The 104,354-nt window shown below is 42.7% G+C and overlaps 4 protein-coding genes across 9 annotated transcripts; all 4 read left to right on the forward strand.

Annotated features, from left to right (window-relative positions):
* Positions 1 to 6,918: 6,918 nt before the first annotated feature.
* On the forward strand, positions 6,919 to 14,579 carry timp2b (TIMP metallopeptidase inhibitor 2b). Its single transcript, XM_080488117.1, has 6 exons — positions 6,919 to 7,029; positions 7,120 to 7,268; positions 12,013 to 12,113; positions 12,227 to 12,335; positions 12,419 to 12,543; positions 13,050 to 14,579. The coding sequence occupies exons 2-6, from the start codon at positions 7,139 to 7,141 to the stop codon at positions 13,245 to 13,247; spliced, it is 663 nt and encodes a 220-aa protein (XP_080344243.1). The 5' UTR covers positions 6,919 to 7,029; positions 7,120 to 7,138; the 3' UTR covers positions 13,248 to 14,579.
* Positions 14,580 to 16,486: 1,907 nt separating this feature from the next.
* Positions 16,487 to 29,364, forward strand: usp36 (ubiquitin specific peptidase 36). Of its 2 annotated transcripts, none has more exons than XR_013936304.1 (20): positions 16,487 to 16,584; positions 19,508 to 19,773; positions 19,866 to 20,087; positions 20,660 to 20,770; positions 22,288 to 22,390; positions 22,479 to 22,546; positions 23,434 to 23,504; positions 23,619 to 23,701; positions 23,812 to 23,923; positions 24,024 to 24,164; positions 24,674 to 24,774; positions 24,857 to 24,995; positions 25,085 to 25,441; positions 26,260 to 26,487; positions 26,884 to 27,008; positions 27,121 to 27,715; positions 28,329 to 28,507; positions 28,640 to 28,828; positions 28,917 to 29,032; positions 29,122 to 29,364. XR_013936304.1 is itself a non-coding variant. In XM_080487503.1 (20 exons), the coding sequence occupies exons 2-20, from the start codon at positions 19,521 to 19,523 to the stop codon at positions 29,251 to 29,253; spliced, it is 3,384 nt and encodes a 1,127-aa protein (XP_080343629.1). In that variant the 5' UTR covers positions 16,487 to 16,584; positions 19,508 to 19,520; the 3' UTR covers positions 29,254 to 29,364. The 2 variants fall into 2 exon arrangements, 1 of the variants encoding a protein (XP_080343629.1); XM_080487503.1 differs by having other exon boundaries at positions 27,121 to 27,774.
* A 3,202-nt stretch (positions 29,365 to 32,566) lies between these two features.
* cyth1a (cytohesin 1a) lies at positions 32,567 to 69,938 on the forward strand. Of its 5 annotated transcripts, none has more exons than XM_080488376.1 (13): positions 32,567 to 32,842; positions 57,519 to 57,601; positions 59,329 to 59,393; positions 60,705 to 60,771; positions 60,854 to 60,972; positions 62,202 to 62,282; positions 62,444 to 62,556; positions 63,264 to 63,412; positions 63,491 to 63,602; positions 66,933 to 67,009; positions 67,087 to 67,155; positions 67,285 to 67,439; positions 68,499 to 69,938. In XM_080488376.1, exons 1-13 carry the CDS (start codon positions 32,821 to 32,823, stop codon positions 68,575 to 68,577), a joined length of 1,191 nt encoding a protein of 396 aa, XP_080344502.1. In that variant the 5' UTR covers positions 32,567 to 32,820; the 3' UTR covers positions 68,578 to 69,938. The 5 variants fall into 5 exon arrangements, with proteins under 5 accessions (XP_080344502.1, XP_080344500.1, XP_080344501.1 ...); XM_080488374.1 differs by lacking the exon at positions 32,567 to 32,842 and adding an exon at positions 35,217 to 37,385; XM_080488375.1 differs by lacking the exon at positions 32,567 to 32,842 and adding an exon at positions 45,950 to 46,195.
* A 13,140-nt stretch (positions 69,939 to 83,078) lies between these two features.
* On the forward strand, positions 83,079 to 85,601 carry socs3a (suppressor of cytokine signaling 3a). Its single transcript, XM_080487107.1, has 2 exons — positions 83,079 to 83,355; positions 83,864 to 85,601. The coding sequence occupies exon 2, from the start codon at positions 84,010 to 84,012 to the stop codon at positions 84,625 to 84,627; it is 618 nt and encodes a 205-aa protein (XP_080343233.1). The 5' UTR covers positions 83,079 to 83,355; positions 83,864 to 84,009; the 3' UTR covers positions 84,628 to 85,601.
* The last annotated feature ends 18,753 nt before the right edge of the window (positions 85,602 to 104,354 follow it).

Here is a 104,354-nt window from a genome sequence, read left to right on the forward strand (position 1 = left end):
TACACTTAATTGTTTTATTTCGTAGACAGGTAGTGGAAAGTGTCATTTCTAAAAACCTTTCTGCTTATTTTTGTTTCGAGAAGGGGTTGTCCCGAACCAAATGTAAACATATAAAGCTTTTACAATATCTTTATGAATATGAAAAGAGAAATACTCGGTGATATAGCTTCAATTATACTGCAATAAATACATGTAGGCTTATATGAGACTTAAAACATGGGTCTTTTCAAAAGCTTTCCGACCGTGACCATTGAGCCGACGATACACAGAGGATAACAGTATCTGATAGCTTGCTTAACATTTCATTTCATGGCCTTGGCGTATCATCGTGGTTTGTGTACACAAAGACAAAACAGGCCAAGGAAAAGTGACGTGAGGCTTTGTGGCTTCACGTCTGAGGGTGAGCTGAGGTCTGCTTTGATATCGAATGGGAAACAGGTGGTTGGGGAAAAACTGGGGCAACTCTGAGGGGATGTGCCACCATCTGAATCCCCCTAAAGCCACATCCATCAGGAAAGGATGTACCTGCCTTCAGTGGAACTTTTTCACTCGATGAAGTCACTTTTGATTTCCTGGTAACCCTCACATCAGATGGGCCTGACGTGCACACAACTATATCATTTAGTCCCGTTTATTTATATAGAGCCAATTACAACACAGCCATCTTTTGACACTTTAGCAGAGAAAACCATAACAGTCCCACACAAGCGAGCAAGGAAAGTAAAAAAAAAAAAAACAGCCTTCCGCCACGAAGAAACCTCCTCAGAACCAGGTTCAGAGGTGAGAAACACACATTGTGGGGTCAGTTTAATAATTCTTACACTCATAAAGTTCATCTTGAGGTACATCAATTCGTAGAAGGAAGCTGCTCCAAAGTCTAAATAAAAAGAAGCAGAGTTATGAAAATGTTTGAGCTGAGATATATCACAATCATTCAGAGAGAAACAGACTAGACATGGAAAGCTAAGCTAATGTTTTTCTAAGGCACTGTGGATATCGATGTTACTTACAGCTGGTCATCTTTAATGTTGCGTCCAGTACGACTGAGGTGGCTCATTAATTGAGTATTAATTGAACAATAAGCTATGTGGCCTTTTGATCTACTAAGATATGACATTTGCGAGCAAAAGAGCATTAACAGTTAAATATTTTCAACTGGAAAACATTGTACTTTTCCTCAACAGAATCGATGAAAGTATTTTTATTTTTTTTTCCAGCTCCCTGTTATACGAGGCTTCAAGTGAAATGATTTGTGGTTCCGGGATTTGGATTAAGGCTTGTGGAATCTTCCCGAGCGATTGTGATTTTCCCACACACCAGACTGCCTGCAGATCTGCCGGGTTTCACACGGCTCCTTTGGCTACATGTCTGGGCAGGTGGGTTAAACAGTAACATACAACACACAGTGACTCACGAGCTTCTCCTCGCTGCCTGTCTGTGGCTGCACTTAACCAGCAGAGTGGCAGCGGAGATTACATTATCAGTAAGGATTAGTCAATACAGAGTGAAAGGGGCTTATACATTTCAAGTGACTCATTAATATGTAACATCCTCGATGCAACGTGTTTCCCAAAAGGAAAAGCTATTTCATCATATGGCGGACTTCTTCTGCCGTGAGTAACAAATGTCAGCATTTTCAGTGCTGTATCATTGTTGTGTCATTTCACAAACAATTAAGGATACAAGTCACAACATATGTTGTTTGTTTAATGTGTGTCGTCGTCGTCCCCCCCCCCCCCCCCGGAATTTCACAATGTCATTCAATATATGTCAGGAACAATTAACAAGGACTTCATTTAAGTAACCTTTTATCATTTTACTTCCAACATTTCCCAATTTGAAATAATGCCAGAAACTGTGTGTGTGTGTAACTCATGATGTGTTAAATAGTGTTGTGCAACATACTTGAACAGAGAAAACGATTTCAATTCTGTGTGGAGTTTACAAAGGAATAGAATAGAATAGAATAGAATAGAATAGAATAGAATAGAATAGAATAGAATAGTTTATTTGAAAAAGCAAGCACAAATAAACATATTGTAAATTGTACACATAATGCAAAGTATACAAATAAAGTGTAAAAGCCTACTACAAGGGCAAGCAATTGAACATACAGACAATTTGTAAAATAATAATGAGCAAGATTGCCTGTGAGGAGATTAGAACACTACTCTCAGCAGTCATTTAATGATCTGATGGCTCAAGGATAGAAACTGTTTAAAAGTCTGGATGTGCAGCGCCGTCATCGACCTGGAGCGCTTGTCGGAAGTTTGCATGTTTGGGTTTTCTTCGAATATTCTGTTTTCCTTCCCTGATCCAAAAATCCTCCATGTGAGGTTAATTGATGATCCTGAATTGCCCCTAAGTGTGAGTGTATCTCTCTGTGTGTGCCCTGTGATGGGGTGAACTTGTCCAGGGTGTGCCCGTGACCCTGAATCGGATGAAACGAGAGAAGATGGTTGTACGATTTCATTTAAAGCCCACCATTATTCGAGTTTTTAAAAATGCATTATATTTCATTTATTGTTATTGTTGGTGCACTGGTTAATTATTTAATTGATATGTCTCTGTCACGGATGTCATGGATGGATGGATGGATGGATGGATGGATGGATGGATGGATGGATGGATGGATGGATGGATGGATGGATGGATGGATGGATGGATGGATGGATGGATGATGGAAATTTGACATTCAACAACTCTACAATGCGCATTTGATTTCAGTTTACTCATTTTCAACTTAGAAAATTGTTCGCAGGGAAACAAGGGCAGCAGCTCTTTGTTGAACAGAATGAATCATGGGACATCTGAGAAGCACAGGGTGAACATGCAAACACAACCCTAAATCAAGCCAGGGACTTTCTCACTATCAGGTGAGACTGCTGACCACTACATCACATTGTGGCTAAATTACAGTCATCACAATTATTCATTATAATTCAGTTACAGCTTAATGACTACAATCTCCTTTTTGGCGACAAAGTGTCTGTAAGTTAAAGGAGTTACAGATTCAGACAACACCAAACTGCCCTTTCCACTGTCCGTTACCTCAAGCTTTCCCTCGGACATCCAGGTCACAGAGTGGTGGGCTGTTGTCTCGAGGGGAAATGACTCTGTGACGTCTGAAAGGGAAGTTTGAGTCTATTGAGTAAAAGTACTATTTCCTAAGAACAAACATTCTCGTTACTCAGGGTTGCCACAATACAGAAACAAAATGTAAGGCAATGAGGACGTGTTCAGTAGACTCACGGTGACAACATGTTGACCCCACCCTGTGGAACGGTCAAGACCATCCAGCCCCCAAGGCCCTGATTTTTATCTTTTCCCTTTTCATTCCAAACAGATGTTTTTCTCTTCTTTGTCGTCCCTCGAGCAATTTGCTAATGCTGATTCACTGTGTCGCTGGTGAAGTCGTGAATAGCTATCCTTGATGAATGGAAAATCATGGGAATTACCCCTCGGGTTGCGGCCGGGAGCGCAGCAGAGGGGGGGCTATTCGGAAAGCTCCGTGCTGGTCAAGCCATGTGCAGTGTGTGTAGGCATCGGGGCAGAGAGGGGGTGGGAGTCAAAGGATGTGGGTCACTGCCACAGCACCCACCAGTTCCCACAATGAGACCCTCTTTTTATGTCTCGCTGGGCACTTCCTTTTTGGAGTATTCCTGGCCTTGCAAGTCTGTAATTTAAGGGTATGGAGGTTCAGACCATTTTCAAACCCCTTTTGGCATTTGTAGTGGTTAATGTACTGGGGGGGGGGGGGGGGGGGGGGGGGGGGTGCTTACATTGCACTTCTTTGACAAATCCGACCACTCTCAACAAATTAAAACCAAATGTTGATACAATACTCCAGATCTTTACTGGTGAGTAAAAACCCCGTGCTAAAGGGAGAGATTCAGTGTGGGAAGTAGCTAAGAATGGACGCGCTGTGAGGTCATTTCAAATAAGCTCAGGAGTCGGCAACACGGCTGCGATCTGAGCGGAGCCCACCACATCAGTCAGCATCTGGGTGCAAAAGGGAGCCGACTGTTTGGACAGGGGGCGGCAGGCTTTGCCCAGAAGAAGGCATCCGCTGTTCCTCTGATACCGCCGGTGCACTACTGGTACATCTTGGATGTGTCACTTCCTCTCACGTGTCTTGAACTCTGCCCCACGCTTGACATCTGTGTTGTTGTCACTGTTACGTCTTTTGTTTCTGGTAACCTCCACTCTGCGTACGAGTCATGTGAGCTTGCAAAATGTCTAACAATTTGGGAATTTTCCTTAACTTGGCAAGACGAACTTCTTTGGAAGAAAGAAAAAAAAAAAGAACATATCACCCTCACAAAGATGACACTGTGTGAGCTGTAGTTTTTCCTCTTCTCTTTCTCTCTCTCTCGCTCGCTTTCTCTTCCTCTCACAGGCATCAATTTCAAGACCTGTGGAAAAGAACCCAGGCAAAAATGCTCAGCTATGGAAAACAGTGGAAATATTTGCCGGAGTGGCCAGAAGACTGACAGTCGGTGGCCAAATATGATGTCAGGGACTGAGGCAGCCACAGCAGATACAGCCCTTTCTCCTTCTTTCCCTTTCTCCTCGGTACTCTTCATTATTCATCATCAGCTCTGATCACTAAACACACACCGTGCCCTCACTGCGATCTCCCCACCCGGTGCCAGAATGAACACTCCAGGCCACAAACCCCAAACTCTTGAAATTCTCCGTTTCCGAAGGTGGTGTCGCAGCAGTGAACTTTCCACTAAAAGAGACATCTATTTCTACATTTGAGTCAGGCATGAGAAAGAAGTAAAGAATTTGACCATAGCATAATGTTTCTTTACCAGAAGGGTGGAGGGGTTTGGGGAGCTTATGCTTTTTGGGGATTGCTGCCAGATTGAATCTATTAACTTTAAGGGCATGATGTCACTTCTCTCCACTCCGCCACTCACTGATTCATTCTTCTTCAGTATCCTCATACGTTACACACAGTAGTAGTATTTCCTGAAATTGATATGCACATAAAAACCTTCACTGAATTAAAACCACAGCTATGTCCATGGTGTGGGTTCGGATTTACGCAGGAATACATCAGTGATTGTTCTTATGGGAGTTGTGATGAACAGAAATGTCAATAACCAACAATTTATGCTTTCGAGTCCCGAATTGTGTTTTATTACAAAATGATTTCAAAGATTACCCCTCCTGTGTTCTACTTGGCCCCGCTTGTTCTCTTCCTTCTATAAATCCGCACGCGATATTTGCGTTAATTACTCTGTCAAGTTGTAACTAAACCAAAAACAACTTCAGTTCACGCGTTTCATTCCTGTTTAACCTGTTCCACTTTTGGATAGCTGATTCTGTCCTGGCGTCGCTTTGACCTGCTCATATGCTTTATTTAGCCTGTTTGTTCATCTGGTTTGCACAACCAGTTACACAGCTGTTTGTTCGACCTTATTTGATCCCTGGTTGGTTTACATTTTCTTTTCAAGATCACTTTATGTTCAATGGCATTCGCATCGGCAACCGTGTCATAATCACAACAAAGAAAAGTGAATGATATAAATGTTTCTTTTATTTAGGTAGAGTAAGTGCATGTCAAATCAGATATTGTCAAAGCTTGATTATTATAATTATGATGAACACTTAGCGAGACCTGATATCTCACCTCATCATATGTTCTGGCTTACAGCAATGGTTCTTTTGTTTTTATCACAGATAGGCAAAACAAACGGTGTCAAACATACAGGTTCCTGTAATTATACCAGGATCAATATTTCAAACTTATACTTGATGCTTTAGACAGCTGTGTGTGTGTAATCGCTACAAATCAGCAGAGAGCCTTTACCCCACTGTTAACAAAATGAAGACTGTGGTACACATTGTCAGTAAATGAGTGAAAAGAAGAAGAGGTGGAGAGAAATAACAAAATATGTTAAAAGCTCTGAAACGCCTAAATCCAGAGAGGTGGTAAAAATTGAAACATATCATGTAGCTTCAGGTGTATTTTAGTTGGTAGAAAGTTTTCAAAAGTGGCTCTTTAGGTGATGAAAGTAACACAAGACATGCAAACCTGGAACCTCAAAGTCACAGGTTTGAACTCTTGGGTGGATAAAACATTTAGACGAGGAAAGTGAAAGTCAAAAAAACAAAACTGACCTCAAGTGGTTTTCTGAGTAGTGCCTGGAATAAAGAGCCCTGGAGCAAATAGAAAGGGCTGCTGTTGGCCGTTAAACGGTCCCCTGAACCTGAACTACGAACCCATAAGAAGAGTAAAATTTCCTTAAAGGGATCAATCATTTTCAAGTTGTCTTAGATTCTAAAGTCAATTTAAGTGTTTTGAGCTTTAATCTAATAATGAGGGTGTGTTCATGCAAAAGATTGAGGGCATTTTAGGAGTTGTAACAGAGGTGTCGCAGAAATATAACAGAGGTACAACAGAGTTTTGACAGAAGGTGACTGTTGTGGTGTAAGGAAAACTGTCAGCCTCCTGTAATACAAGTGTAACAGAGGTGTAACACAGTAGTGTATTAGTAATAGTAGTAGTAGTAGAGAGTTTGAAGATTATAATGGAGGGATTAATAAGGTATGTTCAATAAGTGTAACACACTTGTAACAGAGTTTAAAGAAGGTTATAATGGAGGGCGTATGGTTAGTTCAGCCAGTGTAACAGAGTTGTGACAAAGGGAGATTGTTTTGGTGTGTTGTTGTTTGGAGATCTGTCAGCGCAGGGTTGGGGCAGAGGTCTAATCGTGGGTGGAACGCAGTTGTGACGGAGGCTGACGGAGGTCGCGGGCGGCTGTGAAAAGTCGGGAGCTCCTGACCTCCACAGCCCTCCGCGCTGATTGGCTGAAAGCGCAGCAGGGGGCGGGGTCAGCTGCCATCCGCCCATATAAAATGCGGCTGCTCCTCGAGATAGTGGAAAACAGATCTGAACGAGGCGTCGGAGCGCATCTGCTGCAGGAGTGAACTCACTCTCACGTCCTGTGCATCTTTTTACAAGTGGACCGTCTTTTTCTCACTGAAATCAGGAGGCTGATTCTGGCTTTATTTCCCGTAGGTTCACGAGACTGCTCATTTGCACTACTTCCTTCATTTTTATTTTTTCCATATTTTTTTTTATTTTTTTTTATTTTTAAATAACAGTAATCAAAAGGTGTGACAAATGGCCTGGACGATGAACCGCTGTTTTGTGACTCTGGCCATCCTGTTTCTGTGGCGGGTGGAAGAGATGGCAGAAGCCTGCAGCTGCTCTCGTGTGCATCCTCAGCAGGCGTTCTGCAACTCAGACGTCGGTAAGTAAATTCTCCCTGGAAGTAATGTTTGGTATAAATTGTATTATGGTTAGAGCAGCAAAAAGCATATCCCGAGGAGAACCCCCCACCCCACCCCCCAAACCCTCTCCTCCCCTGTTCTGATGTTTACAATTACACGGGGTGGAAATTTCTGTCTCTTTCTTTCCACCCCACACCCCACTCTTTTTTTCTCTCTCTCTCTCTCTCTCTCTCCCTCCCTCCCTCCCTCTATAATTATCTGTTGATATTTTTTTGTGAGATACTTTCTGTGCCTTCCACTGTCTTATCTTGTTTGTCATCCATCTCATCACATTTGCAGCTGTTTTTTCTCAGTTTACAATGATACGTGGAAAAGGGAGGGGGGGAAACGGCTATTGGCTCCCGTGCGATGCAAATACAGTTAATCAACTTCAGTGAGACATTTTCGGTGCATTGGAAAGGTGACTAAACAGGCAGTGTGATTCACTTTTTCACTGTTACAAAACACAGCTTGTTGCAACCTTGAACACAGGCCTGAAGCTCCCAGGAGTCCCAACAGTGACCAGCTTGTGTAGCTATTTAAATTTTGGTTTGCTGAGGGTCTTTTTTCTTGCTTGTGAGCTGGCTGAGTGTGTGGCATGTATACAGAAGGTGACTTATTCAAGGGTTTCTCTTTACCATCGGATTCCACGGCCGTGATGGATGAAGAAACCTTATTTCCCTGCTGGAGAGTAAACTGCTGAGGCAATGTGTGTTTTTTTTTTTGTTGTTGTTGTTTTTTCAGCTGTTCCTTGAATCTTTTTATTGAGATCATGCAGCCAGATAGTTCATGTAAGTGGAGACAGTTATGGATGAACTTGATGATCCACATTTAAATGGCTACTGCTATCAAACAGACATAATAAGACCGTTTGGTCAACTTTCCTTGCTCCACAGTATATGATTTGGTGGAGTAGAAAGTTTTTATTTTAAGAGGCAGTTCAGTGAGGTTTTCACAGGTAGCTGTTTGGCAAACCATCATTATTATTATTATTATTATTATTATTATTGATAGACCCATATATAATCTTCGCACAGCAGCATTGTTCATGCAGAATAAAAATGGTCTAGTTTACTTATTTTAGGTAAATGAATGTCACTCAGTTGGATGTATTTACTGTCTTTACCAAGACAAACATGATCTAGTCTGTTCTGGATCTACTTTTGTTCATTAAAATGTAGCAACAAAAAAAAAAAAAGAACTAAGACACGGACTGTTTTCAACTGTCCAATTGATTCACATCATCACTACCTGAGAGGTCAACTCCGGGCATGACCCTGGCCTTCCTGCCCCTGCTTCAGCACCATGGATAGACCCTTGTTCAAATTGACCACCATACACGCCCTTGTTGCCAAAAGCTTTCTGATTCTGTGTCATCAGCACTTTCTGAGTGCAGAAACGTCGTTTGACCAGAGTACCACCCAGGAGAACCATTTACAAAGTCACAGAGAGGTCACTAACCTCTTGAACTTGACCAGGTTTTCTTTGAGGCTCAAATCTACACTTGTCACTGGCTTTTACGTCCAATACGAACACACATCGGTTTTGTCGGAGTGATGATATGCTTTGCTCAGATTGCACAATCTAAATTATTAGCCCATTTTTGTGGTTGTAATTTTGCTCAGTAACCTTTGGACAATTCATTTGAATCATCTTTGTTTTTATTTGTGGTCTACTGATTTCTGAAAGATAAGAGGGTGAATACCAACTTCCTGACGAGTCATTCATGTTTAGAAATCTTAATATGCAAAGAGAAATTTGTTCCGGAGCCGCCTTGATGAGCGCCCTCTCACTGATACATACTGAAGTGGAACTTGCACAGACTGCAAAACTGAGACAAAATTCAAACCACGAGAACCTTTGTGATAAGATATCTTTTGTACGGCCGCCGTTTTTCAGGTTCACTCGCATATTTTATTTGGTATAGTTTTTCTACGGCCAGTAGAAATAGTACTGCTCAAAATTCCCCAATAAAAGGTGGTGCAATCCTCCATTTATTCCAGCACGAGTCTCTCCAAGATACTGAACCCCAACGTGCTCCAACTTGCTTTAACCTTCCGATAAAAGTAGATCCTTTCTCCCCATGCCTATCTCTTTATTGGTCTGCTTTTTAACTTGACAGTGAACAAAACACCAGGCCAGTTTTAGCTGTATGGGCCGAGCAGGAACAAACTCTTCCCTCATAGTTTTAGATCCATCCCCTGGGTTTTTTTTTTTTTTTTTTTTTTTTTTTTTGCTGAGGCAGAGGAATGTTGGGCAGTCATATGCTGTGCTCGTTATGTATTTTTTTTATTTTTTGGGGGGGAATGATCGTACAGTGTATCTGTGCCCCATTTTATGAAGAAGGAAAGTGAATCCTTTGAGAGCCTGAAAGCCAAGCTGGCTTCAATGTGACTTCCGGGATAAACACAGGCCTCCAAGCTGTGTAAACAGAGCTGACATTAAAACCAGATTTCCCTCCCGTGGGCCCAGATTGAACGTGCGCAAACTCTCAGCATCTGCTTTCAAATCTGGAATCACCTGCGATATCACATGTGACAGATCAACGTCTCGCTTGTAATTATATTCCGAGCGGCCACAGTTTAGACGTGCGGAGCATTTTCCGACACATATCAAGTTATGAGCTTAAGGTTTGTGGTGTCAGGAAAAACAAACAACCCCCAGAATGTAAAAAAAAAAAAAATTTGTTGGGGATGAAAAGACAGTGGCGGATTTGTTGTTGTCCTTTTGATGTGATCAGTGAAGGAGTTGGTTTGAATTTGCCGTTGAGTATCTTATTCTCAATCCGACCACAATGTGGCTTCTCTGAGAGGAAAACGGGTGTACAGGCCCTGCAATTACATGACATGCGTTTGCTTTTTTTTTTTTTTTCTTCTTTGTTTTCGAAAGCACTCCCTCCGCCACAATACTGCACACTGAACTGTGTGTTTATTGTTTGCGTAACTACAAAATGAGACGGTTCCCTCGGTTCCCGTTTTTGTGAAAACTGTTAGGGCTTCGTCAGCCCCTTCGAGTTAACATCCTGCACAGCCGGCACAGAGCATTAATTTAGATGAGTGAACGACTTGCACTCCTCATCTTAACCAAAGAGTTAATGCAGTTTGTTTGTTTGTTTTTTTTTTTTGCACTTTTCACCCAACACATAAGCGTCTTTCGCTATAGATTTACTATTTTTAGCACGTTGGACACGACTTAAAGGGTTAACTAACCTCTCGGAAGTGCTTTAATTATGTAACCGTTATTCACATAATCCTGTGGTTTCAAGGATTTGTCATTGTTGCCGTTGTTCTGGCATGTAGCGTCTTTATCGCCGATGCTACTTTTACACGCGGGGAAGTAGAAATGGCCTCCGATCCCGCGATCTCCAGCAACGGGGATTACCGCTAATCCAACTGCGCATGCAGAGAAGTTTTTTTAAGAGTTTGCCAGTAATGTTGCTTTAAAGCACGTCAGAGTGAGTGTAGGAGCTTTGATTGGTGACATTTACCCCAGGGGGGGGGGGGGGCGCGCAGCTTTTGTTGGCGCCCCTTTTTTCCTGCTGTTGACGTTGTCCTGACAGCGTTGCATTGAGGAGGTGGACTTCTGTTTGCCTACGATGTGCAGTGTGCCAGGCAGAACACGGCCGTCCTCATCACTCCATCACTCCCTTCATCTGTGCACAGCACACGCTCTCCTTTTTTCTCTGTTTTCCTTTTTCTTAAGAGTCGACGCTTTAGACCCTTATAAGGAAATGTTCTCTCAGCCTCTATTGTCATCGAATTAGGACACATATGGTTTGCAGCTTCATACCTTCGTATTAAAAGCAAATGAAAAGGCTTATTTGGTATGGAGGCCGACTCGTGACGGTCCAAGACAACCGGTAGCTCCCACCGCGGGGAAGTGTGCCCTAAACTGAGGCTGGAGAACATCTGGTTAGCGTTAGTTTTGTCACAAGTCCTCTCTGCTTGAGTTTTGTGACGTCGACGACTCTCTGGGATTATTGTAGTCTCAGAATGTCAACATCATTATTGAAACTTGCGTTATTCTCGTTATCTGTAGGCATCTTGATCAACTTGACGTGTGATTTCTGCTCTGCTGCGCTCCAGTATTTGGATTGACATGAAAGAAGCACTGTTTCTGAAACACATGAGTCATATTTTTTTGTTAACTGCTCTGGGTTTTAGCTCAAAGGCAAAACTGTGTGGCTCTGATAATATTTTTCCACTTGCAACTGTTTTATTTTTCCCCCATTTCTCCCCAAACCCTGGAACGCCTGAACTTCAGAGTGCGAGAGGGAGAGAGAGAGAGAGAGAGAGAGAGAGAGGGAGGGGCGGGGGGGAGGTTGATTTGCATGTCAGCACCTCTATCCAGACAGTGAGGCAGGTCGGCGTAGAGGCCTGGAGGCGAGCGGAGCATTCTAGTTCAGCTTTTTTTAAAGATTGCTGACTGGCTTCCTCCTGTGTCGGCCCAGGAACCTGGGAAACAGGCAGCACACATTCCTCCCTCTGATTGCAGCTGATGAAACACTCATGTGCCTCTGTCTTCCCGGCACCTGGCACATGCAGAGTCCACAGTCTCCAAGCCACAGCAATGTGTTGTGGCCGGCTCCAGCATACCAAACCCGGGCAGGGCCTAGATCAGATAGAGTTCTCTCAAGACAACAATGGAGCTTCCCTTTGAAATCTTGTCTTCCAATATAGTGTTTTTGTTCAACCGAGTTTTTTTTTTTTGTTTGTTTTTTTTCAGTGATCAGAGCAAAAGTAGTTGGAACAGAGGAGGTTGACTCTGGCAATGACATCTATGGAAATCCCATCAAACGCATCAAGTATGAGATCAAACAGATCAAGGTATTAAACATAAAACTATTATAATTTTGTCTTGAGCATGAGCCCCCATTTGGGGTTAAAAAAAAAAAAAAAGAAAAGATGACTGAATTGTTTTTGCTGTGTTTGAATTTCAGATGTTTAAAGGTCCCAATCAGGACATTGATGCCGTCTACACCGCTCCCACCTCTGCAATGTGTGGAGTGACTCTGGAGACTAATGGCAAAAAGGAGTATCTTATCACAGGTAACTTCTCCAAACATTATCTATTGCAGTACGCAAAAACTGCCTCGACGCGTTTACTAAAATCATTCCTGTTTCTGCTGTAGGGAAGCTGGAGAACGATGGGACGATGCATGTGACACTGTGCGACTTCCTGGAGCCCTGGGAGGAACTGAGCGCCACCCAAAAGAAGAACCTGATTCAGCGCTATCAAACGGGATGCGAGTGCAAGGTGGTGTATACCTATATTGCAGTTTTTGAACTTTTCACTCTCAGCGTCTTCTGGGAAAATATGTTAGAATTTTGAAGAAAAAAAAAAAAAAAAAGTTTTACAATTTGTTTCCACTTCCTTGAACCACGCAAAGAATAAATGAGGCCTCTATCGAGCCGGCATTTCATGTATGAATTGATGAAAAATGGCAATGAATTCAAAACCAGAGAAGATTCAGAGCAGCGACACATTCTCTGTCCGGGCTTTATTTACTAGAAATGTTTGGAACAACATAAAAAGACATCCACTGCAAAAACTAGTGTTTCCAATAAATATTTCGCACATTTTTTTTTTTTTTTAATTGAATATAAAAGTTAAGTCACATCTATCTTACTTCAATAATCTTTAGGGTTTGTTTGGGTTTTTTTTTTTAAGAGGAATCGTTACTCTTGTGTGTCAGTTGTAGTAAGATATTCTGACGTTGCCCGCTCTCCATTCCTGATCTTTCTGTCCTCTCTGATCCTCAGATCACTTGCTGCACCTCCGTCCCTTGCGTGGTCAGGACCCCCACGGAGTGCCTTTGGACGGACTGGTTCATTGAGAAGTTGACCAACGGAGAGCAGGCCAAACACTTTGCCTGTATCAAGAGGAGCGATGACTCGTGTGCCTGGTACAGAGGCGCCGCACCACCCAAAAAAGATTTCCTGGACATCGAAGACCCTTGATTCCTTGATTTCTCCACTTGCACCATCAAAACTTCTGAAGTTTTTTTTTTTTTTTTTTTTTTTTTTTTTTTTTTTAACAGATGAAACATGCTAACATACATGCCAAAAACATAGAAATAAAAACGCATCAAATTCTTTATTTTTTTTTTCCTCTGTTAAGACGGCTTTAGAGTGAGTGCTCCAAGGGAAGGTTGGGGGGGAAAAAAAAAAAAAAAAAAAAACTTTTCAAGGCAGGTCTCGTGTTTTCAATTAACATTCTTCTGAACTCAGCACTTTTTGCCACTTCTACCCTTAAATCTAAAGCACTTCCTCATAAACCACTTCTCCTTCAGCTGAAATAAAAGGAATGACCTTCACAACTCAATATTACCATTTATAGTACTTACTTCCTGTGCTATTGTTTGCAGATGTTTTCCTTCTTTACATTATTTTTTAAGTCCGCTCTTTGTTAAAGGTGAACTATAATTGCTTGCCGCGCTACACAAGTACTTGCAAATTAGAGTTCCGTGAATCTGTGTTGATAGATGACATCAGTTGACTGTCTGCATCCTGAGTTGTGACAGCAGAGCTATCACAAAACAATAAGAGTCACCTCTTTATTTTTGTGTCCCGTGTGAGGTGTGCGAAACCTTTACCCTCCCCCCCCATTTTCTTTTTTTTTTTTAAACCCCAAAAGTGATTAACATGAGTGACATTTTACATAATACCACTCTGTTTTAACAATCAGTGCTTTTACTATGCAACTGTTTTTCTTGTTTTTTTTTAAAGTGATAAGTAGAAAAAAATGCACTTTGAACACAGCAGTTATATTGACATTAAAGAATAATATGGTGAAATCAGAGGATTGAATCCTCAATTTGCTTTTTGTGTGTTATACAGCTCTTTGATTTGTCAAGCTTTCGGTAGGTTTAAGAGCACATTCTATTTAAGATCATCATGATTGACAAAAGCCCACTTCTTTTATATATTTTCTTTTTTTGTGACAAAGAAACAAAGTATTTTGACTACACCAGTCAAATACATTCCGTGTGCAGTGATGGTCACGCTGTAACTCTGTCTGGCTGGTTTATTCCGTCGGGTTTTGAATAAAATAACCCATTTCCAATATCTTTTTCTGCGGAGACACTGAAAGGACCACATGTGTCATGCAACTGTTTTATGACTTTAATATGAGAGTGTAAAAAGATTTTTCATTATAAACTGTAACCAACTATGATGTCTTGTGCTGGTTTCACATGGGACTTTTGAGATAAGATTTTTTTTTTTTTTTGCATGCATATCCATCTGAAACATTACTGTACATTTGACTATTATATTAAATGCCAAACCCTGTTTTGAATTGCTGGTTATTTCACTTCAATACTTGCAACACGTGCATGAATAATCCATATAAAATCATTTGTTTCCTATTTCAGTATTTGATAGATTCAGAGAAACAATAGATGGAGATTTAATGTTGTGAAGCAACCTATATAATTTCACTTATACCATTTGTACATCTTACAGTCTAGTTTTAAACTTTATACATCCTAGGTTTCTAATGAGTGCACCAACAATTTATACTTATCTATCTATTGATTTATCTATAGTTTATTGCTCATCTTCAAAGTTTGGTTTGAGTGTAAATATTTTATTCAGGCAAAGATAATACAATCCTGCTATTTACAATGGAGTTACAAACAATTAATAAATATCACTTTCTGCTTGAGTGTATATATGACAGTACTTGAATAATACCATGGTCTTTTTAAGTATATTTGACTTATCTGATTTTCTGAAGGACTGAATATTTTTTTTTTAACCTCAATTTGATTTTGTTTTCATCATCGTGCAATAACCAATAAGATACCACTGTAGTTTTATCTCACTTAAACCTGAGCATTTGTCTGTTATTATATTCGTGGAGCTTTTACAGACATCAATTCACACTGAAAATGAGAATTTTCGATATGACATCCAGATTACACTATTGTTTTTATGGGGTGTATCATAGTCTTTTTGTCCGCTCCAATCCCTGGGAGATTAAGTATATCTGGACTCAGTGTTTACGTTATCAAGACTGGTGATAATCTGCTGCCATCTAGTGGAGACCACAACATATTGCATGCACCAATCCCTGGGCCTATTCAATATGGTACAAAATGTGTACATTTTAGCTACATTAACATGACATTCCTTTAGAGTTGAGTATTTTCAAACATATTTTCAAAAACAAAATCCAAATAATCGGATAATGGATTGATGATGTTGATACTCATGCAGGATTAAAGCATGAAAAACCCATGAACATGTAGAGCATGAGTAGAACATGTCAATCACATTTTAGTTCAGGGGCCACAAACAGCACAGTTTCATCTTGAGTGGACCAGACCAGTAAAATAGTGCCATAATAACCTTGAAATTCAAACTTTCATGTATTTATTTGTTGTCGCGCAGAGTATACGTGATAGCAACGTCTATTTTTGCACAAAACCAAAGAATTATTTCAGAAAATGACTACAATCTGAACATGAAGCCAGTTTAAATGAAATTGTTTGGTGCAAAATATAGTGATATGTCCAAAAACGTTCTATCACTGCTGCATCATGCATGTTTTAACAAAGTCACTCTGACAGCATGGCTTTGAGCAACAAGGTAGCTACTGTATCGTTCATGCATATCTCAGCTTGGGTCTCAGCGTTGCTTTGTGTCTTCTACTCTTAAGAAATTTGTTTTGGTGACCGAATTGGAGCCACTTACGGGTGGGTTTTGGCCCACGGGCCTTATGTTTGACACCCCTAATATAAGGCAAGGCAAGGCAAATTTATTTATAGAGCACCATTCAAACACAAGACAATTCACAGTGCTTTACAAAGAAATTAAAGAAATACAGAATAAAGAAATGCATTAAAGGATGTAGAGGATTGTCCTGTGTGGATTGACTCAGATGATATTTTATCACACAAGTGAAGGGTTGAAAATGTGAAGCATCCATAGCAATGTGGAAGTAAATGGGTTTATTTCCCTTCTGGAGCTTCGCTGCTGAGCGGATAAATAAGCTTTTTCAGTGATTTGTTGATACATCGAAAAATGATCGTGCAGATCTCCTCAATGGTAAACAGCGGTGGCTGGAAGTCACGTGTGCCTCCCTCCCGACAGTCTAACGTCATCACCGGTGATTGGCTGAACCTTTCAGTTACAGCGTCAACTGCACTCCGATTGGCTCTTGATCCCCGTCACTCAAACACTTCGCCCCGCCCCCACATAATGCAGCATGGGCGAAAATACCAGACCAAGGAGCCTCAGCTGAGGAAGCAGACACCTCCACTGTCACGTATTTTGGCCGATTGGACTAAAGGTGAGCAGAGCGAACGCTTGTGTCCACACACTGTTAAAATAGCGGCGCGTTTCCAGGGCGGTGTCGTTCAGCTGCATGTGGCGAACGTCGCTCGTTAGCCACCTGGACGGGTGAGATGCTAACCCACATTGCAGCACAGTGAGGAAGGCTGGGGGCTCTCGCCACGTTAGGTTAGCTCGGTGGCTAATCCGCTGCTCTGCTGTGAATAAAAATCCCATCCAGTCAAGAGTAATAAGCGAACGGAAGGAAACGGGACATTCTGTAGATGTTTACCGGTTGAATTGGGACGTTTAAGTGTGGAAACTTCACATCGTTCCTGTCGACATGAGCCGTGTCTGGAGCTAGCCAGCTAGCATAGGAGCTGTGGCGACTGGCCTGTAGCGCTGGGGCTTCCCAGGCTGCTGCAAACGGCTCGGGTCGACAATTTAGAGCGATAATGGATTAAATCTGTTGACATTTGGTAGTTGACTGGTCGTTTAGACCAGAAAACAATGGCGGGGTTGAAAGAAGTGACAGCAACAGTGGCGATGCCTTCAAGTGATCCCGATAAAGTCGGGTTTTTTTCTTTTTTTCTTAATCAGTCAATATTTGTTAATTCATTCGCTCATTTGGCCTTTTTTAATGTTATTTGCTCACATCAACAACCATCTCACCTTGGCAATGTTGTCCAGTCGATATTTAATGATCCACCAGTTGTATCGCAGACACATCTCTGATTGGATCAGGTCCGTTATCAACAGAAAAGTTCTAGATTTCGCTAAATGTCGCATTATAAATTATTACGCGCATTTAGCCTTCGCTTATGTTCACATACATGTCATCGTTTATTAAAATGTCAAATTGGTTCCTTTTCATACAGTTTTTATAGTGTCCAGAGTTTTCTTTTTTTCAGCCATTGAATGCATCATGCATACATTAAGCATGCCATTGTAAAATAGCCCTCGCTCCAACGGGGCTCATTACTTAGATGTTACAAGTCGAAAATGATATTATGTTAAGTCTGGCTACAGTTTTTTTTATATTTGCATGTATGAAAACACGGACAACATTTTTCCAGACATATTGCTTGTTTTGTCAAATCACAGTCTGAAACATGAAGCAAATTATTTATTTAATTATATATTTAATTATTAACCAACACTGATAAAATGATAAGGGGAGTAGGGGTCACTAAATATGTGCCCCCAAAAAATGCTGCATTGTCTAATGTATTTTTATTTTTGCGACCTAAAAATGATATCTAAGCCTGTAAATGTAGGGACTAACATATGACAAAAAATAAAGATTAGTTAATTTTTTTAAGTTGTTTTTCGGTGCCTTTTTTTGTTGTTGTTGTTGTTACGTGGTATTTCAATTATTACATTTGTTGCCTTTTTTGCGGTCATTTTCACTTTCTTTTATTTCTGCCTTTTATTCAGTGTTTGTGTTCATATTGAGTCATAACTTATCATTCACAGTGACTTTACTTCAACTTCACGAAGCACCAGTGTCATTCCCATTGAAGAAAAATTAACTGCAAATTGGCTGGCAGCTAATGTAAGCCACAACACATAATGTAAATTAATTGAAGGTGACTAAATGTTTTCCCCAATGATTGATTGTTCACATTAGACATGTCAGCCACCAAAAGGCATTAGCCTGCATAATTTTAATTGTTATGTGAGCTAGAGATTGTGACAATTTTGCTTGTTTGAGTAGTCACGTGACGGGAATATATTAATATATTTAAATGTGGAACTTTAATTCACCGATGCATGTGTCTATTTGTCAATGATAAACAGCTCGTACCACCTTAAATATATAAAAAAAAAAGAAAAGCAGGCTGATGTCATTAATGGCATAATTGCACACATCTGCCAGTGTAGCTGCCAACGCAGACCAAAAAACCAGTGACTGGACCACATTCTGAATAAACGTGACATAATCTGCATAAACGAGCATGTTGTGGTCAGTGTATCGGCGCAGCTGCTCACTCCAGCAGTTCCATCACTGCAGTTAGCCATTTCCCCGTAGGCCGTCTCGTTCTTAGTTGTATTAGTATCAGCGGCATGTGAAGGTCAGCGTGCCCTTGTGCATACAATGCATGTTCAGCTCTCCTTCCCTCTCCCGTGACGTCACTGCCCACTCTGATGAGCGCGTCTCTCGGGGAACTCTGTGCCTTTGGTGTTTCTGTGTGCCTACTGTATCATTGAGGTGATGCGATGCGTTCGCCTGTGCCAGGGTTTGTTGTGATTGGGACACATCACTTACATAAGTAAACTGAGGCTATGAGACATTGATCCGTTCACTCAGCAGTGGAATTTTCTAGTTGTTGTTGAACTAGAAGTCCTTCATGGTGCTGATTCATTATCTACAATGAATGAGTGAATGTAGGTGCTGTTTTTTTATGTGGCTCCAGCAGAATAATGTTTGTATTTTACCTCTTAATATTGCTTATTATCCTGATGAAATCATTTGGTGTTGGAACGTGCTGATTGGCAGACAGAAAGAGAACATGGATTCAGACAATAAGTGGCTTGTGCAAATTTGAGCTGGCAGTTGACAACAGCTGCCTACACCTCATGTGCTCTAAATGATCCTCCTTTACTGTCTCATGCCCCCCCCGCTACCCTACGATACCAATGTCTGATGTCTTGCATAACTGTGGGGACAGCTGCCAAGATCCAGCTGGCTCCTCAGATGCTCTGTCACTATATATCTTATAAGGCAACGTGAGGACTGGAGAGATGTACCTACTGAAGCACCAACACTAATTGACACTTCATTTATCACCCAAAGGATGATGCCAGAGGATTCGGTTTTTGGCCTGTTTCCAGGTGCTGAAGCTGTGTTGACATAATAAGAAAACGTGGGCTTCTGCAAACGTAATGAATCCAGTGTTTGTTGTGATGTGATCTTACATGCAGTTTCTGTTCCTTGACAGTGATGTTTCAACAATGCCGATAGTGGATAAACTCAAAGAGGCATTGAAACCAGGTCGAAAGGAGACGGGCGATGAGGGAGACCTTAACAAGCTGCTGGCCTCCTCGGCCAAGAAGGTCCTCTTGCAGAAAATAGAGTTTGAACCTGCCAGCAAGGGCTTTTCCTACCAGTTAGACAGCCTAAAGAACAAGTATGTGATCCTCAATCCTCGGAGTGAGGGCGCCACCGGGCAAAAGGCGATAGAGCCCGCTCAAATAAAGAGGCAAGGTAAGTGACATTCTGACATTTGCCATGTTCACTTCTGGTGTTCTGTGTTTCTCTTTACAAATATCCCAGTACTCACTGCACTCCTCCTTCAGTGTCAGAAAATGTGGTTGGGGGGCAGAGCGATGGGATCCCGGCCCCGCAGAAGATGCTCTTTCCAGGGAACAAGCTCACCCTTAAGTGGGAGCGTGTGTACAGGGTGGGAGCCGGTCTCCACAACCTCGGGAACACTTGCTTCCTCAACTCCACAGTCCAGTGTCTCACCTACACCCCGCCCCTCGCCAACTATTTACTCTCAAAGGAGCACAGCCGTGCCTGTGAGTACCTCAACCTTTCCTCTCCCTGCTTCCCTTTGACATTGTTGGTCTGACATGAACATCAGTTTGAAGAATCCTGTATTGTTTTGGACCAAATGGTGCATTGAGCCCCATTCCAGGGCTGAATCCACATCCGGTTCCAATGTTTATGATGCACATCATCAAAATATCATGAAAATATCAATCTGATATGTTCTTATCAAAATGCACTAGAATGTTATTATTGTGTAAGACTCAATTTGTATTTGTCACTCATTCACCACCTTTAGTTGGTATTATTCCTAATTTTAGTCCATTTATTAACAAAACTTTGTTTTCTGCTGACTTCACATCAGTGTAAAAGAAAAAAGTGCATTTTAATTACTCTTCTAACTTTGCCATAGTCGTCAGCCTGTGTTGCAACTTCTGTTGTTCTTGATTAATTTAATGTATGAAGACCCGATCAAAGATAAAAGGTCACTATCTCCCCTGATGCATTTCTAAACGCATAATAATGATAAATCTGTTCTTGTGTGCATATGAAGTGACAAAGGTTTGGAAATTCACCCAGGTTGTATTTTGTTGTGTTTCAGGTCACCAGTCAGGCTTTTGTATGATCTGTGTGATGCAGAATCACATCATCCAAGCCTTCGCCAACACAGGCAACGCCATCAAGCCAGTCTCCTTCATCAGAGACCTAAAAAGTAAGAGCCCCTCCCTTCAGCACTGCATGACAGTGTCTGCTAGTTTTCTTTTTGTGTGGGTTGTGGCCGGAGTTGCTGCTACCTGATATATATTTTTTTATTTTTTTCGGGGGGGGGGGGGGGGGGGGGTTGAACAATGCCAGAAGGCGCTATGATGCAACACTCGGAGTCCCGTGTGACTGCAGTACACAAGTGGAGCGGTGAGGCTGCAGGCAGTGAACAAACACCACTGTGACAGGAGAAATGAGGTGTGAGTTGCACCTTGGCATAGTGAGAGAGTGTGCCGTAGCCTCATTGCACCCCGTCCTCTCCCTCCTTGTGTACTGCTGCAATCATGTCTCCACCTCCCGTGACTCTTCTTCTGTGTCTCTCCTCCCTCCCCTTCGTCTCCTCCCTCCCTCCTCTCCCAACGCCCTCTCCGTCTCCTTGTGACTGCGGGCAGCTTTAGCACAAAAATCTAAAGGCCACCTGCATTCTCTCTTTTCCACCATCAGAGACGTGCGAGCTCCATTGAGTGGTCTTCTCTTTCTATTCATTCAGTTGGTGGCCTCCACTGCAGCTGTAATTGCCCGGCTGCAGTCACAATGTATTTTCAATAAATTACATTTTTACATCTGCGCGTCGTCCTGAGCACGACCCCTGAAAATGACAGCTGTAGCGCCTCGTCATCACATAAATATTGAGCATCAGTAGATTGTGGAAATGCCTCCGGAGCTCACGACTGGGTTTTTTTTCTTTCACAAACAAAACAAAAGCACAGAAGTGAGTCCTCCACAGAATTCATGTCTTCAAGATGTTGTCTCACCCTTCTTGTGGAAGTGCCTGGAAGAGGTCATTAGTCGATGATGTCTCATTGCTTTTTCCCCCACTCCGCAGCGACTCGGTGTCGTAAAAGTGCAGGGATGCTATGCTGGGAATGTAGTGATGACCACATTATACTTCACCTCGCTCATATCCTTCCCTTTTCAATCTGGGTGTAACGGGGGGTGGGCAAAGTATTTAGAGCTACATTAGCTTTAATGTGAGGGTTTTACTGTAAACGAGATGCCAGTCCGCTGGAGACACTTACAGACCTGCAGCCTGATGAAGCACTGATGCTAGAGGTCAGCTGTAAGTACCTCTGAAAGTACTTTTTGATTGAGATGATACGTGGATAGACATCAGCTTCATTTGGGAGACTAAAATGAGGATTTCAGATTTTTGAGTCTATATTAGGAATATTTGCCACTGGAAGTTCGAGCACGAATTACTCGCGGAACAAAGGATTGATATTGATGCTGTTTGTTGCTGCTCAGCTAAAGAGTGTCTGTGACTTAGGTGGTAAACACTTCTCTCTTTTTCTCAAGATAAACAGCGAACATTGGTTTCCATTCAGAATGATGTATACCTCTTTTTGTTCTGGGCCTCCCTGTGTTTCGCCGAGGAGTAAATATTCTAGAGCATCTAATTTAGTTAATGCACTCTGCTCTGAAGCATTGTATTAGCATAAATCTTGCATTTTATTTCATCTCCCACAGAAATTGCCAGACATTTTCGCTTTGGCAGCCAAGAGGACGCCCATGAATTTCTGCGCTACACCATTGACGCCATGCAGAAAGCGTGTCTGAACGGATATCCCAAGTAAGGATTCACACTCACTAAAAGGATTTGATCCCATATGTCGTCTCTGGCTGTACAGATAAAAACGTCCCTCTTGTTTTGCGTGTAGGCTTGACAGGCAGACCCAGGCCACGACACTGGTTCACCAGATCTTTGGAGGTTACCTCAGGTCAAGAGGTATCAACTTTTCTTTTTTTCTTCTTCTTCTTCCCTCCACAGTCAGAAATATTTGCCTTCAGTTCAGAGTTTTGGACGTCTATAAATTTCCACGTTGCCTTCTCTCTGTCTTGCACTATTGATTTATTTCGGAGACCGGCTGAGTTGGTGTCAACAGATATTGTTGTCATACATCTGCGGGTGCTTTACTGTACACACACACCTACACACACAGAGTCTGATTTACGTTTAGTTTTTTTCAAAAGGACTGGGAATGTTTGAAGTTACTCTACCAGAATCTACATGGGAAACTTTTTAAGTTTAGGTCTCAGTTTCAGTTGTTGATGTACATCTTTAATACGTTGTCAGTACCTTTCTGAAGGAGGTTCATCATTACACTCATATCAATGCGTATATCCAGCATTTAAATTTAGCGGAAGATCATCAGGTTTGTTGAGGATAATCTCTGTTGTCAAGATGTGTCTTGAAGAAGCTTGTAAATCTGCAGCCCTTTCGTTTATGTGATATGTGTCGTGTCAACTCATGAAGTCTTGACAAACACATTTTACATGGAAGTAGAAACGTCTTGGCTGTGAAGCAGGCTGCCTATTAGCTTTTTGTTTTGAAGTATGTCTTCTTTATTGATTTGCCGAAAAGGATTTTTTTTCTTTTCCAGGTATATGTACTTTGTGAATATGACAAACTTCATGCTCTTAAAGTGACACCAATACGTCCCGCTTCTCTCTCTCCTACATTTCAGAACCCGTAGTTGAATCCGTGCTTTTGTTTACTATTTTGCTTTGTTTTTCTCTGTACTGAAGTAAATAATCAGAATCTTTATTTTGACATCTGCCAGGTTGTATTCTCTTCACCAGATGAGTCAGATCTGTTTGTATTTTGTCTTTCAGTGAAATGTTCTATCTGTAAAAGTGTGTCTGACACATACGACCCTTACCTGGACATCGCTGTTGAGATACGGGTACGATACACAAGAGCTGAATGTGGCCTTTGTTTCTGTAGTAATATAGCAAAAAATATTACCGCTTTTAAATGCTTTCATAAATCCAACTATTGCTCGTTTTTTGTCTCGCAGCAAGCAGCCAACATCGTGCGAGCTCTGGAGCTGTTTGTTAAGCCAGATGTGCTAAGTGGAGAAAACGCCTACATGTGTGCTAAGTAAGTTCCAGTTTGGTGGTCCGGCTACAGCCATTTATTCTACCGAGGCGTAGAAGGACAATTATTCCCATCACAGCTTAGCACGTCTCGTTTCTGCTCTTGTTTCATAGGTGCAAAAAGAAAGTGCCGGCCACAAAGCGCTTCACAGTCCATCGAACGTCTAATGTCCTGACCCTTTCACTGAAGAGGTTCGCCAACTTCAGCGGAGGAAAAATAACTAAGGTCAACCGAGGACTTTCACGTTGTGAAGCATTCTGAAGGAGCTGCTTCGAGCTGCGGCGTGTCTCATGTTCCTTTGTTGTTGTTGTTGTTTTTTTCCCAGGATGTTGGATACCCCGAATTCCTCAACATCCGCCCCTACATGTCTCAGAGCTCAGGTGATCCTGTCATGTACGGCCTCTATGCTGTTCTGGTGCACTCTGGCTACAGTTGTCATGCTGGCCACTATTACTGCTACGTCAAGGTGAGACGACATCCTGCAGGTATTTGTTTTGATAACCCAGTGAGATGAGGCCTGCTATGTTTCGTGCAAATGCAAAAAAAGTATTTCAATAAATATTTATCCACATTTATATATACTAAAATTAGTTCAATAATAAAGATATTGGTTACAGTTATATGCTATATGTAATAACAGGGTTTATCCACATTCAAGCGTAATAATCCCACCAGTGTTTCAGTAAGTATTCATTCAGAATAACCAGATGCCTGTGCTTATAAAATCACATTTGCTTGATCACAATAACTTGAATAGTATTTTTCAACATTGTTCATTAAAGTACAATCTAAGATATTAAATTCATTCTCTATAGTTGTGGATCTTACGTAAACTTTATTTACAGAACAAAGCAGCCCTGTTTCAGTATTCTTAAACATTTTTACTACCATAAGGGCATTTTGTGGTTAGTTGCTTCAATGTGGGTTTTTAAAGAAAGATATATATGTATATTATATAGAAATATTTCTTTTTAGGCAAGCAACGGGCAGTGGTACCAAATGAATGATTCAATGGTGCACTCGAGTAACATCAAAGTGGTCCTGAACCAGCAGGCGTATGTGCTTTTCTACCTGAGGTAAGACACGTGTGAGTGCTGCAAGACATCAAAACTGTTGTCTTCTGGATGTTTTATCAGTAAACTGGTTCTGTTCTTGAAGGATCCCTGAAACCAAAAAGAATGCAGACGGGCAGACGGCCAAGCAGGGGATGTTGCATTCGGCGAAGAACAGCGCTTCATCTGAGCAGATCAAGAGGGCCAATCTCAACGGGCCTCTGTCCTCCCCGCAGGTCACCAAGGTCCGAGAAAAGTTGATGTTGACGATGTTTGCTGAAGTAACAACCAGCGTGAAATAGAATTTTGATGGACGCTCAACTCCTCTCAACAGAAACTGGAGCCCGCACAGCTGCGTAAGATCCAGTCTATGGACGGTGGTTTGGGTTTGCCCGTCTCCAGGAACGGCGTCAGCGCTGCTCAACAGCCCAGAATTTCCAATTGGACGACCTCCTCCAACGGTCCGCCCAAGCTGCCGGGCGGCCCCGCGGTCATCGAGGAGCCTTTCAAGAAGTTGAAGAAGCCGTCGCCCCAGGCGCAGTCGCGCAGCAGCACCCCGACCCCCTCCAACAACGGGGTCAACAGGACGGAGGGCGACAAAAAAACCGGAGGAGAGGGCAGGGGCATGGCAGCGTCTACCTCAATTAAGTCTTTGTCTGACTCTTCCTCTGCTGACACCACCGAATCCAAGGTACAGTAACGCTGTTCAAACGCTGCCTCGGGAATATGTTGGGTATTTTCTGTGGGGACAACGTCTTGTGGTGTGGATGACCATTAAAACTTATTCTAATTCTCTTTTAAAAACCATTCTGAACAGATAACTTGACATTCTGAGTCATCACTCTAGTTTCAATTCACTGACAGCTGAACCCAAAGCCATCAAAGTTTTATTATGTGAACTCTGGGGGATCGTACATCACGTCCATCATGGAAAGTAAAGTGTGATTGTCGTTAGATCTGTTCTAAATATTTTCTAGGGGTGAAGCTCAACATGTTTTTTACATTATTGATTAGTGGTGTGACTGATCTGCTGAAAACCTCAGATCAGTCCGACCTCAAAACTTGAGATGCAGCCCAATGCGTTAAATTGGACGGTTGCAGGTCCGATTCCCGTCTCTGCCTGCCTACGTGCCGAAGTGTCCTTGGGCAAGACACTGAACCCCAAACTGCCCCCATTGGAATGACAGCGCCTTGCACGGCTGCAGCCTCCAATGATGTGTGAATGTGTGTGTGTGAATGGGTGAATGTGATGAACCATGTAAAGCGCTTTGGGGCTGCTGTCAGCGAAAAGGCACTATATATGTTAGTCCATTTACCATTACATGGTCCCTAACACATAAACTACTTTGTAAATTACTGAAACAAAACAAACTCAAAATGATTTATTTGAATGTTTGATTAACTATATATGTCAGCTTTTGTTTATTTTGTACAATGTTTTGGATTCGTGGCATGAAGTTTAGGTGTTATGCGTACACAAGAGCAATAACTCCCAACATTTCCGCTCAGGACTCTGTTGGTCCCAAAAGCGCGCCGGTCGGAGAAACCCCCTCCACTCCTCGGAAAGGCTCCTCCAATGGCGTGGCGTCACCGGCCAGGACCGTGGAGCGCTCGCAGAGCACAGAGGAGCAGAAGACGGCCAAAGTGAAACCCCCGGCCCTGAACAACATCTCGTCTGAAGCCACCAGCACCATGTCACCGCCACCCGCCAAGAAACTCGCCCTGTCAGCCAAGAAGGTGAGCGCCGCTCGCAGCCACAGCAGCTACGTCGCCTCCCTCTGTGGTGACACTTTTCTATCACAAATTTCAACCGTTTCCTGCGCAAATCAGTTTTTTCCTGCTCAGTGTGATGTGTTACTTCTCCAGCGTACCTGTCTAATCAACCACATGTTTGCACTTGTTTAGAGTTTGTCTTCTTTTCCTTTAGTTTGTTCTTTTTTTCTAACCATTTCTAATTCTTCTCTGCCATACCCTTTCCTCTTTGTTTTCTCCCTCCATCTTTCCCTACCAACCCCTTTGATTGACCCTTTTTTCCTCCTTCTTCTTCTTATTATTACTCTCTTCCTTATTTTTGTCACACTCATGGCTATTTTCTTTAGACCACCAAGTTTTTATTTATGTCGATAACTGCAGGCGCACAATCGGAGTCGGAGCAGCATTGATGTTCTGCCCCGTTTGCCCCGCCAGCTGTCTAATGACCACACGCATCAAAATCAACTTCACTCCCTCACCTTTGCCTCAGCTACTCACACTCACAGGTATGAGACAAGTGCAAGGAAAACGAGTATCAAATGAAGAGCTCATTGAGTCATTATCAGGACCTAAAGGACACTGTTCATCCAGATGTTCTTCTTCTTGCTGTCTTGATAGAGCCGGTCCATTCCATTCACCTCCAGTTCAGTCATCAATCAAACACTCGAGTGAATCATTCAAACTGCAGAGTCCTCAGAAACGGCCCTTTCTGTCCACGCCTCAAAAGCCAAACTCCAGCCTTTCTCTCAAAACCAACGGACACAGCTGCCTCGGCCAAAAGACCCCGAACAATCTGAACCCTGTCGACATCGAAAACCCTCCTTCCACCGAGAAGCTCGGCAAGAAGAAGAAGAAAAAGAAGCGACGGCATTCGGAGGTGGAGGGAGAAAGGGAGTCGGTTGTCCTCCCGGCCCCCGTGACGCCGCCCACCGTCGTGGAGCCAGCCGTCGAGAAGAAGCGCAAGAAGAAGAAGAAAAAGCGCAAGAGGGAGAATGAGAATGGAGAGAGGAGGATGGAGAGAGAGTGCGTCCCATCCCATCTGGATGCATCGAACCACGAGGAGGATTGGTGTCAGGGCGGCGTGTGGAGTCTGACGTCTCATTCAGATGCAGCTCGGTCGTCTGCCTCGACTCCAACAAGGTGCGAGGCAAATGAGAGAGAACATGAAAGGGAGTCTGTGCTGGCAAAGAAGAAGAAGAAGAAAAAGAAGAAGGTGATTCATCTTAGTGAGGCTCTGCTTGACCCGAGTTCTGCATGCTCTGCATCAGAAAGGTGGGCTGAAGTTCATCATTTACTTTTTTTGGCATGAGTGTTTTTCTTAATGATTCTCCAAACCTAGAAATGTCACAGTTTTGAACGATCAGTCATCTTTTGTGTTTCAAACAGATCAAAGTGAACAAAGAAATGCCAACATGTGAAGACCGATTTAATCAGAACAATATATTGAAAATGTATAAAAGTCAAACATTTTTGTCGTGGGTTTTACAGCAAAGGTTTTCCATGTTTCCTTGTATTATATGCATATTCCAGTGTCTGGGCAGAATTGACATCTTTTGGCTCAATCATATTCTGCATCCTTCACATTGTTGTTATAATCTCTTCGTTTTCAGATCATCTTTGTTTTATTCAACACCAGCTTATCTAAATCTGCACATAAATCGACTTTAAAAAATAATTAAAGAAAAAAAACTCAACGTAGCCGTCGTTCTGCAGACTGATAAGGCCTTTGTTTTTTATTAGTCAGCTCTTCATAAATAATCGAATATCGGACACTCTCTATAAATATTTACAATCTGAGGCCTCTGCTGTTTCCTCTCTACCGACAGCACTTCTACAGTGAAGGCCGCGGACATTCAGAGTGATGCAGGAGATTTGACCGTGTTGAAAAAGAAACTGAAGAAGAAGAGGCTAAAAGAGGAGAGCAAGCACTGTGTGGACTCTGAGCCTGAAGCAGCAGATGCTCCTCCCAGAAAGCTCCCAGCAGAGAGCCACAAACTGAGCGCAGGTATGACTGAGGGCTCGTTATCAAGCTGTCCAGGAACATTAAATGTTCTGTTTCCCATCTCAATGTGCAGTTATTTGACCGTTTCACCAAGTTGTGTTTGTTAGTGATTATTTCTCCCCCCCCAAACCTCAGCCACAGTGGTAGTGTGGGACAGCCAAGTGAAAGACGGCTACAAGCGCAGCCAGGCGCCGGCGGCTGATGGGGGTGCGTCCGGAGACGCTCCGGCCCGTGCTGCTCCCGTGTCGTGGGATGGTAAAAAGACGAGCAGCGTGGTGGAAGAGCTGCTCAAGAACTCCACAGACAAAGCTTATGGAGCCAAAGGTGAGCTGCTGAGTGAGGCTTCCCTCGCTATGCTTTGATTGGCGAGCGCTGAACTTTCAATGTCTTACCGTGTTGTTTCTCCACTCAGTCCTCAGTTGGGATGGAGAGATCTCTGCTATCAGCAAAGATGCCATTGAACACGTCCGCATTTCCCAGAGAGACACTGTGATCGACGAGTGGGATGAAGAATTTGACATGGGAAAGGTGAGAAAAACGCAATATGAATGCTGTAATAGAGCAAGCACGTGATCCAAAGACCTAACTGTAACCGGTCACATTTTGTTACTGTCCAGGTGAAGAAAATAAAGAACTATAAGAGAGAGAAGTGGAGAAGTGGCAGCAGCATCTTCCAGAAGATCCAGGACAGGCGGAACAAGTGGTCTGTGACTCCCGGAGGCAAGAGAGTTTTTGGAGGCCGCCGCTGAAATAAGGACAATAATACTTGTATACCAAACTCCTCCATTTACCCCCCCACCCCCACCCCACCCCCTTCTTTTATTATGTGCTTTAATTCAGGAAGAATATTATGACAAAATCAGCACAGCAAAATGCACCTTTAAATTTAAAGTAATCGGCGTGAAATTTGTTACTAATTGGCCAACAGCGTTTAACCTTTCAAAATAAACCTCATTTAACTCCAAATGCCATTTTAAAGTGCATGAAATGTCTGGGCATTTTTTTTTTCTTTCTTTTTTTCTTTTTTTCTTTTTTTTTAATGGAAGACCTTGAAATGCTGGCGTGGTAAATTTGCTTATTGTTTTCACATCCTCTCCGAGGTTCTCTAATTGCCCTGACAATTTGCTCCTCCGTCAAATGAATTGCACCATATCTGTAAGCTGCTCTGGCAGCCATAAGGGCTCTGTGTGTTGAGACGTTTAAAACAAATCAAACCTCTTATCTTTTAACCCTTATTTTTAAAAAATAAAAACGGATTCAATACCAAAATATAGAACTCCAAAACATATACTTTCCTTAAAGCTTATATTATTTTAGATTTCTTTTTATTCTAAACGATTTCGTTTTTTGTTTTTGTTTTGCTGTGCCACATGTTTGTAAGGACCAAATTTTACCTGCGTAACGTCGGTGAAATTGCGGTTTAATTTGCATGTTCCTATCGGCTCGAGTAATCATCACTTATCTTTTTTTCTTTTGTTATTTTGTATTTGTTCCTTGAAACTTCAGTTATCTCAGATTCACTGTTTTTACATGTGAGACCACAAAAGGCTTTAGTGTTCTGCAAAAAAAAACAAAAACAACAACAGTTGATATTGAAGATCACACTAGATGCTGTTTGGTTTCTTTGTGTTCCCGCGTTTACACTCTTATTGCTGTGTTTGCAGAGTACATGGTTTATGGGGGATTTCCTTTCATTTTTTTTTTGTTTTGTTTTTTCTCCTAAAGGGACAGGGGCAGGAGCAGTTATTTTTCTACCGTGCAGCTCTTGGATGATGTAACTTTATCTCATCCTCATTGTTCAGTCAGAAATGCTCGTTCTGCAGCTTGGACCCACCGTAAACTGTTCTTCAGTGATGTTTTGAACTAAGAGTTACATTCTCTACTTCAGGCACTGTGTTAGAATGGGACTTGCCACATGTTCGAGAACGTTTCAACCCCCCCCCCCCCCCCCCCTGCATCTTATAACTCTATGCAATTATCTGACGCTCACTCTGGTCACCAAGAAACTGGGCTGAGACTCAGGAACCCAGACGTCCTGTATCCCATCTCCCATTTCTTCATCAAACCCCACCTCCCCCCTCGTCTCATATCGGAGTGGTACCTCCCTCTGGACCACCATGTTGCATCCTGTACATCTTGTAGAAACTGTTTTATACAAAGTATTTCAGGTGTGGAAACTATGGGATCACCTTGCACCAACAGATGCGTAGAGCAACTTGACATTGTAACAAAACGCTTCGCCGGCGTAGAAGACTGTACAGTCCATCTTGTGCTACCTGTTTCCCTCTTGACGCTGTAAAGATTTGCCCATGCATTTCTTTTCATTCTAGAGATGTTGCCTTGAATTGGCTATAAATAAAAAAAAAAAAAAGTATAGGATTTAATGTTAAGTATATAATTTAAAAGAAGAAAAAGCGGTCTTTAATGTGCTACTAATACTCGGATTAGTTGGTGGCTGTTAACTTGAATTTATCTGCAAATGTGTGTGTTCATATGTGCATAAGAGAGTCGTCTGTTTCCCTGCGGAACTTTTCCTATGTCACTGTAAGTGTGTACAGTACAAGAGAGGCTTCGGCAGGCTAATTTCCATAAGACGAGTTCATCTGCTGTGAAATCGAGGAAGGGTGGGACTCTCTGACCGACACAAAGGAGCATTTTCCAGAGTGAATGGACTTTCCACATGTTTGCATTGATGGTTCTATATTTTGCACCACCTTTTCTGACCGGGCAGGAGTGCTTTCATAATGAAAGTAGCTCCTACCACATAATAGTTAACTGAAAAGGTGCAATAAAGTTGTGACTTTTGTGAATTGATTGTGTTGTTTGCATTTTCTCCTGCTTCCTCACCCTCTTGAGATACTACCTTATGGTTACAATAGATTCTTTTTTTTTTTTTTTTTTTTACCCCAGTACACTTTAAAAGTATTAGGTCTTTATTGTTAGGAAGCTTAGATAAGAAGTCTTCAATAAGGCAATAGAGTGGTGTTTGAATCAAAAACTAGAATGTCATGGATAAAGTTAATAAGATTAAGGCTTTATTTTGACAAAGTAGTAAATGAGGTCTGACATTGAGTCGATCTCCAACTGGAACCAACAATGTTGTGATTTAAGTCAATTACTTTAAAAGTTTTATTTATTTACTTTTAATTTCCTTTTCATGCTGTTTCATGTCATTACTAGACTGGTGAAAAAGCACTAGAATAAGTACGGCACCAGCCTTTCATTACATGACAGGTAGACGTGTTGCCAACATCATGGAGATCTTGCTTTTACATTTACTGTATTCACTCACCTGATAAGTGTGTATTGTGTCTGTGCGATGCAAACCAGACCTGGGCACTGCATATACCTTCACAGTTTGAATCACAAGAAAACACGCTACAGGACGTAAGAACACAGTAAAACTTTCTCTCCTCTCTAGCAAATACAAAATATTTGTCATAACTTAAACATCCTCGCACAGTAAATTACATATATTTTTAAAGCAGGAGTGTTGAATGATGACGAGTTTAGACGTAACGACCTTCCAGACCCTGAAAGTCTCAGGCCGCACTTTCAGTCTCACGCCAAGTAGTAATTTATGATTAAATATTGTATTTTATGACAGTTTTACAATTAACATAAGTTGGGATGCATAAGCTATAAAAAGCAGAACATGACTTTGAATTTGAAACATTTGTAAGCCTTTTTTATAATTCAAATTTCGATTGAAACGCCCCCTGTTTCCACAGAGATGGAATCAGAGTTCGACCTTGGAAGCCGTTTTCAAAAAGTTGCATTTTCAGTGACTACGAGCACCGTTGTCACGTAAATGGACACCTAAAACGAAAGCTTTTCGTTTTCACTTGAAAACGTTGTAATAGATCTGGCACTTACTTAATTTTCTTTCCTGACTGATTCTAGAAAATGAAAGGGGAAAAAAAAAAAGCTGCTAAATAAAGAGAAGTTCCTCTGAAACTGTCTGGTGTCCAACTCGCCCCACTGAAGTATTCTGCTGAGTTTTATTTAAAGTTACGTCGTGACGTCACAGCGGGGGTGGGCGGGGCCAGCATGTGCACTTCACCGGATGCACAGCAGCGACCGGCCGACACGCACACACACACTCCCGCTCACACGCCGGGGACCGCAAACGAGACGGCAACAAGCGGAGGAGACGCGCCTTTAGAGGAGAATCTTCGAGAGACGTGAAGTGGAAAGTGGGAGGGGAACCGAGGAGAGGAGAGGAGAGGAGCGGGCAGGTATCCGGACCGCTGCGGGCGCTCGGTGAGAGACATCGCCCGGACGGTGACGCCTGCAGCAGCATCAGGACCACCGGGATGGAGGGGGAGCATCATCACGGTTCGTCCTCCAAAAAAAAAAAACACGGTTTGACATTTTAGCATGCCTTTTTCAGCTCCGCTGTGACCGATCACAAGCTGCTGCTGTTCTTCTGTCACTGTGACAGCACAACTTCAGCAACTTCAACATCACCGCCATGAATTATTAAGCATCACCTGCATCTGTGACGGCAATGTGGAAAAAGAAATACAACCGGAAAAGACGACCCCCCCCCCCCCCCCCCCCAAAAAAAAAATGAAAGAAAGTTTAATCTCTCAAGGGAATCTGCGTAATATGATCTGATTTATTTTGACATGCATCGGCTGACTCACTTTTACTCAATACTTCCTAATACAACTGACCTCGTCCTGTACGGGAAACTCTTTGCTGACTTCATGTATAGGGTGAACTGATGATGTCAGGCCACAATGATCAAGCTGATGGCTCAGCTCAGGCTATGATGGAGGCTTGATTTCAATTATTTAGCAGTTTAGAATTTTTTATTTTTTTTATCTGTGAGCTTAATGCATCTCAAAATAGATCCTCCAGCAATGGCCTCATTGCCAGAAATCAAGTGATGCACTTGTTTGAGAAGAGGCAGGCGCGGTCCTCCACTTCAGTCTCCTACAGTATTCTCGACAGCTTCATGTTTGAAAAGTGATTGTCATACTTTCGTACGATTGCTTGAACTCCTGGCACAATAAGCATTCTGCACACAGCGGTGAATTGTAGCCATGCAGCCTGTTTTCCCTCAGCGCCACAACAGGATAATCGTATTTATCTGCAGGCGTCTTGCCCTGTCAGTGCTTTCCTGTTTGCAGTGTGGCCGAAGAATGAGTTGATAATTATGTAATTATCTGCTGATGTGTGAGGCATAGGAGAGGAGACATTCTCGAGCTTCCCGAGCATTCAGAGAGCACTCTGCCCGTCCCTGACACCCCCTCAGTCAAACGTGGAGCTGAATGAGTAAGTGCAAATCATATCATCTCTTCTGTGCCTGAGCAGAAGACTGTTTGAGAATAATTGAAGTCTGAGAAGGAGAGAGGGATCGAGGTAATCCATCGGCTGTCAGGACTCAAGTCTCTCAGACTTCATTTGATTTCGGTACAAACGCGTCTTTGCACTTTAGTTTATTATTAATGCAGACTTATGCAACCCAATTTTTACATTTGAGTGGAGGGCTTTTAATTCATCTGAGGATAATCTGTGGGTTTTATAACCCCGTAGCAATATAGATGGATGCAGTCATTCTCCCAAATTTCTGCCAGGATTATCGCGCTGTGCTTTTTGCTCTGTTTCAGTGATGTTGCTCGCTGCTGGCGCCCTAACCTTTCTATCTCGGGATTTGACTGGGTGTGGTTCTGTTTCAAGACTCACTTCAAAGGCCGTCAGATGCAGGGTGTCAAGATGTCTCTGTTTTATCTTTTTTTGGTTTTGTTTTATTTTTGGGGTGGAGGTAGGGGGGGGACTTTGCCATCGACCTGCACTTGTCAGTGCGGCTGAGTTTTGCTTTGCACGAAGAAATGTGCACGCACAAAGGAAACAGAGTGAGTGTTCATAGGCGTGGTGCAGTACGGTGACAGGTACGTGTGGTTGCTGTGGTTATATTCGCCGTCTCTTTCCCTCCACCTCTCGCTTTGAACCCTCCTCTTTGCATAACTGATCGACTTGTGAGAAATAATAGACGCTTCCACTGGCCTTAATAGGATGTTTTCCGGCTGTCACTCTCCATCCATGTGACGATGACGGGAGGTTTACTCCAGTTCTGAGCTCCTCTCATGTTCAAAGCAAACTCCGACTGCCACAGCAGCAGCAGCAGCAGCAGCAGCGACTGAATCTCAGCGGACCTGTTCAACATATCACCTTCCAAAGACAAAAAAAGTGACATGAAAATAGAAAAAAAAAAAATGCTGAGAAAATGTTCATTTTCTATTTTTGCTGCTGCTGTTCTTGATTATGTAAGCTCCCACTGCATGTATAAACCTGATTATTTAAGCTATTTGCACTGATTGTAAACACTATCACCTTCTCATGTGTCAGTCTGGGGAGCACATGAAGCAGGCAAACGCAGGTCATTAATGCTTTGAGGCGCTATGCGATTAGTGGCACAATCTGAAAAACGATGCTGTCGAATGCATTCGGTCTATAAAAGTGGTGGTGTTTTCAGGCCAGTTCCAGCGGCTGCCCCCACCCGACCAGTTGTTAGTCAGCACGGGTGCTGCTAACATTAGTCTGCTATGTAGGAGTTCCACCAACACAGAGCCCTGAGAATGCTGTTGGTTCATATCCAGCCATGTTTCCCTTCAGACAACTCCTCGACTTGTCTGACTGACCACATGATTATGATTGATTTGCAGTCAGCTCACTTTTCTTTTCTTTTTTTTTTGTTGAGAATTTGGCTGCGTGAGCCCTCTTGTTGTTGTTGTTGCAAGCTATGTCCACCTGGTGGCGTGTACTGCTCAAAGAAGAATGGATGCAGTCTAGTTCAAGGCCAAATCTTCCACAGTATACATCAAACATCACTGCACATCATGCATCAGGAACCAGAACCGGGGATCGACCATACATTACAAATGAATTAGCACCTAAAGCCCCAAACTTTGAACATCTGCACCCGATATTGTTCCAGGTCACATCTCTGTCAGCTGATTTATACAATGTAATCGAGTGAAATTAACAGGTAGCACTAGTTTCTTTAAAGTTTGGAAAACGTCTTGCACAAGAACTCTTGCAAAACATTGTAAAATGTAAATGGAGAAACAAAAAGATGTTTGCAAGACACTGGTGTTTAATTCATCCCAGGTTTCAGTTCAGGGCAGAGTTTGGATCTCGATGGGCTCAGACAAACACAAACGACACAAAATAACTGATTTGCAAATATTTTCAAATAAATGACCTATCTATCTGTCTGTCTTTCTATATATGTACCTTACCTGTACTGCTCTACCTCTCGTTGCCCCTCCATCCCTATGCTCTACCTTATTGCGGGTGCTTAGTGCCTCGCTGATGTTGTCATTCACACAGGTAATGTGGAGTGAAGCAGAGTTGTAGGGGGAAACATTTTTTTGCTGACTTCACCCTGTGCTATGCTGCCGTTCCTCTGGTGACAGGGTTGTTCCTCAGGGTGATGTGCAGCTGCAGCATTTAAAGAAGCCATGGACTGACTTTGCAGTTCATGCAGGGGTCATCCTGAAGCAAACGGAGGGGTGGGTGGGCCTCTGGCGGTGTGCCGGCCAACGCTGCTCGTTCCAAAGTAATGTCATTGCCACTCAAACTCTGCAAATGCAGCGTTTTTGGGGATTCGGTGCCTTACCATCCAGTGTGAGCTGCTGACGTGCTGCCTGCGATGGCAACTTGTTTGACAGGGCGGGCAGATATGGAGAATGAATTCGTGACTGACACTGAAAGAGAGAAGCTGCTGTTAAACAGTAAGGAAGACTGTGCTACTGAAATGCAGCGTAATTCAAATTGCCAGTTGGAGCTAGACCAGTACAGGAAGCGAAGGTAAATATTTTAAATAAGACGAGGCGAAAATCCCAGATGGAATCAACCATTTATAAGTCCGTTAACGTGGCTTTCAAGACCCTAAAAGTGTGTCTGTGTCATGGAGGACAACCCTGTGATAAGTGTGAAAATAATCTAATCAAAACAAATGGCTCGCAGCATTTTTGCCCTGGAGTAAATCATTTCTTCTACCCTGTTGCTAAGCAACAATGAAATCTTGATTTTTATGTACAAGGCTTTTGAGCCCAAAAAAAAAAGAAGAAAAAAAAAGATGAGTGGTTAAAAGCAACGGAGGATGGAGGCGGGTGGGGCTCAACATCTGCCCTGGACAAAACGAAAGCACACATCATTTTCACTGACACTAATGGGATCCCTTATTAATAACTTCACGTAGTTGTGCTTTTCAGGGCGCCGTTCTGTTTTCAAGTTTGACAAGGTCGTCTGGCTGCGGAAAAAGTTGTAAATGAAATACTATCATTTACCCTGTTTTTCCACTAGTGTGTGCAATCTGCTCGGCCAAGTAAAGCCGGCTGGAATTAGCATGTAAAGCAGCAACAGAGTGCAAGAGAGAGAGAGAGAGAGAGAGAGAGAGAGAGAGAGAGAGAAGTGGAAATGGAAAGAGAGAGAGCAGAGGAGGATGGAGGGAGGTTGAGGCACCGGCGCAAAAGGGGAAGAGAGAGAGAAAGCAGAAGTGATTTCATAGTCCTACCAAGTTGCACATTCGTATTGAAAGGGAAGAGAAAGTCGGTGAGTGGGAGAGCGGAGCCGCCATTAGACTGGTGGATTAGGTGGAGCAGGAGCTTTCGGCTGTGAGTTTCTCTGTGGACCCCGGAGCTCAGGGCGATTGTCAGCAGCAGCCGTGGGAAGCCCGGGACTCACACCACAACTTCCCTCTCCCTCCATCTGAATCGTGACGAGTTAGAGCAGTCGCACCAACAGACGCTTCCCACACCGACACACAAGACAGTCACTGGATCTATGGGGACAGTGAGTGAGCTATGCATGTCCAGCCTGCAGACGTTCCTGTCACCGGCTGTCAAGCCACATCAGGAAGCTCCAGGTAAAGTAAAGGCAGACCCGTGAGCCTTCGATTGCATGCTGTTGACCAATGACATATTGTTTCTATTGGATGACGGTTGACATGTCTAACTTCCTCCGATGCTGGGACACATTTTTTTTTTAAAGACTGTCATCAGTGTCAGCTTGAAATGACTTCACCAGCAGAAACCTGTTGATTGACAGTGTGGCAGTGCTCCTCCATGCTGGTGGGATCAGTGGGGTGAACACATGGCTCCACCACACGTGAAAACAAACAGGTGGACGGGGAATAGATGGAGCGGTTGTGAAGAGGCACTTATTTGGCACTATCTGAAGCTCTGCCCCACGGGTTCACACATCGGGGGAATGTGAGCCCAACGTCGTTAGTTGCGGAGCAAATCTAATCTCCGGCAGCAGCTCTGACTCAGGGTTCACCATGACTTCGCATTGGTATTCACACACAGAGCCTCTCCTCTCCTCTTGTGTGACGACGCCGCAGCCTCAGGTGAAAACGCAGCTTGGCAGACTTACCACGGCTCAGTCGGAGGATCGTGTTTTCCTTCCCGAAAAGGGGACGGCGGTGTTGCGTTCACTCGAAGTAACCTTCTAAACCTCGGATAAGCACCGCTGCTGTGCGTCCCAGTTTAACTACAGATGGAGCAGCAGGACGGACTTTGTTTATTCTCACCATCTGCACAAATATTTACAGGTCTGCTCTGTATAATAACGGCTTTAACAGGGTTGGTGTTGCCTGGGATTGGTTGTCAAGTGCATTGCATGCCATAGCAGGGCGGGGTGCAGGTTTCCATTTGGGAGTGTGTTGATATGACTGGGGCAGCTTTGTCATGGTGAATCAGCTGACTGAGTGCGCAGCAAAGAGGGAAACGGTGCTGTCTCAGTTATTCCAAAAAAACCCGCATCAGCAGCAGCGTCACGCATTTAGCAGAGGTGATTTGTTGTTGCTTTTTTTTGGGGGGGGGGTATTAAAAGAAGGAAGTAAGCTGGTTTGTTCCCGCGGTGAATGTGATGACTGTAAAGTTTCACCATTTGTTTCATTCCGTGTTTGTCCAGCCAACGAAACAGGACGGGACAGTCGGTTAGATCCAACACCAGGTAGTCATATGGACATTTCACTCCAGTTTGTGAACTGAAGCCGCCTCTATGGCCAAACGCTTCACTGTGTCAAGTTTAAGCCCCGACTGTGATAGCGATGATGTGCATGTTTAGACAGCAGCCATTCAGGTTGGATGCTTTTGTGGCATGACGAAAATGGATAATGGGATCTCAGTGTCTTTCTGGTTTTAATCACCAGTCACACAACTGATTCAATTTGTGATCCATCTGATGTTTGTCCAGCAAGTTCAAAATGTACTGTGTCAACAGCATTATCAGATGTAATCCTGAAATACATCTGATGGAATTTGATAAAAGACTAAGAAAGTTCTTCCAGTCAATCAATGGCCTCAAAAAACACAATAATTTCAATTCTCATCCAGGTTTTAATCTTCTCTTTCTACTTATAAAACAGTGGTTCCCTCCTTTTTTTCAGCAATATTCCACATTTGAAATATTTTTCTGCCCAAAACACTTAAACTATTAGTTTTTTTTTGTCATAATGCAGAAATCTCTCGGGCCCAGCGTTTCCTGACCACTGCTGCAGGGTGGACCCTGATTTACCAAAGCATCATAGCAACGTCAAACAGAAGCGTCCAAATAAAAGCAATGGGGCAAATTCCTGCGTCTTCATGATTCGTGAACTTTATCCATTACTTTCTTTCACATGTGAAAGTCTAATTTTGCAAAGGAGAGGGTTCAAGGAAGTACGACTCTAATAAAGTGTTATTATTAGAACAAGCCCTTTAATTCGTGCCGTGTTCTGGCAGGTTATTGCAGCTACTCGTCCCATCTGAGAAACACTGTTACCGTTGAACTAATATTCACAATTATCCTGAATGTTACTAAATATTCCCAGTTATTGGCATAGTGTTGAGGAAGAGGAGTCTGCCTGCTATTTTTGAAGGAATACATTCCTAAATAAAACAAGAATATCATTAAAAAGTCATTTTTACTGGTTTTTTTTTTATGAAACTAAAAAAGTTCTTTTCTAATGTGGTTGTGGTTGAAAAAGGGGAACACGTTCCATATTTTTAAATAGTCTAATATTATCAGATACTATATTTTTATTTTTCCTGATTCATGGAAAATGGAATAAATAGAAATTATTTCAGTTTATACAGAAAAAATGTGACAGAAAAAGGTTTGTAATAATTATAGTTATATGCAATATTCCAATTTCGGTATCTGCAATTTGAAGTCACCGTTCGCTATGATGATAACATTTAAAGGGGACATATCATGCTAAATCCACTTTTTTAGCCCTTAAATGCATTTTGTTGTATATTTAGAGTGTTTAGAAGTACAGAAAAGTTCAAAGTAGTCTCTTCAGGTGCTCCGTTGATATCTTTATATTCTGTTTTGGTCATATTTTGCGATCGGTTTCGATTTTTCTATTCTCTATTACGTTTTTTGAACAATGACGTCACAGTATTCTCAGCGGAACTGCCAAATTAGGACATCGACGTTTCGAGCAATCCGCCATTTTTGTTTCTCGCTGCGATTTTGTAGTCCAACCGAAGTTACGAGAGGATAAGTCGAAATGTTCGGTTGTTGGATGTAGTAACCCACAAGCTTCGTTACACCGTCTCCCAGCATCAGAACCTTTTCGAAGTGCCTGGTTGAGTTTTATTTTTCACAGAAATGTACCCACATCTGTGGGTAAGGTCATTTTTGTGTGCGCGAATCACTTTAAGGACGACTGCTTCAGCAACCTCCGCCAGTATAAAGAAGGATTTGCCGAAAGACTTGGTCTGATTGAGCGGTCAGTTCCTTCTATCTATGGAGACGACGAACAGAGCACTTCGGTAAGCTGTTTATAACGCTAAAAAGTGTGATGATAAGACGTCCCTGTCATTGTTTTGTTAGCATTAGCAGTTGCACCGTCTTCATATGTTAGCGCTGTGTGCTCGTTTTAGATTATAATGTAACTTCTGTGTTAAATAGTCGTTGTAATACAGGCAGTATTGTAGTAGTGGGCATGGATGGAGAAGTTAGTGTAAATATAGTAACACACCATTGCGTTACATCCATATGAAGACGTTGTTCTGTAGGTGCATCATCGTCATTTTCATCTCGCTCCGCCGGGTCCGACTCTGGCTCCAACATGTATGGCTGGATGGACAAATCTTCCGTTGTTGACATTTTGTAAATAATGTGTGAATATAAAGTTTCTGCGCCGCTAGATAATTGTATCTGTTCTATCAAACTACAAAGATGGCCGAACAGGGTGACGTTGAACCGAGTGTCACCTCTGCAACCTGGAGAGGAGGCGGGGTATGAAGTGTGTCATTTGCATTTGAAGAGACCGCCCCAAAACGAGTTGCTCTCAGAAGCACATCAGAAAAGGGGTTGAAAAGGGGCCTGTGGAGCTCTAATAATGAGGAATTCAGACCCAAGCATTGCAGTTTCGCGTTGTATAGACCACAACTGTATGATTTATATGTAAAAAGGAAGGATTTAAAAGCATGATATGTCTCCTTTAAATCACTTTTTCTTTTTCTTTTTTTTTTTATACAAGTTATACAATGTGATCTGGAAGATTACAAACAAAATAAAATAAAGCAAACTTTAACATGAAACTGAGCAAACTAAAGCCACAGATCCACACGGTGTCATCAGAGAATCATGAAATAAGACAGGGAATGTTACGCACATTCTTACTATTGTGAAAGCAAATACAATATATTTTATGATTCCCTATTATTGTATCCCTGAATTATTCCCTAAAGATGAACAGTTGGACTCTCACTTATGCTTGTTGGGGGAACCATGTGACAGTGTGTCAGGACAGTATGCATTGAGGAAAGACTGTTGAACTTGCCTCAGGAAGTGGAACTCGTCATATCCAGAACTGTCCTGCTTCATCAAGCGCTCTCTGTATTTCACATGCTCTTCCTAGAACTGACTCGCCCAGCTTGCGGCAGCAGTATTTCCTGTATATTTGAGCAAGTGTCGGTGAGTCCTGCAGTAAGCCGTAGTGAGCGTCACGTTTGTGCGTGTGAAGTGGGAGGCCTCCCACTTATCACTTTCTCACTCGCTCCAGCATCAGAGGGGCAACGTGATACTTTCTTCAATTTGACTCGTGTCAGCAATTAATCACTCACATCCACACCCCTTCTGACCGAGAAAATTATAGAGTGCGATGATCCAAAAGGTCCAATTACCTCTGAATTCACCTGTGGAACAAATGTAGGAGTTTCGAGATCAGCTCATGCGGTGACTCATGATGCCTGCCGTGGCTTCATCCACAGCTAATACCAGAGAATGTCTGCCGCGCATCAACGTGGCGGACTGGTGTTTATTTGTTTCAAGCATTCATTCACTACAAATTTACCAGCATCATGTTGCACTTTAAAGCAATGTTGTTTTTAAGGTAGAAGAAGAATCTGCAGGCCTGTTATAGTGTGAAGTGGTTCAAAATATAAGTATATTTATTAAATGTTCCATAAATCATAAATGTCTTAATAACATGTTTATTTACAGTAAAAAAAAATGTCCTCACTTGCGCTTTAAATTTTTCTGTGGGTAAAACTGTAATGAACACAAATGACCAGCAGGGGTCACTCATGGCATCTCCTCTCAATGGATATTTTCTCAGAATAATTTCTACTCATTTAAACCAGAAATCTGGAAACGTCGATTAGACATTGTGACTTTGGAAGCTGCAGCTCTGTTGTTTTGACAGTAAGGAAAATACCTGCCTTCAGTGAATGCCTCACTGTGCTGTTGTGATTAATGTCATGATCGTTATGTTCATGGCAGCGAACCAAACGAAGGCGTAAACAAACCCCACGTGCTGTAGGTGTCAGTGAGTATAACATTAGAGACTTTGGAAGACTGAAAGGTGTCATTTTGAGGATGGAGCAGCAGGTGCTTGCATAACTTCTGGAAGACAAGATATTCCCGTCCAGAACTTCTTCATTAAATCCACATGCCAAACTTAATAATGAGCACACTATAACTCCATGCTGATTTTCTGTGTGAAGTCAGTGGGGTTTGAATATGCTATCAGCCACCACACAGGAGTGGAGGACCGTTGCTCATGCGCAGCTCGATGCACCTTTAAAGCCACGATCTCTTTTGAGGATTGGCTCTGGTGCTTGCAAACACAGTGTAATCCAAAGGCTTAAGATAGTGCACTAAGACCAAACACCAGCCATTTCGTAATATGAGGCCGAGATCCGGCGTGCTCGTGAGCTGCTTTGGGCTTATGCAGACTTAGCAGCTTAAAGAGGGTTCCCATGCAACTGTGGAGTTGTCAAAAAAGAAGTTCTGTCGTGAGTTTCCAACCATAAAGGCTAAATATGGGCGATAACTTGCCACGCTGTGAAATACAGTTGATAATAATCCATGTCACATGAGAGGGAGTACTGTTGTACTGGATATGATAGAAGGTGATTACTAAGACCAGATATTCAGTGGAAATCAAAATAAATCAATAGACAAATTATGTGTTTAGAATCTTCTTAACACAAATAGTGGCAAATCAAACCAAAATGTGATTGTTGCGAAGCAGCACAATTACCATATTAGTGGATTATAGCAGTGGAGCTGGGACAGCTGCTGACACTGTCATCTTATTGAGTAGTACAATTTTTTTTAATATTTTCTTCATATTCAACAAAATATAAAGTATACACATTTTTTTGACTGCTTGTGCAAATACTCTGTTTTTTAACACCTCATTCTTCTTTTCATTCTTTTGCTTTTTCTTGCACTTTTTTTTTTTTTTTTTAATCACTTCAATTCTAACCGAAATGGTTATTTTTTTGATTGTGGAGGGATTTAATGAAATCGTCCCCAAGTGCTTTGTACTTTTGACATCGCGTTGGACGACCCGAAATAAAGTTGCCAGGAGTCGACATGACGTTCGCTCATCGAATCGTGTGTGTTTGTTTGCGAATTTCCTCATCATGTGCGGCGAAACAAAAAATAAATCATGATAATTATAACATTAATGCCACTTGAAGCAGCTGTGTTATGACCCAGTTCTGCTGAACCAAACAAAAGAAGTGGGCAAACACAGTTCTTCTTTTGTCCCTCTAAGGAATCTTTCCAGGCCATCTCAAATAATAATCAGCTGCGTCGTTTAACATGTGCGAACAAAACCCTCTTTACATTCTGTGATGCTGCGTGACGTGAATCCAACATTTTAATAAACACTGAATTATACCATGTGTGTCTGAGAATCAGCTCAACTGTTGCATGTGCTTAGGAAGTCTCAGACAACTCAACTCTTCATGTGATGATATCAACCGGGGATCTTTTCATTTGAAGGTCAAACCACTCTCCGGCTTCGCTTGTTTCAGGTTCCGAGGCACAGATTTACGGCGGGGCTCCGGGGGGGGCGGGGGGGAGCGGATGAACGTGCAACAATGAATTGAAACTCTGTTTGAACACGGTTCGCTTCATACAGGCCACATTGTCAGAGGTTGAGTTTAGGGAGCACAATTGACGTATTCATGGGTCACAGCTTGAAGACGAAACCCCCCCATGTGGGTATTGAAGGGGCGAATCTTTGTGGCCGGTCTTGATTTCCCAGCTAAGAGCTCCACGGCATGTTTTTTTTCCTCCTGTTCAGCAGATAGTGGAAGAGAAAGAAAGACAGAGGGAGGGAGGCAGGGAGAGGAGCTTCTCTCTCAGCATGTATCTGGCCTCTCTGATTGGCCGAAGGCAACATTCCTCACAGTGTTCGTCTACAGGCAGGGACAGGCGAGGTTCTCACCTATCTCACGGCAGCACGGGTAAACAGGTGTTATACAAACAGATCCAAAAGAAAATTGTGGTCGTCCTCATCAGATGTGCTTCTTTTTTATCAGCTGCTGGATATAATACGTTTAGACACCTCAATGAATCATTAAAGTCACAACTCCAACAAAGAAACAGAACTTTACTTCCTGATTGTAAGTTGCATAAGCCATAAAGCAAGCGGTTCAGTTTCGACAGGTCTCAGCAGAACTAGTTTCACCGCTGCCGGTGCACCACATGGTGAGAGTGTTGCAGGAGCTCGTTCTGTAGTGAGGACGGTGTGCAAGTCAAAGAAAACACCACATACACACACAGACCATTTGTACAGAACGGAATCAGGGTTGAGCAACTCAACAGGTGTTAGAAAATGTATCGCGTGTTTCCAAAACAGGTGTTGTTGCTTTGCTTTCATTTTTTTTTTTTTTTTTAAAGGTTTGCATCTGTTTCTGAGGTGAAAACGGGAGACGTCTGCTCTTGGCGGATGTGGTGAATCAGACACATCAACAACAGCAAGATCAGCAGCGGCTCACAGCTCTGTGTCAATCACACACACACACACACACACACACACACACACACACACACACACACACACACACACACACACACACACACACACACACACACACACACACACACACACACACACACACACACACACACACACACACACACACACACACACACACCTGCTGCTGAGACGGGGCTATGTGGAGGCATGTGGGGGCAGGGAGTGAGTGAGTGTGTGTGTGTGTGGGAGGGAGGGAGGGAGGGAAAAAGAGAGGGAGAGGAGAGAGAGACAGGGTGGGAACTCAGATACGTCATCTGGCTCATTTGTTGCACTTACAGTTTAGTCAAGTGCAGTCTGGCCTAATTTAAATAAAGGTGTGTCTCATATATACAACAATGTATTAAAACTGTATCAAGTGATGCCACTATATTTTACTATCGCTCTATTTATCCATCCATCCATCTATGATAATTTCACTCCGGTGTCAGACATGATATCATCACAAAAAATATTAATACAAGATAAAGAAACATTCCTTGATCACTGTGTGGTCCTTTGAGCTAACACTGTTTCTGAAGTTTACTTTGAAATTCTGCAGGACTATCTGCCATTAATACATAACTCTGATTTATAAACAACAATGTCTTCATTTGTAAAGTTGATCAAATTCACTTGTCCTTATAATTTAACACTTGGATGATGTGCTCGAAATTAATTCTAGTTATATTTGGTTACAGTGGTGGCTTTGAGCAGTGATCCAAACCAGGGGGGCACCTGACCGTCTCAGGGGGGCGCCATCGATTAATGAAGCCCTCTTGATTTGAATAGGTACAACATTTTTTGTGTCTTAAAAAGCCAAGAGAGGTAAATAGACTATGGCTTTGTTAATTAGAGTTGAATGCATCTTCTGCTATGAAAAACTGGCTAATGAAAGGCTAGTGTAGCCTCTGTTCACAATGGTAAAGATTTGGGTCTCTGAAGAAAAAAATATGGGAATCACTGGCCTGGAAGTTAGAGAAGTAAAAGGTTCAAATCCCCCTGCTAAAAGCCACCAATGTCAGTACCTGACCTTTGACCCCAGCAGCTCCTCAGGCGCTTTACTGTGGCAGACAAAAAAAAGAGAAAAAGGAAGAAAGGACCATCGGTGTTGAAAACAGTTCCGATGGCTCTCTTATTGTGACAGACTGCAGCGGAAGTTCGTCATCGCCATTAGTATTGACGGAGTCTCGCTGGTTGGTTAAAGGCTCTTCTCTCACCACTCCCTGCCTGGAGCTGTCGACACAAACTGCCCTCATTTACCGAGGATACTCCGCTGGGGATTGCTTACTTCTCATTGGGGGCGAAAAAAAAAAGTTTCTAAGAGTCGATAAATTTGTTCGTGCTCTTGTTTAAAACTCTTGAAAGTTTTAGTAGTCGAGGAGCAGGCAACATGGTGCTCAAGTCAGAAGACGGAGTCGGTGAGTAAAACAGTCAAATAAATAAAAAAAACAACCGAGTTTTAAATGGCTAATCCGAGCTGTTCTGGTTTGATTACTCACTTCTTCAAAGTTAACTTGGTTGTTTAAACACCCAGTGTGTCTTTAAAAGTCGGGTAAACCTCGGGAGTCTGACGTGAGGATCGACTGTCTCGTCTTTCTCTTCCTGGCCTTGTTTAGTGTTTACACCGAAACGATCCGCTCCATTCTGCTGTTATAGCAACACCTGTCTTCTACAAACAAAACAAATCTTCTCAGATTGCACTAAAACATACAAAAAAATGACTCGTTTTAGTTTTTTAAAAATATAGCAACCTAATTCACACCTCGAGTCTCGAGATTAATAGTTTGTAACACATTAATGCACATTCAGTATTTGTGAATTAAGCTGGCTATCTCTGTTTGAACACTTGAGTGATATTTCTTTATTTGTCGAGTGTGTTACTCAAGTGTAACACACTCTGTAACTTGTCCCCCCTGGTGCATTGAATGGTTTAACAGCTTCTCCCTCACAGTGAACATCCTGGGTGTCATTTTTCACTGAATCTTGAGCAACAGGTGTGATAGTGTCCACACACACACACACACACACACACACACACACACACACACACACACACACACACACACACACACACTGTCCTGTAATATTGGCACTGTGTTGCCTGCAGGCAGTAGTTCCTCTATAGAAGTTGCTTATTGTTGTTGCATCTGATGTGTGCGTGCAGTCTTCAGTGTGAAACAGAAAGCCTTTTGTTTCTGAGGCATTTGATCACTTTGACTTTGTCAACCTGGCAGCAGTGATTAACACTGTTGACTTGCGTCACCATTAATCGCGTTAGAAAACAGCGAGCATCTGACTGACTGATCCTGTTATATGCTGCTGCTCCTTTTGTTCGGGCGGGCTGCGTGGCCCCTTTTTACCCCCTCGGTGAGTCTGGCTGACTGGCATGCAGCTGCCTTGGCTTCACAGACTGAGGGACGAGCTCGAGACGAGCGGTCCATCCTTTTTTCTTTTTTGAATCCATTTGTCTCTGCCACTTAGATGTGGGTGGTCTGGGAAGTTAAAGTAGTTGTCACTAATGGTTCCCTAATGAGCAGTGCTGAGAGCTCTAATGGGCCCTCTGGTACGGCGTACCCCGCCTGGCACTAATGCCCCGGTGGTTTGATAATCGTCATCATCTCCCCATAATCATATTTTAGCCCTCTTTCTGCATCAGTCGCAGCCCTCCTTCCCACTCAGGCCACTGTTCAACTCTGTGTATTTACTCTTCTAATGGAAAATGTATTTACTGCACATAGTAGTGGGGTATTGTTCTAGACCTGTTGTTTTGGAGTTGGGAAGCACTTCAAGCAGCAGGATCCATAACTCCTAAATATCTGAGATGTTTTGTCTGCTCCAGCACACCTGACTAAGACAAATGGGCCATTATCGGGCTTGTGTTTGGCCTGAAAACTAGCAATTTACGTGAGTCAGTCGTGCTGAAGTGGAGACGTTTCTTGAACAATAACGGGGTTGTGAATCTCCAGGTATGAAGCTGCAACACATTTGTTATGTCACCACTGTGGCCTGATGCAGGAGTGTTGTAATGATGGCTGGTTTTGTAATTATTTAGGATTGTATGTGTTGTTGGAGCAAACAGTGGTCAGTAGTCTTTCCCCACAGCGACAGTTTCCACCTGTTTGAATCCCGGAAGCTTTTTCTTCTAACCATACCTGCATGCACTTAAGATGAAATTGTTGACTCTGATATTGCATATGTGAAAGTGTGTGTGTGTGTGTGTGTGTGTGTGTGTGTGTGTGTGTGTGTGTGTGTGTGTGTGTGTGTGTGTGTGTGTGTGTGTGTGTGTGTGTGTGTGGCGGTTTAATATAATGTGTTTGCTCTGATGATTGGCTCCTTCCTACTTCGCCCATTGTTTACTGGGATCGGCTCCAACATCCTGCAATTATGAGTTGGACAAAGCAGTATTGAAGAGGGATGTATGTGTCGCTTTTTTTTTTTTTTTTTTTTTGGACTAATCAGGCTTATTGGAGTGGCGGTGGTCTAAAAGTTGGAGAAGCAAGTTTGTCATGGGGCTCATGCTTATTTGGGGAAAGTTAAAAGCCGCTGCTGGTCCCCACACTCGTCACCGCCGCTTGTGTGCCCTTGAGCAAGGCCTGCAACAACCCTCAATTGCTCAGATTCCGCTCTGCAACAACCCACTGCCCCTAGTAGGTGTATTTAAGGTTAACTATGATGAAGATGCAACAAACTCCAGGACGTCAATAAAGTAACTGACCTGAATGAATAATGTCCAATGCGGCATATTCAAACATTCAAACATAATTTAGTAACGCTTGTAGCTGAAGCAGATAAGATCATTTTTATCCAGAAAATAATCCCCTCAACAAAGTTGAGGCTTAAATATTTAATTGTTGAAGAAAGTAAATGTGCATATCTTTGAAAGACGAGCATTGTGAAGTGATTTGTTTGCTCTGGCTGGTCCTGTAAGACGTCATCCAGTGTGTGAGTGATTTGATGATTCAGAGCAAACAGCCCTTTTGTACACAGTGACATCTTTCTCCCGTATGTTGTCTTTGACATTTATAGGAAAGCCAATATATTTAATTCTGTTGTTGATCCGAGTCACCATCTTTCAAAGGACATCACTTGAGTTAATAAAAGATGGCACGCAGCGACATGACACCAAAGCAACATTTGGCACATCAGATCTTTGTCCAAGAGCTGAAACCTTTCTGCGGCTCTAAGAAATTCCCTTGTGCGTGCGTGCGTGCGTGCGTGCGTGCGTGCGTGCGTGCGTGCGTGCGTGCGTGCGTGCGTGCGTGCGTGTGTGTGTGTGCGTGTGCGTGTGCGTGCACATTGTGAGGATAACCTCTTTAGTCATAAAACTGTCAGCGATTTCAGTTTTTATGCAACCTGAACAATAACGAAACGATCAAGGTGTTTGCGAAACTGAATAGTTGGTGTCCTTTTCTTCACCTAACGAATTACAAAAAAAAAAGAAAGCACACATTCAAAGTCATCACTGCTGTGTTGTGAGCCATGAGTGATTTGCATGTCAGCCATCTTAGCTCCCATGAGTTTGTCATCAAGCAGACCGACGGAAATCACATAATGTCTCGTCCGTCACCAGTTCAGCTGCTGTTAAGTACTAAAAGGCAGTGAACGGAGTGGCACTGCAGACAAGAGGCAGTGGAGCCTGGCATTCTTGTTTTTTTTCACTTGTCTGTTATGAGGCATTCATACACACAGCCAGGGATTACCTTCTCTCTCCTGAAGAGGACAGGCGTGCATAACCCAACGTGCAACAGGTAGAAACACGCCTAGAAGTTGTTTAATAGTCAAATCGCTCCTATCAACAGGAGAAGGGTGGCAAGAATTCAAAATGGCATCTGGCAGGAAGTCCACAGTGGAGGCACGTAAAAAGATCTTGTTGATTTGCCTGTCAGACAGCTGTGGAGCAGAGCTCAGGGAGTGGTTGGACTCAAGTGGGGCTTTTATTTTTTTAAGCACACGTGATAACTGTGAGCTGAAGGGGAGTCCAGGTTCTCCTGCATTATTTCTTGCATGCATCTTTATATTGTGTTTTAGAGAGAAGGGAAGGATTGCTGGTTACAGAATGAGAGGGTTGCCCGTGTTGACTCGTCCACTGATCCCTGAGAGAGGCTCACAAACAGGAAGCCAAGAGTTAGACATGGCAGGAAGTGACATCCCACAGTTTGCGTGTGGGCTGAAATTATAAAAAAAAAAAAAATTCTCCCAAAAATGAGACGGAGATAAAAATAAACATACAGAAAGAGGCGTTGCTTCAGTGGAAACCAAAAAAAAAAAACTGTGTGGCTCCTCCAGCTTTGCCATCATGTGCTTTTCTGGACGTGTGTGTTTTACTGGCAGGAGAGGATGTTGATAGTGGGACAAGCTTGATAAGAATCAAGGCTGACGGCATCAGAGGACAAAGCCTTGCATTGTGAGAAGAAATGTCTCTTCCGCTTTTAAGGGAAAACACAGCGAAGCCTCCACAGTGGCCTAAACAAACCGTTAATGGCATTAAAACATTTGGGGGATTATTAAAGAAAGCTGATCTTGGTGCAACGACGATGTGTGTGTGCACCGTGTTTATGCTGTCCGGCCATCTGTATGTTTGCTTTACGTTGAAGCTCCGTGTATGTATGTGCAGGGTGGCGGCGGCTTTACATTCCCACCCACTCACATCCCCTGGTCCCTACATTCCTGCACAGCGGTCTCAAAACAGACCCAACTGTGTCACCGCTGTGAGTGAAATGGTTATTTCTAAGAGCAGCCTTGCCTTGTGACATCTCTCACTCTGCACTGAGCTTTCTAACTAGAAAACAAGATCTCACAGTGTGTTGTTTAATCAAACGCATCCCAAAAAATATATAAAAAAAACCTCTTGAAGTGACTCAAAGTGAACATCCTGAAAAGGGACAATATGCCTTGTGTTTCTCAAAAGTAGTGTAAAAAAAAAAAAAAAAAAGAGCTAAAAGAGCCCCGTGGTAAAACAGCATCCCACTGTGCCAACAGACTGGCTTCTTTCAGAGGACAAAGAGGGTTGCGTTTTTGTACGCAGAGCAACTGTGGGTTTGAATGTGTTCTTTAGTCCATAGGTGAGGGGTCACGACTGGCTATTTATTCTTTTTAAAGAGGTCACGAGCCGCGGAGGTTTGGCGAGCTGTGTTGTAATGAATAGGAGCTTTTTAGGCATTTCATCACCTTTTCTTTCAGGCTTTCAAACTCTTACTTTGTTATTTTATCTTTGTAATTTCATCACGTTGTCCCAGAGGGGAAAAAGACAACAACCCAAAGCTGTCCAATCTTTTTGAAAGATGGTGTTTTTTTGTCATTTCTATTGCACTTTAAGTTTCCTAAAGGATGTAAACGGTTGGTCGTTTCACATAAGAAAAGGAGATACCTGCTCTGACACGTGAATGCCACACTGCCGAGGGGAGCTCCGTCACCGCCGGACTGCAGAGGGCTCCGGGTTGACTCATTCATCACATACAGACATGAGGCAAGCGCTCCCGTCTGCACCGGGATGCAGACAAACACTCATGCTGTTAAAAACGGACACACTGAACAGTTTTTAAAAAAAAATTTACAATGTCTTTAAGAGGCACCGTTAGCGCCAGGATAATCCTCATACATCTTCAGCGAGAAATACATTTCAACTGGACTTTATGTTGGTGTGAATTGTCAGGGGAGCGAGCACCTGGCTTAAATTGCTGAGTCATAACAACGACTCATATAAAACACTTCACTACCTCAGTGTCTCGAAGGGAGATGACTGGATTTATCCAAACATGAGCAATTAAACCTTTTCTCATTGTCGTTTCTCATCCACTTGGACATAGGATGTTCAGACTTGTGATTCTGGTACGGTCACTGGCATCGCTCAATTGTTAATGTAATATCGTCAATAAAGAGTCAGTCTTTGGGATTGTTTTCAGATTTGAAAGGATCTCACAGAGTAAGTGGAGTTAAATTTTTTTCAAGTCTACTGTGTAACTCCAGTTTTCTACAGTAGCTCAGAATGGACAAACCAAACTGTTACTTCACTTATTGTGTTTTTAAAACTCTTAAATAATCCACATTGATTCCATCACTTTAATCCCATTTAAAGGGATGGAATCTGTGAGTTTTTCTCCCATGAGACTCGTTGAGCTTCGCTCAAAAGGTGATGAGGGTTCTCTGAATGTTGACTGTGGCGCTTTCTGGGGATTTCTATCCCTGATGCACGTGTGGGAGTCGAGGAGGCAGAGAGAGGAGTGACCACTGGGTGGAGCCTCCACATTGATGGTAGTGACAGCAAAGAGCATGGAGAGGGAAGGGAGGGAGAGGAGGCAGTGTGGAAGTGAGTAAGGCTCCTTCCCAAATGGACTGTGTAAGTGTGCTGTGAGCAGTCTGGGAGCTGATAGCTGATAGCTGCGCCGTGCAGCTGAGAAAACTCGTCACTATCTCTTCCGGCCCGCCCGGAGGAGCCGGCTCCGTCCCCCTGCCTCCTGACATGTGGACGTTCGACTGGCTGACATTAAGTGATTGGATCTAAAAGACGAAGAAGAAGCTGCTGGACTCTGATTTCTTCATACATCGAGGTGAAGGGATATATGAAGAGGAGCTCTTTGGAAACACTGTGAAAGTTACATTTGTGTGAGTTTCTCCTTCAGGTTAGCGCTACAGTTTGCCGATGGCTCAGTGTTAAATGTTGGTGGATAATTGATCCAGAGTTGCTCTGCTGTTTGTGTGCGTAGTCTTTGGAACTGGCCGCTGTGAGACTTTGGTCGCATTGTATTGACTCTGTAACAAATTAAATCAGAAGTTGGAGATTATATATGATTTGCATACAGTGGGTGGATGCTGTATTATTAGTTTGTCTCTGGGAGTGCGTCTGCTGTGCATGCCCTTATTTCCCCTTTGCTTGTGTTGTTGTCAGCACCGGTGAGAGGCGATTCTGCGACTGACATGTGAGATGGTTGAGTACATGTGTGGCAGGTTAATAACTGAGCAACCGGGGCCGTTGGAAGGAGTAAGCCATGTCTGCATGAGTTAAGGGGAATGCTGAAGACATCATCATCATCTAATAAGTGACTCAAACCAGTGAAAGACGATCGGTTCATGTTGCTATGGACTCATGACCATTCAAATAAAATAATTTTGACTTTTTGGGAGTATGGAGATTACCAACAAGTAAATGTCAGGCCTGGAAAATTAAAACCGAGAATGCCTAAGTCATCAGTGTGAGTGTTTTGGCCTTCTTGTGGAATGAGGCTGCTTGTAGACACAAAGGGAGAGCTGTGATCGTCCCACCACTCGTCCCACTGTTCCAGCAGAAACACAGGGCTCCTTCTGCCGTTACCTCTCCTGTCTCAGTCCCCACTCACCTCCTCCTACCCACAGGCCAGGTCAGGTTGGACGCTTCATCCTCCACAACTGATGCTCCTTTTTAATCTTGTGTGTTTTGCAGCAGGTCAAAGATCTTCTGGGTGACCACATTAAAGTACTGACATTCCTCCGGTCCGCTTTGTTACATTATGCCTGGCTTAAGAGCTGAAGGTTTCTGTGTGTAGGAGTGGAGAGGTGGGTGCTGGGGGGCTTAAGGAGTTCAAATATATATATATATATATATATATATATATATATATATATATATATTTATGTATGAATGGCAGTACCTGTGGGATTTGCTGTAGTAATGAGATTCAGCCTCAGATGGGAGATTGGTGGATGAGACGGTCAGCAACAGAAAAAAGTGATTTAAAATGTGAAGCAGCCACTGACAAGAAAGCTTAGAAGCACTTAGTAGGTCTGTGTGTGTGCGCGCGCGTGTGTTTGTGCGAGTGTATGCGTGTGTGTACACCCAACCCCTTAAACGCAATCGATTGTGTATGTGTTGTGTGTTGAATACATTAAACCTCATCATGAAGTAGACTGCTTCTTGTTACTGTTAGGCCTTTTATTGGTCCAGGCTAAAGGTTGATTGATTGAAGCCTGTAGGGACCTCAGGGGGGGTGGGAGGGGTGTTGGAAGGTGGGATGTAGCATGTTCAAAGGGGACTATCTACATGTAAAAGGGCCAAGGCTTAGGCAGGATTGCCGGTCTAATTCAGCTGGTGGACGAGGGTTTTAGAAAACGGTTGATCCGGTTTGTGTTTTGGAACAAGTCATGGACGTTGTATAGTGACGTCATTACCAGTCACTATGTAGACTTCTTCAAAATCAAATTGTATACACGTGCCCGTCTTTACACATCTATAAAGTCAGCAGGCTGTAGGTGCTGTTATTTACTCACCGATGTCCCCCTCCCCCCACTGTATAACAGACAGCCAGGATAAGGACAATTATTTAGTGAATGTCTTTTTTTTTTTTTCTTCCCCTGTTCCTTGTGTGCTGATGTGACTCCCTCAATTGGGTCACATCTGCAGGGAGGAGGAGGGGGCTTAGAGAACCTGAGAGCACTTAAATTTCTAATTTCCTTATTTTCCAAGGAGAGTTCTTCAGTGATCTGGGTGGAAATGAGACGTCTGCCTCTTCTGCCAGGACGGCAGTCAGGACGTGTATTAGTTGGCTCTGCCGCTGTGGGAGAGGGAGATATAATTGGTATCTCCCTTGATGTCACTTCCCCAGCGTGCTCTGCTGACCCAGCCCTCACTAAAAACTGCTTCGCCCATCTAGGAATACTGCAGTCACTTTCGAATGCAAAGGACACAGGCATTGCTGATTTAGGACCCAGTGCATCGCAACTTTACAGATACAAGAGAGTATGTAGAACACTGAATGTAGTAGATTGCACCGGGTCAAGATTGGATACCAGGCTCACTCTGAAATGGAAATTTCTAAAGGTTTCAAGTCATAACCTCAAATCAAACAGCAGTCGGCAGTAATGAGGGGCTGGATATAGCAGAACTCTGATTATAGAATCCCAGATTTAGCAAAAAATCCCTTCTGTCACTTTGTTACTATCGTTTCATATTACTTGGCTCTATTTTGGTCTCAGGAAACTCCTTAGTAAAGACTTGGACTGAATTTGGTTCGTAAAAAGGATTATCTTTTTAAAATGTAATGTGTTTTTGTATATTAAGTGTTCTGAATGGTGGAAATGGTGAACTGAGTGATTGTGAGTGACAGTTTTGCAGCTTCTGTAATTGTTTCTGTCTGAATACAGAAGCCTGGACAGTTTCAGTCAGATGGCGTTCGCATCGAAAGGCAGAATGAAAAAGCAAGTTGTTGAGTAATGACTTGGTGCCAGGCACATTGGAGGGATGCAGTGTGCTTGTCCATCCTGGGCAGTGGCATGTGGGTGTTATGCATGGGTGTGCATATGCAAATGCATGTGACTGAAACCTGTTTGCACAAATGCACGCCTCCATGCATGCATGTGCATAATTCCCGTGAATGACACTTGTTCCAGGCAATGTCAGTGGGCGGACTGCGTTTCTTTTTCAGTCTGCTGATGGCACTTCAGTCACATTACTGTAGGACCTTAGACGAGATGGACAAGGAGGGATTCACCTATGCAGAAAAGAAAATACCATATTTTCTTAAGTGATTATAATCAAAGTTTGTCGTTCGTGCTTATACAAAAACAGCATTATCCTTTTAGTTAGTGTGCTTTCTGTATTTCTGAAATGTATTATTGGTGATATACGCAGACGTTTGCTGAATAAAAGCTGGGCAGATGAAGGAGAAATGGGAAACTCTCACCCACTCGTTGCCCACCTTTGGCACCCGCATTGCTTGGGGGTTTCCCCTGGTCTTGTTGTGTGGTCTTATTTATTGTGGGCCCGGGAGGGCAGTAAAGGGTGTACCCCGTTAGGTCTTTGAATAACTGCTCGGTCTGGATGAAGTCAGTTGATATATATATATATATATATATATATATATATATATATAGGGAGTGGTAGGACAGCTCTTTGAGTGGAAAAGACTACCCTTCAATTGAATGACCTGGATGCCATCACGAATCTGTGGCACTAATTTTATTCAAGCTTCTTGTTTCCATCCTCAAACGATCACTTTGCTTAGTTTTTCTTCTGTCCTCTCTTTGGAGTCAAATTATAGTCCTCGCTCTTGTCAGTCCACAGCGTTCCAGGTTTAGAAGACGACTAAAAGCAGTCCCTTGTCAGTCCCTCTCTTTTTAGTCGTCTTCTAAACCTGGAACGCTGTGGTTGTTTGGTGTTGGGACCATCCCGTGCTGTGTGCCGCGGCCCAGCCTGACATCATGTCTCCAGAAGGAGGGATGAACTTCCTGCTTCCAGCTCGTCCTCCCTTTCGCTCCTGTTTGTGTTGTTGAATACACGGTCCAGTTCTGGGTTCACTCAACTTGACATTAACTCACCGGGTCAATGCAGGGTCAATAAAAGCAAAAGGTCCATTCATTCAAAGACGTGTCGGCGCCTCTTGTACATCGTACATCTGGATTCTGAGACACCCACATGATGCTGTCGTGGGAAGATATTGAGGTGTCTGTCTTTGCTCAGCTCTGTCCTGTTGGCTCCCCTACAGAAATAAAACTGATTGTGCAGGCTGTCGTTTCCATGGATACTTTAGCCGCTCGGTATGGATGCTGCTGGTTTGCGGGGGATACTGTGGGTTGTAAGGTATGATGTGTGAAAGGTCAGCTCTGGCTGGACTGCCCCGCTCCCCCAGCTGTCTGAAAACAAAGGTGGAAGACAACGTGGCTTTGTTTTGGTGCTGTTAGACCTGTTTTTTTCCTTACTGTCATTGTCTATTATCATTTGGATGTATGTTGGCACATACTGTCTGGATGGCTGATAGTTTAGTGTGCCAGGTTTGGCTTTCAGCTACTGTAACTATTGTTTGATTGACCCTTCAATACAGATTGATTTAAGTGAGGATTTTACCTCTATACTTTAACTAAATGTTGTAGTCACTATGAAAATGTTCATTTACTTGAATAAATAACATCACTTTAGATATGTGAAGTCTCTAAAGTGCCATAATTCATATTATAAAAGCCTGTCTTCACCTTGTCACCTTCTATTACTTTAAAGCAATCATCCTCAAATTTGGAGGGATCCAGAGAGTCAACCTTAACATTGACCTACTGTGCTTCTGTGGACATTTATGAAAGTTATAAGACAAAGGTTGTTTTTGGCCACTGGGATAAAAAAGCTCACAAATACTGTGATGCTGCGCAAAGACTTCCGTGCAGGTATTTAACAAGTATCACTTTGCAGTCTTACACTTCAGATGGCAGAGTGTACAAAAGCTTTAGCTATGGATGACCATAGAGTCAGCTGGTTTTCAAGCAGGGACTTTCTAAAAGAGAGTAGAGAAAACATGAAAGTGCAAATGTTTCCAGTGCCTTCATTAAGGAAATGAAACCGAGACTGTGCTTCGCCTGCTGTTATGACTAGAGTGCTGATCCTGCTGGCTCTACTTTGTGCTTTCAGTGCAGGTTGGGTCTGCACACGTAGACACACAAGCACACTGTCCATCATCCAGGACAAATCGCTCACTCCTCAGTCCTTGGCAAAGACAAAGCTAATTATAACTACCTTTTGTGTGAGTGATGGAGGACTGGCAGCTCTGTGAGACCTGTCACGTTTGCGCTACTCAGGCACCGATGCTCGGGCCTTTTGAGCTTTTTCCATTTAGTCCCACAAGTAAAGTCTGTGGCCATCCAGTCACCTCTTGATTTGAGGGAATATTAGACATTATGGGGCTATTTTGGTGCACTGGGATTGCCTGTGGGATATGCTTCACGTGTAGGTATGCATAAAGGGTAAAGGTGACTTAACCCTTCATCTCCTCTTTCATCCGTCCTCAGTGCCGGACGACCTCACCCCAGAGGAGCAGCAGGAGCTGGAGAATATCCGCCGGCGCAAGCAAGAGCTGCTGGAGGACATTCAGGTAATGCTGGAAGGTGATATGTAGCCTATTAGGAATTTTTCAAATAAACACGAAGCAGAGGAGATCAAAAATCCCTGGTATATTAGTATTTTATTTCAAATGTCTGCCCTTGCTGGTTCAACAGCTGCAGCTCCTCTGCTTTCTGATTAAACATTTACCTCCAGTCCAGTACAAATTCCAAGGAGTCCTTTGAACATTTCACCCCAAGTGGAATTTTAGGTATTTCCTGTCAGGCCACTTCCTGACTGAACCATTTTTATTTATTGTTTAGGAGTCAGTATTTTGCAGGTTTTCTGTCGACGGAGAGCTTTACTTAAACATCCATGTTATCATCTATCTAGATTAATTATTAAATGCAACATAGGATGGAAAAGTAAGAGCAGCATGTATATAAAGCTAAAAATCTGATAATGCTTTTAGAATTGCGTGCGTGTAAGCAGCCAGTAGAATATCCCTCCTGATTTCCAAACGGAGCCAGGATTCAAATCAGCACTGCTAGATTTCCCTAAAGTGGTTTATTTGATTCCAGCCAGGATGATTTTTTTTGTATATTTTTTTTTATTTCTTTTTTTTGTGCTGTTGGCTCCGGGTCCCTGCTCAGCTCAGCCCTGTCACTCAATAACCAGCAATGATAAGTAAATGGCTCACAGGGGTGACGAGCAGAGGTAAACTCCACATTTCCCAGTGGATGATTTAACTCCCTGAGTCTAAGGGCGCGAGCTGTCACACTCTTTTATGAGCCAGGGCCACCATTGCAACCCCCCCCCCCCCCCATTCACCTTTCCATGGCCACTGCTGGTGCTGCCCCCGTCCTCTCTTCTTCACCTCCCCGCTGGCCTGCACACTGACCCCTCTCACCCTCCAGACTCCCACCCCCTCCATCTCCACCTCCACCACCGCCACCCTCTCTTCTATATGAACAGTCTTTGTTTGCAGATGCAAGCATCTGAGGAATGTGTTGTGACTGTGCAGGCCTTGAAAACACAGATGTCCCTTTGTGATTTGGTTTTTAGTGACTTGGTGTTGTGCTTGTGAGATGATACACTGAAGCTGAATAAAGGGGCTTGACAATCGTACACTTTTCTTGAAGCCTCTCGTGAGAAGCACTGCTCAAATTGTGTGTGTACACACTGGACTCTCTTTCTCTCTCTTTTTTTTTTTTTTAATGCTTCAGTCTATTATTCCACACTTTCATCATGCTGATGTCACTCTCTTCATCCTCTTCCATCTGCAATGCTCTTACTGCGCCAATCTGGCACCGGCGGACCTGGTTTGATCGACTAAATCTGCCTCTTAGGCCATTAATCACTAAAATGCCACACAAAATATAATCCACTTCTTTTTACTCCATTTGCATTGAGGTCCTGAATGGATTCCATTTATATTTAGATTGCTTCTGCCTGTGTACTTTCCTTCCCAAAAAAAAATCCCCACATCACCCAGTCTCTGTTAACAGAGTTATTGTGGAGTGATGCCTGTTTTCACTTCCAGTCTTGACTTGTGTATTGAAATAGTAAAATCTGCTTGGCCTTCACACAAAGGTAAGTCACTCTCCCATTAACACTGCTGAAACAAGTTTCTCTGTATTTTTTATTTTTTTTAATACCAACACTTTGCATGTAGTTTGTGTTGGTTACACCTTCGCACTCCTCTGTGGCGTCGGGAAGATTGGCGGGTGAAGTCGTTGTCATGTCGATATTTAAAAGTGGTATTTGTTCTCCCTGCAGCGGCTGAAGGATGAGATAGCAGATGTGACTACTGAGATCGAGAACCTGGGTTCCACGGAGGAGAGGTAAAGAACCCTGTACCAGACTCTCCCACCCCCGCCCACACGTTTCCCCCCCGCTGTTTTGCCTAAGTTGCCTTGTTGCTTTCCTTCTATTAACTTAGCAAATGAAGCTGTCAATTATTCATGTTTGATGGCCAAGTTGGGCCTCGCATCATACCAAATGCCCTCCCCAAATTGGCTATGCTTTTAAGGCGGTTTAAATGTTTCATTAGGCACACCCCCATGATGGGAGGCCTCATTGAATAATGCAGTGGGTGTACGGGCAGAAGCAGACAATGGAAGGTCTCTGGAGAGGTGCTGCTCGGGTTTAGTCTACTCAAGTGGATAGGGATCCCATCAGCTCCCGAAAATTTCTGAAGCACACTTTTCATGCCTGTAAAACCCATTAAGATTTATAGCACCTTGTTGTGATCAGATTTTCCTGTCGTGCATAATTGTATAAGATGGTCCCTCTGTATTGTCGCGTCAAAAGAAAAGTTAAGGCTGCTGGTGCGAGTGCAGCAGCGGGAACAAGGAGTCACATTAACTGCGGATAAAGATGTAACCATGGCGATGTGGAGTACACTCTGACCTCTGAATTACTCGAGGCCTGAGAAATGAGACATTCCCATATGCAGCCTAACCTTTTTAACATCCTTTTTGCCTGATCAATGCTTTGTCATCTCCACTGAGGAGGAAGGCTGGCCGGCCCCTCTAAATGAAAAGGCACTGAATGCATTTGCCGTAGTGATTTGATCCCCGCTGAAAAAGTTTGACGGTGGAAATTCAATTTGTGATAACACCGTGTGATTTGTATGAATAAGGAGCAGTCAGAAAATCACAGATCAAATCATACCTTTTCTCTCTGAGCTTAGATATTTTTCAAAAGACAGACACTTTGTACGTCTGATCGAGCCTCAGTTGTTTGTCTTTCAACCACTTTTTTTTTCCCTTATTGAATGAGGGGCTAACTGCTCAGCTTGCTCGCTTCAGTATCCATACCTCCAGACCTACGATACATCACATAGACCCCAGTGGACTGGCATGACTGTAGTTTTCTTTTGTTAAATACATTTTGAGAAGATTATACAAAAAACTTGACTTTGACTTATTTTTTGCAATATCATATAAATGAGTAAATATCATTTGGCCAACTTTCAAAAGAAACTTCGATCTTTTTCTGTCATAAACTAAGGATAAATATTTGTCTGTTTTCCTATTTCAATCGATATGCTCTTGTAATTTAGTCATGCTATCACACCAAGGCCATATTCTATTTTTACCACATTTCATTAACGACTACAAATAATAAAAGTGTGCCTTTTGTCTTCTCAGGAAAAATATGCAGAGGAATAAACAGGTGGCGATGGGCCGTAAGAAGTTTAACATGGATCCCAAAAAGGTAGGCCTCAGTGGCTGTTGTGGCTCAAAACGTGCTGTACAGTTGTTCCCACATGTGATATGTAACCTGCTGTGGTCCTCAGGGCATCGCCTTCCTGATTGAGAATGACTTGCTGAAGAATACCAGCGACGACATTGCTCAGTTCCTCTACAAAGGCGAGGGGCTCAACAAGACGGCCATCGGCGATTACCTCGGAGAGAGGTTGGAATAAACAATTTGGTTCTCCGTCTCACCCTCTCCCTCATATTCTGTGACTCCGATTACCAGCACCCCGCCATGTGGTTTGATAAGTGCATCAAATGGAGAGTGCATATTTTCCTTCTTGCTCCCTTTCCTCTCGGTCAGGCCCACACCCATCCTTTCCCAAACACACTTTTATTGGTTCCACATTTAGGTTCCTCTCAAGACAATGTCCGCTACTCGATCACAGCCATCTGTCTTGCATTATCTTACTCGTTCATGAGTAACGTGATCAAGAGCCTCACAACGCAGGAATGCAATTGAAGATTACGCTGGAGAGCTGGGATGGCCCTATGTGAGCGTGAACACATAATACAGGAAATAGTGATGTGACGAGTCGTGTGCACAGCTCGGGGACCGTCGAGCACACGCTGTTGCTGTCAGGGTGTGGTCTGATGGTCTGATGGTCTGGTCGGGGAATGGAGTGCGCGCTGCTCCGATGGATGCTTTCTGTTTGAGTGCGGGGCTCCGCCGTGAAGTTCAGCGACGAGGAGCGGTCGTTGTATAGGAGCTGTGAGATATGATTGGTCATTTGTCCGCTTGAAATGATGGTGACTAATCTCCAAAGAGGCTCCCTATAGTCCCTCAGGACAGATCAGTTACCCTGAAGGGCAGAAAGGTTGAAGATGATGTCATGATATAGATGATAAATAGGAGGTGGGGGGGTTCTCCTCTTGCGGGGTTGATGGAAGTATTTGATTTATCTCTGTCCACACTGGCCCACGCCAGCCACATCATAAACCTTCCCGGTTCTAGGTAGCGAGAGGTTTTGATAAGAAAACATTACAACTTACTAATATAGTATGACTTTGAGTACAAAACCATGTGAGTGACGGGTCCAGTGGTTTTTAGGGTTAACATAAAGACATATAAGTTTTCAGTGTTTTTCAGTAAGTTCATACCTGATATTGGGTGAGTCTCTTTGATTTTAGAGAACTTAAATGAGTTTTCTGTCCGATGTGCTGGTGGACTATCTTCAAGCACAATGATGGGGAAATGCATTAGAAAATCTAGTAGAATAACAGTTGGGAAGAGGAAATGGGTAAACCAGAGGGTGAATATCTCCCACCACTCCCAGCTAATTGCACTCTGATTGTATCTGATTTATTTTCCTGATCCAGAATATCTCATTTCACATTCGTACTGATGAGAGACCTTTTCTTTTTCTTTTTTCTTTCTTTTTTTTTTAGAGATGACTTCAATATCCAAGTCCTCCATGCTTTCGTGGAGCTTCATGAGTTTACAGACCTCAACTTGGTTCAGGCCCTCAGGTAAGACCATGTTCAATATCCTTTGTTTTTCAAATCAACTGTGATTTGACCATTTTCCTTGTGCTGCCGTTCACACAGTGGCTGGTTTCAGTTATCGGCACCAGAGATTTCACTGTGGAAGTGAATATGTTGCCAACTACAGAGGTGTTTCCCTTTTACAGACAGTTCCTGTGGAGTTTTCGGCTGCCGGGAGAAGCCCAGAAGATCGACCGCATGATGGAGGCCTTCGCTCAGCGTTACTGCCAATGCAACCCTGGTGTTTTCCAGTCCACAGGTATTACAATTGTGTCACACAGGGCACTTTATGTGTAGTCAAATGGCAGCAAATATACTTTGTCATATCAGAATTTGATCAAATTAACTTAATTCTGTTTTTTTTTTTGTTTTTTTTAAATCAAATTCTAGATAATACTTTAACTGCTCTGTTGATTGATAAAATTACTATTCAGGAGTGCATTCAGAATGAAAACAACTAACTCTGGAGGCTATATTGGATATACAGACAAATAATTTTCCATAGTGCTCTCGGATCTAATGGCCTGTTGATAGATCTCTTATCTAAAGAGCTTTATTTAGCAGACACAAAGTCTGCAGAGGTGAACCATGTCATGGAAAAGCGTCTGCTCGGAGCATTATTTCCCAAAAGTCAGACAGACGACGGCCTCTAACATGGATGCAGATGGATGAATAATACATGGAACTCCTCAACAGCCTAACAGGGTTTATAAAGTGCTGCAGCATCAGCCCGGTGCAGGCCGTGTGATCTTTCTAGATTTTCAACACACATTAGGGAGCACATTGAGAAACTCACAAAGACATTTACCGGCTCAGACACGCACACAAGTTCACTCCTGCCCTCTCACTTTGCTAAGGGAGCTTCCTCTGTATGTTGCTGTCTGAGCACTCCTCACAGTGCTGTGACTCCGTTTTCATTTCTAAAGGACAACCTTTCTCTAAATCTCATTCCTTTCTCTGTGACAGACACCTGTTACATCCTATCGTTTGCCATCATCATGCTCAACACCAGCCTCCACAATCCAAATGTGAAGGACAAGCCTTCGGTGGAGCGATTCATCTCCATGAACAGAGGCATAAATGATGGAGGAGACTTACCTGAAGACCTGCTCAGGGTGAGCCCTTTGTTCCCCACCATTCATCCTCTGCAGCCTTGTGGCTTATGTATTCACCGCTGACTGCCGTTACCGTAGAATCTGTACGACAGCATCAAGAACGAACCCTTCAAAATTCCCGAGGACGACGGCAACGACCTCACACACACCTTCTTCAACCCGGACAGAGAGGGCTGGCTGCTAAAACTGGGTGAGTGACCGTGTGAGCAGTCAATCAGCCACTTTCATCATTAGGACTGCTCGGGCCTGTATAGCAGAGTCTGTATCGGTGTAAAGCTGACAGCCAGTGTCTGACACAGAATCGATAATCTGTATGTGCCTGTGAGCATGTGTGAATAAGTCCACACACACTCAACCCCAGGACACGTGAAGACATCCGGGCCTCTTTAATGTATTATAAATGTGGACTTGAGATCAGACCACCACATGTGAAAGCCTATGCATTATTGAGTTTAATTAATTAATTATTTATAAGTAAGCAATACCATAAAGGGAAGAAAAAAAAATGTATATATTTTTTTTGAAAACGTTTATTTTAGCCGCAGATATTGTCAAATTGACGGACAGATTATTTTTGTTATGCCTTACTTACTTCTAAAAACAAACAAATACATGTATTTTTTCTTTGTTTTTTTTTTAGAAATGTCTTGAGTTTTAAGCAGGAAAAAAAACAGCCCTGAATGCACTGAACCTTCAACTTCTTTTTCCTCTGAGGTCTCTCTGTGTTGTACAGATTCACAATGAGTACAAACTACAAAGCCTGAATGTAAAAAGAAAAAAGAAAAAAAACATCCTCCAGTCTCTGTGAATCTTTACAACTGACTTTACCAGGGAAAGGGAAGATTTTTGCCTTTTTTCCAATGACTCCTAACCAGCAAATTTTTTGAAGGAAGAAAAACAATCAGGGTGGAAGGTTGACAACTTTTCTAAAACAGAAATTGATGGTGGCTTCTCATGTAGTGCTTTGCTGCAGCCGTCATGGTTCCACGCCAGCTGCGACTCCCTCTTGTGGAGCGATTCGATAATGAAAACGTGTCGACCATGAAAGCTGTGAAGCAGTACATCAAAGCCTCACTGGAACCAAATTTAAAAGGACTGTGGTGCTATAAATCCTTATCATTTAATTTGATTTTTTTTGTTGTTTTCTTTTCCTCCTTGTTTGTTTGTTTGTACCCATGATTTTGGCTGTTGTCTTTCCTCAGGAGGTATGTACACCTGTTCTTCCCCAATGCTAGTCCATCTCTCAGCTCTCAGGTGCTTTCGGTGGTCTGCCATGCTTTCGTTCTCTCTCTCATTTTTTTTTTTTATTTCTACGTTCATACAGGGTGTTTACTTTTGTCTGTAGATTTTTTTGTTTGTTTGTTTGTTTGTTTGTGTCTCTCCATTGACTCATTTGAGCCTCAGACGTTTGTTTGTTCTCTCTCATTGAGTTGGTGGTTTGTCCACTCTCTTTAATCTCCATTTTGCGGTCGCTGGGTGCGTTTGCCACCCCCGGTGAGCTCGACTCAGGGTGCCGACGCTTTGTGGCCATCCTACCGAGCAATTTGACCCTTTATTCTCTGTATGCTGTGGCAGTCGCTCTCTTTGATCTCCTGCCATTTTGGAAGCTGCATTATCCTTTGTTTCCATACGGCGAGCACTACAAAGGACCTCCGCTTTGACTTTTTAAAATTGATGATGAACCAAATTGGCCGGTTGTCGTTTGCGCTCTGGTTGCATGGAAAGAGAATACTGCACCTTTTCATCAGTGTGGCTCTGCTCTCTTGACTCCATGCAGCAAATGAAACTTCAGGGTGTCTGTTGTGGTGCTGCAGTGCCGGGCCGGACTGGATCAAACTGTGAGAGACGCATGGGCAGCAGAGTCTACTGGAAGGGATTCAAAGCTCATTCGGTGTCTATTACGAGTGCGCGCTCGGCAGCTTGTTTCAGGAAAAATGCACAATCATAAGAAGTTTACCTAATAGGATTTAAGTAAACTGCAAAAGTATTTGCAAATTGTTACCCAAAGAATTCTAAAAGTAGAGACTATATTTAGCACCAAGGTAAGCGGAATCCTGAGCTCTACATGCCCAGCCTCCCACAGTCCCATCTTGCATGAGTGACTCCCTCCACTCAGCTCCACTCCGGTCTGGCACCGTCCACACAGCCCTGCGACAGTCTGCTGGGACGGACGTCCTGCCTCCTCCCAGACATTCTAGCAGGGGAAGAGGTCATTCCTCTTTTTTTTTTTCTTTTTTTTCTCTCTCTCTCTCTGAGTGACAGGAACTGAACTGGCAATCTAAAGCAATCCCAACCTCAAAGCAACCCAATCAACTCTCAGGCCTTCAGCTGTGTGATTCTGCCATCGCGTCTGTGTTCTATCTGTTGGTCTGCTTGTTCTTTTGTTTGTTTCTGTTGCAAACGTGCCGATGATTGGATTATGTGGCGAGGAGCCCTCGTCAGTTGGAGCGTGTCTGTGGCGTCTGTAGATACTAAAAGCATAGACCGAAGTGTTTGACCTATCTGTGATATGATGGGATATCATATACGGCACTGCTGCTGTTATATGATGACACCAGTGTGCTCTTCATGTCTGTAGAAACGTGCTCAAAGCCTCGCCTGTTGGTGAAAGGGGTTTCACAATGCAGTTTGTTACTAACATCGGTGGTGGGATTGCCGAGTCTAGACAAGGTTTTAGTCCCGTATGTCATGTTTAGAAAGACCCCCTCCGCCTAATGCCTCCATAGATTAAAGACATGACTTTAACTGAGTGCAAACAGGAAATTCAAGCCTGAGATGCCTGTAGAGAAGCGGAGCGTTGCTCCAGGCCTCGGGGTCCCTGTCCCCCTCACTTTGTTTGGCATGCCATACTCCCAGAGTGAGACTGCCATCTGCTCCTGTGATCAGGTTTCTCCTCTCAGGAACTCTGGGTGACGGAAGGGCCAAGAGGTCAGCTGCAGATCAGTAAGCACAGAGTTAACCAAGAGAGGAGAAGAAACCACACTCGTATACTAATTTGAGTGCTTTCCACAGACAGAGCCGTCTCCTGGCCTCTTGATTTAGTTGGCTCATTAGGTTCATTGAGGGCAAAGCTCATAGATGTGAATACTGTGTATTGATTCTGGATGTATCCTGCTGAGTCAGCAAGCAGAGCAAAAGAGCAAGGAGTAAGAAAGAGCTGTTTCATTGTAGATACCATCCTGACGTCAACCCTATGTGGCGTCCGGGTGTAACAAAGCAGCTACTAATGAGATATCATTTGATAAAAATGATATATTAAAAGACCTTTATATCTTAAAGTAGTGCATTTAAGGAAAAAGTTAAGTAAATAAAAGTAGTGATGAAGGGGAACACATGGTGTTTGGGGGTTTCAGAGTGAATGGCAGGACGCCGAGGGTAAAAGTGGAGCCGTCATCTTGTCTGTCTGCCCATACATCCGTCTGCCTGTCTGCTGCTCGATTTGGTGCTTTGGTGCTCGTTTCTCTCCCCTCGTCTCCACCTCGCGTTGAGCCGCTCTGATTCTGGCCCGGTTGCTCCACAGGGGGAAGAGTTAAGACCTGGAAAAGGAGGTGGTTCATCCTCACAGATAACTGCCTGTACTACTTCGAGTACACCACGGTGAGTACACATCAGTTCCACCGTCGCAGCTTTTACCCCGGTGGACTCCGTCACTCACACACTTTGAATCCGCGCAGGACAAAGAGCCGAGAGGAATCATCCCACTGGAGAATCTCAGCATCAAGGAGGTGGAGGATAAGAAACCTGTAAGTACAGCTCCCTCCACTGGTTAACTGTGGAACTGCAGACATGTATCAGAAATGGATTCATAGCATTTCTTTGTGTCACGTTATACCATGTGTAACTTCTAACCTCTGCCTCGGTCACATCTGTAGAACTGCTTTGAGCTCTTCATCCCCGACAACAAAGACCAGGTGATCAAAGCCTGCAAGACTGAAGCTGATGGCCGTGTTGTGGAAGGCAACCACACCTTCTACCGTATCTCTGCCCCGACTGCCGAGGAAAAAGAGGAATGGATGAACAGCATCAAGTAAAGGATTTTAACCTTCTCGCAATGTGTATATGTATTTACACCTGCTCGTGACTCACTGCAATCATTGATTCTGTACTCTACAGAGTACAGAGAAAAAAAACTACTACAGTAGTTTGGAGCTGTTGACAATGTGCAACCTGAAAACCTGATGAGGTTATTGACAAATAGACAGCAACGCACTCCGATAATGAACATCGGCCCCTTTTACGTAAAGCTTTTGTGTTTGCATGTTGATTGAGTGATATTTATTTGGTATGTACTGGAAAAGCCTTAATGGTAAATATAGACCGCTTTCTAATGTTTCTATACGACTTCTGACAGAATAACATTGAGATGTACGACTCGACAACGGTTGGCAGAAATGACCAGAATAATGCAAATTTAAAGTTTTGACCTTTTTGTTAACGAAGCTGATCTCTGCAGAATTATTGCCGTTTTGAGAAGCCACGAGAGGAACTCTGTGGTACATAGAAGAGTGGACATAAATGTCATCTTCTTTATTTTATGCTCTTGCTATCACTGTATCGTGAATATTTTCCACATGGTACTACTTTGTGCTGAAGCTAATGTAAATGTAGGTTATTAAGACAGTTTTTTTTTTTACCCCATTTTCCATGAAACTGGGCCACGTGAGGCCCCTGAGCTATTTCCAGTTTGACACCCCTGAACCACATGTTTATGATGTGGATGTGGAAATAATGTAAGTTATATATATATATACCTAATATCAACATACACAATGAGGACAGGATTCAATATAGACGGTATGTTTTATCTGAATTGTTTTGTTTTTTATAGACATGTAGATTTATTAATCAAAAATAAAGGCAACAATCACTGCATTGATGGAGTTTGAAAGGAAGCATAAAGTTATGAGATGACATACTGTAGCTCTTTCAGGATCATCTATTCCATTCATTGTTTGATTTGTTTTCACAATACAAACTGGATTAACTTGCAGCTGCAGTGAGTCGAATGCGACCGTCCTTCTCAGTCCGTCGGTTGTGACCCGTGAAGCTTTTACTGACATTGTCTGGTGCGTGTGTTTGCCCGTAGGGCCGCCATCAGCAGAGACCCCTTCTACGAGATGCTGGCAGCCCGGAAGAAGAAGGTGTCGTCCATGAAGAGACACTAGAGCTGTTCAGCTGTCCTCACATTGCACTTGATAGAGCCGGGGGGGGGGTCCGGGGGTCTGCTCACCCTTACCGGGTCGGCGCAGAGCCTGCGGGGGAGGGTCTCGGGACCCCCCCGTCCTACGGGAGTTCTCCAGGATACATGCCCAGTCTGACTTTGGATCCCCACGAGCCGGAAAAACAGGAAGCATGCTGGGATTTTTAGATAAGCGTGGAGGCCAAAGCCTCCTGCTGAACCTCCCGTCTGAATGTCTCCGTTTCTCTCTCAGCTTTGTATGTTCGCTCAGTCCGAGGGGCGTCTCGCTGTGCGGCTCAGAAAAATCCCTTTTTGAAGATGCTTTAAAAAAAAAAAAAACACACACTCCACATACAACATGCATACACTCATGCAGCCCCCCCCCCCCGTATCGAACACATCGTTTTAACTCAGCAGGTCTGACCACGTGTGGCACCCCAACCAAAATATTCCTCACAGTCTGAACGAAACGCAGAGACGGACTTTTCAGACGGGCTTTGAAATGTTTTGCTAATTTGTGTCTATTTTTACAGCTTTTGTCAATTCCTCTGAAGTTTTCTTTGTTTTCTTTGTTTGCTCTTTAAAAACAAAAAAAAAAAAAAAAAAAAGTCTCACCACAGAAACGGCAGTACGATCTGCCTACTGTTAGCCATTTTATAGAAAAAAAATGAAATGAAACAAAAAAAAAAAAAAGGTGTTTTTAAAAAGAAGTTGCCACTCAGGAGATTGTTGTATCGACGGGAAATCAACGACTTGGAATCCCGCTCACAAGGAAAGAAAGAATCAGACTGAACTGTTTTTGTAGACGTGAAGCCGCAGGTCTGGACAGGTGGCCCGAGAGATGCATTCTGGGTATTGGCTGTTTTTAAAGATTCGTAGTCTCTGTCACTGCAGGCTTCTCGGCCCGTACACCGTTTGCAAGTTTCCCATAATTGTCTCACCTCGTCTCGGAACACAAGACCACCCCTCCTCTGTGTGTCACACATATGTAATGCAAACGTTCCGAGAGTTTCTTTCCTGCTGCACAGTGCCTGGCGCCGCTCTAGATCGAATTTGATGAGAAATGCTGCTGGTTAGCGACAATAATATAGAGTTTTTTTTTTTCTTCTTTTCCTCACTAAAGCATAGATATTTTTTTTTGCTCATTTCTTTCATGCACTTGTTCTTTGTAGAGAGTTTACCTATTTAAGCATAAATCATTTTAGCCTTCGACCCAACCTCACTGATCACTGTACAATACTGCATGTGTCATACTGTTTATGTATAGGACATAATTTATGACAAATTGTTGTAAAGGCTTTTAAAAGAGCACAATTAAAATGTGGATGGTTGTACTAATGCCCGGAGAGGAAATGTCTCGTCTCTGTCTCAGGATCCCTTGTGATACAGTACAGAACTACTTTTTATGTGCCGGGAATGTAACTCAGTGAACCAAAAGACCTTGGCCCCGGGGAGGCGGATCGGTCGCGCTGCAGCAGTGACGCATCACAAGTCAAAAAACCTGCGCTTGAGGTACATTTTTTTAGCCAGCGCGGACTGACCCGCACACCGACGAGTTTATCTTTATCGTGTGTCGTCTCCCCCTGCCGTCCTTAACCTTTGCTCCCAGTTTCCCCTTCTCTTGTCCCCCTTCCAGCACACCGCTCTTAGAGGACAGAATGCAAAACAATCATGAATCTAGACAGTATTGGTTTATTTATCAGAGTTGTACATATATAAATGTATAGTGGGAATTTTGTCCTCATTTTGTTTCTCATTAGTTTCTTTTTTGTATTTTGCTATGTTTGATTTCAGGTTTTTATCAATGCCATTTAATCAAGCTGAAATAAAGACAAATGTGTCACATCGGCCTGTTTTGATCCGTTTTTTATGAATTGTATAGTGATTAGCACATGCAAAAAGAAAGCCCATGCATTTGAGGTTAATTGGTGACTTTAAATTGTAGATTAGCTGTGTGTGTGTGTGTTTTGTGTGTGTGTGTGTTTTGTGTGTGTGTATCCAGCCATCACCCAGTCGGGACTGGATGCAGTTTTACATTTACTCCAGCAGATGGCAGTATTTGTTCGTGTGAGTACCGCGGCATGCAATAAATTTAACCTCTATTTTCACTACTCTGATTGTGCTTTCTCCAAATCAATCATGAATTATATCAGCGGTTGAAACTGGCCAACTCGCCGCATGTTCATGAATACTAAATGTTCCTTCAGCTTGAGGGCAGCCGTGGAATAAAATCATGCATTTGTTGTGTTCGTATCAAACGCTCCCTTAATTCTTATATAATTCATATTAAGTAATGCATTTTTGGTTTGTATTTTATTAAATATTTAATTGGGATATATTAAAATGTTGTTCTGTCATGGATATTTCTATAAAAGTACTAATTTCTTAGTTGATTAAAAGGCTTCAAAACACAAATGGAAAAGATCTAGAGCTGTGTACAAGCTTGTTATTAAATGGTATCAGTATTTTAGATAAAAAAGACACATTTTAAGAAACTAAATGTTTTTTTTAACTACTCTCAAGCAGAATTGGCTCCCCAATAAGATGTTTGAGTTCGACACCCCTACTTCCAAAGTGTGCATTTGTACAGCTTCCTTCGCCCTCAGTGACAAAAAGAACAAAACCCTCCAAGTTCTGGTTTGAATCCAGCTTTTATTTACAGCTTCATAGCATTTCACATCTTTTCACGAGCCCATTTTCAAAGTATTTATGGCACAAATGTCGAGGCCGCAGGGAAAGGTCAATATTTACAAGTGAATATGTATCATATTAAATGATGCCTGGAAGAAGGATCAATAGCAACGACTTTCTCAATGTAACAGGCACACGGGAAACGGCAGTGTGTGTGTGTGTGTGTGTGTGTGTGTGTGTGTGTGTGTGTGTGTGTGTGTGTGTGTGTGTGTGTGTGTGTGTGTGTGTGTGTGTGTGTGTGTGTGTGTGTGTGTGTGTGTGTGTGTGTGTGTGTGTGTGTGTGTGTGTGTGTGTGTGTGTGTGTGCGTGCGCGTGCGCGTGCGTGTGCGAGAGAGAGCGAGAGAGGAAGCATGAAGTCATAGAACATCCTCATGGACCCTTTGATTTCTGTTAATGTACACTCCTAACCATTCCTCAGATGTTATGAGTTTTTTTTATTGATTATGAAGAAAAGCGACGTTCGTACTTGCTGACAAACGAGACATTTACAAAGCAGAGACACAATAACTGCAGCTGCAAAGACAGTGAAGCAGATCATTCACAGAAAATCCATGCTTGTGGTCAGTAGAAATCATCGTCGAGCAGGTTTTTGGTTCATGTCAAGCAGGCGATGGAAAGTGATGTTAAATATTAGATTAATCAGTGTTTAATTGTTCAGAATACTTTGTTTTATTCGAACTACAACCGAGCACCAAGCAGTTAAAATCACCGAGGAGAATTGTGATTCTCTTTATATACGTGAAACATTCTTTCTCTGTGTGTGTTAACACCATTCTGAATAGCAAGGATATATAAGCAGCGCTTGTTCGACTGGTATTTCCTTTGGCCATGGCCTGGAGTGGTTTATGAAAACATGAATACACATTATGAACCAATTTGTTCCAGATGTGCACTAAAAGCTCATGATAGCAAAAACAAGATTCTCAATTTGCATATTTGTATACGCTTAGAAAATCAATGCAGCGTGTATTGCACAAAAACCAACAAAAAAAAAGGACGGATGGGAAATTGCCCGTAATCATGTTCTCATCACTGCATTCAAACCAGGATATTTGCATTTCTGCTGTAAAACAGGATGATGGTGTCGTTTTTTCGAGAATTACAGAGCGAGGGCCAAGGTTGAGAACGTGACTGATGGGAAATGAGAGGCATGTTGCCACAGTCAGAAGAAGAAGAAGAAGAAGGAGAAGAAAAAAAAAAAAGCAAACGTGTGGCGGTTGAGAAGTGGTAGCAGAGTCTTTGTTTTTGATCCTCTGCTGTTTTTCACTTTGCACCGCTGCAGCACAAGTGAGTAGAAAGATGAAACTTTTTTTTTTTTTTTTCTTTTAAACGGCACACTTGAACACATTTCTTTAGTTTTTTTTTTTTTTTTTTTTTTTTAAATTTAGGTTCATGTGTGTGAGAAAGAGGATATGACATCCTGTGTTGTAGGAATAGATGTTTCACCATTCCTGACCCAGAATGAGTGCAGAGCTGAACAATTGGAGGAGGGATCACGTCACACACACACACACACACACACACACACACACACACACACACACACACACACACACACACACACACACACTGAAAGGTGATGCTTGGAACAAACTGTTCTTTGGTGGATTAGCATATTCTTACAAAAGAAAAAGAAAAAAAACACTGTAGGTAAGAGTGCCGCTTAACCTGCCTGCACTCAGTTGTGCTGTCATGTCAGTCAGTTGATTCACTCTGTGGTTAACACTGGTGGTGGGGTGGGGGGTGGGGGTTGTACAAGCTCTCTTCGGCTTGTGCAGCGGGATCCTCCGTCTCCTCCAGTAAGTGGAGACATGTGAGACCAGTCAGGCTCCAATTAGGCCCAGACTGTTTCCCAGAAGCGCCGCAGTCCCCCCCCTCCCCACCCCCCCCACCCCCCCTGCCTGTAGCCTCTCGGCCCACCGCGACGGGGAGAAGGGTGCACCCCACGGCGCCCCGGCCTGACCTCAGCAGGCATGAGGATGGCCTTTTCATGCAGGCGAAGAATGTTACACATGCGAAGACACTGTCACGCAACGCAAAATGCAACACGGCCTGTTTGCAAACGTTCTCAAACAAAGCAGCTGCTTTTATTTTATTTAATGTTTTTATTTACAGTTTTCATCAGTTCCGTGCACTTGAAGGCAAGTATTTTAGCACTAAAAGCTGTCAATCATGTTAAGCGTTGCTCTCAAACAAAACACAAAGCTGTCAAGGCGACCTCACTCGGTACTTTATTAGTACTACGTTTTACATTTCTTGTGGCGCTTTCAAATGAAAGACTTTAAACCAATGTCAATCATTCATAATTGTATTATTTAGCAAACTAGTGAGATGTGCGCTGTTGACGTTTTGCCCCATGCTTTTATTTTTTCACTTAGGTTAATTATTTCCAAGAAAAGTCGCGGGTTGTTGATATTTTACCGAAATTCAGTAGGAATTATTTAATTCATACAATTCTTTATGCTATAATGGGTTCTATATGTGGGGAGTTTCATGTTTTCATATATAAATGCTATTTAAAGGTGTTCACTCTTAAAATAGAATTTAATCTCACTCTAAGATTGAATAATCCAACTTCATATATTTTGATAAATTTCCTCAACCGTTCATAACCCCCCCCCCCCCCCCCCCCCCCCCCCCCCAGAAATAAAAAAAACCAAGGTTCTCACTTTTTGCATCTTGAATTATTTTAGGTGAACATGCAACTCATGTGCTGACAGATGCACCAGCGTGTTCCTGGAAGAAGAAATCCTGCTTGGATCACTTCAGGAATCTCCTGTTTTCTAAGAGACATAACACTTATCCCCGGGGCAGGATTTCAGAGAAAGGGAGTTAAAAGAGTGCCACAACAAAGCTTCGCCCTCCCCTTCCCCTCCACTTTCTACTATCTCAGTCCCCATAGCTCACTCCGTGTCTGACTTACACACCAAAGCGTACAAGCGCTATCTTTACAGTAGTGCCAGCTGTGCGCCAGCCAGTTGTAGATGATCATTTTTATGACCGTGGAAGTTAAGAATAGCAAGATATGGCCTGATGTTATTGCAGGGAGTTTACCTGGAGGGATGACTTTGCGATTCGGCAGATTTATTATCGTGAATATGTTTATTTTATCTTTTTATTGTGCAAAACTGTAAAATGGACATTTTGGGTATCACATTATCACATTTATCACATTTAATTACATATTTCAGTTCAGCGCTCAATGTGCTCAGACAGGTAAGAACAAGCGCAAATATCTTCAGAAAAGATTTGCATATTATCTATCTATCTATCTACATACATGCTACATGCTACATGCTACATTCTACATTCTACATTCTACATTCTCTTGAATGCAGGCCGGTGTTTCCGTGTAAAATGTGAGACTTCTGTGATGAGTGACACGGTGACCCAATTTAAGCGAGTCAATGAAATAAATGCGAACCAGCAGCAATCCGCTCGTCTATCGTTTCTTACTGTCACTCCCGCCGAAACAGCTGCACGGGTGGATTTGTGAGTCGAATCCAAACACGTACGGGCACTCGACTCGAATAAAAGAGGCCACGTGTTGTTCAGCTGCCAGTATCAGGTTTACTGGCACTGCCAGATTAAAACTGGAAAAAGGATGCAGCCACCATCAAAACAAAGTCTAAGTATTTGTTCCTGAACGTTATCAGTTGAAGGAATTGAATTTTAAGCGAGTGGAATTGAGTTCAGAGCGAGACACTGTCTGGGTGCCACATTGATTTGATTTACAGGAAATAAGACTCAACGTTTTCTTTCTTGTATGCATTTTTTTTTTTTTTTTAGTACTGAACCTGCTGACAAGGATTTCGGAGTGACTGTGTGAACAGCACACAGGGTTGTTTGTTCCAGTGGGAAAATGGGAATGTGGGCTTTTTCTGTGCATTCGTGTAACTGTGGGAGGTTCACATTCTGGGAAATCTTTCTTTCTTTTTTTTTCTAATGTGGTGTGAAAAGAAGCACATTTTTCTTGTGGGATTTCAGCATTTTTTATTTTTTGGGGGAAAATGTAACGTCTTAATGAAGCGAGTTGTTTCACGTCTCATGGTGACTGCGGCTCTCTTGACAGGCTTAATGATTACAAGCGAGTAGCTTCGCTGAAATCTCCGGGGAGATCTTCCAGATAAACCGGAGCGATTTCTGGAACAGGCCGGCTGTTTGTTTACATGCACGCCGAGGGTTGGGACACACTGTACCTTCCTTCCAAGATTTTCAGTCAAGAACAGGAAAAAGAGGGAAAAGGAGGCCTTGGTTTGACACAAGTCCAGAAGAATTTCCTGTCTACAGGGAGTGCCCAGCGAGAAGTGGACAAAAGGATATAGCTCGCCGAAAGAGACGGGGAAAATCAGTGTGGAGCTTTCTGCTGATCCAGGATGAGCTCACTCTTATTTCCTTATTACTCTGGTAAACGATAAAAAACCCTGCAATTTTTCAGAGTGAAAGCCAATCAGAGTACAAAAACAAACACAAAAAAACCCTCTCATTCAGCTCCTCTGTAACATCTGATCTGGAAAACGTAGGTAGAACAAACCCTCCCTCTGTTCTGCCTCTGTTAGCTGTTGTATTTTTATTTTTTTTTAAAGGCCACAAACCCCAAAGCCTCGAAGTGTAGGAGTTGCATTTCTGTGATGCGGGGCGGGCAGAGAGGATCACTGCATGAAACAAAGGCCGAGGAGCGGAGAAAACACAAGAAATGCATTGATACGGGTTGATAACGCAGCTGCAATTTTATTCTAAACAATAAAAACTCTCCGACGATGACCGGGAAGATGAAAGAGTGGCTTAACTTTAATAACAGGAAGGCACCTGCACTGAGAACAACAGGCTCCATTCAACGTCACCAGGCGCTTGTATGACCTATTGTATGACTTCATTGTGTCTGACATGAAGACTTTTAATGCAAGGTCACCGGAGGCCTCGTCACACACTCATATGGATGCACTTACTGTCCAGGGGAACAGAGAAGATCAAAGCGTTTTTTTTCCCTTCTGGGCGACTGATGCATTCTGGGTAGAATCCCCAAACATGTGTGAGTGAGTGAGTCAGAACCCTTTGAGCACCTTCAGAGATGAGGGAAACAAGACGTTTTATCAGTGAGTGGAAAGTGGGGATGTGATGGATGTGGGAACTCTGGAGGTTTACTGGCTTTGTCTCTCAGACGAACCACCTTGATGTCCCCGCTGGACACGTATCAAAGCGCGACTATCAGCAATCTTACCCGCAACAGCACGCACAAAACCTGTGTGCAAAACATTCTACGCACACACAAATGTACCCGGAAATGTCTGGCTTACCAGCATAGCTCAGGGTCGGATTACTATTGTGTTTGCAGAGGAAGCGTGAGTGCTTGTTTTCACACGTGTTGACGCACCGAGGCAGACAAACTAGTCATGTGTTGGACGCACAACGTTGACAGCGCGACCCCCTGATTTTTTGTACGCGTACTGCAAAGAGAGGTGTTCTCACTTCACGCCGTATTGAAGCTAACCTGCTTTTAGAGCGCAGACAGATTTATTACCATCCGCCCAGTGACATCAGCCGGCTATTTCTGGGATTTGTGGGAATCAAACTCCATTTTGAGGATCCCGATTATGTCACTGGCTCCTTTTGTCTCCAAGCATATGATGCTGATAAACGGACGGCGGCGGCGGCAGGCAAACCGAGATAGGCGGGAAGCGTCAGATCAATCATATTATCTGTCCTGATGTAATCTGGATGTTCGAGGCGGCTCATCGTGATCTGGCCGCCGGCCCGTGCACTCTGCAGGCTCCGCTCACACACTCATGGTGGCATGACCTCATGTGCAGAGATCAAAGCGTTGCAGACTGCAGTTTGCTGTTGTACCTCCACTTTAAAATGACCCATCCAGTGTAAAAACAGAAGCCGTCAAAGTGTGTGGCGAGGGCTTCATGGGACGCAGTTACAGTTACACACAAAATAAAAAACCTCACACAAGAAGCACAAGATGGTTTTGAAGAATTGAAAAAAAAAAAAAAAAAAGGAAGTCCAGAATTCAACTTAAAAGCAGTAGCTGGCAATGTGCAGCTGGAGCACAATTTAAAAAAAAAAAAACACCAACTTATGAATGTTTTCTCTGTGCTTTTGCTTCCATCAAAGCACGGAGGTGAAGAACAAGTCCACATCCCTCCTGTGGATGATCTGAGAGAGACGCTTTAATCGTTTCAACTTTAGGTTTCCAGTAAATGTGGAGGTGCCATGTGCTTCACAGCCACATCTAGAGCACTGTGACGTACTGTGGAAAATAAGGACACGCTGGATGACTGGCCTTATGCCATTTGTCACATTTGCATGTCTTTTTAAAGAGCTGCCTTAACGGTGGGCCTGTGCGGTCACACTTGCTCAATCACACGTTCCCAGACCGGATCCATTTCTACGGGTGTTTAATGTGGAGAAGAGAACTCGGGTCACTCGGGGGCATTCAAAACAATTTTTTTCCGATGAGGGGGTACCATGAATAAAATCACCCGGAAAAGAGGAAATGAAGGCTGGTGGGGACCGTGAGGTGGAAATGTGCTTTTTCTCTTTTATTGTGGTCTGGGTTCAATATTTTACTATTTGCAAATGATGATCTATATGTGAAGTAGTTATTTTCCATTTTTAACATTAATATTAGTTAGGACATGTCCTTTCTGTTATATTGTTTTCATTGCAGTTATCACACTTCAGAAAAAGCTTCAGTCGTGCTTAACAAGAACGACACTATTTTTAATAGTGAATTATCACATTTTGCAAGGTTTTTAATGTATAAAAAGAACATAGTGTATGTGTAGCTGTAAGCTCCTTGTTCATATTACTTTGGAAAGTTCTATTATTATTTTTTAAGATACAACGGTGAGTGAGAACGTCACATAATTTAGAACTGACATCAGTAATATGTTAGCCTGAAAAAAAACTAAACAAAAAAACCCCCGACCCACCTGAAGCTCCCAGCTCACTGTCAGTGTTGGTAACTGACCGACCTAAGTACTCAGTTCAAGTAAAACTTGCCACAACAGTTAGGACATTCCTCTCATGGTCTCATTCCAGGAAAATAAAGGCTGAGAAAAGAAAATAGTTTCTGGCCACGTGCCAGCAGTGAATGAGCACAAATTCTGAGAAGAGCAGACGACCTGGCTCCGGTCCCATTGAAAAGGACAACACTGTGGTGCTGTGTTTATACTTGGGCAGTGCCTGGAGTTGAACGGCCTGCCCATCATTTGTTTGGCAGGATTGGTCCTTAACCATGTCAAGTGTGCCATTAAACAAATCAATTTAATCATCGACTGACAGAACAGCCTTAGTGAATGCGTAAACTGCTTGTTTCTTTTCTATTTGAAAGCTAATAACCAACCAATTATGTTAATCACTGTTAAAAGGCAAGTCTGTGGAAATGTATTGAACGAGCCGCATGCATAGTGAAAATATCTGTGACTGTAAAGTGTCACAGAGGGTGTTTTCTTTTTTTTGTTTTTGTGGGCGTGAAGAGTTCATGTTAATGACTCTGTGTTCTGCTTTTAGCACTTCCCAGAAGATGCCTGACAGCCATAAATAGTTCTCATGTGATAGGGAGCATGCAAACTGCTGCATGTTGCGCTTGATGCAACATTCTTACTGCGCTCACACTTAAAAAAAAAAAAGAAGCAAATTTGACATTTGTAGGAACCAGCTGAACCAGGCTCTCTCATGTCTTTTGTGAAGCTGAACTTTGACTCAGTTCAACAGGCTGAAAACAAACAGTGTTCTGTGCACATTTTGAAATGATACATCTACCTACTATTACTATAAACTATTTACAGAATAGGTGTACTACTTAAAACTTTTATACTTAAAACCTAAAACTACTGGTTCAAACTTGTATTCATTTATTGTCTCTGCTCCATATTTGCTATGCAATACATTTGCTCAGTTGCCGTAGTATGCTCTAGACACCAAGAGCAACATACCTGACATTCAACGACGACATGTACTGAAGGGAATTCCTTGCGTCTCCGTGAGACGTCCTCACGTCAGTGTGTTTTCAGTGATATCGTTCTGTGGGAAACCGTGCCGCCACTTCGATTTTTGGCATTCTCGACCGTGATGGTCACACACAAAGGACGATATTGAGGGCAACACACACACATGCACACACACACATACACGCACATAAAGACAGTTACCAGGAAATGATTACTGCATGATTGATAACGATGCCAAAGAAGGCCGACTCAAACAACAAGGAAGTATTACTGTAATACGCTAGTAAAAAAAAGTGTTGACCTAAAGCAAACACGGTGACATTAAATTAGGGCGGAGTGCAGGTAGGTCCGGGAAGAGAGACTGTACATGACAACCATCCTGATAAGACAGGAATCAGGTTGACTAATGGTTTGTCATGATTTCTGAAAAATTAACTAGAATTAAAAAAAAAAAAAAAAAAAAAAAAAAGAACAAAATGAAGCATTGGAACTGTTTTGATTTTTATTTTCATTTTATTGTGTTTACAGATAAACTATCAGTTCTAACAGTCGCAGATTATGTAGAAAAACTCACAGTCCATCCATCTTCTAAGGCACATTTTTCAACACGCAGAGACAGACAGTCAAACACTTTCACACACACACACACACACCCCCTACGGGCAATTTATTGTCATTAATTCTCAAACTGTCTGGACTGTGAGTTCAAACTGGGGAAAACCCACACACGCATTGGAAAAACATGCAAACTGTGCGGAGAAGGGCGACCCGAGTGCAACCCGGACTGAACCCTGGGACCTTTTCATTGCGAGGCAAGAGAGGTAACCACTCCAGTGATTCGCAGACAAAAATAAGATTCTAAAATAAGCTTTGGTGCAAAACCGTTGGGGAAGAAGTTATGACAGTTACAGTTCTCCATGTTTTTATTATATATAAACACTCACCAAATATTTAAAATCCTCCCATACTTTAGGTCAGGCTTTTGAGAACCTCTGGTCTCAGATATTGTTCATTGATTTGTCTCCTTTGTTTTGATGCCAACACATGGAAAAAGGTCTCCGTAATTTCAACTGAACAAATAACAATAGGCGATGGCTGATCGGGGACTTGGGTCGTGTTCAGCTGTGCAAATAGTCCCGCTGACTTTGTCATTGCCAACACCACAAAGGATTTTTGAAAATTGGTAGAGTAAGCAAAAACCCTCTGAGGGATCTCCCTGTTCGGTGAAACTCTGCAAGACCCAGCAGCTCCAAAATATTTTCTCAAATAATATTTTTTCGCTTTCTTACTTCTTCTTTTTTTTTTTTTTTTTTTTCAGTCGAGAGGCCGACTTTTTTTTTTTCTCGCCCTCATCCAACGAGGGCTTACGGGAACCGCGGGGCTCGAGTAAATTTCTGAGTCAGTGTGGGAAAACCTAAACAGCTGCCTTTTCCACTAAACAGTGGTTTAGACCAACCGGCTAACATGCGAGGCCTTGTCTCATCCACTCAATCCAAGCACCGACTCATCACTTCTGCATTCCAGTTTAGACACATTCAGGTTTTTTTTGTGTGTTTTTTCTAGGACAGTGTCGGGGGGGGGGGGGGGGGGGGTGAAATGTATTCAGTTGAGCCTGAAAGAAGCACAAAATCGTTAATGGAAAGGCGGGTGTTTTGTAGTTCCGTCGGGAGATTCTGTAAACCTGTCAAAAGTAAAACAACACGGGGAGGTACATGCACGCACACGTGGCCTAAAGAGACAAGTCTGCCACTGCCAGGCCTCGCGCCCCCCGCAGATGTTTGGCTGGATTCCTACGCTGCGCTACACCAAGAAACTCCTGTCTCGGCTCCGGGTCGCCTAGTTCACCGGCCACCTCCATCTGTGGGTTGACCTCTGCTTAAGTTTGTACTGCGTTCTCGTTATTATTCCTTTTTTTTCCTTTACAAGTCTTTTTTCCCCCACATCTTACTCTTTAATGCGTTTAAATTCCATCTTTTTGATTGGATCAAACGTGTGATTGACTTTGGAAAAGTACACTTTGAAAAGCAAAGTCAGCATGCAGTCGTGATGTGCGTAGTAGTTTCTATAGCAACATGGTGAACATAATCTCGGGGTTTCTCATTCCCCGCTGCAGTCAACTTCTGCTTCTTCTTTTCCTTTCATTGACTCCTATTAGGAACCCAGGGGAGACTTTGCATGCTACATAGATGCCTCACTATGATGACACAATGGGTTTTCTGGAAACTAGCACACTGTTACAAGGCTATATTCGCAATTTCCCCTCCCCCTTTCCTGATGGTGGTCTGTATTAGACAACACCTGACTCACCTCTGTGGACACAGCTGGCTTTTACCAAACCTCATCAGGCTCTGTGGCGTCAGTCTGTTGCCCGCAAGCTCCAGCGATTGCCCAGCTCACAGCGAAGAAGAAGAAAAAGAAAAGTCCTGTAATTTCTCTAAGTTTGAGCCATTTTGTGTCGAAACGTTTCTAATTGGATTCTCATTTGACTCAGTGGATTAGATTTTTTTCTGTCTGTTCCTGCCAGGCATCAGTGTTTGAATGAGCTGGCTGGAGGCGGGCAAAACCTGACATGTTGCCACAGCCTGGGGTTAATCTCGCGTGTAATAATCTTCGGAGGCCCATGGCAGTCATGGCTGAGTCAACAAGGAGGGCTGTGGATCGCATGAGCACTCTATCAGTCACATGCATGTTGTCACCTCCACTTCCTTTAGACAGCAGACAAAGATGATGACTTAGATAGAGATTCACATTCTTTGGTAGAGAGATCCTATAACCCTCGCTCTTGTAACAGATAAAAGACCACCGCCTTACAAACAAATTCGGGACACTATATACTTTCAAAACAGCAATATCAGGATGGTCTCTCGGTGTAACAGTGCAAAAGTCAAACAGACAGATCATGATCTGTCATTGTGACCGTAGAAGAGAGCAGCCACAAAGATAATAATGAGCGTTTCCATAAAACAAAATGTACAGTAATATAAAAACTAAAATGAATTCATACAGATCTATACGGAACCCAAAAGATTAACCATCATGAGAAATGAGGACAATTTAACATGTGCCTGCAAGAAAAATAAACCTTTAAATGCAAGTATGCTTTTTAAAATGCTGTTTGGACAATGTATCATTAATTTAATATTTTAATGTTGTATTGAAATGTATTAAAATATTGGATTATCAGGAGAATAAAATAGTTGATATTACATTTTTATAAACAGACTGTGGTGAATTAAAAAAAAGAAGTTGACATAATTAAAATACTAGTACGTGTTCACGTGTATTCCAGTTCCAAATGTGACATCGTTTCAGAGGGAGAAAACTAAACCCAAGAGCAGCACAGAAAACAGTGCGGGGAAAAGCAGATCTAAACCCTGACAAGGGGAATAAACAATAAGCCGCTGCCTTGGAGACCAGCTGTTGATGGTGGGAAACAAGGCAGCCAGTTCCCCAAAGCGCCCCCTGTGGGGAGACCGGGGAACTGCACGTGAGCCACACTCCACTACGAATTTCTCCGAAACCGATGACGCCTCGGACTGAGTCATTATACCAGACACAAGAAAGCAGAAGTTTGATCAAAACCTTTCAAACAATATAAAACAAGATGAAGTCACGTGCCTTGTATACGTTTTAAAACATCTCCGTTTTGAATTTTCTTAAACAGACTCCAGGTTACCAAAAGGTAAATAGCCGCTGCTTGGAACTCCTCCTTAACTTCATTTTGGGTGAGGGAGGGAGGGAGGGGGGAGGAGGGAGGAGGAGGGAGAGGGGGGGGGGGGGGGGGGACTTCTCATGGCAGGAACCCTTTAAAAAAATAATAGCGAGGATTCCAGTAAGAGCAAAGTGGAAGAGGCGGAGTCTCGTCACACATATGAAGAGTCTCTCTCTCTCTCTCCGCTGAGCTTCACTCACTCACGATCAGACTCGGCTTCAGCGCGCGCCGCTGCGCACAACGCTCTGCACGCTCACAAAGTTTGTTGCCAAATAACTTCTCAGGATTAAAACAAAAAAAGACAACAAACAAACAGCTGAAGACGACATTTCTGCTTCCTAAGCAACTGTGAAAAGATCTGACCAAGTGTTTGGATTTATACTTTGGAGAAACATTGGAGGTGAGGATCGTTTTTTTTTTTTTTTACTATTGTTTTTTTTTTTCTCTTTGACGGTCTGAAGCGTGATTTTAATGCACAGCGCTGGAATTAAAAAGAGTGCAGGAGTCAGATTGAGTTTGAGTCACTGAGGTAAACTGTTTGGAGAAGCCGGTGTTGTGCGTTTAACTTGCGCAATGAGGATTACGATGTCTTTACTGGAACTGACCGTGGTGCCTCATTCCCGAGGGCTGATTACTCCAAAAAGTTTCCCCGAAATGGCTGGGACTTAGATGGAGGTATTCGAGACAAATGCGTCTCTTCTTTACAATTTTTGGTTTTTTGGTTGATTACTTTAGTATTTTTTGTTGTTTCCAGTTTTCCAGATGTTTCTCTGACTTCAGTGTTTTAGGGGTGATACACACATCTGGAAAATTAGTTTCAGCACATCCCTGGGAGTCAGATATTCTATTGTACGTTTAGTGCTTTTAGTGTCACGTTCTCCAGTCTGACCTCCTCCTTGTCTCTTCAGGTGCTTCGTTTCCAGACAAGCCGGGCTCCTCTCATCCTCTCATCCCCTCCGTCGAGCTGAACTTGTGTGACCCCCTCCGCCTCTTCTCATACTGTCTGTGCAGCACCCGGTGCTCCCCAGGCTGCTTATAGATCTGGCACAGCGCCATGGTAACTCACAGCAAGTTTGACTCCGCCATGAGCAGCAGCCCCTTGGACTCCAGCATGCGGCTGTCCTACCGTTACAAGACGTTCGCCTCCAAGGTGCAGTACCAGATGGTCCTCGCCACTCTGCACAAGCTCCAGGAGAGCGGCTTCTACTGGAGCGCCATCACGGGGAAGGAGGCCAACGCCATGCTGGCGACAGAGACTACGGGCACCTTCCTGATCCGGGACAGCTCTGACAACCGACATCTTTTCACCCTCAGTGTCAAGACGGCGTCGGGCACCAAGAATCTGCGCGTCCAGTGCGACGCGTCCTCTTTTTACCTACAAACAGACCCCAAGAACGTTCACTCTGCGCCGCGCTTTGACTGCGTCCTCAAGTTGGTTCATTACTACATGCCTCAGAGCAGAGGGAACTCTCGCAGTGGGAATATCTACTACATCTACTCCGGTGGGGAAAACATCCCCCTGGAGCTCATCAAACCTCTGTCCTGTAGCCTGTCCACTCTGCAGCACCTGTGCAGGAAAACCGTAAACGGACACCTGGACATTTCCTCTAAAAGAGACCAACTCCCACATCCTCTGAAGGAGTTCCTCCAGGAGTATGATGCTCCCATCTGAAGACATGTGACTGATGGTTCTGAAGGGTCAAAGACGTGAATGCGACAAGGAGATTGGAAGCATTCAGTGCAGCTATGTGAAGTCGAGCGCTGTATCTGAGGAGTAATGATGCAGCAGAGGGAACAACCGAGCTGATTTGGTTCTGAGCTCGAGGCGAGAGAATGTACCGACACGGCGCTTGTGGTTCTCCAAAGTTGACATCCGTCTCGACATTTTAAGAAGAGACACTGGATTAAGTACTCGTCCACAACGAGGGCCAAGAAAAACTACTGCTGTGATCTGGTTGTGTGACACAGAAACAACCTTCTTCCTCGGCCTCGGCAGTGATGTAAAACTCACTCAGAACTAAAGCGAGGCTTAAACACAGTCGGCTGCCGACAGTGTGATGACACACAAGTTCCCTCTGCTGCTGCTGCTGCTGCTAACCAGTGTGTGTGTGATGCCTTCAAGCTCACACACACCAGCCTTAGAAACCCATCCAGTACTTTGAGCTGGACTGGCCTTAACAATTAGACCGGCTCTTTTTCTTTTTTCTTTTTTTTTTCTTTTAAGTTAAGACACATCCTTGCAGAGTCCTGAGATCTCTTGCCAAGTGTTCGCTGGAAATTAACAAGCAGTGAACCATCAGGGCCCTCTGTCTGCATCAGTGGAGCAGCCGGGATGCAAAACTTCACATAACTGTTTTTCAAATCTCACGAGACCAGAACAACCTGTAAAGATGTGCTCGTGATATCTTTGTGTAAGAGGAAGGGTTCATGCCAAATTTCCCAGAAGTAGACGGAAGCGTATTTTGAAGACCAACCTGACTGAATCCTACAGGGTTTTACTTGAGGACGGAGTACCACTGCTGAGTTTAGATAAAAGACAGGATCGTCACTGCTTGTGAATGAATATGTTACATTCGGGATCAATCTTTTGCTCGTTATTTTCCTTAAAAAAAAAAAAAAAACATGTTTACAAGAGCTCGGATGAAATGTTGAGTCTGTTTCTCATGCTGTCTTTTATAAAGATGTATTTTTGACGGTCAGACTACTGGCTCTGAATGCTTGAGGATGTTTGAAGACGCAAGCAGACTGATTACAACTTTGCACTTATTTATATTCGTATGACCATTTTAGTAATTTATAATAAAGAATGCTATTTTTCTATGAAATGACATTTGGTTGTTTGCTTTCTTAACTTCTTGTTTTTCTTCTTCTAATACTGAAAAGTTTCCATAATACATGTACATTTGAAGTCACAATCACATCAGTTTGGGTTTAGATATATGAAGGTCAGGCCACAACTGAACAGTTTTCTCTTTATTATTTCTCATTAAAAGAACATCAATCCCACATGCAGATGAAAAAGTGTACAATAAACCGACTCACTACTGCCACCTCATGCACAGGAGTGACGTAACTTCAATTTCACAAACTGCACCTTTAAACATAAATCACAAGTCAGTCTTTTCTACACGCTTTATTTAAGTGAGGATGATTAAACTAACATATGCACACATTAGAAGAACACGCCAACTCCACGCAGGAAAACCCAGTGTGAATACAAACCTATTTTTGCTTATCATATATATATATATTATAATCGTTCCCGACTTAAGATTAGCTTTCTTAGAAGTCATTACAAGATAAAACTAATCTACTGTGTGACGATAGGGAGCCACTTCAGATAAACTAACCAGACCTGCAGGTCGACTGGAGGCTTGATGAGGGTGTATTCAGCCCTTTTCCCAATATTGAATGGGTTTGGCTTCAGCCCCCACAACCCTCCCTTGGATAAAGCGTGTGTGGCTGATAGGGAAGCACACGCAGAGCTTTACTGCCGCGTGACTCACTGAATTCTACGTTACTGTGATCTAACATGCTCACACATGCATAAACAAAATGATGTAGACATTTGTGTGGCAACAAACATCTGGATTCTCAGAAACGCTCTCGAGTCTGAACATAAACATACGGTACACGAGTTTGTCTTAAACAAATGGTTCCCTAAGAATGTGTCAGCTGCTGCTGCACACACACTGGCCTCTGACAATCGTTTCACATGAGCAAGCTACACCACAAAACAACGCTGAAATCTGCCATTTAAAGCACAAATATAAGCAGACTTGGCCTGTGAGCCGAACAAATCGTCCTCCAATTCTCGGAACAATAAATTACATCAGGTTTCATCTGGTGTGTGAGCTACTGCTCAGGTTATTTTTGGAACAAAACATCCGGCGTCCTGGCTTTTCTTTGGAAAAGCTTGCTTGTTTCCGTCTGATTGTGAGAAGCAGTACGTGCATATGTATCCTACCGCCTTTATTCTATTTATTTATTTTTTTGCTTTAGTTTTACAAATATTTATTTTATTATTTTTTTTGGGGGGGGGGGGGGGGGGGTTTTTGGGGTACATTTATTTCACAAATTGCTCATATGGGTCCCACCTTTGAAGACTTTTTTTTTAAATAGCTTGCAATTTGTTATATAATAAAAGATTCCAGCTCATTTAATTCAGGCTTGCAGCCCACAAAAATATTTAACTTCTTAGGCAATATGGAGTCCAGGGCAAAAGGGAATAAGGCAAAGTTAAACAATTGATTAACTGATTATGAAAGCATTGGATCTTTATTCTGACCACAGCGGCTCTGCAGTGCACAGGTGTAATAACAATTCTAGGATATCCAGCCAGGAACATAAAACATTAACTGCAGATCACTAAAATGATTGATTAGTGGGAATTTGCAACAGCAGTCATGCCCAAGATAATTACTGTGACGGCCTCCTACTTGCCAACTTACAATGTTCTCAATCGCTCTCGGGGACTCAGTGCGGCGGGTTCAGAAGGACTGAGCTTCTCTCATGACTTCAATGTCCTGTGTAAAGTTGTTTTTTTTCATTTATCATTTATGATTTATCGAGCTGCAAAGCTCTGATGTAAAGCAAAAAAACATCCCGACAAAATGTAAAGTCGTTTATTTATTCCACTGTGTTATGTCAGATGAGTTGAAGCAGTTCTGAAGAAGCTGAGACTGAGCTAAAAGGGAGTAACAGCAGATGCAGAAGCAAGAATAAAAAAAAGAATCAGATAGTAAAAGTTTTTTGGTTTTTTTCCAAGACAAACTATAGAAAAAACACATAGACCTCAGAAAAATTTGCACAAATGTGTTCATTGCTGAAACTGGTTGTTCTTTCTGTGGCAGGCTAATAAAAGAACGCCTCGCGAGTAATTCGCGGGTACTGCCTAGTCATGTGATTCCAGCAAACCGATTCACACTTTAGACATTTATCATGAAGCCATGCCTCCAAACCTCTCTCTGTATCTGTGATCTGAAACCAACACGGCTCCCACAGAAAGTTCTTCTTTTCTGTTCTGCAGCAGATGTTTCAAACACACTTCAAAGAAACAAAAGCAAGGGCAGGTAGAGGTTAGACGCACACGACACACAAAACTTGCACGCAAGAGCAACTTGTGATTTTTTCTTTTTTTTTTTTCTTTCTTTTTTAAATTCCATTGAGATTCATCAGCACTGCTTAAAAATAAAGGAAATGTTATGTCACCCAAGTAACATCTGTTAGGATTCCCTGTCGTTTCTTGCTTCTAGTAACCACAAAGAAATATAAGAAATACCCTTTTAATGCTGTCTATCATTTCTACTTCATTGGGTTAAATTAGAGATAAATATGAGAATAACCTGGTTATTTTACTAAAACTCAACGTCAGGACTAAAAAAAGTGCAGAGAAGTAAAATGGGGGTAAATGGGGTTTTCAGCCACAGCGACTTAAAGCACAATGATGGTGTTTAATGTCAGGTTAGGCTGATGATAAATATAACCCTCTGACTGGGAAAATCCATCCACATCATCCTTTAGTTTGTAATTACAAGATGGAAGTAGAACTTTGATGTAATAGTTGAAGCATGCACCTCATGGGATTGTAATCAGTTGGACCAGAGATTTAAAAAAAAAGAGAGACAGATGTCACGCACACTTTAATGAAGTTCTGTCTGTCTTTTGGCTTAAATCAAGTGTAAAACAAGTCTCTTTACTGGATAAATACTTTGTAATCTGCTGAAATCGACTTATCGCTGCTGCACATAAAGGTTTTTAGAATATCCAGGTAAGCACTTGTGGAATTCTTTCGACGAAACTTCACATAATGCTCATTGTGACTGTGTTGTTCTGCAGTGTGGGTTTTATTTAGAAGATGTGTATATGTATGAAAGAAACTCTCTATTCAGCGATGGAGATTATGTAATGCCTAAACTGGACTTTGGATATGTGTTCTGTGAAAGCCTGGTTAAATATAACCCAAATAATAACATTACTGTAAATGGTCAGATACTTTTTCATGCTCTAATATTCTATTTATAGTCAAACTATTTCCATCAACTCTCTAACCCCCCCCCCCAAAAAAAAAATGTTAGAACTAAAAATGATAAGAAAAGGATTCCAAATTACATAACCACATAAACCTCCATGAAACACATAGTTCTAGTGTAGAGAGCCTGTACACACACACACACACACACACACACACACACACACACACACACACACACACACACACACACACACACACACACACACACACACACACACACACACACACACACACACACACACACACACACACACACACACACAGTTACTCTCAGCAGTTAAAATAGCCTCAGTGCAAATGCAATGGCACCAAACGTCTCAACAACAAAAGGTTATTCTTTATCAGCAGGTGCGACAGAGGAAGCAGCGATACGTTCACAGCCCGTCACGTCCAACCGAGACGCAACACCTGCTGCTGACTCAAGTGTGCAGAGTCTTGAATCGTTTAGTGTTTCAGACGGTTACGAAGCTGTTTAACAAACACCTCAGACATGGCATGTGGTGAGACAGGGAGCTATAGTGCAATAAAACTCAATTAACCAATGCATTAAACACGTTTCGGCACACACTTGATCTCGTACGTTGGACCACACACACCAAAAAATGAGGCATGGAATTATCAAAATACTTGAATATTTGTTGTTTTCCTTGTGTGTGATGATGGGTGCGTATCTAGAAAACCCTATTTGTGTTTAATAAAAAAAACTTTGCTTACAAATTTGGATGAGTTTAAGGAAAATTCTTGAAAGAAGTTGCATAAAATGACGAAGGTAAGGCATTTAGGAAACATCCACGGGTTGTCGTGATTTGCATTGTTAAAAACAGGAACCAATGCATGTGAGGCATTTTGAGAATTCCTGTGAACTTCAGTAGCCAACATTAAACGCGAGGAGTCTGACGAACACTTGTAAATGCAGTCGTATCCATCAATGACCTATTGAAGGCCTGCTGGACTGTGTGAGTAATGGTCAGCATCGACTTACAATTTAAATCAGCATTAGCAGACAAAAGTCACAGAGAGATACAAAGATCCAATTGCCATCAATCCTATGTAGCATCCAACGTTTCATTGTTTGATTATGAGAAGAGTTCAATGAGTACACCTGGACTCCAGAGCAGTTTGTCAATTGGCTCCTCAGGATAATGAATTCATGTGAAAAAGTTTCTTTCATATTTCAAACCTCACTGCTTTAAAGAGCTGATGACACACACTTGCACATGGGTTTACTTAAACTACAACAATGCAGTACTTTAGGTAACTGCTGGTACGTTTTCATGCTGATTGTTCTAAATAACACAGCGCCACAGAGACTAAAGTACTTACAAGTTGCCTTCGCTACTTTTGGAAAAATACATTATTGTCCTGTAAAGTAAACACAGTGTTCAGTGGCGCCAATGTCAGGTGAAAATTGGCAGGTCTGGAACGTCACTGGACTCTGCAGCAGTGAATCCCAACCTGGGGAGAAGAGCGTCCCTTAAACCCTACCAGGACTGGATATTCCTGCTGAGACCTGGAAAACTGCCTGTTGTTTTTATGTGAAACTTCCTACTGTTGTTCCTCAGAAAAGGCCCCACCTTGTCCTGCCTAATTTCATGTGATACACATAATACAACGTTGTTAGCCGCTTGTGAAGTTGATGGACTCATTTCAGTGTCTGGCAGTGTCTGGCAGTGTCTCACGCGACATAATCCATCTCCATATCTGGAGTTTTATTCATTTATTCACCGGGAGCATGCTGTTCTTGACATGATGCTAATGTCTGGCTGAAATAAACTGAGGTTTAGTCAACCTTCCAATCAGTCTGACCTGAAAAACAGCAGATGTCCTCTGTGGGGACCGGTAACGGGGAGATGTGACGTTAGCGAATGAGTCAGTCGTTTGAATGGCTCTTTTAAGTGAACAATGAGAACCTTCGTATGTGCAAATTGCCCACGCTGTTTTCACGTGTGTCACCTGTGCGCCCGATAAGTCCGAGTTGTCCATGCTCCATTCACGTGAACGCAGCCATATATGAACAGGTTGAGACACATTTACCTCTTTATCAGGGAGGAGGACGTATTAGCAACGGAAAAAAACCAAATGAGCCAGAGTCAAAGGAAACTTAGATGCATTCGGATGCACTTCTCTGGGAGACGACATGCAAAGTAGTGCATATCTGTCAGAACAACCTCTCTTTTCAGTCCGGGTCAACGAACAACTCACAACGCCATATGAAAACTCAGCACTCGACAGTAATAGATGGTTGACTTCTTAATAAATAAATTAATATAACAATGAGCCAGTCTTTTGAACTGCTCTTTAAAAAAAACTAAAACTGCCCATCTCTTCTGACCCCAGTAAAAATTACTTCTTTTTTTTTTTATTACTGATCAACATCTAGGACACTGGCCCACATTTTTGTTTTTGGTGTTTTGTTGTTGTTGTTGTTGTTGTTGTTGTTGTTGTTGTTGTTGTTGTTGTTGTTGTTGTTGTTGTTGTTGTTGTTGTTGTTGTTGTTGTTGTTTTTTAAACAGAGCTTAGTTCTATAATTGCGTTCAAAAGTAAGCTGAACTTAAGTTTTCTTCATTCTCTCTCCGCTCTGATCGGTCCCGCTTGCAGAGCTGCTGCGCCCTGCGTCAGTGCCTATGGTCATTTCACCTCAGTTGCTCTCTGTGACTTCAGCACCTGTGTTTGCAGTAAGCTGACGGCGCCGCTGGCGCTACTGAGCACATTGTGGATAAACGGAGAACGCCGCTTCCCGCTCCTCTTTCCAGTCCCTCAGCCTGTTTACAATTCCGTAACTGCTGGTTGCCATGGAGTCCCTGTCTGTCAATGAGCTCCAGATGCCAGACACCGGAGCCAACCAAGGAGCAGCTATGACTCATCTCGGCCCGCAAGTCCCTCCCTCTGCTCCAGGCATACTGGTCCTGTTCCTCCTCCTCCAGCCCTCCAGATTTACTGTTAGCACTCCACTCCCCTCTGCGCCACTTCACCACTCCACTTTAATCCTGTAAATCTCAATCTTGTGTCTTCAGGTGGTTCTTTGATCCTGAGTTTCCTGCCACTTCCGAGGCTCGGAAATGCTTTTTGGGAAGGAGGTTTCCAAGTAGATAGAGAGGGGGGGGGGAAACAAACATGCAGATGAGTAACTGCTAAAACATTAGACTGTTGTCTCTAATAAGATGCATGAGCTCTTGGGGAGTTCTCAGAATTGCGGGAATAATTCACATTATTTACAAACAGCTGTAATGTCACAGTTGTAAAAGTGAATGTTACACTGTGTCTGAATGATAATGTCTTACTGGAACTGTGCTCGCAATGTGGCTCTTCGAACTCCATGTAATTTCATCTATACATCTCGATGGAACAAACAATAAGCGTGTTTTTTGGAGGGCACCCACCCAGAACATGCAAACTTCAGGTCCCCATCCGGACTCAAAATGGGGCCATTCTCCCTGCAAGGCAAGAACACTAACCAGCTCACCACTGTGCACCATCACACCAACGGGCAATTTAAAGTCATGTTGTTCACCGTGAGCAGCATGGTCACACTCGTACGTTATGAATATTGAGGGAGGAACACTGAGGGTCTGTGAGGGTCACAAAACATCAAACTTCATTGAAACAAAAGCACAATCCACGGCTGAGCTTCCAAATATTCTGAACAACGTTATGATTTCACTTAATCTGTCAGTTGAGGGTGGAAATGTGTGTCAAGAACTTCCCGTGAAAGCTGGCATACAGTTTCACGCGTTAGCGTGCAAACCACTTTGACATCATCTGTTTGGTATATCTGATCTACAAAACACAACTTGTGACATTTTTCGAGCAGTAAATGTCAGTTTGAGTCACGCATGAGCCAAAGCTAGATCAATGTCAGTCTGCTCTTCCTCACACCCCCGCAATGGCCTATCAATACTCTATAGGTGGTTTAGTGATGCAAGACATCATTTATGTGAAATGGACTAGAGAACCTGCAGTTTGTGGCAGGACCTTTTTTCCATAAATCATTTGGGTCCATAGTTTTTCTTCTCTTTTCATGAAAGACACGCGGAGTCACTACTACTTCAGTTGAATCACTTCACCACATGACAGTGATTTAAAATTGTCACTCAGGTGCCCAATGTAAACAACAGCAGCTACAGAGAAATCCCTGACAGTCCTGCAGCTCTGCTGGGAAACACCCCTTGAGTCACTGCTACAGCACGCAGCAGGCTGGCTGAAAGGGAAATGACATGCTTGTGGTGGACGGGCGCTGCACCAAATACTTTAATGCAGTGTGCAAACACAACCTTCATTAGTTACAACAAGGCGATCCACAGGGCGTCTACACACACCAGGGCCTCACGAGCTGCATGAGAAATCCGCAATCAAACAAATCCGAGACGTCTCTGACAAGCTTGTGTATTGATTTGGTGATACTCCGGATCCCTTCATGATTATCTTATCTGGAGAGGGAACCTTCGTCATTTCTCGACCACTTTTTTGAGAATCAGGAAGAAGCAAACGACAAAACACAAACATGCCTAATCAAGTCATGCTGCAGAGATTGTCTACGTTGTTGCTGTGCATCAGCAAGAAATACAATGGGGAGAAAATTACGCCATGTGCTCGTGACAAGAGTATTTATTGACAATGGTCTTTTCTATTTACTATGACGGGTTTGGTCTGGAATGGAACAATTGCGTAAGGCCGGTGTGTGTGTTTGTGTGCGTGTGTGGGCATTTGTGCGAGTCTTTTAATGGAACAGGGTGTGTCTTTGTCACGTCAGACAGCTCGATCTAGGTTGTACTGTGACGTAACTGCTAAATGCAGTATGTTGACACTAATACTCTCCTCATTCATAATGTGACACAAGTGGTCGTCACCATGGAAACCAAATGTTTCAGTATTTGTACACTTAAAGCATTTGTAGGTGTTTGTGCACTGAGGTTTTGGCACACTGGGTGCTCACCACAAGCAGTAATATTCCTGCAATGTTTTTAAAAAGAGAAGTTCTGGTTTGATTTAGTTCTCAGTAATAAGTGAGTAAAAACACTGTGTGTTGTTGCGGCCTGAAAATAGCACGCTGGCAAAAGCTGTGCCAGAATACTTTCCAGTGTGTCATATTGAATAGAGAACAACATGCAGGAACTTCCTTTTACTTGTGAAGCTGTGAAGTTTTGCAAGAGTTTTTTTTTTCTTCCTTTGAACACCTCAAATAATGCCATTAATATTCGAAACATTTGGTAGGACTGAAAAAAAATCTCCAGACCAACTGAAACAGCAGATCTCCAGCTTTATGAAGATTACGTTGTTGAATACACCCCCAAAACCCTAAAGCAGAATCAAACACACCTTTGTTCAGCTGGCTGCTTGTGGTGTACCATATCAAGCATAGAGCAGCAGCTGGCGGACGCACAGCTGTCAAACCGGGTGTTCTTTCTTTTTTCTCAGAAATTTCCCTCAAGCTCGACTTTTTATGAAGTTTGTAAATCTATCCATTCCATCTTTTCTGTTGTTATCAGATTTCAAATGCTGATCTGGTCTGTTGAAATATGGTGCACTTGAAAGGCATCCTTTACATCCTTTTCAATAAAATACTTCAATTTCACAATAGAAGGCCTCATTGTTGAACCATATGGCTTATTTCTTTATGATGAACAGCATGACCACTGTCCATTATATTGAAGTCTATGAAAACTGTGAATTGTCAGAGTGGCATCAAATCCACAGCGGACACCATGTGACAGATGGCTGCAGGCTTTCAGACTGACCAGAACTTCACATTAACTGGCCCGTCACCAGTCGACAAAATCCCTCATGTCATATATCAATAATGCCGGCAGCACAGGTTTGCGTGACAGACCAATCACAAAAAAATAGTCAATGTTTGATATGTCATATATAACTAGGTTCTTATCAGGTATATGACCCTACATTTCCACTGAAGTGCCATTTAAGTTGGTGTGTTTGTTTATATATGAGTGTATTTTATAATATCTGAATCTGATGGTATAAAGTGATAGCACATCTTGCTTGAAACATTTATCTTTATTTTACCCTTTTTTTACATAAAGCATAAAAAAAAAATTCTCCACCAAGAGAGTTAGAGGAATCCGTGACTAAATAAACTACATGTATTTAAAATAAATAGACTTTTTTCTAACAAGACGCTTGTTTTGGAAACTGAAAACATCAGATAATGACACTGACTGTCATTAGAAGGATATACATCAGGCTCTGTGTGTGTGTGTGTGTGTGTGTGTGTGTGTGTGTGTGTGTGTGTGTGTGTGTGTGTGTGTGTGTGTGTGTGTGTGTGTGTGTGTGTGTGTGTGTGTGTGTGTGTGTGTGTGTGTGTGTGTGCCTGAATTCTTCGTAACACTTACACAGCATGTCTGTACATGTGGCCATTAAGCAAGAATTTCAGAATAAGAGAACAAAACAGCAGTAACCAGAGCACAGTGAGGTGAAGTCAACAGGTCTTTCCTGTAACAGGGGTTATCGTGTAACTCTGGCCTGACCCCGTATGACCCTTTGGAATGCCAGCAATGAATCCAATCATTTACCAAAACACACGCACACAAACACACACTGAAGAAAACATTGTGCGACCTCGGCTTAACCATGTCAAATTTGCATATTCTCCTTGTTGGTTTTCACTCAGTATTTAGACATTAATTTTACTTTCCAAAGACATTCTCAAACTCAGCTCCACCGTGGTGTACATTGCCCTACTTACTCTGCCAAATAGTAAATGGACTATAGTTGTATTTTACTGCTTGAGGAATCTCTATGTGCTTTATATAATCAGAGGCATTCACCCATCTGGTCATGCAAACATACATCAGCTGCTCACACACCATCAGTAGCAACTCAGAGATCAGTTTCTTGTCTCAAGACACTTTGACACGCCAGCCATGGCCATACATACATTGGTAGTAGTATGTTCACGATGAACCATCACATATTTTATTGGAGTAAAACATATTATATAATACATATTATGACATATTACTCACTGTGACATAAATCGCGGAGGACGCTGTTGTCTTTTAAAGACAACAATGAAAGCACTGTGTCGTGGATGACACTCATACCAAATGAATGGACTAAATTCCACACTTTACTGCGCTTGACCGGAGAATGACAACTCAATGAGAAACCATACTGGTAAAAACAAGTTGTCTAGATCTGTCAGTTTATTGTATTTTATGCAACTCTGCACCAATGACCGCGGATGTGTGTTTGTGTCTGACTGAAATTCGTGAGGTATCCCACAGCACATTTCTTCACATGAGATTGCAAGTGATCTCTGGATTCTGGTAAACACAAAAAGTCCCGGCAAAGGCGTCTGCAGATAAATCCTCTGGTTTCATGAAAGAAAACAGACAAAAATGCGGCAGTGTTGTGTTTCTAATCTCTCTCCGAACTCCCAACATGGGACTGAAAGAGGGAAAAGACAGACCCCTTGTCTCTATTTTTGTTAAAAGAACATTAAAGGTACACCAGCATAAACAGGGGGCTGCCATGGAAATGCAGGCAGAGGACACTCGGAATCTCTCATGTCAAAGAAAACCACACAGAACGGAGCTCCAGGAGCCGCTCCCGCCACTTCTATGGAAATTCAGTGGCAGAGAGCGAGGAACAATCAAATACTGTGCCGGGCTGCGGCGGCTCAGCAGGCCCCCACACGGCCCACACACACACAGACTTGAAAGCGTGTGTGCCACTCTGGTGTGCACAACTCAAATGTCAGGATAGTAAAGGTCACTATTATTGGGAAACAGAACAATTCTGGTTTTTTTTTTTTTACTTTTACTTTTGATAAAACCCAACTGCAAAATAAGGTTTAGTGCTTGGTGGTTTCCACAAACCTAAAAAAAAAAGAAAAAAAAAAGTTTAACAAGCGAATAAGAGGAAATAAATATAATACGACCAGTGTTTCTATTCACTAGCACCACATTGCTCTCCGAAGAAAAAAATCCAGTGTGGTGGATACTGACAGGGCGAAAAGGTTTAGATTGTAATTAACTGCCATCCGACTGGAACATTCAAGTGTGACGTCCTCAGACAAATAATTGACCCTTTCTTGCACTCAACAGTGGCATGGGTTAATTAGGTTTTGTGTTAGATCAACTGCTGACATACAATCAGTGGTTTTTTTATGTGTGACTTCTTCGCAAACCATCAAGAGGATGGATCCAGATTGTCTTGTCAGTAATAAGACATGTAGGTGGAACGACCTGCACTTTGAGTGATACTAGTCTTGTGTGACTTCTTACCGAAAGTAAAAAAAAATAGGATACTCATGTAATGCTGCTTATTCACGGGATGTACTATTGATACAGCCATCCGACCTTCCACGACTTCATACAGATAGGACATGGAAACTCCACATAATATCAAACCCACAATATCGTGAAGCCATCGTGTGTGTTGTAACGTTTTTCAAACCTGCACCAATGTTCATCAAATGATCCCCGCAGTACGCTCTTCACTTGTCCGATAGCAGCCAAACACAAATATAATGGCTGAGACGGAATAAGAAATAACAAAATAGACTTATTAAACAGTCAGCATGAATCACGATTTCTGCGAAGCATTTTCTGGGTCAAGTTGGCCCCGTCTGTCTTTGGAGTGAAAAATGGGCCCTCCAGGAACAAAGCATTAAAAGCTCGTTGGTAGCAAATTGTGATATTAATGCCCCATGTTAAGTAATGAAAGTTCAGATCAGAATGGCACTTCTGCTGTTGAACAGCCACAATAATAACCACAATCAAACAGAAATGATTCAGCACTGGAGGACTGTGCACGAAGGGGCATCCAAACAATTGTTGGTTAACAAAACACGAGTTAAAAAAAATAAAATGTATTGAAGGAACTTCGACCAAATGAGTTGAATATTTTCGCTGCGTTAAATCCTCTTTCCACAGCTGTAATGGCAAGCGAAGACTGAGTTTGGACAAATGAGCTCACAGGTCAGAAGAGGACAGGAAACACGCAGGCAGATTCATTTTTACTGAGCTGACTCATGTGGAGATTTAATGGAGAAAGAAACTTGTACTTAACAAATCGCCTCAGCAAATCCAACTCGGTTGGTTAAAACATTGTTTTATTGAATATTAAGAGTCCTAAATTCATCCAGTGATTTCCACCTGTCTAAAGCAAGGTGGAGTCACCCAAACACCTGGTGCTGAATATCTGCGGCTGTGAGGTGGCCGATACCTCTTTCATTCCGAGATTATTTCTTTTGCACAATATACTTTAAATAATCCTAATAATTGAAAGTTATTTCATTTATCTGCTCGGTCACGAACACAGAAGTGTGAGTAGGACATGACATGTGCAAAATGGATTTTGATCACAGCCCTGAAGCTGAACGCTGAGACATGTGATGAGACCCCGGAATGAATGAATCAATGAGTGAGTGAGTGAATGAAAATGGGCTGTTATCAGTTCCTGCAGGTTGACTCATAAAGTACACACTGTGACTGTAAGCTGGGATGGATGACTGTTCCCATCAAGTACACACTCACAGACAGACATCCTGCCTCAACACATTTTATTCATAAGAACGGATCCTCCTCAGAATCTTTGTTCGTCTCCATAAAGCTGATAAAAAGACTGATAGATACACTCTACGTGTTTCTTTCAAGAAAATATTCTATATGATCTTTCACATTGTGTCAACTTATCATAGTGGAATGTAAAAAATGCAGTGTAATGACTGGTTCATCGGTCAAAAACGGGGGCGGAGGGGACTGTTGCTACACACACTTGCAATATATATCTCATCACAAAGATGCTATAATGTACAAATGATTGCATGACACTTTTAACCAGAAATGCTCTTGGTCAATGTAGGTACCAGGAAGTGCTGAAATAGTATGAAACAGTGATTGCACAGGTGCTGCTGGTAATGCGATAGCGGCAGTGGATGGATCACCGAGAAAGAGAAGGAAGCACAAACATTTGGATTACTTCTGAAATACATGAACGGGCATCACATGTCTGCTCTGTACAGAGTTGTGAGGTTTACTCAGCATTTTAGGGAACTTTTTGATGATACACTTAGAGAGGGGAAGTGGATTAAAGTTCCACTTAATGAAAGGGAGATAAATATTCCACAATGATGTAAAATAACTGGAAGTGGGCAATAGGGCTTTGTTTAATCTGTCATACATCACTTCCATTTTGTTGAAATGGGGGTTCATTCTGGCCAAATGTGCGCACTCTCGTGAAGTCCCATGTGTGTTAAACGATGCGGTACGATTTACCGGGAAACTGGGTGTGTTTGTATGATAATATCCACCCGGCTACAAGAAAAATAACTTAAGCCATTCTTATTTGTTGTGTAGCATGAAGAGTCGCCAGCTTGTGAGACACACTTTATGTGAATGAGAGTAAGACTACCATAGATGGTGAAAGGGGGAGGAGAAAAGGCGGAGAGGGAAGTCGAGCATGGTTCTCTTAGCAACAATTCAAGGAATTGATTGTGGCCTCTGAGAAGTGTGAGTCATCGGTGGAGTATCAGGAAACCCTTCAGAAGTTTGTCACAGACTCTCTGCCTTGAGCAATTGCGGCTGCACTTCATGCAAAACGATCGTACTCCTCTTAACCTCTCTTTTGTTTCTCTTTCAGTGTCTTTTATTGTTGGACTTTGGTGGCACAACGCCAGTGATGTGTGACACTGTGCTCTTTATTCTCCACCGCTGCAGCTCTACTTTACACTCTGACGTTTATGACGGGAACTGGAAGTTTTATCAAATGAATGACTCTTGTGAGCTTGTCCACATTTTCCATAACACACACATACGCATCCATACTCTGACCCACACACGCAGTCAAACCAAATTACAGCCAAATGTTAACTTCTCTAATTATGAAAGTACTTGGAGGAAAGAAAAGTTATAAAAGATCCAAAATTACAACACATAAAGTTTTGCAACATTTGACTCACTCATCTGGTATCTGTTTGTGTAACAGTCACCAGGAGCTTTTACAGTTTAAAATGGACTTTGAAGCCAGTTTTGTGCTTTAAACATCTAATTCTCATATAAAGAGTGTGGGTGAAAGTTCGTGAAACTTCCTTCTTGCTCTGCGTCTTTGTGTGACATCAAACCAAAGAGACCCCCCCCTACCCCTCACCACTACACACCTCCTCTCCCCCACCGCAGTACGTATTAGGAAACGATACTGCCGGGACCCCTGTCTTTCAGTTGTGGTGATGTTAGCACCTGAAGCCCCCTCATGCCAGATGACTTCCTCTAAACGCTGCGTCTCTCACCACAAGTGTACCGGGGTCATGTTGAGTGAGACGACGCTGAGTGCGCCATCCAGTCAGACTGAATTAGTCCCGTGCTTTGTTTTGAGTGTGAGTGTGCTCGATTCCTGTAAGATTCGGATCATTTTATTGAGGTGGTTGGAACACAAGAACTCAGGTAGCGAGAAGCCCCCTCAGGCAGAGTTTGACTAATTTAAGGTACGCTGTGAGCAAACACGGATTCTTTCCATGTCAGGCTGAATCACTCAACACATGCAGGAGCTTTAAGTCGCTTCATTTATGTTTTCCCTTTTTAATTCGACCACACATGAAGTACGACATACATATGATCCAAGCTGGGTGAATTATGTCGTGCCCAATACCAACAATGTGATGGTAAAGATAAAGATTGTGCTTGTATTTTGTAATCATATGCGCATGTGTGTGTGTGTGTGTGTGTGTGTGTGTGTGTGTGTGTGTGTGTGTGTGTGTGTGTGTGTTTGTGTGTGTGTGTGTGTGTGTGTGTGTGTGTGTGTGTGTGTGTGTGTGTGTGTGTGTGTGTGTGTGTGTGTGTGTGTGTTTGAGACCAACTTTGATAGAAGCTGCATGCTTTCACAACGAATTGTGGAAAACGAGAGTGAAACACTTGAGGCTTTGGACATCAAACAAAAACTCTCAGCTCTTTATGCAAATTTGACTCAGGTGAATTCAGTGGAAGAAGCCCTCCCTATGCTTCCTGGAAAAGTTGGCTGTAAAACAAGTTTTGTTTCTTTTTCTCTCTTTACACATCAAATAACCAGAAAATGCGTATTTCCCATAAACTACAGGCTGGTGAAATTTCACACTCATTTGCGTCTCATAAAAAAAGAACCGTTGAATTTTATCATATGAATATTTTATGTCGCGTACTCCTGAAAATTCTGAGTCAAGTTCCATTTTTTTAATTGAAACAGCTTCACATCACTTCGGGCCAATCCTTCCCAGATGAGGCTTTCCAGGAAATAGAATTGATAAGAAAACCTAATGTCAGAGACACTGTTTAAACATCCACAGCCATTCCTGTAATTCAGACCTGACACAAATAGATACCTCATACAGTCTACCGGCCATCAGGCTAATGATTACTGCTCTTATCCCCAGCTGTAAGTTCCCATCATTCATGCGGTCTACTGTGCAACATTTTCATGAAGTAACGTAAGGTCAGACAGAGGAAGTGCTTTCTGAATATGTTGTAGGAAAGAACGGTGCACACGTTTGATATCATTTCCCACAAATAGAAACTACGGGATGAGTGAAATATCATTTGTTTTGCTGAAGTCTATTGTGATTAAGCATCCACAAACATCGCATTTGAAAAGCGGTTTGGGCACGTCTGCAGAGGCAAAGTGAGCGACACAAAGCTCACAGGTCATATTTGAATTCATGTCAACTTGAATTTATGTTCTTGATTTATGAAGCAGGCCAGACTCGAGTTCTTGTTTTAAATGGCATTCCGTTTTCCACGAAAGTTCCTCAGATCATGAGCAATATCCAGTAAAGCAGCCGTCAATGCTCTTCACTTGCAGAAAACCCCCCCAGACAAAAACAGAAGAAAATTAAATAAAATCCTCTTGCTGTATTAACATGGGACATTCCCAAATATAATGAGACTTGCCAAATGGCTAACAAACTGAGGAAGGCAGAATGATGACACACATGACGACCAAACAGCCAAAGTCTTCTACACTGTTTCCATTTTATTAGCACCGAGAAAAGCCTCAGTATTTGGGAGAGGGCCCTAATTCATAAGAGTTTCCATTAGCTATTAATGTGAGATCAGACAGAGACAAGACTGGATATACAAAAGCAGCTCGGGCATATTACAAACCTATCAGGAGGATTTTTTTATTTTTTTATTTTTTTACAGTAGATGCTGTGTTGCTAATTTATTGCTAATTCGTTACATACACATGTTAATTTGTCATTCTGCAGCAGCACATTTGGCTTTGCATCAATCTTTTCTCGGCATGTTTCCCTTCATAAACAGCATCTGGTTGTACCGTTGCTCAGCACGTGTCAAATTGTGCCGTGAAATAACAGTCTGTGCATGCAAACAAAGCAGGTATTCACGATGTTCCAAAGTAAAAGATAATTTGCTTTTTCGGCAGAACCCAGTGTCCCGCCGTCGATTCTGTTTGCTCAGGAGGCTTTGTTATCAAGAGCATGGGCACGAATTTGCTGTTATCAGTTCTATCGAAGTTCTTTTGTTCATAGATGTTGTCAGTAAGGGATAACAGTGAATTTTATCATAGGGAAGTTAAGATAAGGACGCTTCCGCGGTATTCTGAAATGCAGAATAGTTTCCACAGAATGATTCCCTGAGTGTAAATGTTTTATCCTACCTGAGCCACAAAGATTCAGTGTTAAGACGTGTGCGTTGCAAATGTTTTGATGACGCCACTGAGGCACCGTTTGAATTCTTACTTTTACAGTTGTTGTTGTTTTAACTCAACTATCTGGATATCTACTTTAAGTCAGAAAATAAGAGTTTCTATCAAACCAAAATTGCCGGTGCAAATTTCCTTCAAACAACGTGCTCTTGAAATGAACAGACGACAAGGAAAAACATTAACAGAGAGCTGAGAGACACGTGCAGAATAGAGCAGACAGACATTTCCTTGGAGCAGCGAGGGACATCAACACAACCATGTGTGTCACATATGTTCACCTTCAACATCTGAAAAATGGCGAATGCGGCAGCACGAACAGCAGGAGGAGGAATATTTATGAAAGTCGGCGGAGTGACGAGAAGTACAGATACGTTGGACAAAAGAGGCAAAACAAAGAAAAAACAAGGAGACAATCAGACAGAGAGGTTTACAGAGAAACAGGCCAAGGGAGAAAAACAGGCTAAACGCAAACACGTGAAAAGAGAATAATGTAATGCTGTTCTCAGCCAAAGCCTGAGGGGTTCTTTGTAATCCAGGATATGAATCTATTCTTCCACTCTTTACTGGAAGAAATAGCCGCACTGCTCCCATGGCAACCAGGTGACATGACATCCAGCTTAGCTGTGGAGCCAATAGGCAAAGTGGTGATGGTGTTTGAAGACCACAGCTCGGCAGTTGCTCAGTAATGAGCCCGGCCAAAAAGCCCTGCGCTCACCCAGACAGCACCTCCACCTCATTTAGGCAACTCCAAAAAAAAAAAAACGCAGCGATACAATAAAAATATGCAGAGAGAGAGTCAGTAAGCAAATCCAGGAACAGAAGCAGAAACACACGCTTGCCAGTGAAGCAGTTTAGCTACCAAATAAAATTACAACTGAGTGGCTGTTTTTCAAAGGTTAACGTGTAGACACAGGCATGTGGGTCAGCAAGCGGGAAAACTCTTTGTGTGTCAGATCATTTAGGCTTCATCATCTGCATTGAATAGAGCAACTAAAACCAAATAGATTTCACTCATGACTGTCACATTAATGCAAGATCAGTCGCATTGCAAAGCAGTGGTAAAGACACACGTGTGTGTTTTTACGTCAGTGGCACAAAATGAACGACTGGTACCTTAGTCCCTAACTTTTAGTGCATTTGGAGAAGAAAAGAGGACGCAAAGCCATAGTTCTGTGCAACGTTTCAGCACTGTGGTCCAATCATTATTTTCAGATTGGCCGTCCTTTTTGGTGCAATGCTGAACAGTTTGACTGTGTGTGACTGAGAGACAGCTGAAAGAGCTGCTGGTGCAGACTGAATGGGCCAGACTCCATTTATCCTGCCTGGTGTCCATTCGGAGAAACCCGAGCTCCTCCAGTCTGAGGTAATGCCATAGTGTGTGCTGACGGCTGTACGGGTGGATCATATGACAGCAGGGAGGCCAGAAAGAGACACACGTCCATTTTTAATCAACTCACTCACATAAACATCCCCCATTTCTCTCTTTCCATCTCACTTTGAAAGAATGTTTGAAGTTGAACAGACGGATGACAAACGCAGAGACGCTAATCTCTTCACGTAATTTGCAGGCGTGACCTTTTCCTATTTAGAGTGGCAGTGAGTTTGAAAGAAGCATCAAACAGCACAGACAAGTCTGTGACGCCATTTGAGTTTCCTAACATATCTTTTTTTTTTCATTCAGAAGCCTGTTGTGTAAACAGCACCTGAAGGCG

This window comes from Lipophrys pholis, assembly GCF_963383615.2.
Source record: "Lipophrys pholis genome assembly, chromosome: 19".
Taxonomy (NCBI): domain Eukaryota; kingdom Metazoa; phylum Chordata; class Actinopteri; order Blenniiformes; family Blenniidae; genus Lipophrys; species Lipophrys pholis.

Excerpts from the sequence above, each read along its gene's own strand:
- timp2b (XM_080488117.1), top strand. The coding sequence starts at position 7,139 with ATGGCCTGGACGATGAACCGCTGTTTTGTGACTCTGGCCATCCTGTTT. Across the intron at positions 12,336-12,418 it reads AAAGGAGTATCTTATCACAG|GGAAGCTGGAGAACGATGGG; the intron begins GTAACTTCTCCA and ends TTTCTGCTGTAG. Across the intron at positions 12,544-13,049 it reads AAACGGGATGCGAGTGCAAG|ATCACTTGCTGCACCTCCGT; the intron begins GTGGTGTATACC and ends TCTGATCCTCAG.
- socs3a (XM_080487107.1), top strand. The coding sequence starts at position 84,010 with ATGGTAACTCACAGCAAGTTTGACTCCGCCATGAGCAGCAGCCCCTTG.
- cyth1a (XM_080488374.1), top strand. The coding sequence starts at position 37,304 with ATGGGGACAGTGAGTGAGCTATGCATGTCCAGCCTGCAGACGTTCCTG. Across the intron at positions 60,772-60,853 it reads TTAACATGGATCCCAAAAAG|GGCATCGCCTTCCTGATTGA; the intron begins GTAGGCCTCAGT and ends TGTGGTCCTCAG. Across the intron at positions 60,973-62,201 it reads GGCGATTACCTCGGAGAGAG|AGATGACTTCAATATCCAAG; the intron begins GTTGGAATAAAC and ends TTTTTTTTTTAG.
- usp36 (XM_080487503.1), top strand. The coding sequence starts at position 19,521 with ATGCCGATAGTGGATAAACTCAAAGAGGCATTGAAACCAGGTCGAAAG. Across the intron at positions 23,702-23,811 it reads AACGCCTACATGTGTGCTAA|GTGCAAAAAGAAAGTGCCGG; the intron begins GTAAGTTCCAGT and ends CTTGTTTCATAG. Across the intron at positions 26,488-26,883 it reads TCGCCCTGTCAGCCAAGAAG|GCGCACAATCGGAGTCGGAG; the intron begins GTGAGCGCCGCT and ends CGATAACTGCAG.